Source organism: Somniosus microcephalus, chromosome 6 (genome assembly GCF_052327205.1).
Source record: "Somniosus microcephalus isolate GS21.2 chromosome 6, FLI_Smic_1.0, whole genome shotgun sequence".
Classification (NCBI taxonomy): domain Eukaryota; kingdom Metazoa; phylum Chordata; class Chondrichthyes; order Squaliformes; family Somniosidae; genus Somniosus; species Somniosus microcephalus.
This window is the reverse complement of record NC_140992.1, coordinates 97,081,055-97,225,233: the sequence shown is the minus strand read 5'-3', so window position 1 is coordinate 97,225,233 and position 144,179 is coordinate 97,081,055. Positions and strand designations below refer to the sequence as shown.

Sequence of the window (144,179 nt, the reverse complement as noted above, 5' to 3'; positions counted from 1 at the left end):
GTGCGCATCCACGGCTATTAAAAACATTGAGTCCATGAATGGACCAGCAAAATCAATATGCACCCGTTGCCATGGAGATGAGGGCCACTCCCATGGGTGTAGAGGGGCATGTGGTGGTGCATTTTGGACCTTCTGGCATCCTGAGCAGCTCTTTGTCAGGTCCTCGATTTGCTGATCGATCCCCGGCCACCACACATAAGCCATAGCAAGGCTTTTCATTTTCACCCCTCCCAGATGACATTCGTGAAGCTCATTGAGCACTCTCTCCCTTAACTTGGGTGGAATTACCACTCGGGATCCACACTTCAAGGTCCCCTGGCATACCGACAGCTGTTCTCTTCTGGATGAGAATGCTGGCAACAGTGAGTCACCATGTGCTGGCCATCCCTTCACCATCAAATCATATACCCGAGACAGTGTCAGGTCATTTCGGGTCTCCTTCTCTATACCAGCGTTAGTTACTGGCAAGCATTCAATTATAGTCGAATGAAATATTTCGACAGGATCCACTGCTGGTGCTTCCTTCGCAGTAGGCAGTGGCAGGCGTGATAGCCCATCAGTGTTTCCATGCTGTTTCGTGCCCTTATACTCGATTTCATATTGGTGCGCCCCTAGAAAAAGGGACCATCTTTGTAGCCGTTGCGCAGTCATCACCGGAATGCCCTTCTTTGGATTAAAGATGGAGACAAGTGGTTGGTGGTCAGTCAGCAAGGTGAACTTCTGCCCGTGTAGATAGTGATTGAACTTTTTCACTCCCCACACTAGGCTGAGGGCCTCCCTGTCAATCTGGGCGTAGTTACGCTCGGCTGAGGTTAGCGATCATGACGCAAAGGCTATTGGCCTCTCTGAGCCGTCCGAGAATTTGTGCGACAGCACCGCTCCAATGCTGTAGGGTGACGCATCACATGCCAACTGAATTGGTAATGCTGGGTTGTAATGGGCCAATATCTCTTTCGATGTGATTAGTGTTTTGCTCTTCTGGAAAGCTCGTCTACATTCGTCACTCCACTTCCATGGCACCCCAGTTTGCAGTAGGGTGTTCAGTGGGTGTAGTATTGTAGACAAATTTGGCAAGAACTTACGGTGGTAGTTTACCAGCCCGAGAAACGACCTCAGTTTTGACACATTTTCTGGTGCTGGAGCCTTGACTACTGCCTCAATCTTCTCTGGGGACTTATGTAACCCCTCTTTATCGATAACGTGGCCACAATATGAGATCTGTTTTCTAAAAAACTCGCATTTGGGGCAGTTAGCTCGGAGCCCATCTTCCTGCAATCTAGTGAGCACCTGCTCCAGGTTGGCAAGGTGATCACTGTCATTTTTGCCCGTGACCAGGATGTCGTCCAAATAACACTGGGTCCCTGGGATCCCTTGCAGGACTTGTTCCATTGCCCTCTGCCAAATAGCCGGAGCTGATGCTACCCCGAATACCAGCCGGTTGTATTGGCAGAGACCTTTATGGGTGTTGATTGTGAGGTATTTTTTTGATGCTTCTTCTATCTCCATTTGCAGATACGCCTGGGCCAGATCAATCTTAGTGAAGCGTTTCCCTCCAGATAGCGAGGTGAAAATATCTTCAATCCATGGAAGTGGATATTGTACGGTGTGAAGGACCGGGTTCACTGTTACCTTAAAGTCCCCACAGATGCGAAACTTCCTTGCTTCCCCAGGCGTGCTGCTCAATGACTTTTTCATCACAGGGACGATGGGTGTAGCCCACTCGCTCCAGTCTACCTTGGACAGTACACCTGAACGTTCCAGACTCTCCAGCTCTGCTTCGACGGCTGGGCGGATCGCATAAGGTACCGGTCTGGCCTTAAAAAATTTTGGGCTTGCGTTTTCTTCAATTTTAATCATTGCTGTCATGCCTTTTAGTGTTCCGAGTCCTTGCTGGAACACTTCTTTCGCATCATTTAGGATCTTTGACAGTCACCCAGGTGTGACGTCGTCATCCTTTTTGTCAGCCACAGTCAGTGCCTGTATGGAATGCCAATCTAGCTGTATCTTCCGGATCCATTCATGTCCTGGTAGTGGTGGTCCTCCATCTGGCAATACATATAGGTCCATTTTTGGTGTTTCCTTGCCATTATATATAACGCTCACCCTTATTTTTCCTTTGGGGTAGACTTTTTGCCCCGTGTACGTCTTCAAGACAATCTTTGTATCTCTCAAGGGTATATGTGAGAATAGCCGCTTGTAGTCCCTTCGGTTTATGATTGTTAGGGCTGATCCTGTGTCCAATTCCATTTTCACTTGGACTCCTGCTATCTTGAGCGTGACCCAGATAGTTTGGTGATCCTCCATTTTGATCACATTATGTAGTTTCAGACAACCCAGCTCCTTGCTTCCGGAGTCTGTATCACTCTTCTGTTCGTCTGAACTACTCTCCGTCACCTTATGTACCTTCTTGTATTTCTCCTGTGGAGATTTCTTGCTGCTGGTTTTCTTTCCCGACCTGCAGACTCTTGCTATGTGTCCTACTTTTCCACACTGCCTGCACACTTTGTCCTTAAACCAGCAATCATTATGGTCGTGTGTTGTTCTGCCGCAGCGATAGCACTTCACTGTTCCGTATGACATTTCATTTGTGCCATATTCTTGCGGTCTCCGTTGTATCTCTGCAGCGCCCCGTGCTGCTGCTTCGTGTGATACTGCAATGCTGAAAGCCTTGTCCAGCATAAGGTTCTTTTCTGATAGAAGCTGTTTCTGGGTTCCTTCACTTTGAAGCCCACACACAAACTTGTCCCTTAAAGTATCTGCTAGTCCCGTTCCAAACTGGCAGTGTTTCGATAGCTTGCGCAGTTCCGTTAAATACTGAGCATTACTTTCATCTTTATGCTGGTTCCTTTTGTGAAACTTAAATCTTTCTGCTATCAGCAGCGGTGTGGGGTTTAAGTGGTCCTGTAGGACTGACACTATGTTTTCAAAATCCTTTTCTACTGGCTTCTCTGGGGTTACTAGGTTTCGTAGTAAGCCATATGTTTTTGCACCCATTGAATTCAACAATACCAGTGCTTTCTTGTCATCTGGCACTTCATTCACCTTGCAGTATACTTCTATGTGTTCGACATATGTCGTCCAATCTTCGACTTCATTGTCGAACGCTGTGATACTGCCACTCTTCGGCATTTTTGGGTGTGGTTAGACTGGCTTAAAATGGCGTCTCCTGCGCTTTCCTTTCTTCCCCGCTGCGGCTTAAATTGGCGTCTCCCACGCTTTCCTTTCTTCCCCACTGTGGCTTAAAATGGCGTCTCCCGCGCTGCTGCCAACGCCGCTCTCGGCGGTCCTCGTGGCAAATGGCGACGCCCTGTGGGTTTCGTGCGCTGCTCCTGCACTGCTGCCAACACCGCTCTCTGCGATCCTCATGGCAATGGCAGCGCCTCGCGTTTTCCTGCACGCCTCTCTCCCCCGTTGACGCTGCTCGGCCCTTGAACACCGGCTGCGCTCTGCTCTCTCTCGTCTCTCTCCCCTGTTGACGCCGCTCGGCCCTGAACACCGGCTGCGCCCTGTGCGCTCTGCCCTCTCTCTCTCCCCCGTCGACGCTGCTCAGCCTTTTTCTGTGCCGCTCTGTCGGGCTCTAGTCCATCGCTGTCCGGGAAGGGTCTGCGCAGTACCTGTTGCCAGCCCGTTTCGCTGGACCACCGTGACTGGAAAGCCAAGCCTGGCTCTCGACAGCCTCCCCTGCGATGCTCAGATCTCCGCTGGATGACTGGGTGGTTGCCCGTGGTCGACGCCCGTGCTTCTGGACTCGACCTTCTTCCACTGTTCTCCAGGAGCGAATCCCTGGGAGGTGATGCAGAGTTGCAGGTAGGTTCGAATCTGCCTCGTCGCCAATGTTAGATCCGTGTATCTTAATGTTGTGTCCTTCAATAATCAGACAACAGACTGCAGGGAACGATTCAACAGGTGTTTACTGAATGAGGGTTACTCTAGAACTAATTGTACAGATCACTACTCAGGGTTTATATACAGGTGTGGTCACTGCCGGTACTACAGTATACAGGAGCTGTAAAAAGTAGTTCTCTCCCTTAAAGGTACATACATTACAAGGGAGCTCCTTTAACTGATCAGTAATGGCATCAATATGACAGGTTGAGGGTCTGAGGAGGGGCATTACAGGGTAAGTTAGTGAGGAAGCTGGGTGGGGGGCAAAGGGAAAGGATAGTGGAGCAGGAGGAGGTAGGTAGGGAGATGTGGTTGTTTGGAGAGAATAGGAAGTGGTTGGAGATGGCCATATCAATGTTTGAGACTTTGACATCTACACTTTCCAGTGGGGTTCACTGGATATTTAAGCACTCAAACTCCCTTAGCAAGAGAAAACTGTAAGGATTGGATAAAATCATGATGAAAAACAATATTTGACTGCTAAACCTTTGGGCCTAGAAATTCAGTCGCGTTTGCGCCCACTTATTGGCTATAGAGTGGTTTGCGGCGGAAGTTTTTTTGCGCCCGAAATTCAGTTGGTCCCTAACATCGGCGTTAGCCGGTAGCGCTGCGCCAGCACCGATGACATCATCGGTGTGCGCAGCGCCCCGGTTCCAATGCTATTCCGTGCCGATGGCCAAATTCAGTTGCGGCCGCCTCGCCCGTAGCGGCCGCAAATAGCGTTTGAAAAACGGTGCCTTGCAGCTCCGAGAGGCCGGCGCATAAAGGTGGAGGGGCGGCCGGCCGCTTTCCCGGTGGCCGCCTGGCCGCACCTCCCTCCCCAGACTCCTGCACCACCCCCCCGCGGCATTGGTGTCTGACTCCCGCGAGCCCGGCACTTCTCCGTGGCGCCGGGCTCATTTGCCGGGGGAATCCAGCGGTGATCTCACGGCTGCAGGCAGCTCCTCCTTAAGAGAAGGAGGAGGCCTGCAGTACCCCAGCCTGCCGCACCGCATCGGGTGCCGCAGCGGCAGCTGGACGCCTGAAACTGACTTTCATCGCCCCAAACGAGGCGGCCAAACCCTGCAATAGTGCCCGCCTCCGTCTTGGGGTGGCGCAACTGAATTTCAGGCGGGCGCTACGGGAATCCGGGCGAGTGCAAAATTTCGGGCACTAAAGACCTGGCGCGGCGATACCGAATTTTTAGCCCTTGGTCTCCTATTGCAATAAGGTGGGGGTGAATAAGGATTACAAGTAACTTTAAGTCAGTGATAAACGGACCTGTGACACTAACCGAGTAACTTTATCTTTCTGGTCTTTGAAGTATACTGTAGATAACATTCATTCAGCTGTGCATTATATAAATATTGTTAATAACTAGTATTCATCAGATATCAACCTGGAGTGTGAAAGTAGAGATCCAGTAGTTTATAAACTTGATCTGAGCAGTGAATACATTCCAAAGACATGGCCAACCATGAGCCTGCTGGTACCATGTGATTAACTATAACCCCTGTAACACATCAAAAGACACACACTAACCTATCAAATATAGTGACAGTCCTAAAGGAAATGAGGAAAATGTGAGGTCATTCTAATGGGTCAGGACAATATCACAGATCTTAAGAATTATGTGGGCAGATTGAAAAGAAGGCTGTTGAAGTAGAAAAAAGAATATCTGAATATGACCAACGTGTTAAAATGTTGGTTTTGTATCAGTTGCAATTACTGTGCAGCTGGTGTGAGGCTGAAACAATGTGAAGCTATCTCCTCAAGGCGTTCTTATATCTTGAACTCGCATTAATTCAGCAGCAATTACAGCGTGCATTTTGTGTTACTGCAGTGCTGAAAGCTCCGACGATGTAAAATGTGCTGTATAATTTCTCTATCAGAGGGGCAAACACCATTTTACTGTACAAAAATTAAAGCATTAGCTTTAAGTCTATCACATTTCAAAGTGACAAATAAACTAAAAGAGAGAAAAAGTACTATAGTTTCAAGCTGGTTTCTTCTGACCAAGAGATTGAAATTTATAAGCACCTACCAAAAAGCAAACTTCCCTCACCAACAATTAATCTCTAATTGTCCTGAGGGCTCCTATTTACAGCAATCAGACTTTGTGACCTTCAAGTGATAGTTCAAGCTAAAAACAGCTGCACTTTGGCAATGGAGCAATATATAGCACAGAATAATATATGGTATAACACTCCTGCCATTATAAAATCTGACTTGCTGTGAGCAATGCCACCATCGATCAACTAGTTTTCTATTAAATGTACACAGCTGATGTTGCACGTAATGAGACAATGTGGAAATGTTATGGAGATGCAAAAACGTTGACTACAAATGGAAAACAAGCCGCCAATGAACGTGGAACGTAATAATAGACTAAAGGATGTGACGCATCACTCACGGAAAATGATGGTCATCTCTGTCTCCATCACCATAAATGGTGAAATGGTCAAGAAATGGGTCAAGCAAGGCAAAAATAAAACCACAAAAGATTAACGATAGCCTGGTATGGCTTCACTCTCACATGCAGCTATTTGTAACACAAAACAAAAAGACTTCTCTTCTAAAGAAAGTGTATCCTAAAAGTACCTAATCTACAGATTGTGAGGACAAATGTGAAACTTAATTAAGACACCGTGTGGGACTGTGCTTCATTTACACAAGGTAAAGTATTATTATCTTGATCTCACTTCTCTTGTCATATTATTTTAGTACAAAGTAGAACAAGGACACACGACTATAAATATAAGCTGGGGGAGCCCGGCTTTGACAGGGCTGTTTTGGGCCGGGCGGTTTAAATCGAGTGCGAGGCTGTGGTAAACCACTGTTTGTATTCCACTGTGTACATGCCTGGACATGCCTCGGCTGACTCCTCCCACAAGTCCTAGTACAAAGGTGACTGCTCCCCAGCCCCCTTTGTATTCTGGACCGGTCGACCACTCGAGGCAGACCTTCATTCTTTTGTTAATAAAAGCCTTTAGTTACTCTCTTAACTCTCAGTCTTTTATGAGTAATTGATAGCGCATCAATTTTATTAACAAATTTTTATAATGGAGAAGATCCTCACACCAGCATGCCTGGACTTAGATCATCGGGAGGCGGACTCATCCACCAAGTTTACTCACTGGCTTAAGTGTTTCGAAAAATTCCTGGCCGCCTCCGCAGCAATCAAATCGGATGAGGACAAACTGGATGTCCTGACCTCCAAAGTGAACCACCGAGTGTACTCGGTCATCCAAGACGCGACCTCGTACGCGGACGCTATCAAGCTCCTCAAGGACCAGTACACGCGCCCAGTGAACGAAGTGTACGCCAGGCACCTTCTGGGGAGTCGTAAACAACAACCTGGGGAATCGACCGTGGAATACCTTCAGGCACTGTCTGTGCTTGGCCGGGCCTGTGGTTGTAAGGATGTAAAGGCCGTCGTGTACACAGAGGAACTTATCCGGGACGCTTTTGTAGCGGGCCACAGATCCAATTACACCCGACAGCGACTGTTGGAGCAGAGTGACCTCGACCTCAACAAGGCCTCTGAACTCGCACTATCACTGGATGCAGCCTACCGGGGCATGGATGCCTACTCCTCTGCACCGTGGACGCCGCGGGGAATGACAGCCTGGGACACGGTAGGACCGCCTCATGGCGCCGTGCCACCCCAGCCACACCCCAGCAACGGCCCAACTACCGCAGCAGTGTCCCAAGGCCAGACAGCAGTGCCCCAAGGCCAGAAATGCTACTTCTGTGGCCAGGCAAAACACCCCAGAGCGCGCTGCCCGGCGAAAAACGCGATCTGCTCGGGCTGCGGGAAGAAGGGACACTACGCTAACGTCTGCAGGGCCAAAGCCACCCCGAACCCCAGCAGCGCCGCGTGTGGGCCATGCGGGCCGCCATCTTGGGCCTCCCCGGCCATGTGCGAACCACCAGTACAGCAGCCATTTTGGACGCCTCCAGCCACATGGGGATCATGGACGCCACCATCTTGGATGACAGCCGGAACGCAGCAGGCCCTCAACACCGCCTCATCTGATACCCGCAGCGACACACCGACCCCTACGCTGGCATCCGTTACACTGGACCAAGCGAGACCGCACCAGCTGGCCAGCTCCACAATGGACATTAAGGTAAATGGCCACGATACAATCTGCCTTTTTGACTCTGGGAGCACGGAGAGCTTCATCCACCCCGACACGGTGCGGCGTTGCTCTCTCCCAGTCCTGCCTGTGCACCAGCGGATTTCTATGGCCTCCGAGTCCCAGTCGGCGGATATCGGTGGCTACTGCGTAGTGACACTCGTAGTAGACGGGGCCGTGTACGATCATTTTAAACTTCTGGTCCTGCCCGACCTCTGCGCTGCCGTCCTGCTGGGGTTAGATTTCCAGTGCCACCTTAAAAGTGTTACGATGGCGTACGGTGGACCCCTACCCCCACTCACAGTCCGCAGCCAGCAGCTCCCAAATTGCCCGCCGCGCACCAGGTGCAACCTCTCCACACTCAGAGTCACCCCCCCCCCACTGTTTGCTAACCTCACCCCCGACTGTAAGCCCATCGCCACAAAGAGCAGGCGATACAGTGCCGGGGACAGGGTTTTCATTAAAACCGAAGTGGAGCGGCTCCTGAAGGAAGGGATTATTGAGGGCAGCACCAGCCCCTGGCGAGCCCAGGTTGTGGTCGTTAAGACCGGCGAGAAGCAGCGCCTGGTCATCGACTACAGCCAGACAATAAATCACTACACCCTGCTGGACGCCTACCCACTCCCCCGCATAGCTGATATGGTCAACCAGATCGCGCAGTACCGCGTCTTCTTGACCATTGACCTGAAATCAGCGTACCACCAGCTCCCTATCCGGCCTGAGGACCGCCAGTATACTGCCTTTGAGGCAAACGGCCGCCTCTATCACTTCCTTAGGGTTCCCTTTGGCGTCACCAACGGGGTCTCCGTCTTCCAAAGGGAGATGGACCGGATGGTAGATCAAAATGCGTTGCAGGCCACTTTCCCATATCTGGACAATGTGACCATCTGCGGCCGTGACTTGCAGGACCATGACGCAAACCTCGAAAAATTCCTCCGCACCGTCCAACTCCTGAACCTGACATATAACAAGGAGAAGTGCATATTCCGCACAAACCGCCTCGCCATCCTTGGCTGTGTTGTGGAACACGGAGTCATCGGCCCCGACCCCGACCGGATGCGTCCCCTTATGGAACTCCCACTGCCCCACTGCCTCAAGGCCCTGAAGAGGTGCCTAGGGTTGTTCTCCTATTATGCCCAGTGGGTCCCCTACTATGCGGACAAGGCCCATCCGCTGATCAAGTCCACCTCTTTTCCCTTGACGGCAGAGGCCCGCTTAGCCTTCCAATGTATCAAGGAAGACATTGCCAAAGCCACCATGCACGCAGTGGACGAATCCAACCCCTTCCAGGTGGAAAGCGACGCGTCCGACTTTGCCCTGGCCGCTACCCTCAATCAGGCGGGGAGACCCGTGGCCTTCTTTTCATGAACCCTCCAAGGCCCGGAGACCAGACACTCCGCTGTTGAGAAGGAGGCCCAGGCGATTGTGGAGGCTGTGCGTCATTGGAGGCACTACCTGGCCGGGAAACGATTTACCCTGCTCACTGACCAATGTTCAGTTGCTTTCATATTTAACAACAAGCAGAGGGGCAAAATCAAAAATGACAAGATCTTGAGGTGGAGAATCGAACTTTCCACCTACAATTACGAGATCTTGTACCGGCCCGGGAAGCTCAATGAACCCCTGGATGCGCTATCGCGTGGCACCTGCGCCAGCGCGCAGATCGATAGACTGCGGGCCCTCCACAATGACCTCTGCCACCCGGGGGTCAACAGGTTCTTCCACTTCATCAAGGCCCGCAACCTGCCTTACTCTATTGAGGAGGTCAGAACCATGACCAGGAACTGCCAAGTCTGCGCTGAGTGCAAACCGCACTTTTATAGACCAGACAGGGCCCACCTGATAAAAGCCACTCGCCCCTTCGAGCGCCTGAGCGTTGATTTTAAAGGGCCTCTCCCCTCCTCCGACCGCAATGTGTACTTCCTCAATATTATTGATGAGTACTCCCGTTTCCCGTTCGCCATCCCCTGCCCGGACATGACCAGTGCCACGGTCATTAAATGTCTGAACGACCTCTTCACCCTGTTCGGTTTCCCCAGCTATATCCATAGCGACCGGGGCTCATCGTTTTTGAGCGACGAACTCCGTCAGTACCTGCTAACTAGGGGTATTGCCACAAGCAGGACCGCCAGTTACAACCCCCGGGGGAACGGACAGGTGGAAAGAGAAAATGCGACAGTTTGGAAGGCCGCCCTGCTAGCCTTAAAGTCTAGGGGCCTTCCAACCTCCCGCTGGCAGGATGTGCTCCCCGATGCGCTCCACTCTATTCGGTCACTGCTCTGCACTGCCACTAACGCCACCCCTCATGAGAAAATGTTTGTCTTCCCAAGGAAGTCCACATCGGGGACATTGCTACCACCATGGCTGACGTCCCCAGGGCCGGTCCTACTGAGAAGGCACGTGAGGACCCATAAAACGGACCCCCTGGTCGAGAGGGTCGACCTCCTCCACGCCAACCCCCAGTATGCTTAAATTGCATACCCGGACGGGCGGGAGGACACAGTCTCCATAAGAGACCTTGCACCCTCGGGGGCCGCAGTAACCCACTACTCACTACCACCCCCCCCCACGATCCGATATCCAGCCCCAGCAGACGGCAGGCCTGGGCCCAGCGACCCGCTCGACACCTACGAGGACGACACGCCTGTGCCACAGCCTACGCGGGACTCGACGCCGGAAGCTCCACTACCCCTGCCGTCGCCACGCCGATCACAGCGGCAGACAAGACCTCCAGAGAGACTCCAATACACTAACTTTTAATACACTTCACCCCGCCGGACTCAATTTTAAACAAGGGGTGAATGTGGTAAACCACTGTTTGTATTCCACTGTGTACATGCCTGGACATGCCTCGGCTGACTCCTCCCACAAGTCCTAGTATAAAGGTGACTGCTCCCCAGCCCCCTTTGTATTCTGGACCGGTCGACCACTCGAGGCAGACCTTCATTCTTTTGTTAATAAAAGCCTTTAGTTACACTCTTAACTCTCAGTCTTTTATGAGTAATTGATAGCGCATCAAGAGGCTTTGGGGCCTCTCTGTGTCCCTCTGTGAATCTGCTGCCGGGCAACATTTTAAATCGAGTCCCAGGCTTTTGGGCCCTGTCTGTGTCCCTCTCTCAATCTGCTGCCGGGCAACATTTCTACCTTTTAATACCTTGAAAGATGAAAGTGAAAGTACTTATAAAACGTTTTTGGTAAATCTTTTAAAAATAACATAAGCGATACTAACTTTTTTGAAGCTGGATCAGCAGATTTTGAGCTGGAAGTAAATGGGGTTTTTAGCTTGAGGCAATGGCTGCCACATCCCTGAGATGAAAACGATTAGTCCCGCCCACACACGCACCGATTGGCCAACCATCAGGGGACCGTACTGTAGGATTGGTCAATCGTGACGGCACAGGATTGGTCGAACCTTGACGTCAGTCAATCAATGCTAAGTAGCAGATAATGAGTTTAATTTTGAAGGTTTTTTGCATAAGGCGTGAACAATTTTGGTCCGACCGAAAAGTAAATATGCTTACGACCGTCCCGGAACCGTAAGCTTTCTTCGGAGGTAACGCGCGCGTAGGTACGCTCTATAACTTTCGAGCGCATAGCCGGACAGACGCACACCTGAGGACAGAAGGGCAGACAGACAGATAGATTCCTTTATATATACTAGCTGGAGTGCCCGGCGGTGCCGAGGTTTTTTCGAGGGCATGTTGTTGTTGGAAGAGAGAGAGAGAGCGACTGGGGGGAAGAGAGAGAGCGACTGGGGGGAAGAGAGAGAGCGACTGGGGGGAAGAGAGAGAGTGACTGGGGGGAAGAGAGAGAGCGACTGGGGGGAAGAGAGAGCGCGACTGGGGGGAAGGGGAGGGGGTAAGGGGAGGGGAGGAAGGGGAGGGGAGGGGCAAGAGGGGGGGAGGGGGGAAAGGGGGGGGAAGGGGGGGAGGGGAGGGGAGGGGGGGAAGGGGGAGAGTCCCTGAGCCCCCTGATCTCTGCCCCCCCATCACCCGAGCCCCGCCCCCCCGATCTCCCGAGCCCCGCCCCCCCGATCTCCCGAGCCCCGCCCCCCCCCAGATCTCCGGATCCCCGCCCCCCCGATCTCCCGAGGCTCGCCCCCCCACCCCCCCCCGATCTCCCGAGGCTCGCCCCCCCCCCCGATCTCCCGTCCCCCCCGATCTCCCTCCCCCCCCCCCAACCAAGCACCGAACTCCGGAGGCCTGATCTCCCGAGCACCGGCCCCCGCCCTCCCGAGCTGGCTTCAAGTCCGCCGATTGCGGCTGTGAGAGACGGCCGGCGGGCCCGGTTGCCGGGGTAACCCTTCCCGCTCTCCAAGCCCCGCCCGAGATCCGCACTCTCGAGAGCCCCGCCCCCCCACCCGAGCCGAGCGGGGAACAGAGAGAGACGCCGTGTCTCAGCTGCTCCTGCTGCGCGCGCACCCTGACCCTCGTGACCCTCGTGGCTGACGCCGTTGCCCCGGGTAACGTGACACCCGGGGGGGGCGGTGAGGAGCTTTGCAGAAGTCGTGGGACAATTACCTAGCTCGGGCCTGGCTGGGCAAGAAAGGCCCAGGCTTTGAGGCCTAACAAAAACGGGGAAAGGTAGGAAAAAGAATCTTCAGGTTAGAGAAAATATTTACAAATGAATGAAGTTTTTTTTAAAACAATTTAATAAAAGCAATTTTATTTTGCTGGAAATGTATATTTGAAAAGAAAGACGCAGAAAGCAGGAAAAAGAATGGAAGCAAGATGGTGGCGACTCACCTCGGTTCAGAACGATAAGGCCCGCCCACACACGCACCGATTGGTCGACCGTCAGGTCACCAAAGCGTAGGATTGGTCAATCGTCCCGTCACTCGACCGTAGGAGGGCCCGGCTGCACGCGCCAGGAACCTGGCGTACGATTGGTCGACCTCGAGGTCACACTGTCACTAATGAGCGGATAATGAGATGCTAATGAGCGGAATTTTGAAGGTTTTTCGGATACCACGGGCGCAATTTTTGTCCGGCCGAAACGTAAATATGCTTACCATCGTTTTGGAACGGTGAGCTTTTGATGCGCTATCAATTACTCATAAAAGACTGAGAGTTAGAAGAGTAACTAAAGGCTTTTATTAACAACAGAATGGAGGTCTGCCTCGCGTGGTCGACCGGTCCATGATACTAAGGGCTGGGGAGCAGTCACCTTTATACTAGGACCTGTGGGAGGAGTCAGCCGAGGCATGTCCAGGCATGTACACAGTGGAATACAAACAGGACAAACAGGAATACAAACAGTGGTTTACCACATTCACCCCTTGTTTAAAATTGAGTCCGGCGGGGTGAAGTGTATTAAAAGTTAGTGTATTGGAGTCTCTCCGGAGGTCTTGTCTGCCGCTGTGATCTGCGTGGCGACGGCAGGGGTAGTGAAGTTTCCGGCGTCGAGTCCAGCGTAGGCTGTGGCACAGGCGTGTCGTCCTCGTAGATGTCGAGCGGGTCGCGGGGCCCAGGCCTGCCGTCTGCTGGGGCTGGATATCGGATCGTGGGGGGGGGTGGTAGTGGGTAGTGGGTTACTGCGGCCCCCGAGGGTGCAAGGTCTCTTATGGAGACTGTGTCCTCCCGCCCGTCCGGGTATGCGATGTAAGCATACTGGGGGTTGGCGTGGAGGAGGTCGACCCTCTCGACCAGGGGGTCCGTTTTATGGGTCCTCACGTGTCTTCTCAGTAGGACCGGCCCTGGGGACGTCAGCCATGGCGGTAGCGATGTCCCCGATGTGGACTTCCTTGGGAAGACAAACATTTTCTCATGAGGGGTGGCGTTAGTGGCAGTGCAGAGCAGTGACCGAATAGAGTGGAGCGCATCGGGGAGCACATCCTGCCAGCGGGAGGTTGGAAGGCCCCTAGACTTTAAGGCTAGCAGGACGGCCTTCCAAACTGTCGCATTTTCTCTTTCCACCTGTCCGTTCCCCCGGGGGTTGTAACTGGTGGTCCTGCTTGTGGCAATACCCCTAGTTAGCAGGTACTGACGGAGTTCGTCGCTCATAAACGATGAGCCCCGGTCGCTATGGATATAGCTGGGGAAGCCGAACAGGGTGAAGAGGTTGTTCAGACATTTAATGACCGTGGCACTGGTCATGTCCGGGCAGGGGAAGGCGAACGGGAAACGGGAGTACTCATCAATAATATTGAGGAAGTACACATTGCGGTCGGAGGAGGGGAGAGGCCCTTTAAAATCGACGCTCAGGCGCTCGAAGGGGCGAGTGGCTTTTATCAGGTGGGCCCTGTCTGGTCTATAAAAGTGCGGTTTGCACTCAGCGCAGACTTGGCAGTTCCTGGTCATGGTCCTGACCTCCTCAATAGAGTAAGGCAGGTTGCGGGCCTTGATGAAGTGGAAGAACCTGGTGACCCCCGGGTGGCAGAGGTCATTGTGGAGGGCCCGCAGTCTATCGATCTGCGTGCTGGCGCAGGTGCCACGCGATAGCGCATCCGGGGGTTCATTTAGCTTCCCGGGCCGGTACAAGATCTCGTAGTTGTAGGTGGAAAGTTCGATTCTCCACCTCAAGATCTTGTCATTTTTGATTTTGCCCCTCTGCTTGTTGTTAAACATAAAAGCAACTGAACGCTGGTCAGTGAGCAGGGTAAATCGTTTCCCGGCCAGGTAGTGCCTCCAATGACGCACAGCCTCCACAATCGCCTGGGCCTCCTTCTCAACAGCTGAGTGTCTGGTCTCCGGGCCTTGGAGGGTTCGTGAAAAGAAGGCCACGGGTCTCCCCGCCTGATTGAGGGTAGCGGCCAGGGCAAAGTCAGACGCGTCGCTTTCCACCTGGAAGGGGATGGATTCGTCCACTGCGTGCATGGTGGCTTTGGCAATGTCCTCCTTGATACGGTGGAAGGCTAAGCGGGCCTCTGCCGTCAAGGGAAAAGAGGTGGACTTGATCAGCGGACGGGCCTTGTCCGCATAGTAGGGGACCCACTGGGCGTAATAGGAGAAAAACCCTAGGCACCTCTTCAGGGCCTTGAGGCAGTGGGGCAGTGGAAGTTCCATAAGGGGACGCATCCGGTCGGGGTCGGGGCCGATGACTCCGTGTTCCACAACACAGCCAAGGATGGCGAGGCGGTTTGTGCGGAATATGCACTTCTCCTTGTTATATGTCAGGTTTAGGAGTTGGGCGGTGCGGAGGAATTTTTCGAGGTTTGCGTCATGGTCCTGCAAGTCACGGCCGCAGATGGTCACATTGTCCAGATATGGGAAAGTGGCCTGCAACGCATTTTGATCTACCATCCGGTCCATCTCCCTTTGGAAGACGGAGACCCCGTTGGTGACGCCAAAGGGAACCCTAAGGAAGTGATAGAGGCGGCCGTTTGCCTCAAAGGCAGTGTACTGGCGGTCCTCAGGGCAGATGGGGAGCTGGTGGTACGCTGATTTCAGGTCAATGGTCGAGAAGACGCGGTACTGCGCGATCTGGTTGACCATATCAGCTATACGGGGGAGTGGGTAGGCGTCCAGCAGGGTGTAGCGATTTATTGTCTGGCTGTAGTCGATGACCAGGCGCTGCTTCTCGCCGGTCTTAACGACCACAACCTGGGCTCGCCAGGGGCTGGTGCTGCCCTCAATAATCCCTTCTTTCAGGAGCCGCTCCACTTCGGTTTTAATGAAAACCCTGTCCCCGGCACTGTATCGCCTGCTCTTTGTGGCGATGGGCTTACAGTCGGGGGTGAGGTTAGCAAACAGTTGGGGGGGGGGTGACTCTGAGTGTGGAGAGGTTGCACCTGGTGCGCGGCGGGCAGTTTGGAAGCTGCTGGCTGCGGACTGTGAGTGGGGGTAGGGGTCCACCATACGCCATCGTAACACTTTTAAGGTGGCACTGAAAATCTAACCCCAGCAGGACGGCAGCGCAGAGGTCAGGCAGGACCAGAAGTTTAAAATGATCGTACACGGTCCCGTCTACTACGAGTGTCACCACGCAGTAGCCGCCGATGTCCGCCGACTGGGACTCGGAGGCCATAGAAATCCGCTGTTGCGCAGGCAGGACTGGGAGAGAGCAACGCCGCACCATGTCAGGGTGGATGAAGCTCTCCGTGCTCCCAGAGTCAAAAAGGCAGATTGTATCGTGACCATTTACCTTAATGTCCATTGTGGAACTGGCCAGTTGGTGCGGTCTCGCTTGGTCCAGTGTAACGGATGCCAGCGTAGGGGTCGGTGTGTCGCTGCGGGTATCAGATGAGGCGGTGTCGGGGGCCTGCTGCGTCCCGGCTGTCGTCCAAGATGGCGGCGTCCATGATCCCCATGTGGCTGGAGGCGTCCAAAATGGCTGCTGTACCGGTGATTCGCACATGGCCGGGGAGGTCCAAGATGGTGGCCCGCATGGCCCACACGTGGCGCTGCTGGGGTTCGGGGTGGCTTTGGCCCTGCAGACGCTAGTGTAGTGTCCCTTCTTCCCGCAGCCCGAGCAGATCGCGTTTTTCGCCGGGCAGCGCGCTCTGGGGTGTTTTGCCTGGCCACAGAAGTAGCATTTCTGGCCTTGGGGCACTGCTGCGGTAGTTGGGCCGTTGTTGGGGTGTGGCTGGGGTGGCACGGCGCTATGAGGCGGTCCTACCGTGTCCCAGGCTGTCATTCCCCGCGGCGTCCACGGTGCAGAGGAGTAGGCATCCATGCCCTGGTAGGCTGCATCCAACGATAGTGCGAGTTCAGAGGCCTTGTTGAGGTCGAGGTTACTCTGCTCCAACAGTCGCTGTCGGGTGTAATTGGATCTGTGGCCCGCTACAAAAGCGTCCCGGATAAGTTCCTCTGTGTACACGGCGGCCTTTACATCCTTACAACCACAGGCCCGGCCAAGCACAGACAGTGCCTGAAGGTATTCCACGGTCGATTCCCCAGGTTGTTGTTTACGACTCCCCAGGAGGTGCCTGGCGTACACTTCGTTCACTGGGCGCGTGTACTGGTCCTTGAGGAGCTTGATAGCGTCCACGTACGAGGTCGCGTCTTGGATGACCGAGTACACTCGGTGGTTCACTTTGGAGGTCAGGACATCCAGTTTGTCCTCGTCCGATTTGATTGCTTCGGAGGCGGTCAGGAATTTTTCGAAACACTTAAGCCAGTGAGTAAACTTGGTGGACGAGTCCGCCTCCCGATGATCTAAGTCCAGGCATGCTGGTGTGAGGATCTTCTCCATTATAAAAATGTTGTTAATAAAATTGATGCGCTATCAATTACTCATAAAATACTGAGAGTTAGAAGAGTAACTAAAGGCTTTTATTAACAACAGAATGGAGGTCTGCCTCGCGTGGTCGACCGGTCCATGATACTAAGGGCTGGGGAGCAGTCACCTTTATACTAGGACCTGTGGGAGGAGTCAGCCGAGGCATGTCCAGGCATGTACACAGTGGAATACAAACAGGACAAACAGGAATACAAACAGTGGTTTACCACAGCTTTCTTTCGACGTAACGCACGCGTAGGTACGCTCTGTAACTTTCGAGCGCATAGCCGGACAGATGCACACCCGAGGACAGACAGAAGGACAGACAGAAGGACAGACAGATAGACAGACAGAACGATCCTTTTATATATATATATATATAGATACAATATTTACATCACAGTCACTAGCAGCTAAGTGTTGCCTGCTTTTTCAATCATGTTTAAAATCAGGTTAGAAAAAAGATAACTTACTCAGTTTGTAGGCTTAGCTCTTTAATATCTAAAGGATTAAAGTAAAAGATTACAGCTGCTGTTGAATTCCGCTGTCAATCAGAAATGGGTAATTGGCAGCAAACCTTCCTTGTGCCTCAGACCTGGTACTAAGTTGCACCAACAGCACTCTATCATTTAGAAAGATATGGATTGATCAAGGACAGTCAGCATGAATTTGTTAAGGGGAGGTTGTGTCTGACTAACTTGATTGAATTTTCTGAGGAGGTAACAAGGAGGGTCGATGAGGGATGTGCGTTTGATGTGGCGATAGGGCCGGTGAATGGAGTTGAGGCAGATGATCAGCCATGATCTCACTGAATGGCGGAGCAGGCTCAAAGGGCCAAACGTCCTACTCCTGCTCCTATTTCTTATGTTCTTATGTAGTGTATATGGATTTTAGCAAGGCTTTTGATAAGGTCCCACATGGCAGACTGGTCACAAAAGTAAAAGCCCATGGGATCCAAGGCAAAGTGGCAAGTTGGATGCAAAATTGGCTCAGAAGTAGGAAGCAAAGGGTTATGGTCGATGGGTGTTTTTGTGACTGGAAGGCTGTTTCCAGTGGGGTTCCGCAGGGCTCAGTACTAGGTCCCTTGCTTTTTGTGATATGTATCAATGATTTAGAATTGAGCGTAGGGCGTATGATTAAGAAGTTTGCAGATGATACAAAATTGGCCATGTGGTGGATAATGAAGTAGAAAGCTGCAGACTGCAGGAAGATATCAATGGACTGGTCAGGTGGACAGAACAGTGGCAAATGGAATTCAAACTGGACAAGTGTGAGGTAATTCATTTGGGGAGGACTATCAAGGCAAGGGAATACACAATAAATGGTAGGATACTGAGTAATGCAGAGGAACAAAGGGACCTTGGAGTGCATGTCCACAGGTCCCTGAAGGTAGCAGGACAGGTAGATAAAGTGGTTAAGAAGGCATATGGGATACTTGCCTTTATTAGCCGAGGCATAGAATATAAGAGCAAGGTGGTTATGCTTGAACTGTATAAAATGCTAGTTAGGCCTCAGCTAGAGTACTGCGTGCAGTTCTGGTCACCACATTACAGGAAAGATGTGATTGCACTAGAGAGGGTACAGAGGAGATTTACGAGGATGTTGCCTGGACTGGAGAATTTTAGCTATGAGGAAAGATTGGAGGCTGGGGTTGTTTTCTTTGGCACAGAGGAGGCTGAGGGGAGACCTAATTGAGGTGTATAAAATTATGAGGAGCCTAGATAGAGTGGATAGGAAGGAACTATTTCCCTTAGCAGAAGGGTCAATATGCAGGAGGCATAAATTTAAAGTAATTAATCGGAAGTTTAGTGGGAATATGAGGAGAATTCTTTTCACCCAGAGGGTGGTGGGGGTCTGGAACTCACTGCCTGAAAGGGTGGTACAGGCAGAAACCCTTATCACATTTAAAAAGTACTTGGATATGCACTTGAAGTATCATAACCTACAAGGCTTCGGACCAAGTGCTGGAAAGTGGGATTAGGGTGGATAGCTCTTTGTCGGCCGGCATGGACAAAATGGGCCGAATGGCCTCCTTCTGTGCTGTAAATTTCTATGATTCTATGTATATGTACTTTGATACCTACGCAGAGCCCCAGTCTTTCTACCCTATTTTTGAGGAGAGTGTGGGGGAGATGGGAATACTACGCTAACATTAAAAAGACTCCGAATTAAGTTTTCAAAGTTCCCAGGGTGTGCGATGAACCAACTAGGCATTTGTGAAATTTGAATGGAGTTATACTGCACATGGTGAAGCTCAGACTGGTGTGAGATGGCCTTCTGGAAGAGGTCTAAACTGCTTGACTTTAGTGCAATGGAGTGTCAAATCAGACTGGACACGTTATACTTTCCATTTTTGCATTAATGAGCACTTGAAAACACTTTACATCAATGTGAAAGTGGCAGTGTAACTGCACCCAATGAGCTCTGAAAAGGATATCATTAGGCTACTGCTTATTAATCCTGCTATAAGAGTATTAGGGCTGAGCCATAAGCAGCAATAAAATTCATGCACAACAAAGCTAAAAATGAGTACAGGTAAATGGTACCTGTTATGAGCTAACTTTCCCAGACCAGAGCAAATGATGGACAAAAACCATCACAAGCACATCAGGGAACTGATGCATACAAATAAGGAGAAGGAGGATCAAACATAGGCTTCACCATTAGCCAAATCTATAACCAGATTCCACCAACTCACCAGAAAAACAATTAAAGCGCAAAAGTATTTTAAAAAACACATTTGTTGCTATGATTCAAGCAATAGAAAATAGATATCATGGAGGGGAACTTTTGGTGGGGATACTGAACAAGTGTCAACACAGGAAGATTTTGTTCCCCTAAACATGAGGAATATTGAAAATGGCTTCTCCTGTGCATGCATTTTTTTTTGAAGCAAAGCATAGGAATTTTACGTGATCTGAATTGATCCTAATTCAAGTACGAGCAAACTAGCTAATAAGGATAATTTCAGATTGTGAATTTGCTCCAATGCTTATCTTCAGCTCTACTACCTCATGACTCCAAATGTTCTCCACCGCTTTGCCAACTTAAGATTCAGGGGCCCAATTGTTCCCTCTATGCTTCTTCAGGATAGTCACTGGGCCTTCCAGTTCTTCCACAAGCAATTCCCCAACAAAACCCCATCTACTACCACCATCTTTCAAATACAAAAAGAAAATACTGCAGATGCTGGAAATCTGAAATAAAAACAGAAAATGCTGGAGATACTCAGCAGGTCAGGCAACATTTGTGAAGAGAGAAACAGAGTTAACATTTCAGGTCGATGACCTTGTGATGAAATATTCCATTCATCACTCATCAGTATTTCTCTGCCTGTGACTGTGGTTGGTTTCAGTTTCATTTCCATTGTATTGTACTGTGTGTAGGGCTCCGCCCATACCTGGCTCCTATGTAAGCTGGCCCAGCCTGCAGCACATCCAGTACGGCAGACCTCTGGATGGAAGATACATTCTCCTCTGTGTGTTACCTTCTAAGTCAATAAATTATTGACTTAATTTTCAACACAATGGATCAACTCTTGAAACCCGAACGTTTGGATTTGGACCAGCATGCTTCGGACGCATCGGCACGCTTCGGACACTGGTTTATGTGTATGGAATTCTTCCTGGACAATTCCGCAGCCGTCAAAGACGCTACGGACGCTGCGAGTATGAAACTCGGAATTCTGTGGAATTGGGTAAGCCACCGGGTTTACCCCCTCATCCAAGACGCCGACACGTACCCGGCCGCCTGCGACATCTTAAAGGCGCATTACCAGCAGCCTACGAATGAGGTGTATGCTAGGCATCTGCTCGCTACTCGCGCACAGCGACCTGGGGAATCGGTGGAGGAGTTCCTAGGCACCCTGAAAACGCTTGGCAAAGACTGCAAGTGCCAAGATGTAAAAGCTGCAGTGTACACTGACGAGCTTGTTCGCGATGCCTTTATCACAGGCCTCAGCTCCACTTACATCCGGCAGAGACTGCTGGAAAAAACGGGATTGGACCTGAAACAGGCTGCGGACACAGCACGATCCCTGGATGTGGCCCAGAGAAACTCGGACGCCTACTCTTCAGCCCGCGCCGTCCACGCCGCCACGTGTGCACCAAGGGCGCCGCCATCCTGGAAGGCATCTTCCCCGCCCGGCAGCCCGACACCGTCGGGGCCCCGCTCTCCCCCCAGAAGCCCTACGACAACCGCGACGCGTCGGGGACCCAACTGCTACTTCTGCGGGCAGCCGAAGCACACCAGAAACCTGTGCCCGGCGAAAGGCACCACCTGCTTTAAGTGCGGTAAGAAGGGGCACTTCGGGAAGGTGTGCAGAGGGAACCCCGCCGGAAAACCCGCCACCGCCGCGTGTGCGCCGTGGGAGCGGCCATCTTGGATGCCATCTTGCCCGACCTCGTGGGGTCCGCCATCTTGTGAGCAGACAGCGTGGACGCCATCTTGTCTCGATCAGGGCCCTACAGTGGCATCGGTCACAGTGGACCAGACCAGGCCGCACCCGCTATCCAAATCAATGGTGGACATCGAGGTAAACGGGTGCAGGGTTAAATGTTTAATTGACAGTGGAAGCATGGAGAGTTTTATCCACCCTGAACTGGTACAACAACTCTCCCTAAAGGTGGTCCCTACTCGGGGTACCATCTCTATGGCTGATAAAACCCAGACAGCGACCATTATGGGTTACTGCACGGTACAATTGTCCGTTAACGGAACTGTATACTGTAGTGTATGTATCCGTCTACCTTTAAGAAAACCATTGTATGTAACCGTTCACCTTTAAGAGAACTATTTTAGGTGTGGCACTGCTTTGTTGGCTTCTGTATACTGTAATACCGACGGTGACCACACCGGTATATAAGTGCTATGTCAGGATTTATTTGGCAGATTTGCCCTGACCTTCGAATAGTAAAGTCCTGTTTTAAGTTACTCTGGTAGTCTGTGTATTAATTAACTAAACAACCCACAGACTTTACAGTGGCGACGAGTCCGATCGTACCCTGCGGCAACAATACTTCCGAAGCAGTTAACGAGCGTCGAGAAGAGGCAACCGCCCTCGTCGTTCTGCTGGGAGAAAACTCGAGGCTGCAGAACTAGAAAGGAAGAAGAAGTTAGAGACAAAGACTTCCATCAGCAACAGGCACTGACTGTCCCTTCTGCCACGGTGAGGAGTGAGCCGATCAGCACGAGAAGCAAGCCGGCCACGGTGACTGTGAGTAAGGGAAAAGTAAAAAGAATAACCGGAGGATAAGGGCCACGGTCGAGGGGGAAAGGAGCCGGACAGAAGTCGGGCCCAGAGGCGCTGAGACTGGGGCAGCGTGGAGCAAGGAAGCCGCGGTACAGACAGGCTGGGGACGCAACGGCGTCGTGAGACAGCTAGACCGCGACCGGCGAAAAAGGCCGGGCAGCGACCGAAGCCACGAAGCGCTGCGACCGGGAGCGTAGGCGCGGGAAGATATAAAAACTCAGCCGCAGCCGGGGAGGGAAGCACCGGACTGCGAGAGGGCTGGGAGGTGCGATTGGGAGCCGAGTGAGCGGGAGAGGCAGAGCCGACCAAGGGGGAACTGAGCGAGAGCCAGTCCAGCGGCTGAAACTGTTCTCCGTCAACGGGGTGTACCCAGCGCCGGTAGAGCCGAGCGAGCGGGAGAGAGACAGAGCCCGAGCAAGGGGAACTGAGCGAGAGCCAGCCCAGTGGCTGAAACTGTTCGCCGTCAACGGGGTGTACCCAGCCGAGAAAAGGGAAAGCCCTGAAGCCGACGCGCAGGCTGTGAACCTGAAAGCCAGCGGCCGTCGCCCGTGGGGAAAGTGTACCCCTCCCGCTAGGGAAGAAACGCGGGAAGCCGCCATTAGGCGGGGAAGAAGACAGAAGCGGGAAACCGCCATTGAAGTGGGCGGGGAGAGAAGATAAGCGCGGGAAACCGCCATTTTTGCGGGAACCGCCATCTTGGAAAAAAAAAATAAAAGAAAATTTAAAGAAATAATTCGTGGTGTTATCAGGAAGAGAGGAAGATGCCTAAGCGTGGTAACATCAACTATTTTAATTCCGAGGTAGAAGACTGGGCCACGTATGTGGAACGCATTGAGATCTATTGTGAGGCCAATAAAATAGAAGAAGATGACAAAGCTATAACCTTGCTAAACTCGATGGGCGCGAAGACATATGGGCTCTTGAAGTATCTACTAGCACCAGCTAAACCGGCGGATCAGACTTTCGATGATATTGTGACTGTTCTGAAGGATCACTTGAACCCCACACCATTGATGTTGGCGGAACGATTCAAATTCTATGCGAGAACGCAAAGGAAAGACGAAAGCAACGCAGAATACTTGGTCGAACTGCATAGACTAGCGAAACACTGCCAGTTTGGAGGGAATCTGACAGAGGCATTGCGAGACAAGTTCGTGTGCGGGTTGTCAAAGGAAGGAACGCAAAAGCGACTACTCGAAGAGAACGACCTTACACTTGACAGGGCTGTCCTTATTGCAGCATCGCATGAAGCCACAGCAAAGGGAACTGCGGAAATGCAGCTAAAGGCAGCGGCACTCAGTGTGGATCAAATTACCTCGAGTACAACAAAATGCTATCGTTGTGGGAAGACAACACACGACTAGAACCAATGCTGGTTTAAGAACCAGGAATGTAGGAAATGTGGCAAACTGGGTCACATAGCTAAGGTATGCCGGTCAGGGAAGAAGACCAACAACCAAAGGAAGCCATCACAGGAAAAGTACAACAAGGTACACAAGGTGGCTGAGAAGAGTTCAGACAAACAGAATTCGGACTCAGACCCAAACGGCCAGGAACTGGGCAGTCTGAGAATTCACAATGTGAGTAAGGAAGCTGACCTACAAACTATCTGGGTCATGCTAAAAATAGCTGGAGTCCAAGTGAAAATGGAGTTGGACACTGGATCAGCTCTATCAGTCATAAATCGAAGGGATTACCACCGGCTATTCTCACATATACCCTTAAGAGATACCAAGTTCGTATTGCAGACATACACGGGGCATAAAGTATACCCCATGGGGAAGATAAGAGTCAAGGTGAGAGATGGGGGTAAAGAACACCCAAGAATGAACTTATACGTACTACCTGAGGGAGGACCACCACTTCTGGGACGGGAGTGGATCAAGAAAATAGACATGGAATGGCACTATCTAAAAGCCATAACGAGTGAGGACTCGGTGCAGACAATCAGCTCAGATTCTGAAACGGATGACGATAAGACCAACCCAAATATGAAAGACAAGGCTAAAATGGACTTGCCGACTAAGGTTGGAAGAACGAAGGCATGCATAAAGGCTTATGCTCCAGAGAAGAACAAAGTTTCAGAACAGAACTCCACCGAACAACGACAACATAGTTTGACAGAGAATTCTGAGTCTGTTCAGTTTACGGACATATCCATGATTGACGAACACCGAGCTCGGACTCAACTTTATTTCAAATTACGACAGCAAGTAGAACAAGTGAGTTACCGTCTCGAACAAGAGATGAAAACAATGAAAAAGTTCTATGACACCGAATGGGAGAATCTGGAAAGACAACAGAAGCAGCTAGCTCAAGCAGAGAGCGACCATAGAGCCATTGTGACCAATTACCGATCACATCTCCCTTATGCTGTTCAGGAGTTAGAATATTTGCAGGAAGGAGCAAATGAAGAGGAATCTTCAGGAAGCCAGGATTTTATTCCCGTTCTTCTCTACGACTCCTTACAAGCAGAGTTTGAGAAGTTGAAGGAACAGTATGAACAGGCCCAGGCTACAATCCTGGAGGGGATTAACTCGGCAACCTCTGAAAAGCTAGTTTCAGTAGAAGCATATGAGCAACTAAAGGTTGAACATGAGCAAGAAGTCCAAAGGCTGCAGGAAATTCTTGATGAGCTCAAGGCCAAGACAGACTCATCGGTAGAAGTTCCATCCATAGATGAGAAACTGGAGGTGAAAGACATGGCAGAACATGAAAGACAAGATGTCCAAGAACTCATAAAAATATTGGGCCAGAAATTGCTGAACGGGGCTTGCAGCCCCGTTTTTGCACTTACCCCGCGCTACTGCCGATCAGCTCCAGGGACGTCTGCACTTGGTGAAACAGAAAGAAGAATCCCGGGCAGCGTATGACGTCACGCCGCCCAGGAGTGCAGCCAGCGCGAAGCAAGGAGCATGCAGTGCAAGTGAGACACGCCCCTTGAGGTCTCTGTTTCACTGGACACGCCCCCAATGTTTCTGTCAAGCTGCTAAGCATTTTTACAAGCAAAGCAGCAGTTTAAATAGGTTTTTGGAAGTTTTTTGAAGATTTTGGTAACTTTCATAAACTTTTTTAAATGTTTACATTATTTTGAGTAATCTGAAGTAGTTTTAAACAGAATGAAAGCAATTTAAAGACTTTTAAAAGCCCTAAAAGAATTTTTTAAATTCCATTTATTTCTTTAGCAATGTCGTCGTCATACGTGTCTTCACACTGTTCCCTTTGGGGAACTGTATGAAGTGGTGGAAGGATTTATGGCCTTGGTTAACGCTCATTCCGTGACCGTAACCATCTTTGAACCAGCCATTAGGGCGGTTAGTCCTATGGCGGGAGGGTTTTACGGGCTCCCACAAGCTATACAAGGAGGGGGGGCCACCCACACCCACGGACGCAAATATCCCACTGGATGTCAACCCAGAATTTAGAGCTGGAGCTCCGACTCCACTTGCCGGGACTGTCTGGAGCGGGGTTCGAAACCCTACCCTGATCTGGCCCAGCGGCGGGGATCCTACCGCTATGACAAAGGCCCAATTCAATTAGCAACGTGAAATGGCAGCATAGGGCTCCAGTCACGGGGAGGGAAAAGGCGCAGGAAACGTATGGGTGTCACCTTTTGTGCGGAGTGGTGTCCTCTGAATGAAGGGGTTCAGAGGCAGAACGCGTGCGACTGCACAGGCAGCGCGTGCGCAGTATAATTCGCCGCTTTCATTAATGCTTTCAGTGAGGTCCAGTCATTACAACTTACACATGAAAAAAGCATGGGTACAGTTGCTCCAGAGGCTGCGGAGGAAGATATTTCTTATCGTGGAGCTTCTGAAAGTATGTATGTCTGTATATATTCCTTTGCATGTTATGTATATATTCCTTTACTTATGTGTATGAATGTATTATTTAATTATGACTTTCAGAGAAAGTAACTTATTGGAAAATCATAATTAAAAATATACATTCATACACATTAGTAAAGGAATATAAAACATACATACATATACGTAAAGGAATATATGTGGACATACATACATAACTCATTCTCACATTCCATTCACACAGCCACAATTGCTCCTTGTACCTACCGTTCTGAAAACCCGTTTAAAAAAAAAAAAAAAATTAAAGTTTAAAACTTAGTTAAAATTTCTTAAAATAACTTCCCTCCCTTTCCCAAACCTAAATATTGCATTTCATAAGCTCCTCCATAAAATATATCTCCTTCCCCAGCCAATGAACAACTTTACACTTGCTTTTTTTAAGTGTAAGTTCTAGGGACTTACCCTCACTGAATCCATCAATGAAATCTACAAAGTTCACTGCGCAAGCGCTGCCTGTGCAGTCGCACGCGCTGTGAATAGACCTCAGGTCCGGAAATGCCGGCGTTCCCCGCATGCGCTGTTCCTGCTGAACGCCGGCATTTCCAACGGCCAGATGCGTGAGTAACCCGACCGTACTCACGCTTCTGGCCTGGAATTTCTGGCCCATTGAAGGAAACCCAAGACAAATATGAGGCGGCAATGACCGAGGTTCAACAACTTGAAGAACAGATTCAACTGGGAATCCTTTCAGTGGAAGAAAAGGAAACTGTAAGAAACACAGAGACTGTAAGAATGGTCCCTGAACATGAGCTAGAGAGCATCAAGGCGCAACTTCTCCGAGCGCTGAAAGCCAAAGTACAAGAGGAAAAGAAGGTGAAAGCATTGGAGGAAAAGGTGGATGAAATGGAGAAGACTCTGATCCACAGTGTTCCCGTGGAAGAGTTAACGGTCAGCCAACTCCTTCATATGCTGAGGGACAAGACTCTGCAATGGGAACAATCTGAACACGAGCTTCAATCTTCAAAGGGAAGGAGTTCGGAGCTCTCAAAAGTTATGGAAATAGCTGAGGTTGCAACACAGATTTTACTGGGATGCCAAAAGTACGCTGAATCACGTCTATGTGAACAACAGAATGTTGAAACAGCTGCTCCAGTAGAAGGATTGAATAGCCCGATCAATCAATCCCCGATGGAAGGGGAAGTATTGAAATCACAAATGAGGTCATTAGTGAAGGATTTGCAGGAAACCCAGGAAGAGCGGGATGAATATGAACGCATGAAGAAGTCTCTTCAGGAAAGATGTCTAGGGAGGGAACAACAGTCGGCTAACGTCCAGTTGGGTAAGGAAGAAGTAGCAGGCCCTCTCGCTAGACTAGTTCAGGACGACACAGAATATTACCATGACCTGTTGAGTGACACGGAATATTACGAGGACTTGGTCTGCCCAGCTTGTGATGAAAACTCCCAAAGTGCAGAAATCAGGATGAAGCACTTAAAGTCTAAGGAACATAGGGAGATGGTGGCGCTACAGCTGGCAGCTGATAAGGGAGCCCCGAGAGTCTCCAAGAAGCAGAAAAGAAAAAGACGAAGCAGAAGGTGATAACCATCTAAATCATTATCACTTCTACCAGATCATGTACGTGGGCCCTACGAAGGGAGCCAAATCAGTTGGCAAGTAGGAAAAATTACCAAGGCAGTCCAGCTGTTTGTAAAAGTCAGCACTGCTGGTTCAGCAGGATGGAAGTTCAAGCTGTTAAGTCAAGGGAAAGATTATTGGATGAGTCACGCTAGCAATGTGAACCGGCTACACCACAGAGATGTTGTTCGGACCGAGTCAAGACCAGAGACTGAATCTGTGAACTGTTCCCGCAGAGACTGAATCTGTAAACTGTTTCCCGCATAGATTATACCTGTGAATTGTTTTACATGAAGTTGAATATATGTTATGTTTAATGGGGGACTAAGTATGTTGTAAGCTAAAAAGGGAGGATTGTAGTGTATGTATCCGTCTACCTTTAAGAAAACCATTGTATGTAACCGTTCACCTTTAAGAGAACTATTTTAGGTGTGGCACTACTTTGTTGGCTTCTGTATACTGTAATACCGACGGTGACCACACCGGTATATAAGTGCTGTGTCAGGATTTATTTGGCAGATTCGCCCTGACCTTCGAATAGTAAAGTCCTGTTTTAAGTTACTCTGGTAGTCTGTGTATTAATTAACTAAACAACCCACAGACTTTACATATACGACAATTTTAAAGTATTAATCATGAAGAATCTATGTGCAAGCGTGATCTTGGGCCTGGATTTCCAGTGCTGCCACCAAAGCATCACGCTCAATTACGGTGGGTCCCAGCCGCCCCTCACAGTGTGCGGTCTGGCTACCCTGAAGGTAAAGCCGCCTTTGCTATTCACGAACCTTACCCCTAACTGCCGGCCAATAGCGACCAAAAGCAGGAGGTACAGCTGGGAGGACAGGCGGTTTATCGCGACCGAGGTAGACCGGCTCCTGAAAGAGCGCATTATTGAACGCAGCAATAGCCCGTGGCGCGCCCAAGTGGTGGTGGTAAGGGGTAGTGAGAAGAAACGGATGGTGATCGACTATAGCCAAACGATCAACAGGTACACCCAACTAGACGCCTACCCGCTACCCCGCATATCAGAAATGGTGAACCAAATCGCCCAATACCGGGTGTTCTCCACCATCGACCTCAAGTCAGCGTACCACCAGCTTCCTATCAGACCAGAGGACCGCCCGTACACCGCCTTCGAGGCGAACGGACGCCTCTACCAATTCCTCAGAGTCCCCTTTGGGGTGACGAATGGGGTCTCGGTCTTCCAGAGGGAGATGGACCGCATGGTCGATGACCACCACTTGCAGGCAACCTTCCCCTACCTCGACAACGTCACCATCTGCGGTCACAACCAGCAGGATCACGACTCGAACCTCGAGAGGTTCCTGAAAACCGCACAAAAACTCTACCTCACCTACAACGAGGACAAGTGCGTTTACAACACCACGCGCCTCTGCATACTAGGCAGCGTGGTGGAGAATGGGGAAATCGGACCAGACCCCGACCGATTGCGCCCCCTACGGGAGCTGCCCCTGCCCAACACTCCCAAAGCCCTGAAAAGGTGCCTGGGGTTATTTTCTTATTATTCCCAATGGGTCCCCAACTACTCCGACAAAGCCCGCCCCCTCTTGAAAGCATCCTCTTTTCCGCTCTCTGCTGAGGCCCATGCCGCCTTCAAAAGCATTAAGCAGGATATTGAGCAGGCCATGCTACAGGCAGTGGACGAGAACACTCCCTTTCAAGTGGAAAGTGATGCGTCTGACTTTGCCTTGGCGGCCACCCTCAACCAGGCCGGGCGGCCCGTAGCTTTCTTCTCGAGGACCCTCCAAGGGCCCGAGATCAGACACTCCTCCGTAGAAAAGGAGGCCCAAGCCATCGTGGAGGCAGTGCGCCACTGGCGCCACTACCTAGCCGGCAAACGCTTCACCCTACTTACCGACCAGCGGTCGGTAGCGTTTATGTTCAATAATAAACAGAGGGGGAAGATTAAAAATGATAAGATTCTTAGGTGGCGGATCGAGCTCTCCACCTTCGATTATGACATCATTTACCGGCCAGGGGCCCTTAACGAATCCCCCGACGCCCTCTCACGAGGGATGTGTGCCAGCGCCACCGGGGATCGGCTACAGACCCTCCACAATGACCTTTGCCACCCAGGGGTCACGCGGCTGTTCCACTTCATAAAGTCCCGCAACTTACCCTACTCGATTGAGGAAGTTCGGTCCCTGACCAGGAACTGACACACTTGCGCTGAGTGCAAGCCTCGGTTCTACCGCCCAGATAGAGCCCACTTAATCAAAGCTACACGGCCCTTTGAGCGGCTCAGCTTAGATTTCAAGGGCCCCCTCCCGTCCGTCGACCGCAATGTTTACTTCCTGAACATTGTGGATGAATACTCTCGTTTCCCATTCGCCTTCCCCTGCCCAGACATGACCAGCGCCACGGTCATTAAATGCCTCAACAGCCTGTTCTGCCTGTTCGGTATGCCGAGCTACATCCATACGGATAGGGGGGCGTCCTTCATGAGTGAAGAGCTACGCCAGTACATGCTGTCCAGGGGGATCGCCACGAGCCGTACCACCAGCTACAACCCCCGGGGTAACGGTCAAGTGGAGCGAGAGAACGGGACAGTATGGAAAGCAGTCACTCTAGCTCTAAGGACCAAAGGCCTCCCTATCTCCCGCTGGCAGGAAGTCCTCCCAAATGTGCTCCATTCGATACGGTCGCTATTGTGTACTGCCACGCCTCACGAGCGAATGTTTGTCTTTCCCCGGAAATCCACCTCAGGCGTATCCATGCCGTCATGGCTCTCCACCCCAGGTCCGGTATTCGTGCGAAGGCATGTGAGGGGCCACAAGACGGACCCTCTCGTGGAGTCAGTGCACCTACTCCACGCCAACCCCCAATACGCGTATGTCCGGCACGCCGACGGAAGGGAGGACACCGTGTCCATAAAAGACGTCGCCCCAGCCGGTAACGACAACAACCACGACAACAGCAGCAACAACGACCACAGCAACTCTTACCCACCCACTACTCTTTCATCACCCCCGGAAGAACATCGACCAACGGTACCCCCACCAACTACCCCTTCAACAACCCTGGTGGCACCCCCGGCAGAGACCCAGGAGGCCACCGGGGACACCCAGCCGACACCCGCGGCACCACAACAGCCACGTCGGTCGCAGAGGACTATCAAACCCCCGAACAGACTAAATCTATAGAAGGGGTGAATGTGATGAAATATTCCATTCATCACTCATCAGTATTTCTCTGCCTGTGACTGTGGTTGGTTTCAGTTTAATTTCCATTGTATTGTACTGTATGTAGGGCTCCGCCCATACCTGGCTCCTATGTAAGCTGGCCCAGCCTGCAGCACATCCAGTACGGCAGACCTCTAGATGGAAGATACATTCTCCTCTGTGTGTTACCTTCTAAGTCAATAAAAGCCTTGTTTTGTTTCGCTAACATCGAGTCTCGGATTTATTGAGGCACATCAGACCTTTCATCAGAACTGGAAAAAAGCAGGAAATGGAACAGATTTTTAAGCAAGTGCAGGGACTGGGAAAGGGGGGAGGGGATGAAAGAACAAAAGGGAAGGTCTGTGATAGGATAGAAGGCAGGAGAGATTAAGAGAAATAAGAGATATTCAAGGCAACTGGAGATGGTAATGGGACAGGTTAAGAAACAAAGGATGGCTCTAGATGAAGTGTAAATTGCGCTGGCAGAATGAAAGACAGCTGCCATGTGGGAGAGAAGAAAAAAAGACACAGACAAAAAAAGTGTGGATAAAAAATATATATCTGACAGGGGCCAGGGTTATTATCTGAAATTGTTGAACTCTATGTTGTGTCCAGAAGGCTGTAAAGTACCTAATCGAAAGATGAGGTGCTGTTTCTCGAGCTTACACTGAGCTTCAGTGGAACAATGCAAGAGGCCAAGGGTGGTGAGGTCTGAGTGGGAGTGGAGTGGAGAATTAAAGTGACAGGTGACCAGAAGCTCAGGGTCCCCCTTACGGACTGAACGGAGGTGTTCCACCATCTTCCATCTGTCTAAACTTATTCTAATCCTCGTGTGATTCGGCACACTTTCTCCAAATCATGGGTGTTTTTAATGATGTAAGTCACAGGCACACTTGTCTTTTTGTAGGATCCACAAAACAGTGCATGTTCCAACCGCAGGGGACTTTTGTATTACTGGAGTGCAACCATTGAGTGATGTTTCCGACATTTGGAGAACTAATGGCATCAGAGACCCAGGAAAATTTCGATCTATAAATATTGCTGAGTCTGTGTTTCCAAATGTAGTTATGCTGAATAACTGGACACAGACTACAGAAATAATTAAACAGGTCTTTAGTAATTGAGGGTCAGGGCTGAACTGGAATACACTTTGCTCCACAGGGTTTATATACCGGTGTGGTCACCACCGGTACTACAATGTACAGGAGCCATCAAAAAGTAGTCCATCACCTTAAGGTATCCTCTTAAGGTGGTACAGGTTACATACACTACAATTCCTCCCCTTTTAGCTCAACAGTGTACACCCCAATTTAAACATTACATGGATAACATATATACAACTTTCACACAAAACTGTTCAAAGATTCAGTCTCTGAGGAGGCCTCCTGATCCAGGCCAGATAACGCCTTTCAGGGGTCTCTGGTTCTCGTTGCTGGGGTGACTCATCCATTTGATCTCCTATGGATTGAACATCATCATGTACGTTCGAGTCTGAGGTAGATGCTACAGGCTCAATAACTTCTTCAACTGGTGTCTCTGCCGTAGACATGGGGTCGACCCTTGTTCTCGATTCCACAAGTTGGTCAGCATGACGTCATATTACGTTCTCTCCAACGTCTACCGTGTACATCAAGGGTCCTTGTCGGGCACGAATTGTTCCGGATTGCCATTTATCATTCCTATATTCCCTGGCCAACACTGGTTGTCCTATTTCGAAATTCCGAGTGGCCTTGTTATTTACGTGCTGGAATTGCTTGTTTTCGACTTCCCTACGCACATTGGGTTTTAACAAATCCAACCGGGACCGCAACCTCCTGTTATAGAACATTATGGCAGGGCTTTGATTTGTCACTGCATGCGTGGCGTTTCGATATGCCATCAGGAAATTGTCCACCTTGTGTTGTAGTGGAATATGGTCTTCGCTCATGGCCTTTATCGCCTTTTTGAACGTTTGTACAAATCTCTCGGCCAACCCATTTGTAGCCGGATGATATGGGGCAGATGTATAGTGTTTCACCCCATTCTTTTTCATGAATTTCTGGAATTCTTCTGACACGAACTGTGGTCCGTTGTCTGAACATATTTGTTCCAGCAACCCATTTCTTGCAAATATGGTTCTTAGAACTGCGATCGTCTTTTCAGAGGTAGTGGTCGACATCTTAATCACTTCTGGCCATTTAGAATGTGCGTCTACTGCTATCAAAAACATGGAATCCATTAATGGACCTGCAAAGTCGATATGCACACATTGCCATGGGGTTGAAGGCCATTCCCACGGATGCAGCGGTGCAATTGGAGGTGCATTTTGAACTTTTTGGCACCCTGAGCAGCTTTTAGTCAGATCCTCTATTTGTTTGTCGATACCTGGCCACCACACATAAGCCCTAGCAAGGCTTTTCATCTTGACTCCCCCCAGATGACCTTCATGCAATTCCTTCAGAACTCTCTCCCTTAATTTAGGAGGAATAATCACCCTTGTTCCATACATCAATGTTCCTTGACAGACGGACAGCTGTTCTCGTCTGGCTTAGAATGCTGGTAACAGTGGGTCGCCATGTGCTGGCCATCCCTTCACTGTCAAATCGTAGACCCGAGACAGTGTCGGGTCGTTTCGGGTCTCTCTCTCAATACCCGCATTGGTGACTGGTAAGCATTCGATGATGGTCGAGTGAAATATCTCGACAGGGTCAACTGCCGGTGCCTCTTCCGCTGTAGGTAGTGGCAGGCGCAACAGCCCATCAGCATTACCATGTTACTTTGTACCTTTGAATTCGATATCATATTGATGTGCCCTAGGAAAAGGGACCATCTCTGAAGCCTCTGCGCCGTCATAACCGGAACACCCTTCTTAGGGTTAAAAATGGAAACCAACGGCTGGTGATCTGTCAGCAGCGTAAACTTTTGGCCTTGCAGGTAATGGTTAAATTTCTTAACTCCCCACACGAGGCTGAGAGCCTCCCTATCTATCTGAGCATAGTTGCGCTCTGCGGAGGTCAATGATCTGGATGCGAACGCGACTGGCCTTTCCAAGCCATTTGGAAACTTATGTGAGAGCACTGCCCCGATACCATATGGAGAAGCATCACAAGCTAAGCGAATAGGCAGCGTTGGGTTAAAGTGAGCCAACACTTCCTTAGAGGTCATCAGTGCCTTGCTTTTTTGAAAAGCCCGCTTACAATCATCGCTCCACTTCCATGGTATTCCCATTTGCAAAAGATTGTTCAGCGGGTGTAACACCGTGGATGAATTTGGAAGAAACTTGTGGTAATAGTTAACCAACCCAAGGAACGACCTCAACTGGGATACATTTTCCGGAGCGGGAGCTTTCACAACAGCTTCGATCTTGTCAGGTGACTTATGGAGCCCCTCCTGGTCAATGACGTGGCCACAGTACGAGATTTGCTTTTGAAAGAACTCACATTTCTGGCGATTAACTCTGAGCCCATATTCTTTCAATCTGGTGAGCACCTGCTCCAAATTCGCGAGGTGATCCTTATCATCATCTCCTGTAATCAGAATGTCGTCCAGGTAGCATTGTGTGCCTGGAATTCCCTGCAATACCTGCTCCATGGCCCTTTGCCAAATGCTGGAGCCGATGCCACTCCAAAAACCAGTCTATTATACCGATATAAACCCTTATGTGTGTTGATCGTGAGATACTGGCGTGACGCTTCATCAACTTCCATCTGTAGGTACGCCTGCGCCAGGTCTATCTTGGTGAAGTGTTTCCCGTCAGACAGCGAAGCAAAGATATCTTCAATCCGCGGAAGCGGATATTGCACCGTGTGAAGAACCGGATTAACAGTAATCTTGAAATCGCCACAGATGCGAACCTTCCCAGGTTCCCCCAGCTTGTTGCTCAACGAACGCTTCATGACAGGAACAATGGGTGTGGCCCATTCTCTCCAGTCCACCTTTGACAGTACTCCTGAACGTTCTAGCCCTTCCAGCTCTGCTTCCACAGCAGGTCGTATCGCATAAGGTACCGGTCTGGCTTTGAAAAATTTTGGGTTTGCATGTTCTTCGACCTTGATGTTTGCCGTAATTCCTTTCAGTGTTCCCAGTCCCTGTTGGAACACCTCCTTAGCATCGTCCAATATTTTGGACAGTCGTTTAGGTTTGACGTCGTCCTCTTTACAGGAATCTACAGTCAGTGCTTGTATGGAATGCCAGTCCACATTTATTCTCCGGATCCATTCCCGTCCCAGTAGTGGCGGACCTCCATCAGGTAACTCATACAAGTCCATTTCCTGACTTTCTTTACCATTGTAGACCACATTTACTTTTATCTTTCCGATGGGGTATACTATTTGCCCCGTGTATGTTTTCAATACAATCTCCATATCCCTCAGGGAAATGTGCGAGAATACCCTTTTGTAATCTTGCTTATTCATGACCGTCAATGCCGATCCAGTGTCCAATTCCATCTTCACTTGGACTCCTGCTATCCGAAGCATGACCCAGATAGTTTGGTGGTCTGCTGTGTTACCCACATTATGTATTTTTAGACAACCCAGTTCCTTACTGCTGGAGTCTGAATCCATCTTCTGTTCATCCGAACTGTTCTCTGTCACCTTGTGTACTTTTTTGTACTTCTCCTGCGGCGACTTTTTGCTGCTGGTCTTCTTTCCTGACCGGCATACTCTCGCTATGTGACCAAGTTTGCCACATTGCCTGCATTCTTTATCTTTGAACCAGCACTGGTTCTGGTCATGCGTTGTCCTTCCGCAACGATAGCACTTTACTGCGCCCAATGCCATTTCATTGGTGCTGAATTCCAATGGCCTTTGCTGTATCTCTGCAGCGCCTCGTGCTGCTGCCTCGTGCGATGCTGCAATGCTGAAAGCTTTGTCCATCGTAAGATCCTTTTCCTCTAGCAGTCGCTTCTGGGTTCCTTCCCTTAGGAGCCCACACACAAACTTATCTCTCAGTGCGTCTGCTAGTCCTGTACCGAACTGACAGTACTTTGATAACTTGCGCAGTTCGATTAAGAATTCAGCATTGCTTTCCTCTTTAAGTTGAATTCTTTTGTAGAATTTAAATCGTTCCGCTATCAGCAGCGGCGTGGGGTTTAAATGCTCTTGCAGGATAGTAACAATATCCGTGAAACTCTTTCCTACCGGTTTATCTGGTGTTACAAGGTTCCTTAATAACCTGTACGTCTTCGCACCCATCGAGTTTAATAGGGTTAGTGCTTTCTTATCCTCCGGTACCTCATTCGTTGTACAGTAAACTTCGACGCGTTCCACATAAGTGGCCCAATCTTCCACTTCGCTATCAAAAGCAGTGATGTTACCTGTTTTTGGCATCCTTGTTGAGTTTCCTTTCCTTCGGATATGATTATTATTTTATTTTATTTTTTTCAAAATGGCGGCTTCCCGCGCTTGGCGGCTTTTCCCGCGCTTGTCTTCTTCCCCCGCCGACTCAAAATGGCGATTACCGCGCTGTTGCCGTTCTCGCCTCCCAGCGGTCCTTTATTTTCCCCTACGCTGCTGCTCTTGTTCCCCGCCGCTCCCGCGGTCCTTGTGGACATAAACGCTTTTCTGGCTGCTGCGCGTCTCTGCCCCGATTGCAGTCCGGCCCCTGACACCAGCTGTGGTCATGTTCTCTGCCCTTTTTGTCGTTTCCCTTCCCTTCTCTTACTGACAACTCAGCCGACTTCCCCCCCGTGCCACTCGATCGGGCTTACCCGCCGCTGTCGTCGAAGGGATGTTCACTGATGTTTGACTTCGTGGCCAGAAACCAACCCGGGTTCCCGATTGCCTCCCGTGCTATGCAGTGCCCAGCAGGATGTTGAGGGTGGATGTCCTTGATCGACGCCCGTTTCAGAGGCGAAGCTTCCTTTGATGCAACTGCCGATGGGTAAGATCAGACTCGTCGCCACTGTTGAGTCTGTGTTTCCAAATGTAGTTATGCTGAATAACTGGACACAGACTACAGAAATAATTAAACAGGTCTTTAGTAATTGAGGGTCAGGGCTGAACTGGAATACACTTTGCTCCACAGGGTTTATATACCGGTGTGGTCACCACCGGTACTACAATGTACAGGAGCCATCAAAAAGTAGTCCATCACCTTAAGGTATCCTCTTAAGGTGGTACAGGTTACATACACTACAAATATCCCCTTGGGTTAAGAGAGCTGGTTTCGGTGAACATGGAGTGCTGGTTCCCGCATTTACACTCTAAGAAATTGGGTTTTTGGATTTTATAGCAAAGCGCAGTATGACCAGTACCCCACTGAAGAGTAAAAAGGGGGAAAGTTTCCCATGGAGTTCACTCCCTGTAGACAGGAACAGTTTGAAATAGGCAAGACAACTGTTTATGGAGACTGAGTAAGTCACATTCTATTGTAACATAGAATTTTAAGATGTTTATTCATGCTTGAGGGACCATATTTATCAATTCTGTTCATTCTTTGTGTGAAAACCATAAATCAGTGGCCTTGGAAATAAGCAGAGTAAAAGCACCCTAGTCAGATCCATTCTCTGATCTTTTTACACCAACAAGTAGCTGCATTAGACTATAGTTAGTTCTGAAACTCACTTAAGTTTGCTTTCAGATGCTAACTACCAGTAAATTATCTCAGGGCACCCACTGATTTAAAGTGTGAACGGAAGTGGCCTGAATCATGAACAATCTACATCAGCTTCATGGCTTTCTTTAAATTTTGTTTTCTGAGTTACAACAAAGACGGATTCTGACTAATGAAAGTATTACTAAGATCTCAAACCAAGAGATCTAAGTCAGGCTGAATCAGCAGCTTCAAATTTAAAATGTTAGGCCCCATTCCCAATCAGTCCAGGAAACGCAGAGCATTTGGCTGAGATTTTATATCATTCTGAAAATAAGAATAAATGTTTGTTTTACAGAAAGAGAGAAACACTTTTAATGCAGAAAAGAACTGAGAGTGGAAATCAGTGACTGGAAACATGTACAGAAACAAGGAGCCATACTACTTTAACATTATAAACACCAGGATTATTCCTCTAGGTAAGAAAGATTTTAAGAAAAAGAAAGATTTTAAGAGAAGGGAGCACCATCCGTGGTTAACTAAGGAAGTAAAGGATGGTATCAAATTGAAAACGAAGGCATACAATGTTGCCGAGATTGGTGGGAGACCAGAGGATTGGGAAGTTTTTTTAAAAACCAGCAAAGGATGACTAAAAAAAAATGAGAGAGAAGACGAATTATGAGAGTAAGCTGGCAAGAAATATTAAAACAGATAGTAAGAGGGTAGCTAAAGTAAACGTTGGTCCCTTAGAGGATGAGACTGGGGAATTAATAATGGGGAACGGGGAAATGGCAGAGACTCTGAACAAATATTTTGCATCTGTCTTCACTGTACTAACACTAACAACTGACACTAACTGTAGTGTATGTAACTGTTCTACCTTTAAGAGAACTATTGTATGTAACCGTCCACCTTTAAGAGAACTATTTTAGGTGTGGCACTACTTTATCTTGGCTGCTGTATACTGTAATACCGACGGTGACCACACCGGTATATAAGTGCTGTGTCAGGATTTATTGGGCAGATTCGCCCTGACCTTCGAATAGCAAAGTCCTGTTAAAGCTACTCTTGTAGTCTGTGTATTAATTCACCATAATACCTACAGACTTTACAGTGGCGACGAGTTCGATCTTACCCTGCGGCAACAATACTTCCGAAGCAGTTAACGAGCGTTGAGAAGAGGCACCCGCCCTTGTCGTTCTGCTGAGAGAAAACTCGAGTCTGCAGAGCAAGGAAGAAGGAAGAATTCAGACACGAAGCTTTCCATCAGCAACAGGCACTGATTGTCCCTTCTGCCACGGTGGTGAGCGAGCCGATCAGCACGAGAAGCAAGTCGGCCACGGTGACTGTGAGTAAAGGGAAAATAAAAAAAATAAACGGAGGATAAGGGCGGTGAACTCGACCACGGTCGGGGGAAAGGAGCCGGACAGAAGTCGGGCCCAGAGGCGCTGAGACTGGGGCAGCGTGGAGCACGGAAGCCGTGGTACAAGCGGGCTGGGAGACGCAACGGCGTCGTGAGACAGCTAGACCGCGACCGGCAAAAAAGGCCGGGCAGCTACCGAGGCCACGAGGCGCTGCGACCGGGATCGTAAGGCGCGGGAAGATATAAAAATAAATAAATCGCGGAGAACTCAGCCGCAGCCGGGGAGGAAAGCACCGGACTGCGAGAGGGCTGGGAGGCGCGATTGGAAGCCGCTGAGGGAGAGGCAGAGCTCGAGCGAGCGGGAAAGACAGAGCCCGAGCGAGGGAGACTGAGCGAGATCCAGCTCAGCGGCTGAAACTGTTCGCCGTCAACGGGTTGTACCCAGCGCCGGTTGCCCTGCTGAGAAAAGGGAACAAGGAACGCACTGAAGCCGACGCGCAGGCTGCGAACCCCGAAAGCTAGCGGTCGTCACCCGAGGGAAAAGCTTACCCCTCCCGCCAGGGGAAGAAACGCGGGAAGCCGCCAGTAGGCGGGGAAGAAGACAGAAGCGGGAAACCGCCATTTTGAAAGTGGGCGGGGAAAGAAGACAAGCGCGGGAAACCGCCATTTTGAAAAAAAAAGTTAAAGAAATATTTCGTGTTGTTTCTCAGGAAGAGTGTGAAGATGCCTAAGCGTAGTAACATCAACGGTTTCGATTCCGATGTGGAAGATTGGGCCACGTATGTAGAACGCATCGAGATATATTGTAAGGTCAATAAGATAGCAAATTATGACAAAGCTCTAACCTTACTAAACTCAATGGGGCGAAGACATACGGGTTATTGAAGCATCTTCTATCACCAGCTAAACCGGCTGATCAGTCTTTCGCTAATATTGTTGCTGTCCTGAAGGATCATTTTAACCCCGCACCGCTGATGTTAGCGGAACGATCAAAATTTTACGTGAGAACGCAACGAAAAGAGGAAAGCAACGCGGAGTACCTGGTTGAACTGCGTAGGCTAGCAAAATACTGTCAGTTTGGGGTAAATCTGACAGAGGCACTGAGAGACAAGTTCGTGTGCGGGATGTCGAAGGAAGGAACACAAAAACGACTGCTCGAAGAGAACGACCTTACACTTGATAAGGCTGTCCTTATTGCAGCATCGCACGAAGCCGCAGCGAGAGGCACGGCGGAAATGCAGCGGAAGTCAGCGGTACTCAGTGTGGATCAAATGACTTCGGGTACAACGAAATGTTATCGTTGTGGGAAGACAACACACGACCAGAACCAATGCTGGTTTAAAAACCAGGAATGTAGAAAATGTGGCAAGCTTGGTCACATAGCTAAGGTATGCCGGTCAGGAAAGAAGACCAGCAATGATAAGTCACCGCAGAAGAAGTACAGAAAGGTACATAAGGTGACTGGGAAGAGTCCAGATGAACAGAATTCGGACTCCGACTCCAACAGCAAGGAACTGGGTAGTCTGAGGATTCACAATGTGAGTAAAGAAGCTGACCGACAAACTATCTGGGCCACACTACAGATTGCAAAAGTCCAAGTGAAGATGGAAGTGGACACCGGATCGGCGTTGACGGTCATGAATAAGCAAGATTACAAAAAGTTATTCAAACATATTCCCCTACGGGATACGGAGATAGTATTGCAGACATACACGGGGCACAAAGTATACCCCATCGGAAAGATAAAAGTCAAGGTGAGATACAAGGACAAAGATCACCAAGGGATGGACATGTATGTGCTGCCCAAGGGAGGTCCACCACTTCTGGGACGGGAGTGGATCAGGAAAATAAAGATAGACTGGCATTCACTAAACACAATGACGGTAGATTCCGGAAAGGAAGATGTCAAACCTGAACGGTTGTCCAGAATATTGGACGAAGCTAAAGAGGTATTCCAGCAAGGACTGGGAACACTGAGAGGAATTAAAGCAAAAATCAAGATTGCAGAACATGCAAGCCCAAAATTTTTCAAAGCCAGATCGGTACCTTACGTGATACGACCTGCTGTGGAGGCAGAACTGGAAGAGCTTGAACGTTCAGGGGTACTGTCTAAGGTGGACTGGAGTGAGTGGGCCACGCCCATTGTTCCCGTCATGAAGTCTTCATCAAGTAACAAGCCAGGGGGACCGGGAAAGGTCCGCATCTGCGGAGCCTTCAAGATCACAGTTAATCCGGTGCTTCACACGGTACAATACCTGCTCCCGCGGATTGAGGATATCTTTGCTTCATTGTCTGGCGGGAAACACTTCACCAAGATAGACCTGGCACAAGCATACTTACAAATGGAAGTCGAGGAAGAGTCGCGCCAGTATCTCACAATCAACACGCACAGAGGCTTGTATCGTTATAATAGACTGGTTTTTGGAGTAGCTTCGGCTCCAGCAATTTGGCAGAGGGCCATGGAGCAGGTCTTACAGGGTATTCCAAGCATGCAGTGTTACTTGGATGATATCCTGATTACGGGAGAAGACGAGGAGGAACACCTCACAAATTTGAAACTGGTGCTCACCAGGTTGAAGGAATATGGCCTTCGAGTTAATCGCCAGAAAAGCGAGTTCTTCCAGAAACGGATCTCGTACTGAGGTCATGTCATTGACCAAGAGGGGCTGCACAAGTCACCTGACAAGATAGAAGCTGTCGTGAAGGCCCCCGCTCCGGAAAATGTATCACAGTTGAGATCGTTTCTGGGGTTGATTAATTATTACCACAAGTTTCTGCCAAATCTATCCACGGTGCTGCATCCGCTGAATGCTCTGTTGCGGAAAGAAGTACCATGGAAGTGGAGCGAGGACTGTAAGAAGACCTTTCGCAGAAGCAAGGCGTTGATTACCTCTGAGGAAGTGTTGGCTCATTTCAACCCAACATTACCTCTTTGTCTAGCTTGTGATGCTTCCCCTTATGGAATTGGAGCAGTACTTTCACACAAGTTACCAAATGGCTCGGAAAGGCCAGTCGCATTTGCGTCCCGATCATTGACCTCCGCTGAGCGAAATTATGCTCAGATAGATAGGGAGGCCCTCAGTCTTGTGTGGGGAGTAAAGAAATTCAATCATTACCTGCAGGGCAAGAAGTTCACATTACTGACAGACCACCAGCCGTTGGTGTCCATATTCAACCCTAACAAGGCCGTTTCCACTATGACAGCGCAAAGGCTACAGAGGTGGTCCGTGTTACTTGGGGCACACCAATATGACATCGAATACAAAAGGTCCAAACAGCATGGAAATGCTGATGGGTTATCGCGCCTACCGTTGCCAGTAGTAGAAGAGGCGGCTACAGTGGACCCGGTAGAGATGTTCCACTCATCCATAGTGGAATGTCTACCAGTAACAAATTCGATGATCGAAAATGAAACAAGAAATGACCCGACTCTCTCACGAGTCTACGATTTAACAGTGGAGGGATGGCCAGCACATGGCGAACCAACGCTGCCCGCATTTTCGCAAAGAAAAGAACAGCTGTCAGTGTGCCGAGGAACCTTGATGTGTGGATCTAGAGTGGTGATTTCACCCAAACTTCAGCATAAGGTGCTAAAGGAGCTTCATGAGGGGCATCTGGGTGGAGTGAAAATGAAGAACCTAGCAAGAGCGTTTGTGTGGTGGCCAGGTATTGATGGAGACATCGAAGAAATAACCAAGAGCTGTCTAGGATGCCAGAAGGTCCAAAACGCGCCACCACAAGCTCCTCTGCATCCATGGGAGTGGCCCTCATCTCTTTGGCAAAGGGTACACGTCGACTATGCTGGTCCATTTATGGACTCAATGTTTCTAATCGCGGTGGATGCACATGCACACTCCAAGTGGCCGGAGGTAATAAAGATGTCCTCCACCACCACGGAAAAAACCATCACAGTATTAAGGACCATATTTGCCAGGAATGGGCTGCCTGAACAGATCTGTTCTGATAATGGACCGCAATTTATGTCCGAAGAATTCAGGAAGTTCTTAAAAAGGAATGGGGTCAAGCACTACACGTCAGCCCCATACCATCCCGCCACTAATGGATTAGCTGAAAGGTTTGTCCAGACCTTCAAGAAGGCCATAAAGGCCATGGGTAATGAAGACATCAACCTACAACATAAGGTAGATAACTTCTTGTTGGCGTACAGGAATGCAACACATGCGGTCACAAACCAAACTCCCGCCATGATGTTTTTCAATAGAAGACTAAGATGCCGGCTGGATTTGATTAAGCCAAACGTCAGAAGGGACGTAGAGAACCGGCAATTTCAGGGCATGAATGAAAGGCCAACTAGATCCTTTCAGATAGGTCAACAAGTTTTGGCCCGGGACTACCGTACCGAGAAATGGCAGCCTGGAACTATTGGGAAAAGGCTAGGGCCGCTGATGTATACGGTGGACATTGGTGACAGCATAATAAGGCGCCATGTTGACCAGATCATAGGGTCATCCACAAAGGACCAACCTACTCCACAACCTTACACGGCTAATGTTGAAGCAGAGATACCCAGAGCACCTACCTCCGATCTGGTAATATTGGAATCAGATGAACCTGACACTGTCCTTCAAGCTGAATCGACCTTGCCAGAAGAACCTACTACCCCGCCGAAAACTACTACACCACCGAGGCGTTATCCGGACAGAGTCAGGAAGCCTCCAGAGAGACTGAATCTGTGAACTGTTTTGCATAAGTTGTATATATGTTATGATGTTATGTTAATGGGGAATAAGTATGTTGTAAGCTAAAAAGGGAGGATTGTAGTGTATGTAACTGTTCTACCTTTAAGAGAACTATTGTATGTAACTGTCCACCTTTAAGAGAACTATTTTAGGTGTGGCACTACTTTATCTTGGCTGCTGTATACTGTAATACCGACGGTGACCACACCGGTATATAAGTGCTGTGTCAGGATTTATTGGGCAGATTCGCCCTGACCTTCGAATAGTAAAGTCCTGTTAAAGTTACTCTTGTAGGCTGTGTATTAATTCGCCATAATACCTACAGACTTTACACTAACAACATCCCAATAATGGATAATCAAGGGGCCACAGGGACTGGGGAACTAAAGACAATCACTATCACTAAGGAAATAGCACTTGGTAAAATAATGGGACTAAAAGACGACAAGTCCCCTGGACCCAGGATCTTAAAAGAAGTGGCTGCAGAAATAGTGGATGCATTGGTTGCAATATAACAAAATTCCCTGGACTCTGGAGAGGTCCCAGAAGATTGGAAAACCGTTAATTTAACACCCCTATTTAAGAAAGCAGGGAGACAGAAAGCAGGAAACTATAGACCAGTTAGCCTAACATCTGTCGTTGGGAAAATGCTGGAGTCCTTCATTAAGGAAGCAGTAGCAGGGCATTTAGAAAAACATACTGCAGTCAAACAGAGTCAGCATGGTTTTATGAAAGAGAAATCATGTTTAACAAATTTGCTGGAGTTCTTTGAGGATGTAACAAGTAGGGTGGACAAGGGTGAGCCAGTGGATGTGGTGTATTTGGATTTCCAGAAGGCATTCGATAAGGTGCCACATAAAAGGTTACTGCATAAGATAAGAGCTCACAGAGTTGGGGGTAATATATTAGCATGGATAGAGAATTGACTAACCAACAGAAAGCAGAGAGTCGGGATAAATGGGTCATTTTCTGGTTGGTAAATGGTAACTAGTGGGGTGCCACAAGGATCGGTGCTGGGGCCCCAACTATTTATAATCTACATTAATGACTTGGATGAAGGGATCGAGTGTAATGTAGCCAAGTTTGTGGATGATACAAAGATGGGTGGGAAAGCAAGTTGTGCAGAGGACTCAAAGAATCTGCAAAGGGATATAGACAGGCTAGGTGAGTGGGCAAACATTTGGCAGATGGAGTATAATGTGGGAAAGTGCGAGGTTATCCACTTTGGCAGGAAAAATAAAAAAGCAAACTATTATTTCAATGGAGAGAGATTACAAAATGCTACAATTCAGAGGGACCTGGGGGTCCTTGTGCATGAAACACAAAAAGTTAGCATGCAGGTACAGCAAGTAATCAAAAAGGCAAATGGAATGTTGGCCTTTAGTTCAAGGGGGTTGGAGTATAAAAGCAGGGAAGTCCTGCTACAACTGTACAGGGTATTGGTGAGACCACACCTTGAGTACTGCGTACAGTTTTGGTCTCCTTATTTAAGGAAGGATATACTTGCATTGGAGGCAGTTCAGAGACAGTTCACTCGGTTAATTCCAGAGATGAGGGGTTTGACTTATGAGGAAAGGTTGAGCAGGCTGGGCCTATACTCATTGGAATTTAGAAGAATGAGAGGTGATCTTATCGCAACATATAAGATACTGAGGGGGCTCGACAGGGTAGATGCAGAGAGGATGTTTCCCCTCATGGGGAAATCTAGAACTCAGGGGCACAGTCTCAGAATAAAAGGTCGGCCTTTTAGAACTGAGATGAGGAGGAATTTCTTCTCTCAGAGGGTCATAAATTTGTGGAATTCTCTGCCCCAGAGAGCTGTGGAGGCTGGGTCATTAAATACATTTAAAGAGGAGATAGACAAACTTTTGCAAGATAAGGGAGTGAAAGGTTATGGGGAGTAGGCTGGGAAGTGGCTTTGAGCCCAAGATCAGCCATGATCTTATTGAATGGCGGAGCAGGCTCGAGGGGTCAAGTGGCCTATTCCTGCTCCTATTTCTTATGTAACAAGATTGTGACACTCTGTTATTTTAATACAGAATTTTAAAGAATAAATCAATGCTGAGATATTTTGTTCCCCCCGCCCCCCCCAGTATTCCACCTGTTTACTGTTTGTGGAGCAGTGACACTGGCCACACCCAATACAACCACTGAAGTCACAGTAGGAGAAAAGGTCCTGTTCCCTGTAAATACCCAAGGTGGAGTTCAGGGTGACGTAACTTTTCGTTCCCAAACCCCATCTGCTATTATTGCAATATGGAACATCAGCAATTCAGTGGAACTACAGAGTATACACACACTGTATAAAGGCAGAGTGCAATGGAACATGAGTGGTTCTGTGGAGTTGTATAACGCTCAGATCAGTGACAGTCAAAAATATGAAATAGAAAACAACGACTACACAGGACTGAAAAACATTGATGTCACGTATTTTGAACTGTGCGTGTTTGGTAAGTATGATCAGTGATACATCACACATACACTCATTCATTGAGTACTCCATTAGCATTCCAGCATCAAAATAAAATCAGCTTGGAGTCTAAAGCTTATACCAAGCCATGAAATTCATTGGACTCTGTTAAAGTCAATTAGTGAACAAACATGATTCTCTTACTTAAGCTATTCACTTACTCAATCTTTGCATTTTGCCAAATGCTTTTCCTACCATTCGTGTTTTCATCATTATTTTTTTGTAGTGCTGCCACTAAGCATTTTGCAAAGTCTTCCTTTTGTCAAGGATGGACTGCCCTGTTTTCTGAAGGAAAGTGAACATCAACATTGTTATAAAAACCATTGTTCTATCTAATAATAAGCACTAATCACCCAGCGGCAGTCATTGTGGCATACCTCTAATTTTAGTTATTTTAATTCACTTAAAGCAGCCTATTCAATTCACATAAATAAAAAGCCAAAAACTGCAGATGCTGGAAATCTAAAACAAAAATCTTAAAAAAAAAACTAATGGGTTTCATGTCCATTATTATTCTGTTTGTTTCAGAACCAGTTTCCCAGCCTGCTGTGAGAATTATCGGTAACTGTTCAACTCCAAATGTCACTCTGAGCTGCTCGGTCTCTAATGGAACAACCGTCATATTTCATTGGAGAAAACAATCCTTATCTGGAGCCATTGATGGTACATACAATGGGACAGAACTAGTGATAGACCATGGTAATGAAAAGGAACAACATGTATACAGATGTATAGCAGAGAACCCGGTCAGTAATGCAACTAGTGATCTAGTGAGGACCGAGCTGTGTAATAATGGTAATAAAGGTGAGAGATTAGAAAAAGAATCTATCTTGCAAAAGCTACTTTTAATATTTATAATTCTTCTACCATTAGGTTTCACAGAAATACCTTCATTCTTCATTTGGAGTTTATCAGCTGTGGTTCAGTGGGTAGCACTCTCGCCTCTGAGTCAGAAGGTGTGGGTTCAGGTCTCACTCCAGGGACTTGAGCACAAAATCCAGGCTGACACTCCAGTGCAGTACTGAGGGAGTGCTGCACTGTCGGAGGTGCTGTCTTTTGGATGAGACGTTAAACTGAGGCCCTGTCTGCTCTCTCAAAGATTTTTAAAAGATCCCATGGCACTATTTGAAGAAGAGCAGGAAAGTCCTGGCCAATGTACCTGCTATTTTTTTGGGGGGTGTGCGGTCCCTTTAAGGGGCTGTGTGGCCCATTCAAATTACTGCGCATGCGCTGTTTTTTCCATTATAACGGCATTAAGTGGTCTGCGCGGGACCTACAGCTCACAGCTTAAAGGGAACATTGGTCCTGGCCAATATTTATCCCTCAACCAACATCACAAAAAAACAGATTATCTGATCATTATCACATCGCTCTTTGTGGGTCCTTGCTGGGTGCAATTTGGCTGCCACATTTCCTACATTACATCACTGACTACACTTCAAAAGTACTCAATTGGCTGTAAAGTGCCTTGGGACGTCCTGAGGTCATGAAAGGTGCAGGTCTTTCTTTTTAATAGCAGGACAGTTCAGAGCAGATGGCTCCACTTCATGTGGGAGAGCAGGACAGCCTGGACTAGACTTTTGCTGTCAGTGCAGCACCACCATTAGCAGATAGTGTACTTCTACAACTGGTCGAGCGAGTTCCCACATAGGATGGTAAGTGGATTGATGACTGGAAATCTTTGTCAATGACAGGACGCAATTTCAAACACCAAAGTTATGATCCAGTCAGACTGTACTGCACGGTTAAGAACATAAGAAATATGAGCAGGAGTAGGCCATACGGCCCCTCAATCATGCTCCACCATTCAATAAGATCATGGCTGATCATTGACCTCAACTATCCCCATATTCCTTGATTCCTCTAGAGTTCAAAAATCTATCTATCTCAGATTTGAATATACTCAACAACTGAGCATCCACAGCCCTTTGGGGCAGAGAATTCCAAAGATTCACAACCCTCTGAGTGAAGAAATTCCTCTCATCCCAGGAATCAGTCTAGTGAACCTCCGTTGCATGGTAATATAAGCACCATTTAAAATGTTTGATTTTATTTTTTCCTTTTGAGTCTTTATGAAACAATTATAGTTATTTCCTGTTTATCCATCTATATTCATCTCAAACTGTTATTAAACAATCTCTTCTGTTTATGCAAAAAAGTTAACGGTTCCAATTTATCTTTTCTACTTAGGTACTTTGCTCTGGATGATTTTACTCAGTCTTATACCAGTGTCGCTTTTTGTCTGGTATTCAATCATCTCCACAAAAGCAGGTGACGTTGTGGCGAAAAGCATGGTTGTAATATCTATTGAATCAAATTTTGTTTCTAACTCATTTTGTGGGCAGTTTTCAATCTACAAGTTCTGTTGAGGAAATGGGGCATCATTTGGAGAGCTCCAACACTGCAGTTGCCAGTTTTCTGGGGAGGGTAGAGATAGCAGACATAAGTATTTCATTCAGACCCGGGACAATTTAGAGAGGTTGTCACTGAGAAACAATTCAGAAGTATTCTCAAGGCTGTTACAATCTCAATGAGGAGTTTATTGAACTGATAGCATTGGCTCCTTTATGGCAAGGTGAAGGTATTTGCAAAGTAATGAGTTTATGGAGTTCTAGAAACATACATTCACAAATAGCTAACAGTGTAGGGCAGAACAGACGATTCTTTGTGACACGACTATTTTGGGCCTTTTATGGATTGAGTTGTTGGGAGATACAGAATGTACCAAAACTCTTCCAGCTTCTTTGGTACGACAAATAAAACCAACTCACAACATGATGACGTCAGTTCCCGGATTCTGGTAATCGGGAGAGAGTGGGAGGCAATCAGGAGTGGTGGACGGCAGCGGGCCATAGTTTTAATGTGGTGCCAGGAGGAGCACTCCAGCACCTCCCGGTTCCACATTTTTTTTAAACTTAACCTTTTTGGTTGCGGCCCGGAGCAGTCTGTTTAAGGACCGCTGGTTAGGTTGCATGTAGACCACGTTTTCCTGAACACAGCCAGCCTGGTGCTGGCTGCATTTGGGACAGCCCAATTTTGCAAAGGGGCCCTCAGACAGGTGTTGCTCAAACAGATGTTGGGCCCTCTATTTGCATATGGAATGGGCCTAACGCCTGTTTCAGGCAAGGGCCCTGGACATTTTTCTTGCCTTCACCAATATGATGGGCGGCGCACGTCCGGCGTGTAATGAGCATGCATGCCCGCCCGCCATATTGGATGCTTAGGTGCAGCACCATCGAATTTCTAGGCCGTTATGTCCAATTTTGCGGGCCTTACTTTCGGAAAGATTTCTAGGCCATGGAGGTAGGGTGCAGAAAATATGATACCAGGGATGAGAAGTTTTTAATTATGAGGAGAGATGAGAAAAACTTGAACTCTTATTAGAACAAAGAAGGCTAAAGAGGAAATCTGATAGAAGTCTTAAAGGGTTTTCCCCAGCAGTTCTCATTGTTGAAGAAACTCTTAAGAGGACCAACCTCCCAACACCACCAACCCACGCTTGCCCTCTCCCCCAAATTATCACAACTGGTACATGCAGTTTCTACAACTTACCAACCTGCAACCTGGAATACCTGCTGTACCATCTTTTTCTATCCTGAACTTTAAAAACGGCCAAGCTATAAAACCGACTATATTGTTGAATGATCTTTTAATAGTAATCAAGGCCACTGATTTACAGCTTCATTGCAAATAATGCACATAATCATAGAATTCAAGCCCAGAAATATCACTGACACTCCTACAATGTTCTGTAGTAGAAACACAATTTGACTTATTCAATCACCATGAATCAGTGGCCCTAATATTATGTCACATAGTATAAACAGTGCTTCCTCCAAATCACAGGAGATTCCTGCATAGGTCACATTTGCTGTAAGTGTCACTTACTTCACATCGAGCCTATGGTCACCACACTTGTTCCATCACACTATTTACATCTTGCCTCTCTGTAATACTTCTCTATCACAACAACACTTATTCTTTTAGGCCCTATTTGTTCTATTGCCTTCAACTGCATTTCACTCACTCCCAGGTTGGTCCTCCAAGCTAGGTCTCCCAGCATCAATTTGTTTTCCAGTCACCAGAACCTTTACCTCTGCTAAACAAGTTCATTGGTATTTTTCAAATAAATAGATGGCCACCTGTTCTATTTCTTTTTCTGATTAAATTAATCTCCTTGAAGAAAAATAGCATATTCTGTCCACTGGGGCGCGACCAAATTTTTCCCGACTTTAACCTAACCCATTGACGGAGCATAAAATCAGGTGGAGTGTAAATCGGGCATAAGACCCGAAATCGCCCTGTACTCACCAGATTAGGTTAAAAGCGGGGCAAAGTATTGGGTAATTCCTTTTGTGAAACCTCTGGGGAAGGGGAAATTAATGGCGGCTCACAGCTCCCACTCACCCATCCATGCTTTCCCCTGCCCGCCATTCACCGCACCCTCCTGCTGCTTCTTGCTGCTCCTGTCCTCAATGAACTCCAACAGTTCAAGAGAAAAAAAGGTTTGTATCAGTATAAATTATGCTTTTTTTTGCCTTTGTAGGTAGAGCAACACAGCAACATAAAGAACAAACAATTGTCTTCACAAGAGAACTTATTGAACCCACGTACACCACTCTACTAACTCAAAGAGGAACAGTCTAACCATTCCTCAGAAAATGGAGTTTCCATGGTACTTTGATATGAAATTGAAGCTACCCATAAATAGTTCGTCTTCACAGTTCCACATTGTATAGCCCAAGAACTCTGCTGTCTTACAAGGAACAACTTCTAATTCCTGTACAAATTCTCAGCGGCAGCAGTACATGGGTTTTGAAGTAGTTCCCACAGATCTTCAAAGTGACTAAGTTGCATTCATTTCAGTCGTCACTGCTTTCTTACAGTTTAAACTGGCATTGCCTGTGTGGATTCCTGGCTATCTTATTGGATAATGTAAACTTCCTTATCAAATCTTAATTCAGAATATTATAAAATCCAAATGAAATCCAAAGGGTTTTGAATTCAAAAGAGAGGTTAAGCTGGCAAGTCAACATGCTACAGGGTGTAATTAGTAAGATGCCAGACAGCCATTAGGGTAAAGTTTTCATTAATTTTAGTCGTATGTACAAGACTCAATTCCACAAGTCTTTTACATTTTAAAGCTTATCAAAAACTGAGATTTAATGTGGAGAAATGTGAGGTAATACATTTTGGGAGGAAAACAAGGAATGAGAGCATACACTCAAAGGAAAGGTGCTGAGGGGTGTGGAGACTGAGGGGCTCAAATACGTAATCCCCAGAAGGTGTGAGTACTGGTAGATAAAGCCATTAAAAAAAGCCAACAGCATTTATAAATAGTGGCATAGAGTACAAAAGTGAAGAAGTAATGATAAATTTGTACAAAACATTGGTTAGGCCGCAGTTAAAGGCCCATAATTATTTGGGAAACTATACTTTTGAGATACTGTGACTATTTCCACTGGAACAGAGGAGGCTAAGAGAATATTTCATCGAGGTTTTTAAAATCATTAAGGATTTTGACAGAGTGAACAAGGAAAGTCTATTTCTTCTAGTTGCTGTCAGTGACAAGGGATCATCAATTTGGAATAGTCATTAAGAGGTTAAGGGAAGAGGTTAGGAGAAATTTGTTCAATGGAATTCTTTGTCACAGAGAGTCGTTGAGGTGGAGACCATTTCACTTTTTAAAGGAAAATTGGATAAATATTTAAAATAGAGGAAGATACATGGCTATCGGGTGAGAGCAGGGCAGTGGGGTTAGCTTTGGATTGCTCTAGCAAAGAGCCAGTACAGACACGATGGGCCGAATAGCCTCCTTTGTGCTGTAAATTTCTATCATAACAAAAGTGTACATGCATTTCATATTTTGCTGGAAATGATATAATGCCCTATGTCAGTTTTCTTGATGTTACTCCTGCATTACGGTCAGCTGATTCATTCGTTCCAAGATGCTTTTACATTAAACTATTGCAACCAACTCCAGAATTGTCATTCTCCCTTCTGTCATCTGCATTTCTAAGTATAAACAGCAGAGCCTGCAGCAAACCAAAGAGTCTAAACCCACGGAAGTGTGAGCCTATGAATCTGTCATCAGGCTAAGGCCAGCTGGTTCCAGCAATGCTGATTGTGGTCATTTGCATTTTATACACAGAGCTCGGGACAGCAATGGAGACTGAGAATATAACGGTACCTTGTAGCAGATGAAGGTCACATGCCCCAAGCAGGAACATAAAAGCTCAAAAATATTTTCAGTTACCCACATGTTCTGACTAAAAGGCAGCAAACTATTTGTGGCCATGCACTTTTGTGGTGAAGCACATGAATTGGAAACTTAGCTACTACAGTAGTCCGTATATAAGGACAACTCCAATCAGGTCAAGTGATCCAACAGTTTTATTTGAACAGATATTAACCACTTATCAGTTTTCCTTCTTGATGAGGTGAAGCATATTTAAAACAAATGATCTAACCTTAAGGCACCCGTAAGCAACATCGAGGGGTAGATTTTAGCTTTCGGGAGGCCAATAGCCAGCCTGTGTTGGGAGCAAAGAGGCTCGAGCTATTTTGAGGCCTGGACCTCCTTTAAATAGATCCGGTGAGCTGTCCGCCCCCAATTGGCATCCTGATGCAGCTCGCAGTATCAGCTGGCGCAGAGGCCACTCGACCGGCAGCAAGGCATGACCTGGGTGGTGGGGGTGGGCGCGCGGGGGCGACAGTGGCCCAGATTATTTTTATGGGGCGCAGAGGAGCATGTAAGTAATTGCTATTGGGTGGAGATGGGCATCCATGGGGCAATATCCTGAGTTTGAGCCACCCTAAAACAGGTTTACATTGTGAAGAGTCAGTTGTACAAGTGAATGAAGAGTATGCTGGTGCCCAGGGTGCCTAAGGAAGAAATGGGAGAGTGGCCAGTGTGTTTCCTTACCTGCTTTGGTGAGGTTATTAAATTTCTTGCAGCAATAGTCTGCAGTCCCAATGGTGAGCGAGTCAGCATTCAATGCCAGTGCCACTTCCCTTCAGGTGGCATCGGTAACATTTCTGCCAGGTTTGCAGCTATGGTTTCCTGATCTCAATTTCCTCAGGGAGGACTTGGGGGTCAGAGTCTGTGAAATTGTGGCATCATCTGCTGTGTCTGTGTGGCACATCCAGTGGCTTTATTTGGCTGCTTGTGCCAGCTGCTCCTTTAGTAGACAGTCTTGAAAAGTGGCAGAAAAAGATTCATGAGACGTGCAATGAGGTTAGCTGACAGTCAACCAAGTGAGTCAAGCACTGCTCCTTACTTACCCGCTTGACCCCCAGTCTGCTGCTGCAGTGCTTATCCAGAACTGTCTTTATAAAGGCTGCACTCCAATCTCCGTGCATATTACACCCATTTTACACTGGATTTATGCCAATAGCTATGCAAATCAGCTGATCCAGGAAATTCTCGTGTAAATAACTCTCCAGACCCTCAGTGGGCACAATTCTTTTCCCATTGACGTAGAAGTGGCATAACTCACCGCTTAGAGAAGAGAAAATTGCTTAATTCCTCAGGTAGAGGTGAGGTACAATTTCTCAGGCAGTTCGCCCAGGTAGCCATTCTGCACGGCCAGTTTACACAGTGGGGGGACAAGAGACTATTGAACTATTGTGGCATCACAGCCAAATTCAATCCCAACACATTGCTTATGCCACGGAAGGAGGTGGGGTGGGTTGGGACGGTTATGGAATTCTGATCAGGATTGGGAACGCTGGCATAATTTTCTCCTCCCAGGGCCAGGGGCATTGTGGTAAATAGTAGCATGTCAACTGCTACTCTGGATGAAATAAACTAACTCAGCACACACACCAGAGATCAAAGCTAGCATCTTAATGGTAGATACATGCGAACATGCAAAATTGACAGACAGGAGAAGACCAGCTAGTCCATCAAGCCTGTCCCACACTCATGATGGCTGGAGTATCATGGCTAATCTACACCTGCTCCCCTCCACCCCTGGGAGAGGCAAAAAAACAGATGCAACTTAGTGCCATACCGGCAATGCATTTACCTATGAACCATTCCAGTAACTCAGAATCACAGAATCACAGAATCTACAGTGCAGATAGAGGCTATTTCAGCCCATCGAGCCTGCACCGACACATATCCCACCCTATTCCCGTAACCCCACGTATTTAATCCCCTAACACTAAGGGTCAATTTATCATAGCCAAATCAACCTAACCTGCACATCTTTGGACTGTGGGAGGAAACCGGAGCACCCGGAGGAAACCCACGCAGACAGAATGTGCAAACTCCACACAGACAGTCGCCCGAGGCCAGATTTGAACCCGGGTCCCTGGCGCTGTGAGGCAACAGTGCTAACCACTATGCCACCGTGCCCCCCTCATACCACTATAACTGGTACTTAGCAGAAATGGATTGCAAACTAAAATTCAAGGCCACTCTTCAAACAGAACTTTTATTTCATCCCTGTGCTTCCCTCAGTGTCCAGATCCATGGTTGTTCAACTTGTTAACTCACACAGTTAAATCAAGTAATTTCACCCATGCTGCCCAACTCCCATTAATAATCTTTAGACTTTCTATGTTCTTGTGGTTCTCCTTCAACTAGACAAGCAAAAAAAGTGTTTCTAGTTTTTCCAACGACGTCAGTTGTATTAACACTCTTTTGTAAAGCACTGATGATTTCTGCACCTCACTCGGTTGATTGAACTTCATGTTGCTAGCACTCTGGATAAATATACCATTTTGAAAAAGAAAATGTAGTTGAAAAATTCATGATTTCTAGAGGTGAATACTTGTAGAGGCACTTTTGGAAGATGGGTAGAAGATTCAATACCTTCATAGCCCTACAACACAAGTTTTGTCTTCAGACCCAGAAGTTCAGAAACCTTTCAATTTGCTCCAGCTAATGGCTTTGTTGGTAAAGGCACTATATATAGACCAAAAACCAGAAGCTGCTAGGATTGGTGTTCAGTCTGTGTTACGTTAGCTGATTTTAACTGAGGTGGTAATAGGCAATGTACAATTGGTCTTAGTGTCCCTGGGCTGGAAGAGGAGAGGAAACAAAAGTCAGGGTTCCTGCTCCTGATTGCTATCTAGTGACACCTACTAGATAATGCATTCTGGGCTGACACTCCAGTGCAGTACTGATGGAGCGCTGCACTGTCAGAGGTGCCGTCTTTTGGATGAGATGGTAAACCCCATCTGCCGCTCAGGTGGATGTAAAAGATCCCATGGACTGTTTTGAAGAATAGCAGGGGAGTTGTCCCTGGTGTCCTGGCCAATATTTATCCCTCAACCAACACCACCAAAACAGATTACCTGGTCATTACCAAATTGCTGTTTGGGACCTTGCTGTGTGCAAATTGGCTGCCACATTTCCTACATTACAACATTGACTACACTTCCACACTGCCATGGGCTCCCCCCACGACATACCTTGGTGCCGAAAGGTGGCCCCCTGCAATTTTGACCTGCCCGAAGCTGGCGAGCTGTTTCTTTTCACTTGTTTTGAGTGGGCAGCTGGCTGGCATGATGGAAATCTGGCACATTGAGGAAACACCAATGAGCTACACCCTGGAAAGTGGGTTCATGCCCATGGTTCACTACATCTTAAGTTACCAATCTCAAAATGCTACCAAATGGAGACCAATCATGAGACCAATCATTTCTCCACGCAGAGGAAGAAAGGAGAAGGAAAGTGTTATAAATCTCATCATCAAGAAACTACTTATGAAATAACGCTGGACGGCCAGCTGGTGACGCCGTCCAAGGAGTATAAATACTCGGGCGTGGGCCCCAGCTTTCCAGGGACATTTTGTAAGACAAGGTGCTAGTGAAATACAACTAGACTTCCATGTTCTGAAACAAGTTAATTAAAGCCTTGCTTTATGTTCAAACCAAGTGCGTAGTGATTTTTTTTACGTCAATTTAATCAACTTGATATCGACTCCATGCTTTGGGTGATTTCGGGAACAGCCAGCTATGACTCGAACCGTAGAAGGGAACTCAGACAAGTAATCGATCCATCATGGAGAAACTACTCAGCCCTGCCCATCTCGACCTGGACCCGAATTCACTTACAAATGCTAAGGTATGGAAACACTGGTATCGTACTTTCAGCAACTTCCTCAGGGTGTGTGGTGAAAATGTCACTAATAAATTAGAGATGCTTGCTAATTATGTATCCCCTCATGTGTTTGATTATATCGAAGACTGTGTAGACTATGACGCCGCTATCCAAATACAACAGCAGCTATATGTCAAGTCCCCAAATGAAATTTTTGCTCGGCATCTACTGGCCACAACTCAACAACAACCCGGGGAATCACTTGACGAATTCCTTCAGAAACTTTGCAGGCTCAGGAAGGATTGCAATCTTAAAGCTGTTACAGCTGAACAGTACCAGGAGGCATTAATTCGTGATTCCTTTATTAATGGGATTGCATCTCCCTTCATATGTCAGCATCTGTTGGAGAATAAAACCCTCAAGTTACAGGCTGCCTATGACCAGGCATGTTCTCTGGGCTTAGCAAAGAGGAATGCAGATACCTATCTTTCACCACGTGCACGGGCTGCTGCTATCACTTTTAGTGACTCCTTCGAAAGGCCTCGGGCGGAAGCCCTCACGGATGACGACTCCAACCTGGCTGAAGGCAACCCTACCCTAGAAACCTACACTGATGATGACCCCACCCTAGCGGCATCTTGGCAATCCGGAAGGAAGTGTTTCTTCTGTGGAGGTGCGTTCCGTTATAGGAAATGTTGTCCTGCTCGTAACGCAACCTGCAATCATTGCAGCAAGAAAGGTCACTTTTCTAAGGTATGCCAGTCAAGAGCCACTGTTAGTAAGAAAGGCCACTTTTCTAAGGTATACCGAGAGCTCCTGTTACTTTTGCAGCTACTACCTATAAAACTGCTCCTCCCCCAAGAGCCACTACTAAGGTTACAGCTGCAATCTATAAAACTGCTCCTCCCCCAAGAACCACTACTAAGGTTACAGCTGTCAAGGGTAAAATTGTCCCTCCTCCCATCACAGCTGTTTTTCCCCAAAGTCTGTCCCATGCAGCCACGAAGGTTTCGGTAAATGGACACATTTTGAGTGCACTAATCGACTCATGCAGCTCTGACAGTGAGTGAGTGGGCTGTCAGTAAGTTAAAACTGCATATTTACCCCTCGGATAGGGAAATTGCAATGGCTCCGACGACACTGGCCACCATTTCTTCCGGCTTTTGTCTTGTCGACCTTATCCTCAATGGCCGCACTTATTTCTCCACCCGGCTCGGGGTGCTCAAGAACCTATGCAGTGATGTGCTCCTGGGACAGGATTTCCAGAAGCAACACAAAAGACTCACTTTCGAGTTTGGAGGGTCAAAGCCAGAGCTTAATATTTCAAACGTACCATTTTGTGCGCTTTCGGCGGCTTCGCTCGATGAGCCCTCCTTGTTTGCCAATCTTTCCCCCTGATGTAAGCCCATAGTCACTAAATCATGATGTTTCAGCCAAGATGATCGAGCCTTTATCGAGGCAGAAATCTCTTGCCTTCTAGCCATGTTCATCTTCCTGGCGGGCTCAAGTCATCATTGTTAAAAATCCTCTGAAGCAACACAAGAAACGTCTTTGCATCGATTACTCGCAAACTATTAACCAGTATACCGAACTGGATGCCTACCCACTACCACGCATCGATGACATGGTCAATAACCTTGCCAACTACAAGGTAGTTTCAACTTTTGATTTAAAGAGCGCATATCATCAAGTACCGTTAAAGGACTCTGACAAAAAGTATACGGCCTTTGAGGCCAATGGTCGGCTTTACCAGTTTTGTCGCCTTCCATTTGGGGTCACCAATGGGGTGGCCATCTTTCAATGGGCAATGGATAGCCTAGTCAAACAGGAGAACTTAACGGACACTTTTCCATATCTGGATAATATCACCATTGCCGGTCATGACCAGAAGGAGCATGATGCCAACCTCCAGAAATGTTTTGACGTTCTCCGTCGTCGCAACTTAACCTTAAATGAGTCCAAATCTGTGAAATCAGTACCATCAGTCAACATCCTTGGCTACTGGGTGGGCAACGGTATCATCAAACCGGATCCGGAGTGACTTCGTCCGCTTCAGGAGCTCCCTCCCCCTACGAATCTCGGCTCTCTTCGTCGGGCACTCGGCATGTTCGCCTATTATGCGAAATGGATACCCCACTTCTCCGACAAGATCCAGCCCCTGCTTCACGCTAAGTCATTTCCATTGGAGGCAATGGCTATTTCAGCTTGCAACCTCCTCAAGCGACAACTGGAAAAAGCCACGCTTCGTTCCATTGATGAAAATCTTCCTTTCGTGGTCGAGTGCGATGCATCGGATGTGGCGATCTCAGCTACCTTGAATCAAGGTGGTTGACCCGTTGCATTTCTGTCCAGAACTTTGCAGGGTAGCGAGCTCCATTATCCTCCTGTCGAGAAGGAGGCTACGGCCATCATCGAAGCGGTACGTAAATGGAGTCATTTTCTCGCTCGTCGCTATTTCACGCTTATAACCGATCAGCGCTCCGTGGCCTTTATGCTGGATAACCGGAAATGCACTAAGATCAAGAATAACAAAATACAACTCCGGAGGATGGAATTGGCTGCCTTTGGATACACCATACATTATTGACCCGGCAAAGAGAATGTGGCCCCAGATACCCTCACGCGGGCATTCTGCTCTTCTATGTCAACTTCAACTCTGGCGGATCTTCATACTGACTTATGCCATCCTGGCGTTACCCGTATGTTGCACTTTGTGCGATCTAAAAATCTCCCATTTTCTACGAAAGATGTGAAAAGAACGTGCTCCTCCTGTAAAATATGTGCGGAGTTAAAACCGCAATTCTTCCGTCCGTCGGATGGCTCGCTCATACACGCTATGCAGCCTATGCAGCGACTCAGCATTGACTTTAAAGGGCCATTGCCTTCCTCAATGCGGAACACCAACTTACTGACTATGGTGGACGAATATTCACGCTTTCCCTTTGCTTTCCCCAGTCCCAATATGCTTACTGCCACAGTGATCAAATGCCTTGATCAAGTCTTTTCCCTTTGCGGTACGGCCAATTTCATCCACTCTGATTGGGGTCCCTCCTTCATGTCAAGCGAACTCAAAAGTTATCTCTCCCAACGGGGAATCACCACAAGTAAAACGACACCGTACCATCCCATTGGTAACGGACAGGTTGAGAGATACAACGCTGTCATTTGGAATGCTGTTCGTCTTGCGCTGAGGTCACGCAATCTACCAGACCAGCAGTGAGAAACTATGCTCCCTGACATGTTGCATTCCATCAGGTCTCTCCTTTCTACTTCTACCAATGTCACACCTCACGAGCGATTCTTCAGCTTCCAGCGTCGCTCCACCCATGGGACATCTCTACCATCATGGTTGGCAGCTCCTAGCACCGTGCTACTCCGAAGATTCGTCCGATCGTCGAAAACCAATCCTCTAGTCGATGAGGTAGAACTTACGGACGTCAACCCCACGTACGTGCACGTGCGGTACCCGGATGGCCAGGAGTCCACCGTTTCGCTCCGGGACCTGGCTCCCTGTCCGGTCGGTTGCGCGGACCCAACTGATGGAGGGACCCACGGGGATGAGGCCGACACTCTGCGCTCCCCCAAGGATGACACCCTACCTGGGACATCGAGGGATCTGCCGGCTGCCCCGCTGGATCCGCTCGGGGAGCTGAGCGCTCCCCGTGGGATGGCCACCCCGGGCCAGGACGCCGGTCAATCCCCGGCTAACCAACGGGATGAAGCCAGTTCTGCGCCTGTGGGGACCTGCACCCAGAGTCACGATCTCCCCAGCCTCCCTCGGGTCGATCAGAGCAACACGGGCCCCGTCGATCCACCGGTACGGATCAAGCGGCCCAGGGACCAAGACACGGTCCGGGGAGATGTGCCTTTTGGCCATAAACAAAAATCTATAAGACTGCGGCTATTCGTGGTCCGCCTAATCCGTTAAGAGGAAGTCGTCGGACTTCCAAATCTTTTAGGCAGGAAGAATGTTATAAATCTCATCATCAAGAAACTACTTATGAAATAACGCTGGACGGCCAGCTGGTGGCGCCGTCCAAGGAGTATAAATACTCAGGCGTGGGTCCCAGCTTGCCTGGGACATTTTGTAAGACAAGGAGCTAGTGAAATACAACTAGACTTCCATGTTCTGAAACAAGTTGATTAAAGCCTTACTTTATGCTCAAACCAAGTGCGTAGTGAGTCTTATTACGTCAGAAAGTCTTCCCTCCACACCTCTTTTTGCTCTCCCCACACCATGACACTAATGCGTTTTGAGTCTTCCAATTGTGGCTCTGAATCAACCAGCCCCTGGACCAAACTCTCTCCATAATTTGATAAATAGATACCTGTACTGGTTTCTGAGTCTTTATTTGTTCCTGCCTTTTGTTTTCAAATTGTTGGCCAAAGGCAGACTTGGAGTAGGTAGTTTAGCTTAGACTTTCTTTCACCTCTGCCCAATTTGGTGGTGCTAAATGGGCATACAGCAGTGAGAAATGGGTCAGAAATCCATAATGGCGGATGTCCACCCACTTTAGCGCCTTCCCCATTTTCATCATCATTTCCGGTGACCACTGGAAGGGGTATATCTTAACACTGTGTGATAATGTAATGCAGGTGATAGTGAATCGGCAGCCCGTTTTACATCTCTCCCAATTTTTATTTCCATTTCCTCCAGCACCATTATAAGAACATAAGAGCTAGGAGCAGGAGTCGGCCATACGGCCCCTCGAGCCTGCTCCGCCATTCAATAAGATCATGGCTGATCTTCGACCTCAACTCCACTTTCCCGTCCGATCTCCATATCCCTTGATTCCCCTAGAGTCCAAAAATCTATCTATTGCAGCCTTGTTTTAATTGTTTTAATGTCCTGTTGATCTTTTTATCGAGTCCTTGGTGCATTCTTTATGAATATGGAACTGTTCCCTTTTGTCTGGGTCAACATTTAGATGGCCTTTGTCTCCAGGCCGATCTTGACTGGATCTGCATCCAATCTATATGTATATGTGGGTGTCTGGTTTCGTTCTCTCAGAAACGGCTTCCAGAACTTACTGTGGGTTGAATCCACAAAGCTGTCTGAGGACTGCAGGAACCATTTTAAAGTGTCCCAATAAGTTGGTCACGTGGTCTGGCGGCCATTTTGTATGCCCCTTTTTCTGGGCTTCTTTTAAAACAGTCTTTAAAATCATGGCCTCTTCTGCCATTCGACCCTTTATAATATAAAGTTCAATTTTGCGAATCCTACAGACGTTCAAGGAATGGAAGCCCTTTCGGTTGTGAAAATCCTTGGCATTCTCTTGCGTCACCCGCAAAGCCACATGGGTGCAGTCAATGGCGCCCTGCACCATGGGGAAGCCCGCTATTCTTGCAAAGCCCGCTGCGCAATCTTGCTGCTTGTCGGAGGTCATCGGGAAAGAGATGTACTCTCGTCTCCTTTTAAAGAGGGCATTTGTGACTTGACGGATGCAGCAATGCACTGCGAACTGTGGGATATTGGCAATGTCCCCAGTAGCAGATTGAAAGGAGCCGGTGGCATAAAAGTTGAGAGCCACTGCCACCGACAGAGACGTCCTGCTCCTCAGCTGAGGTTGCAGATCTGGCTGGAGGAGGTGGCAGAGCTCAGTGACCACCTCCTTGCTGAATCGCAGCCTTCGCAAACACTGCTCCTCAGACATATTGATGTATGAGAACTGTTGTCGAAAAACCCTGGGACAGTAAGGTCTCCTTTACTGACGCCTGTTGGCTCTCCTCCGTCTGGCCATGATTGCCACTCTATCTCTGCGTCTCTGTGCCCTCTCAATGTGATGGAGAAGCACGACATGCCCATCCATTGCAGCCCCCATAATATGTGGGCAATCAAAGTTATGCCGGTGAAAAAACAAAGCAACTACAAAGTTATGGGCAGAAGCCAAAACTACCTCAGACAGCGTTGACTCAATGCAGAAGTCTCTCTTTCTCCCTTTGTCTCTCAGCAAATCTCTCTCTCTCTCCCAGAATGAGTGGTCCAAAAATGGCTACCATACAGAAAACAGGGAGAGCCCCCTTTAAATAGCGCCCACCCCAGCCCCACAGCGACTGGGAAGCATTCCAGTCAACCTGTCGTTGGTAGCGACAGGCGGAAAGGCGGGGGGCACTACTGAATTTCCGGTCCGGGGCGCCCCAAGTGCATTGCACTCTGGAATGATGTCAAGATCTGCGTGCGCAGGAGAGCAGGCGGTAGGGTTTAGCGCCGCCGCTAAATGTCCGCTCAATTTTGCGAGAGGCGCAGGGCTCGCCACGCCCGGATGCTAGTTGGTTAGCGCCCCACTTATCGCCCTCTTAAGGCGCTAATAGGTGGCGCTCACAACTGAATTTCTCCCCCCATTACTTCTATCCTGTCACACACTAACACCATTGAGCCCATTGTCTCCATTCGTGTAGATCTACATTGGCTCTCTATCCCCAACAGATTGCATTTAAAATCCTCACCCTCACCTATAAATCCATTCATGATCTCTCCCTACTCTACCTCTGGAACTTTGGTTTACGTCTCTTCTCGCATCAACTGGTTCTGATTCTGGACTCCTGTTGATCCACCTCCACGCATCTCTTTGGCCAAGCTTTGGATTGCCCCCCCTAACCCTCCCACAAAGACTCAATGCCCACCCCTTTTCCCCCTTTGAAGTTTGTTGGGAATTTTTTTAATGTTAATGACACCATAATATATTCATACTGTTGTTGAATGCCAGTATTGGGCTCAGCTGTGATGCTCTCTGAGCTCAAATATTCTGCCAACAATCACATTCTAGGTTGACATATGAAGCAAGGTCATTTGATCAAAGGGCTACCAGTGCTAACAAAACTATACCCTTACAAGAGGAAATGCCTTCAGGAGAAGAGGGAAGAGAATTGCAGAAAGAAGTTGTAGATGTTCTAGTCATAACCTTCCAAAACTCTCCTGATTCAGGAATTGTCCCTTTTAGATTGGAAAATTGCCATTGTCACTCCAGTATTTAAGAAGGGCAGGAGAGATAAACTAGGAAATTATTGACCTATTAGTCTAACGTCTGTTGTGGGGAAGTTACTAGAATCTGATATGAGGGACCGAGTGACTGAGCACTTGGACAAATATGAGCGGATAAGAGAGAGCCAGCATGAATTTGTAAAGGGTAAGTCATGTCTAATGATTCTAGTTGCGATTTTGAGGAGGTAACTAAAGTGATAGATAAGGGAGTGTCTATAGATGTTGTCTATAGGGACTCCAGAAGGCATTCAATAAGGTTCCATGCAAGAGACTGTTAACAAAAATGAGAGTGCATGGAATTGTAGATAACCTATTGACATGGGTAGGGAATTGGTTAGGAGGTAGGAGACAGAGAGTAGGGATACTGGGTATGTACTCCAATTAGCAGGAGTCCCACACACCCAGCGGCAACCCTAAGGTAAGCTTGCAAGACTCACTAAGACCAGTTGCTGATGAGATCCAGTAAAAAAAAGCAGCCGGTCTTGAGGGTAAATTCAGTGATCCATCTCTGAGCCTCACTCTCTTCAAGCACGATTCCCAGCTGGTAGCGCAGGATCACAGAATAGTAATTTTAGTAAATCCGACAAGTTTAAATAGGGGAAGCTGATGGCTGGATTAGACCCACTTGTTGCAAGCACCTTTCCAAGGCCAATGTAAAAGCAGCTTTAGCTGAGGAGCACAGCTATACAAATATCTCCTAATAAATCCTAATTATTTTTAGATGATGAAACTGACCTGTTGTCACTGTTCCAGAGCATTAATACCATTGTGTTACTATTCAAAGACATTTATACTTTGTGACATTACCAAATGCATAAATAAACGTTTATTAATGCCATTACAGATCAAGCATATAATTTGCATTGTCAACCAACACTTAAAAAAACACAAATATAAATATTGAACAAAAAGCCAACAAATGGAAGGAAGAGTTTATGGGGGTTAAATTCGATACGACCTGAAAACAGATGTGGGGATCGCGGCGTGCAATTAACCCGCGCCCGATCATTGCATTGCAGGCAACATGGTAAATTCATACTGCCTGCTATTTTACATGATTGCTGCATGCAGCCAGCGCTAAGCATGCTGTTCATTGGTCACACATATCAGCAGGGGGTCTGATACTGTGAGTGGCTAGTGCTACTTAAAGACAGCCTGCACTTCTTAAAGGGGAGGTGCAGTGTGGCTGCAAGAAGTGGTGGGAGTCATTTGAAAACTGATTCTGTGCTCTGATACTTTGAGCAATGGCTGAACATGCGAGAGAGCATACACTAAGGTTTTCAGACAATGCACTGGAGGTCTTTGTGGAAGAGGCAGAAAGGAGGAGATGTCCTGTATTTGCAGGGGGGCAGGAGGCCCTCAGGAGGCAGTAGCAAAAAGTAGCGGCAGAGATGAATGCCAGAAGTATTGCTCCAAGAACATGGATACAGTGCAGGAAGAAATTTAATGATCTCACACGAGTTGTCAAGGTGAGTGAGTTCATTTTCAAATGGCATATCCTACCGGCTACACCATGAGCCTCATCCACTACTCAATTCATTACACTCCCATCATCCATCTACCAACAATCTCTATTAATCAGTACTCAACCTTAAAATTCATACGCTTTACCTCACCCTCACACACACTGTTGCAAACCTTGCATCCTCAAATCACAGCTCGCACACACTGGGAACTATTAAATACTGGGAACGATAGCGTAGTGGTAATGTCACTAGGCTAGTAATCCAGAGGCCTGGACTAATGATCCAGAGACATGAGTGCAAATCCCACCACGGCAGCTGGGGAATTTAAATTCAGTTAATTAAATAAATCTGGAATAATTACTAGTATCAGTAATGTTAACCATGAAACTATCGGATTGTCATAAAAACCCATCTGGTTCACTAATGTCCTTTAGGGAAGGATATCTGATGTCCTTACCTTGTCTGGCCTATATGTGACTCCAGACCAACAGCAATGTGGTTGACTCTTAGCTGCCCTCTGAAATAGCCTAGCAAGCCACTCAGTTGTAACAAACCACTACGAAAAACAATACGGACATGGCAACGGCACACCCAGCCCAGTCAACCCAGCAAAGTCCTCCTCACCAACATCTGGGGACTTGTGCCAAAATTGAGAGAACTGTCCCACAGACTAGTCAAGCAACAGCCTGAAATAGTCATACTCACAGAATCATACCTTTCAGCCAATGTCCCAAACTCCTGCATCACCATCCCTGGGTATGTCCTGTCCCACCGGCAGGACAGGCCCACCAGGAGTCGCGGTACTGTGGTATACAGTCGGGAAGGAGTGGCACTGGGAGTCCTCAACATTGACTCTGGACCCCATGAAGTCTCATGGCTTCAGGTCAAGCATGGGCAAGGAACCCTCTTGCTGATTACCACCTACTGCCCTCCCTCAGCTGATGAATCATTACTCCTCCATGTTGAACACCACTTGGAAGAAGCACTGAGAGTAGCAAGGGCACAGAATGTACTCTGGGTGGGGGACTTCAATGTCCATCACCAAGAGTGGCTCGGTAGCACCACTACTGACCGAGCTGGCTGAGTCCTGAAGGACATAAGTGCCAATCTGGGCCTGCGACAGGTGGTGAGAGAACCAACACGAGGGAAAAACGTACTTCTCCTCACCAATCTACCTGTCGCAGATGCATCTGTCCATGACAGTATTGGTAGCAGTGACCACCACATAGTCATTGTGGAGACGAAGTCCCATCTTCAAACTAAGGACACCCTCGATTGTGTTGTGTGGCCCTACCACCGTGCTAAGTGGGATAGCTTCAGAACAGATCTAGCAGCTCAAAACTGGGCATCCTTGAGGCGCTGTGGGCCATCAACAGCAGCAGAATTGTATTCCACCACAATCTGTAACCTCATGGCTTGGCATATCATGCACTCTACCATTACCATCAAGCCAGGGGACCATCCCTGGTTCAATAAGGAGTGTAGAAGAGCATGCCAGGAGCAGCACAAGGTGTACCTAAAAATGAGGTGCCAACCTGGGGAAGATGCAACACAGGACTACATGCATGCTAAAAAGCACAAGCAGCATGCTATAGACAGAGCTAAGCGATCCCACAATGGATCAGATCAAAGCTCTGCAGTCCTGCCACATCCAGTCGTGAATGGTGGTGGACCATTAAACAACTAACAGGAGGAGGAGGCTCCATGAATATCCCCATCCTCAATGATGGTGGAGCCCAGTACGTGAGTGTAAAAGACAAGGCTGACGTGTTTGCAACCATCTTCAGCCAGAAGTGCTGAGTGGATAATCCATTTGGCCTACTCTGAGGTCACCACCATCACAGAAGCCAGTCTTCAGCCAATTCGATTCACTCCATGTGATATCAAGAAATGTCTCAGCGCACTGGATACAGCAAAGGCTATGGGCCCTGACAACATCCCGGCTGTTGTGCTGAAGACTTGTGCGCCAGAACTAGCCACGCCTCTAGCCAAGCTGTTCCGTTACAGCTACAACACTGGCATCTATCCGACAATGTGGAAAACTGCCCAGGTATGTCCTGTCCACAAAAAGCAGGACAAATCCAACCCGGCCAATTACCGCCCCATCAGTCTACTCTCAATCATCAGCAAAGTGATGGAAGGCATCATCGACAGTGCTATCAAGTGGCACTTACGCACCAATAACTTGCTCGCGGATGCCCAGTTTGGGTTCCACCAAGACCACTCAGCTCCCGACCTCATTACAGCCTTGGTCCAAACATGGACAAAGGAGCTGAATTCCAGAGGTGAGGTGAGAGTAACTGCCCTGGACATCAAGGCAGCATTTGACCAAGCGTGGCATCAAGGAGCCCTAGTAAAACTGAAGTCAAAGGGAATCGGGGGGGAAAATGCTCCACTGGCTGGAGTCATACCTAGCACAAAGGAAGATGGTGGTGAAGGTCAATCATTACAGCCCCAGGACTTCGCTGCAGGAGTTCCTAAGGGCAGTGTCCTAGGCCCAACCATCTTCAGCTGCTTCATCAATGACCTTCCCACCAACATAAGGTCAGAAATGGGGATGTTCGCTGATGACTGCACAGTGTTCAGCACCACTCACAACTCCTCAGATAATGAAGCAGTCCATGCCCGCATGCAACAAGACCTGCACGGCGTTCAGACTTGGGCTGATAAGTGGCAGGTAACATTCACACCACAGAAGTACCGGGCAATGACTATCTCCAACAAGCGAGAGTCTAACCAACTCCTCTTGACATTCAATGGTATTACCATCGCCGAATTCCCCACTATCAACATCCTGGGGGTCACCATTGACCAGAAACTTAACTGGACCAGCCACATAAATACTATGGCAGCAAGAACAGGTCAGAGGCTAGGTGCGGAGTGTGGAGCGAGAGTTGACGGGAATCGCGGAGCAGAGCGGCGGCTGTATAAAAGGCTCTAAGAGACCAGGTAGGCTTCAGTGCGGAGCGGGAGTTGGCGAGAATCGCGGAGCAGAGCGACGGCTGTATAAAAGGCTCCAAGAGACCAGGTAGGCCTCAGTGCGGAGCGAGAGTCGGCGGGAATCACGGAACAGAACGGCGGCTGTATAAAAGGCTCCAAGAGACCAGGTAGGCTTACCGAACTCCAAAATCGGAGGGAAGGAGAGAAGTAAAAAGTAATCGAAGTGTGACATCACCAGAAAGCAGGTAAGTGATTGGTTGGTGAGTATTTCTCTCTTTTTTAAACTTAAACTCTGTGGGTTATAGTTTCTAAAGTCTCTGTGGTGTAGCGGGGACTGTTTATAAACCAGGGCCCTTAAATATACCATTTAACTGTAGTGTAATTGGTGGGATTGATTTGATTTAATTTAATTGCAATTAATTAAAGGGTAAGTCATGACAGGAGAGCCCGGCCCCATGGTATGCTCCTCCTGCACTATGTTGGAACTCAGGGACACTTCCTGTGTCCCTGACAATTATGTGTGCAGGAAGTGTGTCCAGTTGCAGCTACTGGCAGACCGCATTGTGGTGCTGGAGCAGCGATTGGATACATACTGGACCATTCGCGATGCTGAGGATGTCGTGAATAGCACGTTTAATTAGTTGGTCACACCGCAGATAAGGGTGGCACAGGCATAAAGGGAATGGGTGACCAACAGGCAGAGTAGTAGGCGCAGGCAGGTAGTGCAGGGGTCCCCTGTGGCCATCCCCCTCTCAAACAGATATACCGCTTTGGATACTGATGGGGGGGGATGGCTTACCAGGGGATGGCAGCAGCAGCCAACTTCCTGGCACCAGGGGTGGCTCTGCTGCACAGGACGGGAGGAAAAAGAGGGGTAGAGCTATAGTAATAGGAGATTCTATTGTAAGGGGAATAGACAGGCATTTCTGCGGCTGCAAACGAGACTCCAGGATGGTGTGTTGCCTCCCTGGTGCAAGGGTCAAGGATGTCTCCGAGCGGCTGCAGAACATCTTGGAAGGGGAGAGTGAACAGCCAGTTGTCGTGGTGCATATAGGTACCAACGATATAGGTAAAAAATGGGATGAGGTCCTAAAAGCTGAATATAGGGAGTTAGGAGGTAAATTAAAAACTAGGACCTCAAAGGTAGCAAACTCAGAATTGCTACCAGTGCCACGTGCTGGTCAGAGTAGAAATAGAAGAATATTTCAGATGAATACGTGGCTAGAGGAATGGTGCCAGGGGGAGGGATTCAAATTCCTGGGGCATTGGAACCGGTTCTGGGGGAGGTGGGACCAGTTGAAACCGGACGGTTTGCACCTGGACAGGGCTAGGACCGATGTCCTAGGGGGAGTGTTTGCTAGTGCTCTGGGGGAGGGTTTAAACTAAAATGGCAGGGGGTTGGGAACCTGAGCAGGGGGACAGAGGAAAGGGAAACAAGGATAAAAGCAAAAGATAGGAAGGAGAAAAACAAAAGTGGCAGTCAGAGAAATCAAGGGTTTAAATCAAACATGGCCACAGTAAATAATAATTCTAATAGGTGTAAGAGCGTTAAAAAAACAAGCCTGAAGGCTTTGTGTCTTAATGCGAGGAGCATTCGTAAAAAGGTGGATGAATTAGCTGCGCAAATATAGATAAACGAATACGATTTGATTGGGATTACGGAAACATGGCTCCAGGGTGGTGAAGGCTGGGAACTCAACATCCAGGGGTATTCAATATTCAGGAAAGATAGGCAAAAAGGAAAGGGAGGTGGGGTAGCATTACTGGTTAAAGAAGGGATTAACACAATTGTAAGGAAGGATATTAGCTCTGATGATGTGGAATCTGTATGGGTAGAACTGAGAAATACCAAGGGACAGAAAACGTTAGTGGGAGTGGTATATAGACCTCCAAACAGTAATGCAGAGGTTGGGGATGGCATTAAAAGGGAAATTAGAGAAGCATGCAAAAAGGGCACGGCAGTCATCATGGGTGAATTTAATCTACATATAGATTGGGCTAACCAAATTAGTAACAATAATATGGAGGAGGAATTCCTGGAGTGTTTACGGGATGGTTTCCTGGACCAATATGTCGAGGAACCAACCAGAGATCAGGTCATCTTAGACTGGGTATTATGTAACGAGAAAGGATTAATTAGCAATCTTGTTGTACGAGGCCCCTTGGGTCAGAGCGATCATAATATAATCGAATTTTTCATTAAGATGGAGAATTAAGTAGTTGACTCAGAGACTAGGGTCCTGAATTTAAATAAAGGAAACTACGATGGTCTGAGGCGCGAATTGGGTAGGGTTGATTGGGGAATGTCACTCAAAGGGTTAACGGTGGATAAGCAATGGCAAACATTCAAAGACCGCATGGATGAAGTACAGAATTTGTTCATCCCAGTTTGGCATAAAAATAAAACACAAAAGGTGACTCAACCGTGGCTAACGAGGGAAATTAGGGATAGCATAAGATCCAAGGAGAGGACATATAAGTTGGCCAAATAAAGCAGTAATCCAGAGGATTGGGAGCAGTTTAGGATTTAACAAAGTAAGACAAAGGGATTAATTAAGAAAGTGAAAATAGAATATGAGAGTAAGCTTTCAGGGAACATAAAAACTGACTGTAAAAGCTTTTATAGATATGCGAAGAGAAAAAGATTGGTGAAGTCAAGCATGGGTCCCTTGCAGTCAGAATCAGGGGAATTTATAATGGGGAACTAAGAAATGGCAGACCAATTAAATACATATTTTAGTTCTGCCTTCACAAAGGAGGACACAAATAACCTCCCGGAAATGTCGGGGATCATAGGGTCTGATTAAAGGGAGGAACTGAAAGAAATCAGTATTTGTAGTGAAATGGTGTTAAGGAACTTGATGGGATTGAAGGCCGGTAAATCCCCAGGGCCTGATAATCTACATCCTAGGGTACTTAAGGAAGTGGCCCTAGAAATAGTAGATGCATTGCTGATCATCTTCCAACATTCGATGGAATCTGGAACAGTACCCATGGATTGGAGGGTAGCTAATGTTACCCCACTATTCAAAAAAGGTGGTAGAGAGAAAACGGGGAATTACAGACCGGTAAGCCTGACATCGGTAGTGGGGAAAATGCTAGAGTCCATTATAAAAGATATAATAGCAGAGCACTTGGAAAACAGTGACAGGATCGGACAAAGTCAACATGGATTTACAAAAGGTAAATCGTGCTTGACTAATCTACTGGAATTTTTTGAGGATGTAACTAGTAAAATTGTTAAGGGAGAACCAGTGGATGTGGTGTATTTGGACTTTCAGAAGGCTTTCGATAAGGTCCCACATAAGAGATTAGCATGTAAAGTTAAGGCACATGGGATTGGGGGCAAGCTATTGACTTGGATAGAGAACTGGTTGGCAGACAGAAAGCAAAGAGTTGGAATAAATGGTTTTTTTTCCAAGTGGCAGGCAGTGACTAGTGGGGTAACGCAGGGATCGGTCCTTGGACCCCAGCTATTCACAATATATATTAATGATCTAGACAAGGGAACTAGATGTAATATCTCCAAATTTGCAGATGACACAAAGCTGGGTGGGCGTGTGTGCTGTGAGGAGGATGCCGAGAAACTATAGGATGATTTGGACAGGTTGGGTGATTGGGCAGAAGCATGGCAGATGCAATATACCGTGGATAAATGTGAGGTTATCCACTTTGGTGTCAAAAACAGGAAGGCAGATTATTATCTGAATAGCAATAGATTGGGAGAAGGGGAAGTGCAACGAGACCTGGGTGTCCTTTTGCACCAGTCGCTGAAGGTAAGCATGCAGGTGCTGCAGGCGTTTAAGAAGGCAAATGGTATGTTGGCCTTCATAGCGAGAGGGTTTGAGTACAGGAACAAGGATGTCTTGCTGCAGTTGTACAGGGCCTTGGTGAGACGACATCTTGAGTATTGTGTGCAGTTTTGGTCGCCTTATCTGAGGAAGGATTTTCTTGCCATGGAAGGAGTTCAGCGAAGATTCACCAGGCGGATGCTTGGGTTGGCAAGAATGGCGTATGAGGAGAGATTGTGACGATTGGGCTTGTACTCGCTGGAGTTTAGAAGAATGAGAGGGGTTCTCATTGAAACTTATAAAATTCTGGCAGGACTGGACAGAGTAGATGCAGGGAGGATGTTCCCAATGGTCGGGGAATCCAGAACCAGGGGTCACAGTCTAAGAATAAGGGGTAGGCCTTTTAGGACAGAAATAAGGAGGAATTTCTTCACCCAGAGAGTGGTGAACCTGTGGAATTCTCTACCACAGAAGGCAGTAGAGGGCAATTCATTAAACATATTCAAGAAGTGGTTGGATATATTTCTTAAGGCTAAAGGGATATGGAGAGAAAGCATGGACCGGGTACTGAACTTGGATGATCAGCCATGATCGCATTGAATGGAGGAGCAGGCTAGAGGGGCCGAATAGCCTACTCCTGCTCCTATCTTCTATGTTTCTATGTTTCTATGTATTCTGCGGTGAGTGTCTCAATTCCTGACTCCCCAAAGGCTTTCCACCATCTACAAGGCACAAGTAAGGAGTGTGATGGAATACTCTCCTCTTGCCTGGATGAGTGTAGCTCCAACAACACTCAAGGAGCTCAACACCATCCTGGGCAAAACAACTCGCTTGATTGGCACCCCATCCAGCACCTTAAACATTCACTCCCTCCACCACTGACGCACCGTGGCTACAGCGTGTACCATCTACAAGATGCACTACAGCAACTCGCCAAGGTTTCTTCGGCAGCACCTCCCAAACCCGCAATCTCTACCACCTAGAAGGACAAGGGCAACAGGCTCATGGGAACACCACCACCTCCAAGTTCCCCTCCAAGTCACACACCATCCTGACTTAGAAGTATGTCACCTTTCCTTCATCGTCGCTGGGTCAAAATCCTGGAACTCCCTCCCTAACAGCACTGTGGGAGTACCTTCATCACACTGATTGCAGCGGTTCAAGAAGGTGGCTCACCACCACCTTCTCAAGGGCAACTAGGGATGGGCAATTAATGCTGGCCTTGCCAGCGACGCCCACATCCCAAAAACGAATAAAAAAAATAATCATGGCAGTCACATCACCCAAATATATTGAAGGAGATTCACTGACACACTTCCCTCTTTCTTGCAGGAGAAGGTGGTCCATAACCGCAGGCAGCAGCAAAGAACTGGAGGAGGACAAGCGCACCTGCATGTTTTAACCTCCATGGAGGCCATCATGGAAAGGTGCACCTCTGAAGCTGTGACCACTGGCGGGCTGAAGCGGGCTGAAGGTAACTGCATACATAATGCTCCTTCTCTCATCTCATCTCACTTCTCCCTCATCCCTCAATTTCTTCTGACTTAGAAACTGCAGATGGAGTAAGCACACATTTCTTACTTTCTCTTCTCCCCTCACCACAACCCAAGCCTTGTTTCTGTTTCATTTCAGATACCCACGACTGTAGCCTTCCCAATCAGTGGAGGAAGAGGAAGAAGACAGTGAAGATGAAGAGACACCATCACTTGATCTTACACTTGCAGCCACCAGCTCAGAGACTGAAACTATGTGTATTTTAGAGGCTAGGATAGAGGAGGGATCTGCACATGGTGAGACACCAGGCACAAGTGTGCAGGAGCCAGGGCAGGAGAAAAGGATAGCACAGATGTCAGCTTGCTGGAGGGCGAGATCACACATTAGTTCTGCTGCTGAGGAGTCGGATGAGGACTTCGACAGTCCAGGCTACAGAAGAAGGCTGATGGGTATACATTACCACATGCTTGGTGCACTGGAAAGCCTGCACTCAATGTCAAGGAGCATGGAGGAGTCCAGCACTAACTTGGCACAGGGCTTTGTACAGAACTTGGAGCCCATCCTTTCCAATATGGAACAGGTGGTCACCTCCGTCAGCACTCCTGTGGAACCCACCATGATGCAACGTTTGATGGCCTCGCTGTAGTCCATCAATCCGTTCTCCAACAGATCAATAGGATTGCTGAGGCGCCGCCCCGGGAGAGTGGCAGTGGCTCCATGGATCATGAACCTGCTTTCCTCGCTCAGGATGACAGCATTCGTGCTCTCACCCCTGCAGCTATGCCAGTGCATTTGATGTTGCCTGTTAGCCAGTTAGATCAGACTGCTGCCGCCAGGCCAAAATGGTGCAATCTGAAGCCATGCCCTCTCGGCCCATAGCTGCTCGAGGTCACCCTCCAAGGCCACTTGATGGTCAGCATCCTTCCACCAGCCATGCTGCAACCACTGGGGAAGCACCTCGTAGTAGCTCTAGGGTAGGCAAAGGCACAAGGAAAACAAACACTAAGGGAATGCATAAGGGTGATTAGTTTATTTTTGTTTGCATTATGTAATGATTTAATTTATAAATTTGGATTGGAATATGCATTTTCCAGTGGTTTTTATTTTTGTGTTGTCGCAAAGAGGATGATGTGATGGTCAGTGATAGAGGAAAGGTAAGGAGTGTGAGACTGTTGGCAAATGGGGAGGTGTGGTTGAGATTAATGGTATCACTCGTGAATTATTTCATCACGTAGAGCCTGGGCAGAAAGGGGTTGTCTACATTGTAGCCTCCCTTCCTTTTCCTCCTTCTCTTCCTCGTGCTGCTCCTCAGCTTCTCGTCTGATAGGTGGTGGCAAGGGCTGTTCCCTCAGGTTGTGCAGCTTGCAGCATACTAGCACAAATCTTGATAGCCACTCAGCTGAGTACTGCAGGGCTCCTCCAGAGCGGTCCACACAGCGTTACCTGAGGACGCTGATGGTGTGCTCTATAATATTCCTTGTGCCAGCATGGCTCTCATTGTAGGCCTGCTGTGCACGTGTGTTTGGGTTCTGGACCAAAGTCATGAGCCATGTCATGAGTGGATAACCCTTGTCACCCAGTAGCCAGCTTTTGACTTGCTATGGTGGGTAAAATACAGGTAGCACAGAGGACTGCTGCAGAATGAAGGAATCGTGACTACTGCCAGGTTGATGATCCCCGGGGGAGTGTGTGGGAGGTGAGTGGTGTTTGTCTGGGGTAGGCTGATGGTGAGTGAGCTTGGGGGGCAGGAGGAAGCACTCCTGCTCCTCCTGGCCCACAAGGATTGCTCCCCGAGCTGTGATCGCCTTGCTGTAGCTACCAGGAATCCCAAGGCCCAGGGTCCCTGGCTGGCTGTTGTTAAACCTGCGCAGCAGGTTAAAGCAGGGGCTTCATGGGCCTCATTATCATATTTAAAATGCCAACCCTCCTCCTGGCAGCGGGTTGGCTGCCTGTTCCTCAGTCCCACCTGAGTAAAAGCCGAAAATGGGCGGGTTGGAAGCGGCTTGTGGTCGGGATTTAGATTTTCAATACTTTAACTTCCCACCACCCCCAATCCACCTGTTTATTCATGTTAAAATACCCCCCTTAGTGTCTGCACCCACACATGGGCACCTGGGTGAGGTACTGGAGGGTGCCTGGCACATGTAGAACCATACCCCACAAGGGGTCAACATCCTCAGGAGAAGACTAGAGGGAAGAAAATTACCAAGTAAATAAATTAAACACGGGAAATGAACCCTAGATGACAGAAATATCAGGGCTAGGGAATACATCAGTACAAGATGCGATTAAATTAATGGCCCTGAAATTGCAGTCTCCATGATGGTGTACTCTCAGTGAAATCCATTTGAACGGCTCTGAATCGCCTGGTTGGGCGCAGAGTTGGGCTATTTGGCCAACAAATGCCCAGCAATTGCCCATGCAACTCTTACAGCTGGTAAAAGCAGGCATAGGGTCTGCCTTCTTCAGTGTAAGGGTGTGTATATATAAGGCTTAAATAAAACATTTAAAAATCCAAAATGATGTACATGCACTTTAAATGAGTTTGTGTAAATATTGGCCCGGATTAAGATGTTTAAAATTATTTATCAAAAAATTACATTTTTATTGAGGTTGGTGCAATGAAGGAACTTATGAATAAAATTGCAATTCAGTACATTTATAACTATTAGAATTCTGTACCTTGTATAATTATTTGGGGATTCCATTACAGATCATTAGGGGATTCCCTTTGTAAATGATTGCAATGAAATCTTCCTTTACCTTTGGATGACCGGGCCCACGTGATCCTGGGTAGGCTTCCGAACCACCTGCGTCCCTGGGATCGGTGGGCCTTTACGCTGCCATTAGACTTGAGGCCTGAGACTGCAACTCTTTGCAGCCTGGACAAGAGGAGGTACTTTCGGAATTGTTTTGCGGGTTGGAGGCGTATTCCGGAGGTACTTAGCTGACTACAATTTCTAGGCCAATGTGTCTAGATATCAGGAAGTAGTAAGTGAAGAGAATGAAAAAGAATTGAGCAAGATAAATTAGGAAGTAAAACTGCAGTGAACATTCTAGTGGATATTCAGGAAGCCAAATAATTGAAGTGCTGATAATTGACATTCTACTGCAATGTATAAAATGTTGGAGGTTAGTCCTTAAGGGTGCAAGGATTAAACAGCAATTGAATATTTTTAAGAATACATTGGACAAGGTGCAAATGGACTTCATACCATACAGAGTGAGATATACAGAATCAAATCCGACATGCTAATTGGTTAAATGGGGGAAGGGTCTATGTAAGTATAAGGGAGAACAGAATTCACTTACAGAAGGAAATGGGGAATAAACCAATGGAAAGACAAATTAACACATGAAATTAGTGGGAAAAAATAATTAACAGACATTAGGAAATTTCTAAGATCTTGGGGTAAATTTTCAGCAAATACAATGGAACCTCCAATATCACTATAATAATGTGGGGATGGGGGAATGGGTAGATAATTGAGAGTCCCCCAAGGCAGGTACAGTATAAATGGCTTAAACTGAATGTAATCTTTCTTGGGTTATGGGGTTGATTTATGGCAGATAGGAGACCAGTCTCAGTGGGCTGTGTAATGAGGTAATGTCTCTTGCAAGGTTTTGCTCTGTGAAAGTTCTGGTGGATAATCAGGAAGCCAGACAATTGGAGCGCTTATAATAGAAGTTCCACCGTAACCTATTAAAGTGTGTGGGGGGTTAAGGATGGAAGTGATGAGATTGAGACGAGAACCATATTGTGAAGCTCTTCAATTGTTTTTTGCATAAAGGTTCAATCGTCGAAGATGCCAGCAATATTGCTCCCAATAACAAGTGAAGTGGGGAAAACAGTAGCTGGAGATAAAATGTACTATCTATAACAATGTTCACTCCAGACACCAGTGGGTTAATTTTAACCACCCTATGATGGGCGGGAGAGGGTAAATATGTCAAACCCGATCCCAACCCGCCGCGAATGTGTCTACTTCCGGTTTAATCGCAATGGGTTTGAGGGTGTCTGAGTAACCCGCCCTGGAGAGGTGGGTCAGTGAGTTTAATATTTAAATGCGGCTCCGTTCCTCAGATTTTGGGAGCCAGTTGAATTTAACAGCTGCGGGCTGGGTTTTCCAGGGCTCGGGAAATGCAGCAGCTAAAGGGAAATGAGAACTGCCAGATCCAACAGGTTAAGTGCCTTTTAGAGCACTGTTGTGGGCCAGGAGGAGCAGGAGTGCTTTCCCTGGCTTCTCAAGCAAACCTGCTGCCGCAATCTGCTGAGCCCCCCTGTGACCTAACGAACCCCCGCGATCTTCAGACCCCTTCACTATGCCCCGATCTTTCCCCCCCTCCCTCCTTGCTGCCATACTCCGATTCCCCCCACCATGCTTCGATTGTTTCCAATTGCTGGGGATCATCCCCAATGGTCTCTGGCGGTGGCCTTCTACTGCTGGTTTTCCCGCCCCGCAGCTGGCCATCCTCTCAATCTAGCCGGTTGCGGGGCGGTAAATGGAATAAAATAATGGCCCAGAAATTCGGGTCTTCACGGGTGAGTACGCACGGGATACTCACCCGTAGGCCCAATGGAAGTGCCGGTTTCCTGCATGTACTGCGCATGCGCGGGAAACCGGCACTTCTATTCCCCTGAACAAAGGGGTTCAGAGGTCGAATGCGTGCACAGGAGAGGCTGCGCGTGTGCATCAAACTTAGTTTTTTTTTACAGGTTTTCCCGGGAGGGTAAGTCTGCAGAAGTTAGACATGTAAAAAGCAAGCGTAAGGCCTGCTTTTTACAAGGTAAGTGGTGAATTAATTAAAATTAAAACATTCTTTCCACAGGTTTATTATTTTAAAATACTTTAAAGCAAGGTAAGTTTATTTTTAGCCTCGTTAGAAAATTAAAATATTTTTTCAAAAATTTAAATTATTGTTTAAAATAGTTATTTCATGTAATTTATAGTTTATTTAAAAAATGTGATTTAAAAAAAAAATTATTTGAAGATTTAGTGCTATTTTGGGGCCATAGTATTTATAAGTTTTGACAGCTCTTCCTGTCAATCTTATGAATGGAGCATTCCCTGCTCCGATTGGCTCTCCATGGCCCATGTGATCCCAGGGGATGCATATAACTAACTGCGCCCCTGGGATACGCAAGAACTGCGCGCCGGCAGCTGGACCAGGCCCCGGATCAGAATTCCACGGGGGCCCACAGCTCAACGGCCGGTGCGCAAGGTAAGTGCAGGTTGGCGGCTTGCACTCGCGGGAAGCCCCCGACCTGAATTCCTGGGCCATTACGAACGAGGTCCTGCCGTTAATTTAGGTAGGATCTCCACATTCCCGGCCTCTGACATATGCCCCTGCTCCCTCCCCGCCTCCCCGTAAAGTACTGACTCCTCACCTCCAGTTCCTCTCTATATAGCCAATGTGGCTTTTTTCATCCTCCTAGGATCCAACATTATTGGTTTCATATCGAGAATACATGCTGGGATTTTGTTGGATATGTTTTCTTTTTATCCAACAAATTTAGTAACTGATTAACAGGAATGCTTAAGCCACAAGTATGTTATGAATTCTGATATCCACCATGGGCCAAGCATGTTTTCTGTTTGTTATTTTTGCTTTGTAAAATTGGCTGTTGTTTCTGTTGCGGGGCTGGAAACAGAAAGGAGTGGAAATACAGAGGTGATAAAGGCACCTTTGTCTGCTTTTCTGGCCGTACTTGGGATACAGAGGAGTGGATGTTGAGAATGATGGAGAGGGAATAGTATCGTTGCTGATCCTTTGTTCTTTTTGTAAAGTGTTATCAAAGCACAAATATAGTCAACTAATAGTTAATAAGAACATAGGAAGGTAGGCGAAAAAAGAAAGTTCATCAGCGCGTCTGTGCGTCTTATATAGGACCATACATAAAGACTGCCGTGTCAAGCAGAAGGCCCACCACAACCTTCTCAAAACCACAAGGGATGGGCAGTGACGTGGTCTTGCCGGTGTTGCCTATATTCCAAGAACAAAAATGTTTGTTTTTTAAAAGTAGGCTTGTCGTGCTAACAGAGAAAGGAAGTGGTCTGTGACACTTTCAGAGACCCTTTGCACACCTGGTAACTCTTTAAAAAAATAGCTTGCCTATATATGGAATTATTATCATTATTAGGTCTGTCAACGACTGTATCCAACGGGGTCAGAGACTTAAACCACAGGAAACACTGCAATCAGCTGCTGCAATAAAAGTATACATTCTGTGATTTCAATTAAAAGCTGCAAATTTAATTCTGTGCACTTGTGTATTAATTTTATATTTTTTGGTATGTGTTGAAGAGGTATTTGTGTTTCATTTTAAATGGAACAAATTACTCCTCATCATTAGACCTACATTCCATTTTAATCCAGGATGCACTTTATTAAAAATAGAATTAAATATATTACTACACATAATAATTACTGTAATATCTCAACACTGCTATTAGCTGGTGCAGGAGGACATTGCATTGATACTGGACAGGGTAGCCACTTTAACATACAAAAGGCACCAACAACAATTTGCATTTATACAGCACCTTTAGTGTAGAAAAATGGCCAGAATGGGATTGTGCAGAGAAATGGGAAAAACTTTCAGCATTTAATTTATATAATGAAATTAGTCTCATCATACAGTTTGAATTCTATTGAAAACAACTTCACAAACTCTCACCTTTAGGATAATTCCCATTACACAGTACGGATCAATGGTTGTGTTACTAACTGTTTTCTCTGTTATGCATGTTGTTCGCCTTCACTAACCTGGTTTACCAACAGTACTGTCTCTTATGTATCTTGTTGCTGGCTCCAGGTAAGCAATGCTTCTGCCAGTAAAATGTGACATCAGTTCCCTTGGAAACAGAGCAGTTGAGAGTGATGTTTGGAGTTGAACAGTTACCAATAATTATCACCATGGGCTGGGAAACTGATTCTGAAAAAGACAGAATATAATGAACGTGGAACCTATTTATTTTAAAGTAGGGATCTTCAGCAAATGATGCATTCCCTCCATTGATGCTGTGATGAACGGCTAATTAATCAAAGTGGTGTCTGCAGGGGATGACATTCCTCTTTCAATGGAAAAGGGGAGTACGTCTGTTTTTTCCATAATTAATCACCCATTAACAGTCTTGCAGGAACATTTAAAGTTGAAGTATGCAATTTCTGAGAATCTGATTGATGGGCTCTTAAATAAGGAGAAAAACAGGCGTTCTACCATGTGTATGTTAAAAGAGAAATTTCATCCTGTAAATATTTGGAGGAGATGGATTCTGACTTCTGATTATGCGCAAATAGCCACATGGGAATATGATGTCGTGGCGATAACTGAGACCTGGCTCAAAAAAAGGCAGGATTGGGTATTAAATATTCCTGGATATAAGGGGCAGGATTTTCATTCAGGAGTCGGGTTGGAGGCAGGACTACAACTTTCAGGGTTGTAGTCCCGTCTCCATCGAGATGCGGCCAATCCACGCGATTTTAACTTGATTGACCTTGTTGAGCCCGCCCAGCAGGCTCAACAAGCCAATTAAGGGCCACCCGGCAACAGGTGACGTCACAGACTGAAATTTCATCTGTCAAGAGGTTTTGACAGATGAAATATCAGTGTTTGAAAGCTGTTTGAAGCTGTCAAACACTGACAGTCTTACTTCTAACCTGAGTCCTTCTCCACAGACTCAGTTAGAAATCTCTCCTGCACAGAAAGCTGAAGGCTGTCACTTTTGACAGTTCGCAGCCATTCTGCTTTCTGTGCCGGTGAGATGAGGGGCTTCCGGGACCTAAAGGAAGGAAGGCTGAAAAGGTAAGAAAAGGTCATTTAAAATTCTTTAATCACTTTAGACACACCAAACACACTTACCTTTGCACTCATGCACACATCACTCACCTGAACACCGACATCTTGACCCCTCCAAGTCCTTCAACCCGACGGCCTGCCTCACAAACTTGGCGTGGTTTGGAGCCGTCGGGAATCCCGTCAACCTTAAAAATAGGGATTAGGCTAAAAACTGCTTGTTAACTACCTGTTAATAGGCAGTTAATTGGCACTAATCCCTTCCCGCCTCGGGTAGGCGGGTCCCAGTGTGGGGCGGGTACCCACCCCTCCTTTGAAACTGACATGGAGGTGGGTTTAGGTGCAGGATGGGGTCGGGACCCCTGATTTCGGGATTTTAACCCCCCGCACGCCTCCAATCCCGACTCCATGGCCAATGAAAATCCTGCCCAAGGTGTTCAGGAAAGATAGGGAAAGAAAGAAAGGAGGTGTGGTGGTAGTATTGATTAAGGAGAATATTACAGTGCTGGAGAGAGAGGATGTCCTGGAGGGGTCAAGGACAGAATCTATTTGGTTAGACCTAAGAAACAATAGAGGTACCATGACACTACTAGGTGTATTCTATAGGCCACCAACTAGTGGGAAAGGTATAGAGAAGCAAATTTGCAGGGAAATTACAGAGAGGTGCAAGAACTATAGTGTAATGATAATGGGGGACTTCAACTAAGCTAATATAGACTGGGATAGTAATAGTGTAAAGGGCAGAGAGAGGGAAGAATTTCTGAAGTGTGTTTAGGACATCTTTCTTGATCAATACATTTCCGGCCCAACGAGGGAGGAGGCATTGCTGGATCTTGTTCTGGGGAATGAGGTGGGTCAAGTGGAGCAAGTGTCAGTAGGGGAACATTTAGGGAACAGTGATCACAGTATCATAAGGTTTTGATTAGCTATGGAAAAGGACAGTGAGCAATCTAGAGTAAAAATACTTAATTGGAGGAAGGCCAATTTCAGTGGGTTGAGAATGGATCTGGCCCAGGGAAATTGGAATCAAAGATTGGCAGGCAAAACTGTAATTGAACAATGGGCTGCCTTTAAAGAGGAGATGGTTCGGGTACAGTCGAGGTACATTCCCACGAGGGGGAAGGTAGGCCAACCAAAGTCAGAGCTCCCTGGATGACGAAAGAGATAGGGAGTAAGATGAAGCAGAAAAAGGGGGTGTATGACAGATATCAGGTTGAGAATACAAGTGAGAACCAGGCTGAATACAAAAAGTTCAGAGGGGAAATGAAAAAGGAAATAAGATGGGCAAAGAGAGAGTATGAAAATAGACTGGCAGCTAACATAAAAGGGAATCCAAAAGTCTTCTATAGGCATACAAATAGTAAACAGATAATAAGAGGAGGGGTGGAGCCGATTATGGACCAAATTGGAGACCTACGCATAGAGGCAGAGGGCATGGCTAAGTTACTAAATGAGTACTTTGCATCTGTCTTTGCCAAGGAAGAAGATGCTGCAAAACTTATAGTGATAGAGGAGGTAGTTGAGATACTGGATGTGATGAAAATTGATAAAGAGGAGGTACTAGAAAGGCTGGCTGTACTTAAAGTAGATAAATCACCAGGACTAGATGGGATGCATCCTAGGTGGCTGAGGGAAATAAAGGTGGAAATTGCGGAGGTACTGGCCATAATCTTCCAATCCTTCTTAGATACGGTGGGGGGGGAGATGGTACCGGAGGACTGTAGATTTGCAAATGTTACACCATTGTTCAAAAAAAGGTGTAAGGATAAACCCAGCAACTACAGGCCAGTCAGTTTAACTTCAATAGTGGGGAAGCTTTTAGAAATGGTAATCCGGGACAAAATTAACAGTCACTTGGACAAGTGTGGATCAATTAAGGAAAGCCAGTACGGATTTGTTAAAGGCAAATCATGTTTAACTAACTTGATTGAGTTTTTTGAAGAGGTGTACATGGATTTCCAAAAAGCATTTGATAAAGTGCCACATAATAGGCTTGCCAGCAAAGTTGAAGCCCATGGAATAAAATGGACAGTGGCAGCATGGAAAAATTGGCTAAGTGACAGGGATCAGAGAGTAGTGATGAACGGTTGTTTTTCGGACTGGAGGAAGGTATACAGAGGTGTTCCCCAGGGGTCGGTATTAGGACCACTGCTTTTCTTGATATATTTTAATGACTTGGACTTGGGTGTTCAGGGCACAATTTCAAAATTTGCGGATGACACAAAACTTGGAAGTATAGTGAACAGTGAGGAGGATAGTGCTAGACTTCAAGAGGATATAGACAGGCTACTGGAATGGGCAGACATGGGGCAGATGAAATTTAACACAGAAAAGTGTGAAGTGATACATTTTTGTAGGAAGAACAAGGAGAGACAATATAAACTGAAGGGTACAATTCTAAAGTGGGTGCATGAACAGAGTGACCTGGGGATATATGTGTGGTAAACCACTTTTACCGTTCACTATCGTTACACTATAGTTATCACTGTTAGATCGTTTCCCTGTAGTTATCACTGTTCACATTGTTGTATCACTGTACGAGGTCGCCTCTTGTCACGCTGCTATACCTGGGCTGACCACTGCCGACTCCGCCCATGGCTCCACCTACCTGCCCAGGTATAAAGGTGGTCGACTGGCTGGTATTCCTCCTTCTTGGATCCGATCACCCACGAGGGTGGGCTCTGTTATTTAGTCAATAAAAACCTATAGTTACTTTCTTAACTCGTCGCTTTTCATTGGGCGAATTGATAGGTATATCAATATGTACACAAATCGTTGAAGGTGGCAGGGCAGATTGAGAAAATGGTTATAAAGCAGACGGGATCCTGGGCTTCATAAATAGAGGCATAGGTTACAATAGCAAGGAAGTTATGATGAACCTTTATAAAACACTGGTCCGACCTCAGCTGGAGTATTGTGTCCAGTTCTAGGCACCGCACTTTAGGAAGGATGTGACAGTCTTAGAGAGGGTGCAGAAAAGATTTACAAGAATGATTCCAGGGATGAGGGACGTCAGTTACGTGGATAGACTGGAGAAGCTGGGGTTGTTCTCCTTACAGCAGAGAAGGTTGAGAGGAGTTTTGATAGAGGTGTTCAAAATCATGAGGGGTCTGGACAGAGTAGATAGAGAGAAACTGTTCCCATTGGCAGAAGGGTCGAGAACCAGAGGTCACAGATTTAAGGTGATTAGCAGAAGAACCAAAGGCGACATGGGGAAAAACTTTTTTACGCAGCGAGTGGTTAGGATCTGGAATGCACTGCCTGAGATGGTGGTGGAGGCAGATTCAATCATGGCTTTCAAAATAGAATTGGATAAGTACCTGAAGGAAAAAAATTTGCAGGGCTACGGGGAAAGGGAGGTCGAGTGGGACTACCTGAAGTACTCTTGCAGAGAGCCAGCATGGGCTCGACGGGCCAAATGACCTCCTCCTGTGCTGTAACCATTCTATGATTATATGATTCTATGACTTGCCAGTAGCTTAGAATGCCTGAACATCTCCTTAATTTACAGGCAATACTTTTAAAAGATGCAACGTTCATGAAACAGCATTTTTGTCAAACTTTTGCATGTGGAGGGCATTGCTTTGTTGTGTTTTGACACAAATTATGCCACCATGTTATATTTGTGAAGATTTGGCAAACACGTTTACACAAATACAGTGCCCATTAAACTGGTTTCCATAAACACTGTGGCCCCCCGAGATTTCTCCAGCTCCACTCCATCACTGGAGGTGCAGCAAGGCTGAACCTCTGGCCAACCATCTTCTCCAGTGTTGACTCCATCCCAACCACATGGATATGGTCATTTACATAAAGGTGCTAGGGACCCCACACTCTACGGTGTCCAGCCAGTGGAAGGGTGGGGGGTTTGGTGAGGGCAGGAATTTGGGAGCGGTACTTTAATCATAAGCTGGCCGTTCTGATCAAAGATTAGAACTGTCTTTTTTTTAAATTGCTGCCATTTCATTCTTGCCAATAGGAAACCAGCATCAGGCTCCCAGTTCTGCAATCACTTATCAAGCACGCCCACATCAAGCAGGCATACTTTCCGTGGGTTTCAAGAAAGGTGGGCCGAGTAGGATTTCTGGTGACCGCATCACCTTGCCAGGCCTGCACCTTTCAGTCATGACTGGATGGAAGGGAATGAGCACAATACCCTGTCATCCCGTTGGAATTTTGAAATGTGGGGAGAGGGGGGACAGAGAGTTGGCAGAACAGGGTCCTGCCCCAATAGCCCACCCCCATCCAGGGTACACCCCAGTTCCGCCCTCCCATGCCCCTTCTGGGTCTTGAATTTTTATATTCAGTCACAAAATCTAAAGACACTGAACCACTTTGACCTCTGTTTTGAGGGCAGCATAAAATACTTTGGTTTCAATAACAGCTTGAAACTGGGATCTGCAGAACCAAACCATGCACTTCAGTGGGGAGGAGAAGGAATTTATGCATTAATACTAAAGGAGGGGACTTGTTTCTGTACAACAGTCACATAGCATTTCACTAACCGTAAACATTTCCTGACAGTAACTTTAAACAGAATTTGTTAAGATTATTAATTAACTTACCAAATACCACAGATCTTGAAAATATTTCAATTACTGCTCGCCAAATCTCTGCTGTAGTATTTGTATTCTATTTTGCACTCTCCAGTGTCACAGACCTGTACATTGTCCAGTACTACAAAACTGGCTCCCTGTGTTTGTACTGTGCCTTTTTACAGGGGGTGTATACTCTATGATTTTTCCAATGTCCACCCTACTATTTTAGTAGTAACTGGGAATTTGATTCGAAATGTCACTTCATCTTGATCCCTGCCTTGGTGGTTTACAAAGAAATGGACTTGTTCTTCTTCAGCGACCATAGTGACTGTACTTGGGATGGCCTGTGTTACTGCTCTACAACCTGTAAGCAGTACTAGAGAAGAAAAATGCATTTGGGTATCAGTACCGATTATTGTTCACAATCTATATAAATATAGTATTAATATGATGCAGTCTTGTTGCCTGGGATTAAAATCATAATTTTTGTAACGTTTACAACCTTTTATGAATAGTTGAACTGAGTGAAGTTCAGGACCCTTGAGATCTTGATCCTGTCCCTTCACCTTTTAAAATTGCACATATGGAATGACACTATTCCCATGTTCCTTGTGCATATCGGAATACAAAAATGCATCTGAGTCAAATGGTGGTAGGTTCAAGCCCTACTCCAGAGCCTGACCTCATAATCTAGGCTGACACATCAGTACAATACTCTTACTTCAGATCTCCTATACTGCTGAAGTCTTCAGAAGCAATTTCCCTCCCTACCCCATAGGTGGGAATCCTGTCGGGAGTCTGCCAAAAATATTCCGGTGAGTCTGACCCAGGGACATCAGTTTGGTCGAGCGCACGCATAGGGCAGACAGAAGTCCTGCCCTGCCGAAGTTGTCCCAATGTAGGAGACACAAGATAAATCGACCCTAGTGAATGTCTCTGATCTCATGTCATGTCTAATATTTGCCCATATACATTAGTAATTAGTGGTTACTGCAATGGACTAATAACCCAGAGTGCGCGAGGTCAAATCCCACGAGGCAAGTTGTGAAACTGAATTTACTAAATCTGGTAGGAGTACCAGAAAACAATGACCATGAAAGCTGTTAGAGTATTGTAAAAGAATCAACTGCTTCACTAATATCCTTCAGGGTAAGGAATATACCAACCCTTATGTGGTCTGATCTATACAGGACCTCAGTCGCACAATGTTGTTGCCACATTTTAGGATTTTTGACATCTTTTCCAGTTACGTTTTTGAAGCAAAATTTATTCACACAAGTCTAAAATAAAAACTGAGATGAAAGGTGATTAAAATACTATTGAGCTGCGCAAGTTGGGAAGTCCTTGTTGCCAGTTGCTTGGCAGAGGTTGTCTGGCATAGGCATTGTCTTCTGGCTCTGAACATTGAGAGATTAAAAAATAGGAACAGAAACATACATTGGTAGTTAGGTATTTAAACATAATGTTGCTAGGGCAGGATTTTGTTCAAACTCTCAAGATTAGGGTGCAGTAGAGTAGTTAAAAATTATTTTGCTTAATTCTAGCAAGGTGACCCATTGATGTGGGGAAGCATACCGTGTTCTTTATTTTGTATTATTAAAACAAAACAAAACTGTTGCACTGGATTATCATTTGCTGTCTACGAAATAAAGCAGCTTAATGATTTTTTATCTGGCCACCACATTATGTTGGTCTGCCTTCAAAACGTTTGCAGAAGTACTCGTGAGGACATATGCGTAAGACATGATATCCAGTTTGTGTGTCAAGGGAGGCAGATTGTTATATCCCCCAGTTCATACTATTGTTAGTGGATATTGGGCAGCGTGAGTCAACTCTGGCATGCAAGGGGCATGGGATCCACTCACGGGAGTGACTGACGCCACTGAACCTGCGAAGGCGTCTATGGCAGACCTGACTCTGAATCCCCTCGGATGTGGCCTAGCAGACCACTTAGTTGTAAAAGGAATGCATCAAGAAGGCAACCCAGCACCACCTTCTCAGGACAACCAAGGATGGCAATAAATCTGGTCTTACCAGAATCACCCATATTAAATAAAAACACATATTGAACCCCGAATGGTAGCTTTTGCCATATATTACTTTTCAGTCTCAGAAAAGCATTTGGCCTCCATTTCTCAAAGCATGTTGGTTTCACCAATACATTTTGCTACTACTGATGCAGAAGAAAAGAAGTATGTCTCCATCCTAGTTATCAATAATAACCAGAATAAACAGCAGCAGCCAAGTGACATTATCTTGTAATTTATCATTTACAGTTAAATCAATAGGGCAGCCTAAACTTTACATTCACCCTTTAAAAGATAGGATTGTTTCAGTATAGAAAATGGAAGTTAATTATTTATTATGGGACTCTACCACCAAGACTCTAGTTACATTTAACACTAAGGTACGCCTTAACTTACTTACAGTTTAACAAAAAGTGCCAAATCAAGATAGTAAATGTTACTATCGTACTAGTAAAATCTTACCTTGTGTCACAAAATGTGCTCCCAGATGGTAGTCCATTTTAAATTAATTAACCACAATCTGTAGATTTGCATTTTTAATCAATAAAGCTGTTTTAGAAATAGAAACCATACTTTTATTAACAGAAAGGTCATTGCATTCACACTTGTGGTTTTATTTCCTGGTCAGTTCTTGCCCATAACACCTTTTATAGTGACACAGATAGATATGGCCATCACCCTCATTTTTTGCATGAGTGGCATATGCTTTAGTGTACTATTGCTGTTCTGGGTGCATAACAAGCTTTCTTCCATTTGTAAACCATGTTTGTGTAATTCCTCGGTGTTTTATCATTGCCTTCACTAGTTTCGACATCTGCTGGAATTACATAAATTTAAGTCATTATTTTATCTAATCCAAAAGTATAAAAAGACAAAATGTGATTTTACATTTGTACTAGGGCACTGAATGATCTAGTCCAAAACTGATAAGTTTAGCTTTTTCTGCATTGGTGGAAAGGTGCATGTTGGGCTTTGTGCCCACCTGATTTCTCCATTGACCACGGCATAGTTTCCAGCGATGCTGCCATTCCTTGCATCCAACAATGCTATGGTGATAATGACGTAAAATGTGAATTGTGACAATTTGAAACAAATGCATCAAGAATGTGTGTATGGATGAGCTTTTGGCAGATTATCTTGGAAGTGATGGCAATCAGTGAGGAGCCGACAGAACGTTTCCTTAGATGATTTTCTGTTCTGTCCACCCAGATCTCTCCAAATTCAGGCAGAATCTGAGTGGGAAATCCCAGCTCTAATGTTTAACACCAAAACATTTAGTGCTTTGCATTTGGCAACACATGCTTGTTGACAGCATGGCTGCTACCATCCACAAGGTGATCACTGTGAGTGGTAAGATTGCAACTCAATTGGCCACAACACCAAATACGGCAGTAATGATGCCTGTAACTAGGATGGCTGCAGAGTTCCGGAAACAACTCCCTCGTCCTAAGTCCAAGAGGAGATATATAGGGAGAGCAATAGTAGGGAGTGAGGGCTTAGCAAGAATTCAAAGCCCAAAGTTAGTGATGTAGAATATTTTAAAGATGTGAACAATCAGTGCTATTCTCAAGCCTTACACTGGGATCATCACTGATCAAAAAGATGTCAATAGTTCAAACCCGGAAGAGTCACAATTGAGACAATGGGGATGAGAACCTTGCACCAGCAGTTCCACCTGAAAGCTGCTGCTGCTGCAATAAAGTCTGCAGCAGGAAAACTAGGAGAAAAGGACAGAACCTAGCTAACTCTTGCAAGAATAGATTAGTTTTGGATTCTTTGGGGAACCAATGTATTGCCTAATTTGAGAGAATAAATGCCATCCAAAACTCTATATATACCACATCCACTGCATTCCCTTTATCTATACAATCAGTCATTTCTTCAGTCTGAAAGAATGTAGACAGCTAAAATTTTAACAGGGAGCTCAGGGAATGTTGTAAAGCCACTGCATTCCTCAAGAGCATAAGGATTCTGGTGGCTCATAAGCTCAAGGCTGCATGAATACCTGAGCTGCTTTGTTCCAGTCAGCCTCAGTTTGGTGGCTAAAAGGCTGTGGGATTCTGGGTATGGCTATAGGGTCACCATTTAACACATGAGAAAAAAGCCCGAGTCCACATGCCAACTGAGAACACTCACAAAGCTGACGAACAGCTTCAAATGATTGCTGACTACTCATAATACAATCACAAAAGTGAGGTTTTTGCAATGGCAGATTTAGAAATTTCTAAAAGAGATATTGGCTAATTAACAGTTCCTTAGGGACTATCACAAAATGCACTTATTAATAGAGTGCCGCTAAGGTTCTGTAGGGGTTCTGATGGACTCCTGTCATACTTACAGTGAGAGACCAGCAGATCCCAGCAGAAAACAGTGGGGACCCGATGGTGATTTTTTCTGGATCGACCCTGTGTACGAGAGACGTGCCTGGGGTCATGGGTGGGGGTGGGGGAGTGTACGTGGGTGCTCGTAAACCCTCCGGTGGCGGGTAGGTGCTAGATTTTCCAGCCACACGGGGCATGCAGGTGCCAGAGAGGTGCCTGTAGTGGCGCTTGCACCCACCTACCCCATGCAAATTAGGTGCCCTCCCGGTTACCCCACAACCTCTGACGGGGACACCACTGCCAGGCACGATCCCACTGTAACCATTGGAATCTCGTCCTCTGGAATATCATGGCCAGTTGGACAAATTCATGTATAATGAGCCCAAAAATTCTGGCAGTTTTGTCAAATAAAATAAAAATCTAGATGGGTTATATAGCAGAGCAACTATTCTTGGTTTAATTACCTGCTGTTGCATGCCTGGTCACGGGCCATTCCAGTATCCATGTGATCGCTTGGTCATGCAAGCGCAGAAGAGAATTGTGGGGCATTCTGGGACAACCTCAGGAGAGCAGCCTGGCAGCACTGGGAAAGTGCAGACTGTTATGCCAGTGCACAACTCTGCCAATGCTGTCCGCCATCAATCACAAACAGGGGGGGGAAGAAACAGCAAACAAAGCAAGTAACAAGTGAACGTAATGGAGCAGATTAACAAGAGCAAGGTTGATGACAAACTTTAATTTGATGTAAGCTTGAAGCTGTCATTGTGCTTAGAGTTGGAGCAGTGACTGAAATTGTGTGACAGAATAGCGACAATACTTTATTACTTGATTTCTTCAGCCTGATAATTAAATATATGCCATTTGACACTTATACAATGACTGGGAAGTGTTTCGACAGCATTATTTAGCAGAGTAAGTTGGTTTATGCTCTTTGATCATGATTTATAAACATGAAAACCTCAGTGCGATAGATTGTGTTGCAACAGTTACAACATCTGCCGAGTACAAGCTTCCTGCAATGGTCAACTTTGTAAAGCAATTTAAATTGGGTTGCTATTCTTGGAGTCAGTGTTTTAACATTTTATTTTATCTTTAACTTCAATTAATATTTGCATTGATAATTTTCACAAACTTAAGGCCAATATAAGCCAATTTAATATCCAAAGTTTTGTTTTGATGTTGAGACGAAACTTTGCTAGGCCAGGCAAGATAAGAGGAGCCAGTTACAACTTCCAACAATGCACAGTAATAAGAACGCCTGCTACTTACAATGATCTTGTTGAAATTGTGTTAAGGTGCTTGAATTGCTTACCATGAATTTCTAGGAGGCAGCACAGTGACCTTTACACTCTAGCCTTCACCTGGAAGTGTTCTTTCACTCACAGCCTAACATGTAGTCAATCCACTAAAAGCCTCAGCTTGTTGCCTCCACCTGTCATCACACCCCTTATGAGTTGCATGCTGATACTTGAATTTTACTAAATGCCATGGTAACCAAAGGAAATTCACAATCTTTACATTCTTTTTCAAGACAGCCCATGACACCATAAAGAGAGCTGTGACTGATGGTGGATCCCCATCCCTTAAGAGAAGGAAGCTCTTCAACTCCTCGAGAAAGAGGCCATAGAAGATGGACAAGACTGGGAAATAGATGGGGAGGTGCCAGCTAACATTCTGCTTCCATTGTACCCCATAATACCGGTCAGCAAATTGTACCATGACACTCCTTCTACTGAAAATGACAATTTTCTCCTCTGCATCTCATTCTAACTTTTGTCCCTCTATTCCTCCTCTAGATGTGACTGATGATAATGAACCAGGCACCAAGCCTCCAGCCTAGTCAGATGTTGGTGGCTCTAGCCACGTTGTGCCTTGTCTGAAGAGCTGGGGGATCCAAATCTCATGAGCCTGCTATTAAAGACAAAAAAGGATGCTTGTGAACTCCAAACATATGTACAAGGGCTGGGGGACCATATTGGACAGTGTGCTGCAGATGTTGGATTTAGTGTAGTAGTCCACTGGCTACATGCATGGGTACGATATTGGATGACTTCACACCACTTAGTCCACCCTGCAGCATGTGGCACCTCCAAGGACATCAATGTGACAAAGAGAATCAGTTCTTTCTTAGGTTAGCTTTGTAGATCTTCCTTTAATTATGTCACTAGGGAGTTTTTTTTAGCTACCTTCAGAATCTTGTACCAAGCTTAACTCTCTCTGAGTTAAAAATAAAGTCTGGGGATCAAGCCCCACTCCAGGACTTGAGCAGGTAATCTAGGCAATCACACAGTTCAATACTGAAGGAGTGCTGCATTGCTGATGGTGCCATTTTCAGATGTAATGTTAAATCAAAGCTCCATTTGCCTGCTCAGGTGGATGTAAAAAATCCCATGGCACTGTACAAGGTCCACAGGAGGCAAACACAACAGGACTCTGGTACATTAGGAAGGACTCAAGGAATTAGGGCTTTTTATATTGGAGAGCGTAGACTTTGAGATAATATGATTCAGGTTTTTAAGCTGATGAAGGGGATGGATTCTATCACTGGATAGGTATTTGAGCTAGATAGGGCAGGGAGAACTATGAGGCATGTCGGAGGCAGAACTATGAGGCATGTGTATAAAATACAAATACAGAACAAAGAGTATATGTGGCAGCAAGTATTTATTTTTGGAGAGTCATTGACCTCTGGAATAGACTAGTGAAATGTGTGTCAAGTATGGCCTCACTGTAGTCCATCAATAGGGAGCTAGAGGGATTGCTCAGAGTCAAGAACATCTCAAAGTCTCGATGGTAGGTGAGGGATAGCTGTGATTATTGATATGAGTTTCAGAGGTCTCCTGGAGCTTGCTTGATTGTCTTCAGGGTTGGAGAGAAATTTCCCAGAGTTTTCCCCTAAATTGGCCTAATTGTTTTCTTTGTTTTTATTTGATTCTCCAAGGAGACTGCATGAAGGGGGTGGGGTGGGTCGATAGTGCATGCAGGTTGCACCATGTCTGTATCAGATGGGCTTGATAGACCAGTTGGTCTTTTTCTATCCTTTTTCATGTTTGTCTGTTTGTAGTTTTCCAGGTGTCCAGGCCAACGTTTATTCCGCAAACAACACCATCAAAATACATTTGCTGCTCATTTAACTCATTTGCTGTTTGTGTGATCTTGCTTTGTCCAAATCAGCTGCCATGTTTGCCTAAATAACTACAATAACTACACTTCAACATTAAAGACTTAGCTATAATGTGCTTTGGGGCTTCCTGAGGATGTGAAAGGCACTATATAAGTGCAATTTATTACTATAACTCAATATAAATCGTGCAAGTGTATCGGTTATTTGCAAAGCTTGAGGGAGGAGCTGTAGTGTATGTAACCTGTACCACCTTAAGAGACTACCTTAAGGTGATGAACTACTTTCTGATGGCTCCTGTATATTGTAGTACCGGTGGTGACCACACCGGTATATAAACCCTGTGGAGCAGTTTGTATTTCAGTTCAGCCCTGACCCTCAATTACTAAAGACCTGTTTAAGTATTCTGTTGTCTGTGTCCCATTATTCAGCATAACTACACTTGGGAAAACACAGACTCAACAGTGGCAACGAGTCTGATCGTACCTAGCGGCAGTTTTGAAGCTTCGCCCTTAGAACGGGCGTCGAAAAGGGGCATCCGCCCTCATCATCCTGCTGAGCACTGCAGCGCACGGGAGGCATCGAGAACCCAGGTTGGATTTGCTGGCCACGAAGTCCACCATCAGCAACAGGCAGTGATCATCCCTTCTACGACAGCGGCGGGTAAGCCCGATCTAGCGACACAGAGAGAAAGTCGGCTGAGTTGTCAGTGGGAGAAGGGGAGGGAAACCGAAGAAAAGGGCGGAGAACACGACCGCAGCCGGTGTAAGGGGCCGGACTGCAATCGGGCAGAGACGCGCAGCAGCCAGAGAAGCGTTAATGTCCACGAGGACCGCGGGAGCGGCAGGGAACAAGAGCAGCAGCGTCGGGGGAAATAAAGAACTGCTGGGAGGTGAGAACGGCAACAGCGCGGTAATCACCATTTTAGTCGGGGGGGGAAGAAGACAAGCGCGGGAAAAGCCGCCAAGCGCGGGAAGCCGCCATTTTGGAAAATAAATAAAATAAAGGAAACTCAACAAGATGCCAAAAACGGGTAACATCACTACTTTTGATAGCAATGTAGAAGATTGGGCCACGTATGTGGAACGCGTTGAAGTTCATTGTACAGCGAACGAGGTACCGGCGGATAAGAAAGCACTAACCATATTAAACTCGATGGGTGTGAAGACGTACGGGTTATTAAGGCACCTTGTAACACCAGATAAACCGGTAGGAAAGAGTTTCGCGGAGATTGTTACTATCCTGCAAGAGCATTTAAACCCCACGCCGCTGCTGATAGCGGAACGATTTAAATTTTACAAAAGAATTCAGCTTAAAGAGGAAAGCAACGCTGAATTCTTAATCGAACTGCGCAAGTTATCAAAGTACTGTCAGTTCGGTACAGGACTAGCAGACGCTCTGAGAGATAAGTTCGTGTGTGGGCTACTAAAGGAAGGAACCCAGAAGCGACTGCTAGAGGAAAAGGATCTTACGCTGGACAAAGCTTTCAGCATTGCAGCATCGTACAAGGCAGCAGCACGAGGCACTGCGGAAATGCAGCAAAGGCCATCGGAATTCAGCACCAATGAAATGGCATTGGGTGCAGTAAAGTGTTATCGTTGCGGAAGGACAACGCATGATCAGAACCAGTGCTGGTTCAAAGATAAAGAATGCAGGAAATGTGGCAGACTTGGTCACATAGCGAAAGTATGCTGGTCAGGAAAGAAGACCAGCAACAAAAAGTCGCCGCAGGAGAAGCACAAGAAAGTACACAAGGTGACAGAGAACAGTTCGGATGAACAGAAGACGGATTCAGACTCCAGCAGTAAGGAACTGGATTGTCTAAAAATACATAATGTGGGTAACACAGCAGACCACCAAACTATCTGGGTCATGCTTCGGATAGCAGGAGTCCAAGTGAAGATGGAATTGGACACTGGATCGGCATTGACGGTCATGAATAAGCAAGAGTACAAAAGGTTATTCTCACACATTCCCCTGAGGGATACGGAGATTGTATTGAAAACATACACGGGGCAAAGAGTATACCCCATCGGAAAGATAAAGGTAAAGGTGGTCTACAATGGTAAAGAAAGTCAAGGAATGGACTTGTATGTGTTACCTGAGGGAGGTCCACCACTACTGGGATGGGAATGGATCCGGAGAATAAATATGGACTGGCATTCCTTACAAGCACTAACTGTAGATTCCTGTAAAGAGGACGACGTCAAACCTAAACGACTGTCCAAAATATTGGACGATGCTAAGGAGGTGTTCCAACAGGGACTGGGAACACTGAAAGGAATTACGGCAAACATCAAGGTTGAAGAACATGCAAATCCAAAATTTTTCAAAGCCAGACTGGTACCTTATGCGATACGACCTGCTGTGGAAGCAGAGCTGGAAGGGCTAGAACGTTCAGGAGTACTGTCAAAGGTGGACTGGAGCAAATGGGCCACGCCCATTGTTCCCGTCATGAAGCATTCGTTGAGCAACAAGCCGGGGGAACCTGGGAAAGTTCACATCGGTGGCGATTTCAAGATCACTGTTAATCCGGTTCTTCACACGGTGCAATATCCGCTTCCGCGGATTGAGGATATCTTCGCTTCACTGTCTGGCGGGAAACACTTCACCAAGATAGACCTGGCGCAGGCGTACTTACAGATGGAAGTTGATGAAGCGTCACGCCAGTATCTCACGAGCAACACACATAAGGGCCTATATCGGTATAATAGACTGGTTTTTGGAGTGGCATCGGCTCCAGCGATTTGGCAAAGGGCCATGGAGCAGGTATTACAGGGAATTTCAGGCACACAATGCTACCTGGATGACATTCTGATTACAGGAGATGATGATAAGGAACACCTCGCGAATTTGGAGCAGTTGCTCACCAGATTGAAAGAATATGGACTCAGAGTTAATCGCCAGAAATGTGAGTTCTTTCAGAAATGAATCTCGTACTGCGGTCACGTCATTGACCAGGAGGGGCTTCATAAGTCACCTGACAAGATCGAAGCTGTTGTGAAAGCTCCCGCTCCGGAAAATGTGTCCCAGTTGAGGTCGTTCCTTGGGTTGATTAACTATTACCACAAGTTTCTTCCAAATTTATCCACGGTGTTACACCCGCTGAACACTCTTTTGCAAATGGGAGTACCATGGAAGTGGAGCGATGATTGTAAGCGGGCTTTTCAAAAAAACAAGGCACTGATCACCTCTAAGGAAGTGTTGGCTCACTTTAACCCAACGCTGCCTATTCGTTTAGCTTGTTATGCTTCTCCATATAGTATCGGGGCAGTGCTCTCACATAAGTTGCCAAAAGGCTTGGAAAGGCCAGTCGCGTTCGCATCCAGATCATTGACCTCCGCTGAGCGCAACTATGCTCAGATAGATAGGGAGGCTCTCAGCCTCGTGTGGGGAGTTAAGAAATTTAACCATTACCTGCAAGGCCAAAGGTTTACGCTGCTAACAGATCACCAGCCGTTGGTTTCCATCTTTAACCCTAAGAAGGGTGTTCCGGTTATGACGGCGCAGAGGCTTCAGAGATGGTCCCTTTTCCTAGGGGCACATCAATATGATATCGAATTCAAAGGTACAAAGCAACATGGTAATGCTGATGGGCTGTCGCGCCTGCCACTACCTACAGCGGAAGAAGCACCGGCAGTTGACCCTGTCGAGATATTTCACTCGACCATCATCGAATGCTTACCAGTCACCAATGCGAGTATTGAGAGAGAGACCAGAAATGACCTGACACTGTCTCGGGTCTACGATTTGACAGTGAAGGGATGGCCAACACATGGCGAACCACTGTTACCGGCATTCTCAGCCAGACGAGAGCAGCTGTCCGTCTGTCAAGGAACATTGATGTATGGAGCAAGGGTGATTATTCCTCCTAAATTAAGGGAGAGAGTTCTGAAGGAACTGCATGAAGGTCATCTGGGGGGAGTCAAGATGAAAGGCCTTGCTAGGGCTTATGTGTGGTGGCCAGGTATCGACAAACAAATAGAGGATCTGACTAAAAGCTGCTCAGGGTGCCAAAAAGTTCAAAATGCACCTCCAATTGCACTGCTGCATCCGTGGGAATGGCCGTCAACCCCATGGCAACGTGTGCATATCGACTTTGCAGGTCCATTCATGGATTCCATGTTTCTGATAGCGGTAGACGCACATTCTAAATGGCCAGAAGTGATTAAGATGTCGACCACTACCTTGGAAAAGACGATCGCAGTTCTAAGAACCATATTTGCAAGGAATGGGTTGCCGGAACAAATATGTTCAGACAACGGACCACAGTTCGTGTCAGAAGAATTCCAGAAATTCATGAAGAAGAATGGGGTGAAACACTATACATCTGCCCCATATCATCCGGCTACAAATGGGTTGGCCGAGAGATTTGTACAAACGTTCAAAAAGGCGATAAAGGCCATGAGCGAAGACCATATTCCACTACAACACAAGGTGGACAATTTCCTGATGGCATATCGAAACGCCACGCATGCAGTGACAAATCAAAGCCCTGCCATAATGTTCTATAACAGGAGGTTGCGGTCCCGGTTGGATTTGTTAAAACCCAATGTGCATAGGGAAGTCGAAAACAAACAATTCCAGCACGTAAATAACAAGGGCACTCGGAGTTTCGAAATAGGACAACCAGTGTTGGCCAGGGACTACAGGAATGATAAATGGCAATCCGGAACAATTCGTGCCCGACAAGGACCCTTGATGTACACGGTAGACGTTGGTGAGAACGTAATACGAAGTCATGCTGACCAACTTGTGGAATCGAGAACAAGGGTCGACCCCATGTCTGCGGCAGAGACACCAGTTGAAGAAGTTATTGAGCCTGTAGCATCTACCTCAGACTCGAACGTACATGATGATGTTCAATCCATAAGAGATCAAATGGATGAGTCACCCCAGCAACGAGAACCAGAGACCCCTGAAAGGCGTTATCCGGCCCGGATCAGGAGGCCTCCTCAGAGACTGAATCTTTGAACAGTTTTGTGTAAAAGTTGTATATATATGTTATTCATGTTGGCCCAGTAATTCCTCTCTGAACGCGTGAGTACGGTCGGTGTACTCACGCGTCTGGCCGGAGGAAATGCCGGCGTTCAGCATGCACAGCGCATGCGGGGAAAACCGGCATTTCCAGTCCTCTGAACGAAGGGGTTCAGAGGCACAGCGCATGCGACTGCACAGGCAGCGCTTGCGCAGTGAACTTCGTCGATTTCATTCATGGATTCAGTGAGGGTAAGTCCTTACAAGTTACACTTGAAAAAAGCATGTGTAAAGTTGCTCCAAGGCTGCGGAGGAAGATATATTTTATCGTGGAGCTTCTGAAAGGCAATATTTTTGTTTGGGAAAGGGAGGAAAGTTATTTTAAGAAATGCTGAGGTAAGTTTTAAAGTTTAAATTTTTTTTTTTAAACGGGTTTTCAGTACGGTAGGTAGAAGGAGCAATTGTGGCTGTGTGAATTGAATGTGAAAATGGGTGTTCTAAAATGAGTAATGTAACATTTCCAACACTTTTAAGAAAGAAACTTTTCATCAGTAAATAAGTAATTATGTATGTATGTCCGCATATATTCCTTTACGTATATGTATGTATGTTTTATATTCCTTTACTTATGTGTATGAATGTATAATTTTAATTATGATTTTCCAATAAGTAACTTTCTCTGAAAGTCATAATTAAATACATACATTCATACACATAAGTAAAGGAATATATACATACACGCAAAGGAATATATACAGACATACATACATAATTACTTAAAAGAATATATTACTGATGAAAAGTTTCTTTCTTAAAAATGTTGGAGTCATTTTTACATTAACACAGCAAATTCAATTCACATAGCCACAATTGATCCTTCTACCTACAGTACTGAAAACCCGTTTTAAAAAACAAAAATAAACTTTAAAACTTACCTCAGCATTTCTTAAAATAACTTTCCTCCCTTTCCCAAACAAAAATATTGCCTTTCAGAAGCTCCACGATAAGAAATATCTTCCTCCGCAGCCTCTGGAGCAACTGTACTCACGCTTTTTTCATGTGTAAGTGGTAAGGACTTGACCTCACTGAAAGCATGAATGAAAGCGGCGAATTTTACTGCGCACGCGCTGCCTGTACAGCCGCACGCATTCTGCCTCTGAACCCCTTCGTTCAGAGGACAGGAAATGCCGGTTTTCCCCGCATGCGCTGTGCATGCTGAAAACCGGCATTTCCTCCGGCCAGATGCGTAAGTACCCCGACCGTACTCGCGCGTTTGGAAGGGAATTACTGGGCCAACATTTTACATGTCAATAAAATGAAAAATTTAACAATTGCACGATTTGCCCCCTCGCATCTGCGACTGAGGGTCCAAGGAGGTGCATTGCGCAAGAGGTCATCGTCGTACGTATCCTCACACTGTTCCCTTTCGGGAACTGTATGAAGTGGTGGAAGGATTTCTGGCCACGTTAACACTCCTTCCGTGACCATAACCATCTTCATACCAGCCATTAGGGTGGTTAGTCCTATGGCGTGAGGGTTTTACGGGCTCCCACAACCCATCTGAGGGGGGGGGGCCACCCACACCCGCGGACGCAAGTATCCCGCTGGATGTCCACCCAGAATTTATAGTTGGAGCTCCGACTCCACTTGCCGGGACTGTCTGGAGCGGGGTTCGAAACCCTACTCCTTCTGGCCCAGCGGCGGGGATGCTTACCGCTATGCAAAAGGCCCACTCCGCGCAAAAGGTGACACCCATACGTTTCCTGCGCCTTTTCCCTCCCCGTGACTGGAGCCCTATGCTGCCACTTGAAAGACCAAGCTATCATCTGTCCTTTTTGCAGCGCCTTTGACTTCTCATTACCAATGATGAGCAGGCGCTGCGCCTCCACCTCGTTGAGGAGATTGCTGAGGTCATCATCAGTTCAATTGTGAGTTCTTTTAATGCCGTGAATTGTGCTCATTCCAGCCATTTCACGTTGCTAATCGGATTGGGCCTTTGGCGTAGCGGTAGGATCCCCGCCGCTGGGCCAGACGGGGTAGGGTTTCGAACCCCGCTCCACACAGTCCCGGCAAGTGGAGTCGGAGCTCCGGCTCTAAATTCTGGGTTGACATCCAGCGGGATATTTGTGTCCGTGGGTGTGGGTGGCCCCCCCTCCTTGTATAGCTTGTGGGAGCCCGTAAAACCCTCCCGCCATAGGACTAACCACCCTAATGGCTTGTTCAAAGATGGTTACGGTCACGGAATGAGCGTTAATCACGGCCATAAATCCTTCCACCACTTCATATAGTTCCCCAAAGGGAACAGTGTGAAGACACGTATGACGACGACATTGCTAAATAAATAAATGGAATAAAAAAAATTCTTCTAGGGCTTTTAAAAGTCTTTAAATTGCTTTAATTCTGTTTAAAACGACTTCAGATTCTTCAAAATAATGTAAACGTTTTTAAAATTTTATAAAAGTTCACAAAACATTCATAAAATAGCAGATAACTTACTTTCCCTGCAGCTGTGTAACTACAAAGTCCTCTGCAGCTGCTTGGAGAGATTGGGGGCGTGTCCTACTACAATGAGACCTTAAGGGGCGTGTCTCACTTGCACAGCGCGCTCCAGGCTTCGCGCTGGCTGCACTCCTGGGCGGCGTGACGTCAAACGCTGCCCGGGATTCTTCTGTTTCAAAATGGAATTCCAGGCGTCCCTGGAGGTGAACGGCCGGCGCGTCGGGTAAGTGCATATCGGGGGCTTGCACGCGCGGCAAGCCACCGACCCGAATTACTGCCCCGTTATGTTTAAATTGGGGTGTACACTGTTAAGCTAAAAGGGGAGGAATTGTAGTGTATGTAACCTGTACCACCTTAAGAGACTACCTTAAGGTGATGAACTACTTTCTGATGGCTCCTGTATATTGTAGTACCGGTGGTGACCACACCGGTATATAAACCCTGTGGAGCAGTTTGTATTTCAGTTCAGCCCTGACCCTCAATTACTAAAGACCTGTTTAAGTATTCTGTTGTCTGTGTCCCGTTATTCAGCATAACTACACTTGGGAAAACACAGACGCAACAGGAGCCAAGGTCCTTTAGAAGAAACATAGACTGTGTGATTTGCTTAGTTATGTGTGTGACAGCCTGTTATTTTTATGGTCAACAGTTATGCAAATCCAGGAAGTCCCAGTATCTATCTTTGGAGATATTTAATGAGCTGTAGCTGGTGGAATCTGAGAGTCAGTTCGGAGGTTCCAAAAGATATAAACCAGATTAACAGAGCGCCCTCTTGTGGTAAGAGATATAAGGAGAAAATAAACCATCTATAAAAGTTATTTACAAAAGAACAATTTAGCATTTAGATTGCAACCTTTCCTTGTTTTTCTTTTGTGATGTTAGACAAAGGATTTCTCTTGTAAGTATATGTATTATATTGTTATTTATTCACTTGTTCACTGTTATTAAATACATTTGCTCAATAGTTTAAACTTAAAATGAGGTCTGATGCTGTGAGGCTCTGCCGCTTATTGAAGATCGGGTAGAGATCTTATTCCAGTAGCTAAAATAATTATCAGAAAGATTTTTATGTTTATTATCCTGGGTGCATTTTTCAAAGCTTATCTGGATATCAAGACGAGTGAAGATGCTCTTGGAAGCATTTCAAATTGGGACAACCTATGAAAGTGATCTAAAATGGGGAAGTGTGGCCTGACCTCACTGGGATCATTTTGTTCATCCGCCTTTTCTTCCAAACACCTCAGATAGGGGCATTCCCATTGAGAAAGCCATTAGTGCCAATAAGTCTTGCTACAATTGTACAGGGCTTTGGTGAGACCACACCTGGAGTACTGTGCACAGTTTTGGTCTTCTTAACTGAGGAAGGATATACTTGCCTTAGAGGTGGTGCAATGAAGGTTCACTAGATTGATTCCTGGGATACGAGGGTTGTCCTATGAGGAGAGATTGCGTAGATAGGGCCTATACTCTCTGGAATTTAGAAGAATGAGAGGTGATCTCATTGAAACATATAAGATTCTGAGGGGGATTGACAGGGTAGATGCTGAGAGATGTTTCCCCTGGCTGGAGAGTCTAGAACGAGGGGGCATAGTCTCAGGGTAAGAGGTTGGTCATTTAAGACTGAGATAAGGAGGAATTTCTTCACTCAGAGGGTTGTGAATCTTTGGAATTCCCTACCCCAAAGGGCTGTGGATGCTGAATCGTTGCATATATTCAAGGCTGCAATAGATAGATTTTTGGACTCTAGGGGAATCAAGGGATATGGAGATCGGACGGGAAAGTGGAGTTGAGGTCGAAGATCAGCCATGATCTTATTGAATGGCGGAGCAGGCTCGAGGGGCCGTATGGCCGACTCCTGCTCCTAGCTCTTGTGTTCTTATGTTCTTATAATGGTGCTGGAGGAAATGGAAATAAAACTTGGGAAAGATGTAAAATGGGCTGCCGATTCACGATCACCTGCTTTACATTATCACACAGTGTTAAGATATACCCCTTCCAGTGGTCACCACAAATGATGATGAAAATGGGGAAGGCGCTAAAGTGGGTGGACATCCGCCATTATGGATTTCTGACCCATTTCTCACTGCTGCATGCCCATTTAGCACCACCAAATTGGGCAGAGGTGAAAGAAAGTCTAAGCTAAACTACCTACTCCCAGTCTGCCTTTGGCCAACAATTTGAAAACAAAAGGCAGGAACAAATAAAGACTCCGAAACCAGTACAGGTATCTATTTATCAAATTATGGAGAGAGTTTGGTCCAGGGGCTGGTTGATTCAGAGCCACAATTGGAAGACTCAAAACGCATTAGTGTCATGGTGTGGGGAGAGCAAAAAGAGGTGTGGAGGGAAGACTTTCTGACGTAATAAGACTCACTACGCACTTGGTTTGAGCATAAAGCAAGGCTTTAATCAACTTGTTTCAGAACATGGAAGTCTAGTTGTATTTCACTAGCTCCTTGTCTTACAAAATGTCCCAGGCAAGCTGGGACCCACGCCCGAGTATTTATACTCCTTGGACGGTGCCACCAGCTGGCCATCCAGCATTATTTCATAAGTAGTTTCTTGCTAATGAGATTTATAACATTCTTCCTGCCTAAAAGATTTGGAAGTCCGACGACTTCCAATTAACGGATTAGGCGGACCACGAATAGCCGCAGTCTTTTAGATTTTTGTTTATGGCCAGAAGGCACGTCTCCCCAGACCGTGTCTTGGTCCCTGGGCCGCTTGATCCGTACCGGTGGATCGACAGGGCCCGTGTTGCTCTGATCGACCTGAGGGAGGCTGGGGAGATCGTGACTCCGGGTGCGGGTCCCCACAAGCGCAGAACTGGCTTCATCCTGTTGGTTAGCCGGGGATTGTCCGGCGTCCTGGCCCGGGGTGGCCATCCCACGGGGAGCGCTTGGCTCCCCGAGCGGATCCGGCAGGGCAGCCGGCAGATCCCTCGATGTCCCAGGTAGGGTGTCATCCTTGGGGGAGTGCAGAGTGTCGGCCTCATCCCCGCGGGTCCCTCCATCAGTTGGGTCCGCGGAACCAACCGGACAGGGAGCCAGGTCCCGGAGCGAAATGGTGGACTCCCGGCCATCCGGGTACCGCACGTGCATGTACGTGGGGTTGACGTCCGTAAGTTCTACCTCGTCGACTAGAGGATCGGTTTTCGACGATCAGACGAATCTTCGGAGCAGCACGGGGCCAGGAGCTATCAACCATGATGGTAGAGACGTTCCATGGGTGGAGCGACGCTGGAAGCTGAAGATTCGCTCGTGAGGTGTGACATTGGTAGAAGTAGAAAGGAGAGACCTGATGGAATGCAATGTGTCAGGGTGCATAGTTTCCCACTGCTGGTCTGGTAGGTTGCGTGACCTCAGCGCAAGACGAGCAGCGTTTCAAATGATAGCGTTGTATCTCTCAACCTGCCTGTTACCAATGGGATGGTACAGTGTTGTTTTACTTGTGGCGATTCCCCGTTGGGAGAGATAACTTTTGAGTTTGCTTGACATGAAGGAGGGACCCCGATCAGAGTGGATGAAATTGGCCGTACTGCAAAGGGAAAAGACTTGATCAAAGCATTTGATCACTGTGGAAGTAAGCATATTGGGACAGGGGAAAGCAAAGGGAAAGCGTGAATATTCGTCCACCATAGTCAGTAAGTAGGTGTTCCGCGTTGAGGAAGGCAATGGCCCTTTAAAGTCAATGCTGAGTCGCTGCATAGGCTGCATAGCGTGTATGAGCGAGCCATCCGATGGACGGAAGAATTGCGGTTTAAACACCGCAAAAATTTTACAGGAGGAGCACGTTCTTTTCACATCTTCCGTAGAAAATGGGAGATTTTTAGAACACACAAAGTGCATCATACGGGTAACGCCAGGATGGCATAAGTCAGTATGAAGATCCGCCAGAGTCGAAGTTGACATAGAAGAGCAGAATGCCCGTGTGAGGGTATCTGGGGCCACATTCTCTTTGCCGGGTCGATAATGTATGGTGTATCCAAAGGCAGCCAATTCCATCCTCCAGTGTTGTATTTTTATAGTCTTGATCTTAGTGCATTTCCGGTTATCCAGCATAAAGGCCACGGAGCGCTGATCGGTTATAAGTGTGAAATGGCGACGAGCGAGAAAATGACTCCATTTACGTACAGCTTCAATGATGGCCGTAGCCTTCTTCTCAACAGGAGGATAATGGAGCTCGCTACCCTGCAAAGTTCTGGACAGAAATGCAACGGGTCGACCACCTTGATTCAAGGTAGCTGAGATTGCCACATCCGATGCATCGCACTCGACCACGAAAGGAAGATTTTCATCAATGGAACGAAGCGTGGCTTTTTCCAGTTGTCACTTGAGGAGGTTGAAAGCTGAAATAGCCGTTGCTTCCAATGGAAATCACTTAGCGTGAAGCAGGGGCTGGATCTTGTCGGAGATGTGGGGTATCCATTTCGCATAATAGGCGAACATGCCGAGTGCCTGACGAAGAGAGCCGAGATTCGAAGGGGAAGGGAGCTCCTGAAGCGGACAAAGTCGCTCCAGATCCGCTTTGATGACACCGTTGCCCACCCAGTAGCCAAGGATGTTGACTGATGGTACTGATTTCACAGATTTGGACTCATTTAAGGTTAAGTTGCGATGACGGAGAACGTCAAAACATTTCTGGAGGTTGGCATCATGGTCCTTCTGGTCATGACCGGCAATGGTGATATTATCCAGATATGGAAAAGTGTCCGTTAAGTTCTCCTGTTTGACAAGGCTATCCATTGCCCATTGAAAGATGGCCACCCCACTGGTGACCCCAAATGGAAGGCGACAAAACTGGTAAAGCCGACCATTGGCCTCAAAGACTGTATACTTTTTGTCAGAGCCCTTTAACGGTACTTGATGATATGCGCTCTTTAAATCAAAAGTTGAAACTACCTTGTAGTTGGCAAGGTTATTGACCATGTCATCGAAGCGTGGTAGTGGGTAGGCATCCAGGTCGGTATACTGGTTAATAGTTTGTGAGTAATCGATGCAAAGACGTTTCTTGTGTTGCTTCAGAGGATTTTTAACAATGACGACTTGAGCCCGCCAGGAAGATGATACCGTCAGCTAGAAGGCGAGAAATTTCTGCCTCAATAAAGGCTCGATCATCTTGGCTGAAATGTCGTGATTTAGTGACTATGGGCTTACATCAGGGGGGAAAGATTGGCAAACAAGGAGGGCTCGTCGAGCGAAGCCGCCGAAAGCGCGCAAAACGGTACTTTGGAAATAGTAAACTCCGGCTTTGACCCTCCAAACTCGAAAGTGAGTCTTTTGTGTTGTTTCTGGAAATCCTGTCCCAGGAGCACATCACTGCATAGGTTCTTGAGCACCCTGAGCCGGGTGGAGAAATAAGTGCGGCCATTGAGGATAAGGTCGACAAGACAGAAGCCGGAAGAATTGGTGGTCAGTGTCGTCAGAGCCATTGCAATTTCCCTGTCTGAGGGGTAAATACGCAGTTTTAACTTACTGACAGCCCACTCACTCACTGTCAGAGCTGCATGAGTCGATTAGAGCACTCAAAATGTGTCCATTTACCGAAACCTTTGTGACTGCATGGGACAGACTTTGGGGAAAAACAGCTGTGATGGGAGGAGGGACAGTTTTACCCTTGACAGCTGTAACCTTAGTAGTGGTTCTTGGGGGAGCAGCAGTTTTATAGATTGCAGCTGTAACCTTAGTAGTGGCTCTTGGGGAGGAGCAGTTTTATAGATAGTAGCTGCAAAACTAACAGGAGCTCTCGACCGGTATACCTTAGAAAAGTGGCCTTTCTTACTAACAGTGGCTCTTGACTGGCATACCTTAGAAAAGTGACCTTTCTTGCTGCAATGATTGCAAGTTGCTTTACGAGCAGGACAAAATTTCCTATAATGGAATGCACCTCCACAGAAGAAACACTTCCTTCCGGATTGAGAAGATGCCGCTAGGGTGGGGTCGTCATCAGTGTAGGTTTCTAGGGTAGGGTTGCAATCAGCCAGGTTGGAGTCATCATCCGTGAGGGCATCCGCCCGAGGCCTTTCGAAGGAGTCACTAAAAGTGATAGCAGCAGCCCGTGCACGTGGTGAAAGATAGATATCTGCATTCCTCTTTGCTAAGCCCAGAGAACATGCCTGGTCATAGGCAGCCTGTAACTTGAGGGTTTTTTTCTCCAACAGACGCTGACATATGAAGGGAGACACAATCCCATTAATAAAGGAATCACGAATTAACTCCTCCTGGTACTGCTCAGCTGTAACAGCTTTAACATTGCAATCCTTCCTGAGCCTGCAAAGTTTCTGAAGGAATTCGTCAAGTGATTCCCCGGGTTGTTGTCGAGTTGTGGCCAGTAGATGCTGAGCAAAAATTTCATTTGGGGACTTGACATATAGCTGCTGTAGTATTTGGATAGTGGCGTCATAGCCTACACAGTCTTCGATATAATCAAACAGATGAGGGGATACATAATTCACAAGTATCTCTAATTTATCAGGAACATTTTCACCACACACCCTGAGGAAGTTGCTGAAAGTACGATACTAGTGTTTCCATACCTTGGCAGCTGTAAGTGAATTTGGGTCCAGGTCGAGGCAGGCGGGGCTGAGTAGTTTTTCCATGATGGATCGACTACTTGTCTGAGTTCCCTTCTACGGTTCGAGTCATAGCTGGCTGTTCCCGAAATCACCCAAAGCGTGGAGTCGATATCAAGTTGATTAAATTGACGTAATAAAACTCACTACGCACTTGGTTTGAGCATAAAGCAAGGCTTTAATCAACTTGTTTCAGAACATGGAAGTCTAGTTGTATTTCACTAGCTCCTTGTCTTACAAAATGTCCCTGGAAAGCTTGGGCCCACGCCCGAGTATTTATACTCCTTGGACGGCGCCACCAGCTGGCCGTCCAGCGTTATTTCATAAGTAGTTTCTTGATGATGAGATTTATAACACTTTCCTTCTCCTTCCTCTGCATGGGGAAATGATTGGTCTTGTTGAGGCTGCCGCGGAACACGAATGGAGGCCGAACCGATCTGAGGAACACATGGCTTTTTATTACATTCTCTTGAGAGATGGCTGCCCCAGCTCTTCTCTCTGCTAAACCCAAAAACAGAATGAGGGCGACGCCCACGCTTTTGTGTACACACTGAGGGTGACGCCTGCTCCTTTGTCATGCCTTAAAGGCAGCATGCTTCTTAAAGGCAAGGTGCCCGATTTATTGTCCACGGACGGAAAAGTGGATTGCGCCCGTTTAGTTGGCGATCCGCCACACAGCTCCCCCCAGAATCCGCTTAGGAGGTGTGGACGAGATGGTGCGGCGGTCTGATGGGCCGGCCGGAGCGGCTCTTGTAGGGTGCCGGTGGACGTGGAACGGCCGGGCGTGGAGCAGCCGGGTGTACTGGCTTGAGGGCAGGTCGGCCGCGTGGCGGTGGACGAGCTACTGGGACCTGCTCACCGGGCTACGAGTGTGCTGGCTTGAGTCGGTCAACCGACACTTTTTCAGTCCTGTCGCCCACTTGTAGGGCGAAAAATTTGTCCCCAGCCTGTAGCACTATGTAGGGCCCGTCGTACGGGGGTTGAAGGGGTCCGCGGTGGGCGTCGTGCCGGACGGAAATGAACTGTGCCTGGTGCAGGCTTAGTGGGACATGTGAGTTGGATTCGCCGTGCCGGGCAATGGGCGCTGGGGCGAACTGTAGCACCGGTGAGGCGAAGTCGTGGCGTTGCTGGTCGGCTGACCAAGGTGTCGTGGCGGTGGGCAGGAACTCGCCGGGTACGCACAGCAGCTGGCCGTACACAAGCTCTGCTGCTGATGCGTGGAGGTCTTCTTTAACCGTGGAGCGCAGGCCGAGGAGGACCCACGGGAGTCGGTCGGTCCAGGCGCCGTCCTGGAGGCTGGCTCGAAGAGATGCCTTCAAGGATCTGTGGAACCACTCACACAGTCCGTTGGCTTGGGGGTGGTACGCTGTGGAGCGGTGAATGGTCACCCCGAGATTGCGTGCGATGGCGGTCTAGATTTCAGAGGTAAATTGCGGACCTCTGTCCGACGTCATGTCAGAGGGGACGCCGAACCGTGCGACCCAGGTGCTGACGAAGGCTCTGGCGATGTCAGCGGTGGTGGTAGAGGTCAGTGGAATTGCCTCGGGCCAGCGCGTGGTGCGGTCGACGATCGTCAGCAAGTGCGTGTGGCCTTGCGACGGCGGCAGGGGCCCGACGATGTCCACATGGATGTGGTCGAATCTACGTGAAGGGACGGTGAACTCCTCGAGGGGTGCTTTCGTGTGTTGCTACACCTTGGCCCGTTGGCAGGCTAGGCAGGAGTTGACCCAAGTACGCACATCCTTGCGAAGGCCACGCCAGACAAAGCGGTTGGCTACCAATTTGATGGATGCACGGGCGCCGGGGTGGGAGAGGTTGTGGAGAATCTCGAATACCCGGCGGCGCCAGGATGCTGGGATGACGGGCCGAGGTTGAGATAGGGATATGTCGCACTTGACCGTGACTGCGGTCGGGCCGCAGGCGACGTCGGCCAGGCGTAGCCCTGGTAGGTTGGTAGGTGCGGAGAGCAGATCAGGGTCCGTGAGCTGGTCTGCTGCGAGTTGAGCGTAGTCGACTGCCAGGTGTGCGGCGTGGATGGCGGGGCAGGAGAGGCAGTCGGCTACCACGTTGTCTCGGCCGGAGACGTGTTGGATGTCCGTGGTGAACTCGGACACTGCCGCGAGCTGGCGCTGCTGCCTGGCGGACCAGGGGTCGGTTGTCTTTGCCATTGCGAATGTCAGGGGTTTGTGGTCGACAAACGCAGTGAAGGGGTGGCCCTCCAGCAAAAACCGAAAATGGCGGACCGCCAGGTACAGCGCGAGGAGCTCGCGGTCGTAGGTGCTGTACTTGACCTCCGGGGGGCGTAGTTGGCGGCTGAAGAAGGCAAGTGGTTGCCAGGCGCCGTCGACCCACTGCTCGTACATGGCGCCGACCGCGTGGTCGGAGGCGTCCGTGGTGAGCGCTACTCTGGCATTGGGCCATGGGTGCGCGAGCAGGGTGGCGCCGGCGAGCGCGGTCTTGGTGGAGTTGAAGGCGGCTGATACGTCTGCCGTCCATTCGACCGCCATCTTGCCGCTCCTGCCCCGGAGGGCTTCATACAGGGGCCTCATGAGGGACGCCGCTTTGGGGATGAAGCGGTTGTAGAAATTCACCATCCCGAGGAACTCCTGGAGTCCTTTGATGGTGGTGGGGCGGGGAAATTGCTGGACGGCCTGCACCTTGGTGGGCAGGGGAATGGCCCCAGCATGGGTGATGTGGTGGCCGAGGAAGTCAATCTTGTCCAGGCCGAACTGGCACTTGGCTGGGCTGAGGATGAGCCCGTGGTCGCTGAGGCACCCAAACAGGATGCGAAGGTGTTCGAGGTGTTCCTGCTTGGAGGAACTGGCTACCAGGATGTCGTCCAGGTAGACGAACAGGAACTTCAGGTCCCGAAGGACCGAGTCCATGAGCCGTTGGAATGCCTGGGCCGCATTTTTGAGGCCGAAAGGCAGCCGCAGGAACTCGAAAAGCCCGAAGGGGGTGATTACGGCCGTCTTGGGGACGTACGCGGGGTGGACGGGGACTTGGTGGTAGCCGCGCACCAGGTCGACTTTGGAAAAGACTGAGCGGCCGGCCAGTCTAGCCAAGAAGTCCTGAATGTGCGGCACGGGGTACCGATCAGGGGTGGTGGCATCGTTGAGGCGGCGGTAATCCCCGCAGGGGCGCCAACCCCCGCCTGGTTTGGGGGCGATGTGGAGTGGGGAGGCCCAGGGACTGTTGGAGCGGCGGATGATGCCGAGCTGTTCCATAGTGGCAAACTCGGTCCGCGCGATCTCCAGTTTGGCCGGGTCCAGCCTGCGGGCGTGGGCGTACACTGGGGGGCCTGTGGTGGGGATGAAGTGTTCCACCCCGTGTTTGGCGACCTCCACGGAGAAGGTCGGGTTGGTGAGGGCCGGGAATTCGGCCAGGAGTGCCGAGTAGTCATCCGTGGCCCGGGCGTGGCACTGTGACGCCATGTCGGCGGGTTGACGGGGGGCCATGGCGCCCAGGATGGGGGACATGGTGTTCATGTCCACAAGGCGGTGTCGAGGGATGTCTACCAGTAGGCCGTGGGCGCACAGGAAATCTGCGCCGATGAGAGGGGAGAGTACCTTGGCAGTGATGAACTCCCATCGGTAGCGGCGACCAGCGAGGTCGAGGGTGACTGTGCGGGTGCCGTACGTCTGGATGTCCGAGCCGTTAGCGGCAGCCAGCGCCTGTCCTCGTTCGCCCTTTTGGATGTCGAGGGCGGAGGCCGGGATGATGCTGTGCTGAGCTCCAGTGTCGCACAGGAACCGGCGGCCGGTTTTGTCATCCGTGACGTACAGCAGGGAGCCCGCGTGGCCCACGGCCATCGTGGGGGCTGGTACGGGGGCGGACTTGAAGGAGCAGGGAGGTGTGCACCGTTGTGCCCTGGCGCCGAACCGTGCGTGGTAGTAACAGTAGCCCGGGTTTGTGGGGCGCAAAGGCCCCGTGGGCCCCGTGGCTGGGCCTTGTGGCCGCGTGGTGGCCGGTGAGGGGCGCGCCCAGGCTGTGGCTGCCAGGTCCGGAGCGACGTCGTGGCTGGAGTGAGCGGACAGCAGCTTGTCGGCCTCGTCGGCCAGGGCTTCTAGGTCTGTGAGGCCGGACGCCACGATCGCTGGGCGGATGCTGGGAGGTAGCTGGCGGATGAACAGCGTGCGGAAGAGGGACCCGGGTGGGCTCTCGTCGGTGAGTGAGAGCATGTGGGAGAGGAGGTCTGATGGTGAGGCGTCACCGAGGCCTGGAATGTCAGTCTGGAGTGTCAGTCCAGAATGCATTGGCCCAGAAATTCCAGAACGGGGCTTGCAGCGCGTGCAAGCCCCATATTTACACTTACCCCGCGCTACTGCTGATCAGCTCCAGGGACGCCTGGAATTGGTGTTTCCAGAAGAAGAATCCCGGGCAGCGTATGACGTCACGCCGCCCAGGAGTGCAGCCAGCGCGAAGTCAGGAGCGTGCAGTGCAAGTGAGACACGCCCCTTGAGGTCTCAGTTTCACTGGACATGCCCCCAATGTTTCTGTCAAGCTGCTAACCATTTTTACATGCAAAGCAGCAGTTTAAATAGGTTTTTGGAAGTTTTTTGAAGATTTTGGTAACTTTCATAAACTTTTTAAAATGTTTACATTATTTTGAGTAATCTGAAGTAGTTTTAAAGAGAATTAAAGCAATTTAAAGACTTTTAAAAGCCCTAAAAGAATTTTTTAAATTCCATTTATTTATTTAGCAATGTCGTCGTCATACGTGTCTTCACACTGTTCCCTTTGGGGAACTGTATGAAGTGGTGGAAGGATTTATGGCCATGATTAACGCTCATTCCGTGACCGTAACCATCTTTGAACCAGCCATTAGGGCGGTTAGTCCTATGGCGGGAGGGTTTTACGGGCTCCCACAAGCTATACAAGGAGGGGGGGCCACCCACACCCACGGACGCAAATATCCTGCTGGATGTCAACCCAGAATTTAGAGCCGGAGCTTCGACTCCACTTGCCGGGACTGTCTGGAGCGGGGTTCGAAACCCTACCCTGATCTGGCCCAGCGGCGGGGATCCTACCGCTATGACAAAGGCCCAATCCAATTAGCAACGTGAAATAGCAGCATAGGGCTCCAGTCACGGGGAGGGAAAAGGCGCAGGAAACGTATGGGTGTCACCTTTTGTGCGGAGTGGGCCTTTTGCGTAGCAGTAAGCATCCCCGCCGCTGGGCCAGAAGGAGTAGGGTTTTGAACCCCACTCCAGACAGTCCCGGCAAGTGGAGTCGGAGCTCCAACTTTAAATTCTGGGTTGACATCCAGCGGGATGCTTGCGTCCGTGGGTGTTGGTGGCCCCCCCCCCTCAGATGGGTTGTGGGAGCCCGTAAAACCCGCCCGCCATAGGACTAACCACCCTAATGGCTGGTTCAAAGATGGTTACGGTCACGGAATGAGCCTTAATCACGGCCATAAATCCTTCCACCACTTCATACAGTTCCCCAAAGGGAACAGTGTGAGGATACGTACGATGATGACCTCTTGCGCAATGCACCTCCTTGGACCCTCAGTCGCAGATGCGAGGGGGCAATTTGTGCAATTGTTAAATTTTTTATTTTATTGACATGTAAAATGTTGGCCCAGTAATTCCCTTCCAAATGCGCTAGTACGGTCGGGGTACTTACGCATCTGGCCGGATGAAATGCCGGTTTTCAGCATGCACAGTGCATGTGGGGAAAACCGGCATTTCCTGTCCTCTGAACGAAGGGGTTCAGAGGCAGAACGCGTGCGACTGCACAGGCAGCGCGTGCGCAGTATAATTCGCCGCTTTCATTAATGCTTTCAGTGAGGTCCAGTCATTACAACTTACACATGAAAAAAGCATGGGTACAGTTGCTCCAGAGGCTGCGGAGGAAGATATTTCTTATCGTGGAGCTTCTGAAAGTATGTATGTCTGTATATATTCCTTTGCGTGTTATGTATATATTCCTTTACTTATGTGTATGAATGTATTATTTAATTATGACTTTCAGAGAAAGTAACTTATTGGAAAATCATAATTAAAAATATACATTCATACACATTAGTAAAGGAATATAAAACATACATACATATACGTAAAGGAATATATGTGGACATACATACATAACTCATTCTCACATTCCATTCACACAGCCACAATTGCTCCTTCTACCTACCGTTCTGAAAACCCGTTTAAAAAAAAAATTAAAGTTTAAAACTTAGTTAAAATTTCTTAAAATAACTTCCCTCCCTTTCCCAAACCTAAATATTGCATTTCATAAGCTCCTCCATAAAATATATCTCCTTCCCCAGCCAATGAACAACTTTACACTTGCTTTTTTTAAGTGCAAGTTCTAGGGACTTACCCTCACTGAATCCATCAGTGAAATCTTCAAAGTTCACTGCGCAAGCGCTGCCTGTGCAGTCGCACGCGCTGTGAATAGACCTCGGGTCTGGAAATGCCGGCGTTCCCCGCATGCGTTGTTCCTGCTGAACGCCGGCATTTCCAACGGCCAGATGCGTGAGTAACCCGACCGTACTCACGCTTCTGGCCTGGAATTTCTGGCCCATTATCTAGTAGGTGTCACTAGATAGCAATCAGGAGCAGGAACCCTGACTTTTGTTTCCTCTCCTCTTCCAGCCCAGGGACACTAAGACCAATTGTACATTGCCTATTACCACCTCAGTTAAAATCAGCTAACGTAACACAGACTGAACATCAAACCTAGCAGCTGCTGGTTTTTGGTCTATATATAGTGCCTTTATCAACAAAGCCATTAGTGGGAGCACATTGAAAGGTTTCTGAAGTTCTGGGTCTGAAGACAAAACTTGTGTTGTAGGGCTGTGAAGGTATTGAATCTTCCACCCATCTTCCAAAAGTGCCTCTACAAGTATTCACTTCTAGAAATCATGAATTTTTCAACTACATTTTCTTTTTCAAAACGGTATATTTATCCAGAGTGCTAGCAACATGAAGTTCAATCAACCGAGTGAGGTGCAGAAATCATCAGTGCTTTACAAAAGAGTGTTAATACAACTGACGTCGTTGGACAAACTAGAAACAGTTTTTTTGCTTGTCTAGTTGAAGGAGAACCACAAGAATATAGAAAGTCTAAAGATTATTAATGGGAGTTGGGCAGCATGGGTGAAATTACTTGATTTAACTGTGTGAGTTAACAAGTTGAACAACCATGGATCTGGACGCTGAGGGAAGCACAGGGATGAAATAAAAGTTCTGTTTGAAGAGTGGCCTTGAATTTTAGTTTGCAATCCATTTCTGCTGAGTACCAGTTATAGTGGTATGAGTTACTGGAATGGTTCATAGGTAAATGCATTGCTGGTATGGTACTAAGTTGCATCTGTTTTTTTGCCTCTCCCAGGGGTGGAGGGGAGCAGGTGTAGATTAGCCATGATACTCCAGCCATCATGAGTGTGGGACAGGCTTGATGGACTAGCTGGTCTTCTCCTGCCCGTCAATTTTGCATGCTCGCATGTATCTCCCATTAAGATGCTAGCTTTGATCTCTGGTGTGTGTGCTGAGTTAGTTCATCTCATCCAGAGTAGCAGTTGACATGCTACAATTCTCCACAATGCCCCTGGCCCTGGGAGGAGAAAATTATGCCAGCATTCCCAATCCTGATCAGAATTCCATAACCGTCCCAACCCACCCCACCTCCTTCCGTGGCATAAACAATGTGTTGGGATTGAATTTGGCTGTGATGCCACAATAGTTCAATAGTCTCTTGTCCCCCCACTGTGTAAACTGGCCGTGCAGAATGGCTACCTGGGCGAACTGCCTGAGAAATTGTACCTCACCTCTACCTGAGGAATTAAGCAATTTTCTCTTCTCTAAGCGGTGAGTTATGCCACTTCTACGTCAATGGGAAAAGAATTGTGCCCACTGAGGGTCTGGAGAGTTAGTTACACGAGAATTTCCTGGATCAGCTCATTTGCATAGCTATTGGCATAAATCCAGTGTATAATGGGTGTAATATGCACGGAGATTAGAGTGCAGCCTTTATAAAGACAGTTCTGGATAAGCACTGCAGCAGCAGACTGGGGGTCAAGCAGGTAAGTAAGGAGCAGTGCTTGACTCACTTGGTTGACTGTCAGCTAACCTCACTGCATGTCTCATGAATCTTTTTCTGCCACTTTTCAAGACTGTCTACTAAAGGAGCAGCTGGCACAAGCAGCCAAATAAAGCCACTGGATGTGCCACACAGACACAGCAGATGATGCCACAATTTCACAGACTCTGACCCCCAAGTCCTCCCTGAGGAAATTGAGATCAGGAAACCATAGCTGCAAACCTGGCAGAAATGTTACCGATGCCACCTGAAGGGAAGTGGCACTGGCATTGAATGCTGACTCGCTCACCATTGGGACTGCAGACTATTGCTGCAAGAAATTTAATAACCTCACCAAAGCAGGTAAGGAAACACACTGGCCACTCTCCCATTTCTCCCTTAGGCACCCTGGGCACCAGCATACTCTTCATTCACTTATACAACTGACTCTTCACAATGTAAACCTGTTTTAGGGTGGCTCAAACTCAGGATATTGCCCCGTGGATGCCCATCTCCACCCAATAGCAATTACTTACATGCTCCTCTGCGCCCCATAAAAATAATCTGGGCCACTGTCGCCCCCGCGCGCCCACCCCCACCACCCAGGTCATGCCTTGCTGCCGGTCGAGTGGCCTCTGCGCCAGCTGATACTGCGAGCTGCATCAGGATGCCAATTGGGGGCGGACAGCTCACCGGATCTATTTAAAGGAGGTCCAGGCCTCAAAATAGCTCGAGCCTCTTTGCTCCCAACACAGGCTGGCTATTGGCCTCCCGAAAGCTAAAATCTACCCCTCGATGTTGCTTACGGGTGCCTTAAGGTTAGATCATTTGTTTTAAATATGCTTCACCTCATCAAGAAGGAAAACTGATAAGTGGTTAATATCTGTTCAAATAAAACTGTTGGATCACTTGACCTGATTGGAGTTGTCCTTATATACGGACTACTGTAGTAGCTAAGTTTCCAATTCATGTGCTTCACCACAAAAGTGCATGGCCACAAATAGTTTGCTGCCTTTTAGTCAGAACATGTGGGTAACTGAAAATATTTTTGAGCTTTTATGTTCCTGCTTGGGGCATGTGACCTTCATCTGCTACAAGGTACCGTTATATTCTCAGTCTCCATTGCTGTCCCGAGCTCTGTGTATAAAATGCAAATGACCACAATCAGCATTGCTGGAACCAGCTGGCCTTAGCCTGATGACAGATTCATAGGCTCACACTTCCGTGGGCTTAGACTCTTTGGTTTGCTGCAGGCTCTGCTGTTTATACTTAGAAATGCAGATGACAGAAGGGAGAATGACAATTCTGGAGTTGGTTGCAATAGTTTAATGTAAAATCATCTTGGAACGAATGAATCAGCTGACCGTAATGCAGGAGTAACATCAAGAAAACTGACATAGGGCATTATATCATTTCCAGCAAAATATGAAATGCATGTACACTTTTGTTATGATAGAAATTTACAGCACAAAGGAGGCTATTCGGCCCATCGTGTCTGTACTGGCTCTTTGCTAGAGCAATCCAAAGCTAACCCCACTGCCCTGCTCTCACCCGATAGCCATGTATCTTCCTCTATTTTAAATATTTATCCAATTTTCCTTTAAAAAGTGAAATGGTCTCCACCTCAACGACTCTCTGTGACAAAGAATTCCATTTAACAAATTTCTCCTAACCTCTTCCCTTAACCTCTTAATGACTATTCCAAATTGATGATCCCTTGTCACTGACAGCAACTAGAAGAAATAGACTTTCCTTGTTCACTCTGTCAAAATCCTTAATGATTTTAAAAACCTCGATGAAATATTCTCTTAGCGTCCTCTGTTCCAGTGGAAATAGTCACAGTATCTCAAAAGTATAGTTTCCCAAATAATTATGGGCCTTTAACTGCGGCCTAACCAATGTTTTGTACAAATTTATCATTACTTCTTCACTTTTGTACTCTATGCCACTATTTATAAATGCTGTTGGCTTTTTTTAATGGCTTTATCTACCAGTACTCGCACCTTCTGGGGATTATGTATTTGAGCCCCTCAGTCTCCACACCCCTCAGCACCTTTCCTTTGAGTGTATGCTCTCATTCCTTGTTTTCCTCCCAAAATGTATTACCTCACATTTCTCCACATTAAATCTCAGTTTTTGATAAGCTTTAAAATGTAAAAGACTTGTGGAATTGAGTCTTGTACATACGACTAAAATTAATGAAAACTTTACCCTAATGGCTGTCTGGCATCTTACTAATTACACCCTGTAGCATGTTGACTTGCCAGCTTAACCTCTCTTTTGAATTCAAAACCCTTTGGATTTCATTTGGATTTTATAATATTCTGAATTAAGATTTGATAAGGAAGTTTACATTATCCAATAAGATAGCCAAGAATCCACACAGGCAATGCCAGTTTAAACTGTAAGAAAGCAGTGACGACTGAAATGAATGCAACTTAGTCACTTTGAAGATCTGTGGGAACTACTTCAAAACCCATGTACTGCTGCCGCTGAGAATTTGTACAGGAATTAGAAGTTGTTCCTTGTAAGACAGCAGAGTTCTTGGGCTGTACAATGTGGAACTGTGAAGACGAACTATTTATGGGTAGCTTCAATTTCATATCAAAGTACCATGGAAACTCCATTTTCTGAGGAATGGTTAGACTGTTCCTCTTTGAGTTAGTAGAGTGGTGTACGTGGGTTCAATAAGTTCTCTTGTGAAGACAATTGTTTGTTCTTTATGTTGCTGTGTTGCTCTACCTACAAAGGCAAAAAAAAAGCATAATTTATACTGATACAAACCTTTTTTTCTCTTGAACTGTTGGAGTTCAGTGAGGACAGGAGCAGCAAGAAGCAGCAGGAGGGTGCGGTGAATGGCGGGCAGGGGAAAGCATGGATGGGTGAGTGGGAGCTGTGAGCCGCCATTAATTTCCCCTTCCCCAGAGGTTTCACAAAAGGAATTACCCAATACTTTGCCCCGCTTTTAACCTAATCTGGTGAGTACAGGGCGATTTCGGGTCTTATGCCCGATTTACACTCCACCTGATTTTATGCTCCGTCAATGGGTTAGGTTAAAGTCGGGACAAATTTGGTCGCGCCCCAGTGGACAGAATATGCTATTTTTCTTCAAGGAGATTAATTTAATCAGAAAAAGAAATAGAACAGGTGGCCATCTATTTATTTGAAAAATACCAATGAACTTGTTTAGCAGAGGTAAAGGTTCTGGTGACTGGAAAACAAATTGATGCTGGGAGACCTAGCTTGGAGGACCAACCTGGGAGTGAGTGAAATGCAGTTGAAGGCAATAGAACAAATAGGGCCTAAAAGAATAAGTGTTGTTGTGATAGAGAAGTATTACAGATAGGCAAGATGTAAATAGTGTGATGGAACAAGTGTGGTGACCATAGGCTCGATGTGAAGTAAGTGACACTTACAGCAAATGTGACCTATGCAGGAATCTCCTGTGATTTGGAGGAAGCACTGTTTATACTATGTGACATAATATTAGGGCCACTGATTCATGGTGATTGAATAAGTCAAATTGTGTTTCTACTACAGAACATCGTAGGAGTGTCAGTGATATTTCTGGGCTTGAATTCTATGATTATGTGCATTATTTGCAATGAAGCTGTAAATCAGTGGCCTTGATTACTATTAAAAGATCATTCAACAATATAGTCGGTTATATAGCTTGGCCGTTTTTAAAGTTCAGGATAGAAAAAGATGGTACAGCAGGTATTCCAGGTTGCAGGTTGGTAAGTTGTAGAAACTGCATGTACCAGTCGTGATAATTTGGGGGAGAGGGCAAGCGTGGGTTGGTGGTGTTGGGAGGTTGGTCCTCTTAAGAGTTTCTTCAACAATGAGAACTGCTGGGGAAAACCCTTTAAGACTTCTATCAGATTTCCTCTTTAGCCTTCTTTGTTCTAATAAGAGTTCAAGTTTTTCTCATCTCTCCTCATAATTAAAAACTTCTCATCCCTGGTATCATATTTTCTGCACCCTACCTCCATGGCCTAGAAATCTTTCCGAAAGTAAGGCCCGCAAAATTGGACATAACGGCCTAGAAATTCGATGGTGCTGCACCTAAGCATCCAATATGGCGGGCGGGCATGCATGCTCATTACACGCCAGATGTGTGCCGCCCATCATATTGGTGAAGGCAAGAAAAATGTCCAGGGCCCTTGCCTGAAACAGGCGTTAGGCCCATTCCATATGCAAATAGAGGGCCCAACATCTGTTTGAGCAACACCTGTCTGAGGGCCCCTTTGCAAAATTGGGCTGTCCCGAATGCAGCCAGCACCAGGCTGGCTGTGTTCAGGAAAACGTGGTCTACATGCAGCCTAACCAGCGGTCCTTAAACAGACTGCTCCGGGCCGCAACCAAAAAGGTTAAGTTTAAAAAAAATGTGGAACCGGGAGGTGCTGGAGTGCTCCTCCTGGCACCACATTAAAACTATGGCCCGCTGCCGTCCACCACTCCTGATTGCCTCCCACTCTCTCCCGATTACCAGAATCCGGGAACTGACGTCATCATGTTGTGAGTTGGTTTTATTTGTCGTACCAAAGAAGCTGGAAGAGTTTTGGTACATTCTGTATCTCCCAACAACTCAATCCATAAAAGGCCCAAAATAGTCGTGTCACAAAGAATCGTCTGTTCTGCCCTACACTGTTAGCTATTTGTGAATGTATGTTTCTAGAACTCCATAAACTCATTACTTTGCAAATACCTTCACCTTGCCATAAAGGAGCCAATGCTATCAGTTCAATAAACTCCTCATTGAGATTGTAACAGCCGTGAGAATATTTCTGAATCGTTTCTCAGTGACAACCTCTCTAAATTGTCTCAGGTCTGAATGAAATACTTATGTCTGCTATCTCTACCCTCCCCAGAAAACTGGCAACTACAGTGTTGGAGCTCTCCAAATGATGCCCCATTTCCTCAACAGAACTTGTACATTGAAAACTGCCCACAAAATGAGTTAGAAACAAAATTTGATTCAATAGATATTACAACCATGCTTTTCGCCACAACGTCACCTGCTTTTGTGGAGATGATTGAATACCAGACAAAAAGCGACACTGGTATAAGACTGAGTAAAATCATCCAGAGCAAAGTATCTAAGTAGAAAAGATAAATTGGAACCGTTAACTTTTTTGCATAAACAGAAGAGATTGTTTGATAACAGTTTGAGATGAATATAGATGGATAAACAGGAAATAACTATAATTGTTTCATAAAGACTCAAAAGGAAAAAATAAAATCAAACATTTTAAATGGTGCTTATATTACCATGCAACGGAGGTTCACTAGACTGATTCCTGGGATGAGAGGATTGTCCTATGAGAAGAGATTGAGTAGATTGACCCTATACTCCCTGGCCTTTAGAAGAATGAAAGGTGATCTCATTGAAACATATAAGATTCTGAGGGGGATTGAAAGGGTAGCTGCTGGAGATTGTTTCCCCTGGCTGGAGAGTCTACAACTAGGGAGCATAGTCTCAGGATAAGGAGCCGGCCTTTTAAGACTGAGATGAAGAGGAATTTCTTCACTCAGAGGGTTGTGAATCTTTGGAATTCTCTGCCCCAAAGGGCTGTGGATGCTCAGTTGTTGAGTATATTCAAATCTGAGATAGATAGATTTTTGAACTGTAGAGGAATCAAGGAATATGGGGATAGGGCAGGAAAGTGGAGTTGAGGTCAATGATCAGCCATGATCTTATTAAATGGTGGAGCATGATTGAGGGGCCGTATGGCCTACTCCTGCTCATATTTCTTATGCTCTTATGTTCTTAACCATGCAGTACAGTCTGACTCACTGGATCATAACTTTGGTGTTTGAAATTGCGTCCTGTCATTGACAAAGATTTCCAGTCATCAATCCACTTACCATCCTATGCGGGAACTCGCTTGGCCAGTTGTAGAAGTACACTATCTGCTAATGGTGGTGCTGCACTGACAGCAAAAGTCTAGTCCAGGCTGTCCTGCTCTCCCACATGAAGTGGAGCCATCTGCTCTGAACTGTCCTACAATTAAAAAGAAAGACCTGCACCTTTCATGACCTCAGGACGTCCCAAGGCACTTTACAGCCAATTGAGTACTTTTGAAGTGTAGTCAGTGATGTAATGTAGGAAATGTGGCAGCCAAATTGCACCCAGCAAGGACCCACAAACAGCGATGTGATAATGATCAGATAATCTGTTTTTTTGTGATGTTGGTTGAGGGATAAATATTGGCCAGGACCAATGTTCCCTTTAAGCTGTGAGCTATAGGTCCCGCGCAGGCCACTTAACGCCGTTATAATGGAAAAAACAGCGCATGCGCGGTAATTTGAATGGGCCACACAGCCCCTTAAAGGGGCCGCACACCCCCCAAAAAAATAGCAGGTACATTGGCCAGGGCTTTCCTGCTCTTCTTCAAATAGTGCCATGGGATCTTTTAAAAATCTTTGAGAGAGCAGACAGGGCCTCAGTTTAACGTCTCATCCAAAAGACAGCACCTCCGACAGTGCAGCACTCCCTCAGTACTTCACTGGAGTGTCAGCCTGGATTTTGTGCTCAAGTCCCTGGAGTGAGACCTGAACCCACACCTTCTGACTCAGAGGCGAGAGTGCTACCCACTGAACCACAGCTGATAAACTCCAAATGAAGAAGGAAGGTATCTCTGTGAAACCTAATGGTAGAAGAATTATAAATATTAAAAGTAGCTTTTGCAAGATAGATTCTTTTTCTAATCTCTCACCTTTATTACCATTACACAGCTCGGTCCTCACTAGATCACTCGTTGCATTACTGACCGGGTTCTCTGCTATACATCTGTATACATGTTGTTCCTTTTCATTACCACGGTCTATCACTAGTTCTGTCCCATTGTATGTACCATCAATGGCTCCAGATAAGGATTGTTTTCTCCAATGAAATATGACGGTTGTTCCATTAGAGACCGAGCAGCTCAGAGTGACATTTGGAGTTGAACAGTTACCGATAATTCTCACAGCAGGCTGGGAAACTGGTTCTGAAACAAACAGAATAATAATGGACATGAAACCCATTAGTTTTTTTAAAGATTTTTGTTTTAGATTTCCAGCATCTGCAGTTTTTGGCTTTTTATTTATGTGAATTGAATAGGCTGCTTTAAGTGAATTAAAATAACTAAAATTAGAGGTATGCCGCAATGACTGCCGCTGGGTGATTAATGCTTATTATTAGATAGAACAATGGTTTTTATAACAATGTTGATGTTCACTTTCCTTCAGAAAACAGGGCAGTCCATCCTTGACAAAAGGAAGACTTTGCAAAATGCTTAGTGGCAGCACTACAAAAAAATAATGATGAAAACACGAACGGTAGGAAAAGCATTTGGCAAAATGCAAAGATTGAGTAAGTGAATAGCTTAAGTAAGAGAATCATGTTTGTTCACTAATTGACTTTAACAGAGTCCAATGAATTTCATGGCTTGGTATAAGCTTTAGACTCCAAGCTGATTTTATTTTGATGCAGGAATGCTAATGGAGTACTCAATGAATGAGTGTATGTGTGATGTATCACTGATCATACTTACCAAACACGCACAGTTCAAAATACGTGACATCATTGTTTTTCACTCCTGTGTAGTCGTTGTTTTCTATTTCATATTTTCGACTGTCACTGATCTGAGCGTTATACAACTCCACAGAACCACTCATGTTCCATTGCACTCTGCCTTTATACAGTGTGTGTATACTCTGTAGTTCCTCTGAATTGCTGATGTTCCATATTGCAATAATAGCAGATGGGGTTTGGGAACGAAAAGTTACGTCACACTGAACTCCACCTTGGGTATTTACAGGGAACAGGACCTTTTCTCCTACTGTGACTTCAGTGGTTGTATTGGGTGTGGCCAGTGTCACTGCTCCACAAACAGTAAACAGGTGGAAAACTGGAAAAAGACAAGTGAATACGTGTCTGGTGGTTATAGTCTGTGATTAGTGGTTATAATCTGTGCTAAAGTGTTCTATTATGATGTTATAATGTTGTTACCTGGAACAAAACTCATGACTTTTATAATGGCTGCCAAATGTCTGAACTTCACGCTGCACTTAGACACTTTGGACATGTTTCTCTTCATCCACGGATTCTCTTCATTTCACTAGTTCTTTACAAGCATTTCTCTCTCTCTCTTGCTCTGCAAACAAACGGTTCATGAATTTCTCAATCACATTCCATTCTAGTTTAAGTTAGGTCAACTTGTAGAAGATCTGGCAACTTTGTGTTTCTGATTCTGGTGACCATTTTAATTCGAAATGTTGGGGAGAAAATGTGCACTTAATGGGCTCAGCAATAGATCTTCATGTACATAAATATAAAGTAATGCATATTGGAACAGGTACCAAATGTTTACACAATGAAAGGTGGGAAAAGGTTTGGGTCATGCACTGAACGTTTCCAGTCAGTCTGAAGCTGCTATCAACAAAACTAATTAGCAGCTAGGATTTATCTTCAGTGTTGGACCGCCTGTTGCAAATTTGCATTTAAAATGGACAGATGGGAAGACTGGAAGAGGAAAAGCAAGCATCTGAGGGAGACAGGAGAATTATAGAATGGAGGACAATACTTCACCTCCCCACTCCAACTTACTGGCCTGATTATTGTTAGAGATCCCCCCACTTGCTAGCCTGAGGTTTTGAGGGACCCTCTCCACTTGCTAGGTCAAGTTTCCCAAGTGTTCTCTCCCCCCCCATCCTCTTCACTCACTGACACAAATTTGCTAGGGATTCCCACACCCATTGGTCCTGGGCAACAGATTCCCAGTAAATGGTTGAGACTGAGCCAATTAACTCCATCAAAACAGAGCAAGAAAAGGACATGATTGGGAGTGAGGTCGGAGATTATAGGGATAGCGTGGATGGGGTGATGAGTCCTCTTTTAATGGAAACAAGTTACTTTCTCCATCATCAATGATCAGCTAACAAAGTTGTATTCCCAGAAATTGAATTTTTCAAAGCTACATCTTTTCTGACTTCTTCAGGGTGATGTGAATAGTGGAGAAAAACAGGTTATCTTCCATTTTCTTTAAGGGGAATTTCACTCTACATGATGCGATGATTCCTTTGCTACTGGAGCCATTTTGTTAGGGAAGGGTATCAAGGGATATGGATTTAAGGCAGGTAAATGGAGTTGAGGTAGAGATCAGCCATGATCTAATTGAATGGCAGAGCAGGCTTGAGGGGCTGAATGGCCTACTTCCGTTCCTATGAGCTGCGGGAGAGTGGAAATGTTGCATGTCAGTGTTGACTACTGGATGTGAAGATGAATGAACATAATGGACTTTTGCTTGATTAGAATTGGATATTAGGGAGTATTTGCAAATAACTTTCCCTGAGTGGATTAATCATGTTGGGTAGAGTCTATTTTATGTGGAAGGAACAGTTTTAATGGGCATAAAATGCCATTCTTGTGTTTTAAATACAGTTTTCTGTTAGATATGAGGTAGTACTGCTTTAGTTTCTGCTGCAATAATTTCTTCCACCTCCCAAACATACAAGCAGGAGCTAAAGAGGCAAAATCTTTAGCATATTTCATTTCTAGGATGATTCCTTTTGAGTTTTGCTTGAGGGAATGGGGAATCCAAGAGTATGTATATAGAGGTTTCCCTCAGGTGAGAGATTAAATTGGCGAGATAGTGCCCTTGATGGGATAGATTGCACATGGTCTGAGGAAGAAGTGCCTTTGATGGCATGAATGGCCTTTCTCATTCCATGTTTGCCTTCATATCTATTCAACTTTTCACAACAGAGGTAAGTTCCAGGAGTGCACATGCTGTGTTCTCACATCACTAACCCCTGCTTTTATTCTTGAGTTTGTGCCAAACAAAACCTTATATCCAGTGGTCTACAGCAGTGATCTGCAGTATGAGCACAGAAACTACAAGATGCTGCAATTAAGCCCCAACACAAATCTTGAAAGGTGCTGGGAAGAGAAATGCTTTTCAGACAGTTGGCTTAGCTCTTGCTTGTATGTCATAACAGAACAATTTAGTAATAACTGTGCGATCCTAAGATAAGGCAAAATAAAAATCTGACAGATTTCCGTTACTTGCCCTGTAACTTACCCACGAATTACCCTGTTTCCACCCAACCAACCAATGTGCTTCTATAGATAGATAACCACACAGGCATATCCTGCAGGTCACTTAGGTTTATTGATAGAGACAGTGAATGGTGAATGACCTAAATAGTCCAACTTTTAACTCTGGCAGTGGAGGGTGGAAGGCTTTTAAGCTTTTATTTAATGTTACAGATTACTGAATTATGCTTAGTATGGGCTGGTGGTTTTCTATATAATGCAAATATGTCTAGTAAGACTATATCTAATTTTCTGTCTTTTCTTCGGTTTTTGCTGGTAACTAGATGGGGTGATGGCTTGAGTCTACAGTTACACCTCCAGTATTCTCACTCCAATTAGTCATCTTCCAGATATCTCAGCAAAATTTTTGAGAAGCCTTCTGTGAGGGTTTGAAATGACATAATGGCCCAGATATTCCGATCCCGGATATTCCCATCCCTACGGTGTACCCACCCGTAGGGACATCGGAAATGCCAGTTTCAGGCATGTACAGTAAAAGCTTTTACCAGGATAAGAGTTGAAAAACGTTTTTTAAAAAGTTTTTCACTGATTTATCATTTAAAAATACTTTAAAAAAGGTAAGTTTATTTTTAGCCCTGTAAAAAATTTTCATTATTTTTTTCAAAAAATTAAATTTTTGTTTAAAATAATTAATTTATTGTAATTTCAAGTCATTTTAAAAATGTGATTAAAAAAAAAAATTTGTTTAAAGTTTTACTATGTTTTTGGGGCGATCTCCATTCATATGGTCTTCCTGTCAAGCATATGAAGGGAGATTCCCTTCTGTGATTGGCTCCCCATGGCCCTCGTGATCCCAGGGACACTGCGAGCTACCTGCACCCCTGGGATACGTAGGCCCTGCACGCTTCAAGTTTGGAGAGGCCCAGGAGCGGAAGGGTGTGCGTCCCGGGAGCCCTCGGGTAAGGGCGCAGATTATTCCAGATCGTAGGCCTCCGCCCGCGGGAGGCCTGCGATCGGAAAGTATGGGCCAATATTTCTTTTAACCCCAGTTCTGACCAAGGGGTCATCGACCTGAAACGTTAACTCTGTTTCTCTCTCCACAGATGCTGCCTGACCTGCTGAGTATTTCCAGCATTTTCTGCTTTTATTTAATATTTCTTTTGTTATTTGTATTGGAATTGTCTCCATTCCTGCCCCTCGGGCGTTGTTGGACCATACATGGAAGATGACATTTTGAGGAACTATGATGATTTGGCAAGGTGGTTCCATTGCATCATGTTCTGCATTAGTCAAATTTAGAGTTTTCTAATCCAAATAGACACTGAAAAAAACCAAGTAGATGTTGGTTACCAGACCCGAACCATTCACTCCAGTGTTCTATAACACCAGAATTCTGTCAGCAACAACTTACCATCAATACCACATATTGAAATGATTGACATCCCTCAGACCAACATCAGTCGTGATGCTCGTTATTACACATTAACAGAAACCAATCTGCTGGTAACAATTTAATTTTACAGATTAATTTGTGTGATGAATAAAGTAATTACATTAAGTTATGCCGGAGTGCATGATAATCTAAATCACGTTTAAATAACAAATGGGAATGGTAGCAAAGCGGTTATGTTACTGGACTAGCAATCCAGAGGCCTGGACGAAACTATGAGTTCAAATCCCACCACGGCAGCTGGGGAATTTAAATTCAGTTAATTAAATAAATTTGCAATAAAAAGTTATCATCAGTAATGGTGACCATTACCAGATCTCCACCACCGATACACTGTGGCTGCAGTGTGCACCTCCCAAACCTGCAACCTCTTACCACCTAGAAGAACAAGGGCCAGCAGGCGCATGGGAACACCACTACCTCCAAGTTCCCATCCAAGTCACACACCATCCTGACTTGGAAGTACATCGCTGTTCCTTCATTGTTGCTGGGTCAAAATCCTGGAACTCCCTCCCTAACAGCACTGTGGGAGTACCTTCACCACACGGACTGCAGCGGTTCAAGAAGGCGGCTCACCACTACCTTCTCAAGGCCAATTAGGGATGCGCAATAAATGCTGGCCTTGCCAGTGACACCCACATCCCAGGAACGAGAAAAAAGTCAGATCTATTTTAATTGCTTCTTAAAGAAAACCTGATCAAGTTTTTAGACAAAAACAACAATTGTTTTGCTGGATCTTGGGATCTGGGCAGCATTGGCAAGGCGGGAGTTATTGACCATCCCTAGTTGCTCTGAGGGCATTAAGAGCCAACCACATAGTGCGGGACTAGAGCCACATGTAAGTCAGACTGGCTAGAATGACGAATCCCCTCCCTTGAAGGACACGAGGAAACCAGTTGAGTTTTTACAACAATTTGGCAGCTTTTCATAGTCAATCTCTGGTGCTAGCCCATACATTACCAGATTTCTTGAATTCAATTTTACAACTTGCCATGATAGAATATGAACTCCTGATCTCTGGGTAGTAATTTTAGTACCATAACCACTGGGCTCCCAATTTCCTCTCTCAACTCCCTCTGCTATTCCTGCCAAAGGCCTGCACTGAAGTATTAATGCTGCTCTTTGGGTTTACAATGACAACTTACACTTGTATCGTACCTTTTAATGGGGCAAAGTGCCCCAAGTTGTTCTCTTTTTATTCATCCCAAGGCAATTTACAAAGATGAACTGGAACACCCAGCAGGAATTTGGGAGGTGGGTTAAGAGAGATGACTTATCAGTAGGACCTTTATGAAAGTAGTACGGACAAGCATTTCCTCTTTGTCAAACCCAATACCAGAATTGGGAACTATGCAAGTGAGGAACAGTGGGTGAGAAGCTATGCCCCACGACACTGTGGCGCAGCATGTTGATGCATTATGTAGCCAAAAAATCTTCCATCAAGGACCATTCTTCAGGCAGGAGCATTATGTCACGAGAAGCTGAAAATTGATGAACATTGTATAGCTAAAAGGTGTTTTGCAGTGTTGATGGCCAAAAAGAGGAAATAAAGAATAAAAACTCTCTGCCATTAGAGAAGAGAAATTAGTTTCCATTTAATTGTCAAAGGTAATTTTAGATAAACCTGAAAAATTAGTCAGAATTTGTTTTTAGTCCAATATTCGTACTTCAGTTATGAGCATCAGTTGAATCTAGATGAGGATTATTGTCCAAGAGACGTCAAATGTGGATTTATAGAATTATTTGGGAAAAGGAAATAAAATGCAAAAAGATAGAAAACTGACAGGCAGCGTTACTTCTGAAGAAGGGCACGGAAATGATGGGCCGAAATAGCCTCCTTCCGTGCTGTAACTTTCTATAAAGGGTGAAACATCAAATTTTACCTTTAAACTTTTTTTCTGTCTTTTAACTTTTTTATTTCCATTTTCAAATAATTCTCTAACAGATGGTCTATAATCCATTCTTAATATTTCCTTGGCATTAGCGCAAGTTTAAAGTTACTATTTAATTAAAGATATTTGTGAACTCTTTTTCACAAAAGGCACTACTAGGACAGGTCATTTGTTGCAGCAACTGACTTAATATCACTCATCCCCTCATAAATCGACATTTTCACTGCCTCTTTAATGGTAAATTCTGGTAATTGGGTAGCAAATTACACCAGTCAGTAAGTGCATCCATTAGTGAGACTTTTTGCAGATGTCAGGTCATACTGAATTATTTTTCCCCAAAACAATTGTATATGAAGGCGGGTGGAATTGTACAAGACAATGGTTAGGCTACAATTAGAGAAGTGTATACAGTTCTGGGTGCCCCATTATAGAAAGGACATTACAGCCATACAGATCGTAACGCACAGGTTCACAAGGATGATAGCAGGGAATGGGAAACTCTAGTTATGATCAGAGACTTGAGATACTGGGACTATTTTCATTGGAGCAGAGAAAGCTAAGAGGAGATTTATTAGAGGTTTATTAAAAATTCTGAAGAGTTTTGATAGAATGAACATTTCCTCTGGAGAGATTAGCAATTTAAAATGTCCCCAGGAGTGAAGGCAAAGGTTAAAAAATGTCTTTATGCAGCAGGTCATTAGAGCATGGAATGTTTTACTATAGGGAGTAGTTGAGCCAAAGATGATTGCCTCTTTTAAAGGAAAATTGAATAAATATGTGAAGCAGGGGAAGTTACAGGGCTATGGGAAAAGAGCAGAGCAGTGAGATTAATTTTGGATTGCTGTAGAAAAGAGCCAGCACAGAGACAAAGGGCCAAATGGCCTCCCTCTCTGATTGTATGAAGTACTTGGCTTGAAACATTTGTTTGTTTTATTTATTATGTGTATGTTATTTTGGGGTGAAATGGAAGTTTATTTTTAAGTTTTAGAAGCATGGGATGATTTTTAAGTTTACAGCTTCCAAAATAAAGAAAGGGGTTATGTTCCTGTTACCTAAACTAGATAGATATTTCTGAGGCGCAATTATACTACTGCTTTTGTGTCTATGAGCAACAATTGTGACTGTGTATCAGCTCAAACCTGGTTGCATAACCCAAGAGTGGGCTGGTGAGATGAGTCCCAACTGCATTAAAACTAAGACATTTAAACAGTTTAGGAACTTTTAAAAATGTACTTTTTAAATGTTGGCAGAGAGTTGGCATTCTTAGATGTCTCTTTAACATTAAAGTTAATCTGGTTGAAAAGAGGAGCTTGGTTGTCACTGGGAGAGAGCGACACACGAGCCAGCACCGTAACTCAGGTCTGCCAGCTCTGTGTAATACTCAACGGGTCTGAAACCGATGCCTATGGGGCAATGGACCCTAATACAAGTAACTGGCATTCAATGACCCTCATTTCTATAGAAGTAACATTTTTATGCTTTTCAGGATTATTCATTATAAATACGTTTACAATTATACAAAGCCCATGGATGTTCGGATAGTTAATACTAGGGCAAGTAATTTGTTGCAACTCGTTTGTTATTGTTCAGATCCACACACAGACCAACATTTCACTGGACTATTTATTCAAAATTGCAGTCCTCAAGCAGTACATTTCACTCCAATTTGTGCCTGTAATTTGTGGGATATTGCACTACACTAAATCAGAATTAAAAAGACTATTCCTTGGATACAAATTTAGAAGAGAACTTCTGTCTAACCCAGTTATTTGATATTCCTTGGTATTCCGATGAAATTCCTGTACAAAGCCAAATCCACATCCCATCTGCTGGCTATGAGATCAGATTTTATAATTCTTTGCTAGATTGTTCATTTTCATTGTGTTCCAGGAGACCACGTAAAACCTGACCTTGCTAATGGTCGGGAAGTGCAGATCGAATCAATGTGCTTTGCAAACTAGAGTAAATGGGCTGAATTCTCTGCTTAACACAGATCACATTTTTTGTTTGGTTAGCAGAGTGTTCGACATGTCACTATTTTTAACAGCTACCAAACCAGACTAGTGAGAAATTTGCAAAGATAGAGTTGTTTGTGTGATGTGTAGTGCACATTCTCTGTCGACATATACCCCATGAAGATAAGGACAAGAGAACTTAGGCGCAGGTTGTTGCGGGTTAGGTTGATTGGCTATGATAAATTGACCCTTAGTGTTAGGGGGATTAAATACGTGGGGTTACGGGGATAGGGTGGGATATGTGTTGGTGTAGGGGTTACGAGGATCGGGTGGGATATGTGTCGGTGCAGGCTCGATGGGCCGAAATGGCCTCTATCTGCATTGTGGGGTTTCTGTGATTCTGTGATTCTGTGACAAGACTTGGGGACTTCAAAATGTCTGCAGGTGTAAAGGAATTTAACCAGCTAAACCGGATAGCTTCCCAGCATAGTAAGCTTCCCATTGCTTGTCCAGCTGGGATCTCTCTATCCGTTAGGGCACTGGCTTGCAGTGTTATCTGGAGCAGAGTGAGAAGGACTTGTCCATTCATCTAGGTTCTGTCAATGAGCTATATTGAATCAACAGATTATACAGAGTAAGACAAATGTAAGGCACAGCTAAGGTACTTTACAGCCCCGTGAGGCCGCTTGTATAAATAACAAGTATATCCTTAATAATGCAAGGTAGTGAATTTAAATTATTGCAGTTAAAATAACCTAACACATTCACTGTCAAAGTTGAGGCTGAAGTTTCGGTCTTTTTAAAATTTGGAACAATAACAGAACATTTGTTATTTTCATAACCTTTTGCTAGAATATTTTGTGAAGACTAATGTTTTCATGCCCTAAATTAAACATCTTGCACAACCCGATGCTTGAAAACAGTTTATTATTACTCAATAATGGAAGAATGTCATCAAAAAACCTTTGGTAATATATTAATCCAGTTCCAAAAATTTTCGAAATCCAAATTGAGTTTTAAACCAAATCGGAGAAACAAAACAACGAACAAAGACTCCGTAATTTTTTTGACAAATCTTAATTGTTAACCCTGACAATAGTTTGAATTAGCCTATTGACTATAAAGGGCAGTTTTCCGTGTGACTGAACTATTAGCTACAGAGAGCCAAGATTAACGTAGCCTTATGCTTACCTGATTTTGATTGCCAAGTAGTTAAATTCCCATCTCCACTGTAAGTTACTGCACAGTTTGTTGAGCACGATTGTTGCATTAATGGATCTAACCCAGTCCCATGGCTGAAAATATCTGATGTGAGAAACGGAAACAGCAACATTTTTATCAGACATAGCAACGCGTTTAACTATTATTTGAATGTGTGGCTGTTATCACGTTGGTTGATCTATTTCCTGCTATTATTGTTGGCATAAATGAGTGCTGGTTACTGTCTCCACTATTTCTGACAATATTGTATGTAACTTCAGTATAGCTGTACAGCTTATGTTGTGTCTGTGCCCATTTCAAAACCACACTATTTCAAAGTTGAGTTCAGTAGCTCCTACGACTATCAATCGTAGAAAAAAAATTAAGCATCTTCATTTCCCCTGCTCAAGCCCATAATGGAATTGCTACAAATGGAATTCAAACACTGGTGTCCTTTAAAAACATTTTTCTTTATTTAAATAGAAGTCTGCTACTAAAGTATAATTTTTGCAATGAAAGCAGAAAGTTATCCTCCTTTAACTAGCAAAGGACTGAACACAGGTACTCCAGCCTCTGATGGTTGAGCTTTGACAGCACGACCATGACCAGTGACCGATGTGATATCGAGGGCTTTAAATATGTCACTTGCTGGATTTATTTAGGTGATTTGAGAATGGGCTGGATGAAGTAGGCTACTGCTTAGTCTCACGAGCTGACTCCGATTTAAGATGTGAGGCTCACTAAATAAGGACAAACTTTGCTGAGGTATTTTAAAGCAAGCAACAATTTTGTTCCCCAGAATTACAGTACTGCTATTGTGGAATTGATTTGTTAGCATAACCTTTCTACATTTTAATTCTAACGCAAAGAGAAAATACTGCAGATGCTGGAAATCTTACTTTTTAATTCTACTCTTCCAGAAATTTTAATGATTTATGAATCTGTACCCCTAGATCCCTTTGCTCCTCTACCCCATTTATACTCTTATTTTCCAAGGAGTATGTGGCCTCCTTATTCCTCCTACCAAAATGCACCACCTCACACTTATCTATATTGAAATTCATTTTCCATTTTGATGCCATTCTGCAAGTTTATTAACATCTTCTTGTATTTTGTTGCACTCTTTCTCAGTATTAAATATACCCCCAAGTTATAAGAATATAAGGACATAAGAAATAGGAGCAGGAGCAGGCCATACGGTCAATCAAGCTTGCTCCGCCATTCAATAAGATCAAAACTTATGGAAGCGTCAGCGGCGGCGGCGGGAGAAATCTCGGCGGCGGAGCGACTATAAAAAGGCCCCAGAGGCTCAGGTAGGCCTCAGTGCGTCAGCGGTGGGAGAAATCTCGGTGGTGGAGCGACAATAAAAAGGCTCCAGAGGCTCAGGTAGGCCTCAGTGCGTCAGCGGTGGCGGTGGGAGAAATCTCGGCAGCGGAGCGACTATAAAAAGGCCCCAGAGGCTCAGGTAGGCCTCAGTGCATCAGCGGCGGCGGCGGGAGAAATCTCGGCGGTGGAGCGAGTATAAAAAGGCCCCAGAGGCTCAGGTAGGCCTCAGTGCGTCAGCGGCGGCGGCGGGAGAAATCTCGGTGGCGGAGTGACTGTAAAAAGGCCCCAGAGGCTCAGGTAGGCCTCAGTGTGTCAGAGCTGGCAGCGGGAGGAATCTCGGCGGTGGCGGTGATATAAAAAGGCCCCAGAGGCTCAGGTAGGCCTCAGAGCATCAGCGGCGGTGGCAGGAGAAATCTCGGCGGCGGCAGGGATATAAAAATGCCCCAGTGACTCAGGTACTAATCGCCAATCTCAGAGGGAGAGAAGTAAAAAGTAATCGAAGTGTGACGCCACCAGAAAGCAGGTAAGTGATTGGTTGGTGAGTATTTCTCTCTTTATAAAATTTAACTCTGTGGTTTATAGTTTCTAAAGTCTCTGTGGTGTAGCGGGGACTGTTTATAAACCAGGGCCCTTAAATATACTATTTAACTGTAGTGTAATTGGTGGGATTGATTTGATTTAATTTAATTGCAATTAATTAAAGGGTAAGTCATGGCAGGACAGCCCGGTGCCATGGTATGCTCCTCCCGCGCTATGTGGGAACTCAGGGACACTTCCTGTGTCCCTGACAACTATGTGTGCAGGAAGTGTATCCAGCTGCAGCTACTGGCAGACCGCATTGCGGTGCTGGAGCTGCGATTCGATACATACTGGACTATTCACGAGGCTGAGGACGTCGTGGATATCACGTTTGATCAGTTGGTCACACCGCAGGCAAAGGTTGGACAGGCAAAAAGGGAATGGGTGACCAACAGACAGAGTACTAGGCACAGGCAGGTAGTGCAGGGGTCCCCTGTGGACATCCCCCTCTCAAACAGATACACTACCTTGAGTACTGTTGGGGGGGATGGCTTTTCAGAGGAAGGCAGCAGCAGCCAACTTCCTGGCACCAGGGGTGGCTCTGCTGCACAGGACAGGAGGAAAAAGAGGGGCAGAGCTATAGTAATAGGGGATTCTATTGTAAGGGGAATAGATAGGCGTTTCTGCGGCCGCAAACGAGACTCCAGGATGGTGTGTTGCCTCCCTGGTGCAAGGGTCAAGCATGTCTCAGAGCGGCTGCAGAACATCTTGGAAGGGGAGGGTGAACAGCCAGTTGTCATGGTGCATATAGGTACCAACGATATAGGTAAAAAGCGGGATGAGGTCCTAAAAGCTGAATATAGGGAGTTAGGAGGTAAATTAAAAAATAGGACCTCAAAGGTAGTAATCTCAGGATTGCTACCAGTGCCACGTACTAGTCAGAGTAGAAATAGAAGGATATTTCAGATGAATACGTGGCTGGAGGAATGGTGCAAGGGGGAGGGATTCAAATTCCTGGGACATTGGAACCAGTTCTGGGGGAGGTGGGACCAGTTCAAACCGGATGGTTTGCACCTGGGCAGGGCTGGGACCGATGTCCTAGGGGGAGTGTTTGCTAGTGCTCTGGGGGAGGGTTTAAACTAAAATGGCAGGGGGTTGGGAACCTGAGCAGGGGGACAGAGGAAAGGGAAGCAAGGATAAAAGCAAAAGATAGGAAGGAGAAAAACAAAAGTGGCAGTCAGAGAAATCAATGGTTTAAATCAAACATGGCCACAGTAAATAATAATTCTAATAGGTCTAAGAGCGTTAAAAAAACAAGCCTGAATGCTTTGTGTCTTAATGTGAGGAGCATTCGTAACGAGGTGGATGAATTAGCTGCGCAAATAGAGGTAAACAAACATGATTTGATTGGGATTACGGAAACATGGCTCCAGGGTGGCCAAGGCTGGGAACTCAACATCCAGGGGTATTCAATATTCAGGAAAGATAGGCAAAAAGGAAAGGGAGGTGGGGTAGCATTGCTGGTTAAAGAAGCGATTAACACAATTGAAAGGAAGGATATTAGCTCTGATGATGTGGAATCTGTATGTGTAGAACTGAGAAATACCAAGGGGCAGAAAACGTTAGTGGGAGTGGTATATAGACCTCCAAACAGTAATGCGGAGGTTGGGGATAGCATTAAAAGGGAAATTAGAGAAGCGTGCAGTAAGGGCACAGCAGTCATCATGGGTGACTTTAATCTACATATAGATTGGGCTAACCAAATTAGTAACAATACTGTGGAGGAGGAATTCCTGGAGTGTTTAAGGGATGGTTTCCTGGACCAATATGTCGAGGAACCAACCAGAGATCAGGCCATCTTAGACTGGGTATTATGTAATGAGAACGGATTAATTAGCAATCTTGTTGTACGAGGCCCCTTGGGTCGGAGCGATCATAATATGATCGAATTCTTCATTAAGATGGAGAATGAAGTAGTCGACTCAGAGACTAGGGTCCTAAATTTAAATAAAGGAAACTACGATGGTCTGAGGCGCAAGTTGGGTAGGATTGATTGGGGAATGTCACTCAAAGGGTTGACGGTGGATAGGCAATGGCAAACATTCAAAGACCGCATGGATGAACTACAGAATTTGTTCATCCCAGTTTGGCATAAAAATAAAACAAAAAGGGTGACTCAACCGTGGCTAACAAGGGAAATTAGGGATAGCATAAGATCCAAGGAGAGGACATATAAATTGGCCAGAAAAAGCAGTAAACCTGAGGATTGGGAACAGTTTAGGATTCAACAAAGGAGGACAAAGGGATTAATTAAAAAGGGGTATATAGAATATGAGAGTAAGCTTGCAGGGAACATAAAAACTGACTGTAAAAGTTTTTATAGATATGTGAAGAGAAAAAGATTGGTGAAGTCAAGCGTAGGTCCCTTGCAGTCAGAATCAGGGGAATTATAAATGTGGAACAAAGAAATGGCAGAACAATTAAATACATATTTTGGTTCTGTCTTCACAAAGGAGGACACAAACAACCTCCCAGAGATGTCGGGGAACATAGGGTCTGATGAAAGGGAGGAACTGAAAGAAATCAGTATTTGTAGGGAAATGGTGTTAGAGAAACTGATGGGATTGAAGGCCGATAAATCCCCAGGGCCTGATAATCTACATCCTAGGGTACTTAAGGAAGTGGTCCTAGAAATAGTTGATGCTTTGCTGATCATCTTCCAGCATTCGATGGAATCTGGAACAGTACCCATGGATTGGAGGGTAGCTAATGTTACCCCACTATTCAAAAAAGGTGGTCGAGAGAAAACGGGGAATTACAGACCGGTAAGCCTGACATCGGTAGTGGGGAAAATGCTAGAGTACATTATAAAAGATGTAATAGCAGAGCACTTGGAAAACAGTGACAGGATCGGACAAAGTCAACATGGATTTACAAAAGGTAAATTGTGCTTGACTAATCTACTGGAATTTTTTGAGGATGTAACTGGTAAAATAGATAAGGGAGAACCAGTGCATGTGGTGTACTTGGACTTTCAGAAGGCTTTCAATAAGGTCCCGCATAAGAGATTAGCGTGTAAAGTTAATGCACATGGGATTGGAGGCAAGGTATTGACTTGGATAGAGAACTGGTTGGCAGACAGAAAGCAAAGAGTTGGAATAAACGGGTCTTTTTCCGAGTGGCAGGCAGTGACTAGTGGGATACCACAGCGGTCGGTCCTTGGACCCCAGCTATTCACAATATATATTAATGATCTAGACAAGGGAACTAGATGTAATATCTTCAAATTTGCAGACGACACAAAGCTGGGTGGACGTGTGTGCTATGAGGAGGATGCCGAGAAACTCCAGGATGATTTGGACAGGTTGGGTGATTGGGCAGATGCATGGCAGATGCAGTATAATGTGGATAAATGCGAGGTTATCCACTTTGGTGGCAGAGACAGGAAGGCAGATTATTATCTGAATGGCAATAGATTGGGAGAAGGGGAAGTGCAACGAGACCTGGGTGTCCTTGTGCACCAGTCGCTGAAGGTAAGCATGCAGGTGCAGCAGACGGTTAAGAAGGCAACTGGCATGTTGGCCTTTGTAGCGAGAGGGTTTGAGTACAGAAACAAGGATGTCTTGCTACAGTTATACAGGGCCTTGGTGAGACCACATCTTGAGTATTTTGTGCAGTGTTGGTCGCCTTATCTGAGGAAGGATGTTCTTGCCATGGAAGGAGTTCAGCAAAGATTCACCAGGCTGATACCTGGGATGCCAGGAATGATGTATGAGGAGAGATTGGGTCGATTGGGCTTATACTTGCTGGAGTTTAGAAGAATGAGAGGAGATCTCATTGAAACTTATAAAATTCTGACAGGACTGGACAGACTAGATGCAGGAAGGATGTTCCCGATGGTCGGGGAGTCCAGGACCAGGGGTCACAGTCTAAGGATAAGGGGTAGGCCATTTAGGACAAAAATGAGGAGGAACACGGTGGCATAGTGGTTAGCACTGTTGCCTCACAGCGCCAGGAACCCGGGTTCAAATCTGGCCTCGGGCGACTGTGTGGAGTTTGCACATTCTCCCTGTGTCTGCGTGGGTTTCCTCCGGGTGCTCCGGTTTCCTCCCACAGTCCAAAGTATGTGCAGGTTAGGTTGATTTGGCTATGATAATTTGACCCTTAGTGTTAGGGGATTAAATACGTGGGGTTACGGGGATAGGGTGGGATATGTGTCGGTGCAGGCTCGATGGGCCGAAATGGCCTCTATCTGCACTGTAGATTCTGTGATTCTGTGATTCTGTGAATTTCTTCACCCAGAAAGTGGTGAACCTGTGGTATTCTCTATCACAGAAGGCAGTAGAGGCCAATACATTAAATATATTCAAGAAGGAGTTGGATATATTTCTTAAGGCTAAAGGGATCAAGGGGTATGAGGAGAAAGCAGGGAGTGGGAACTGAATTTGGATGATCAGCCATGATCGCATTGAATGGCGGAGCAGGCTCGAGGGGCCGAATGGCCTACTCCTGCTCCTATCTTCTCTGTTTCTATGTGTCAGCCATGGCTCAGTAGGTAGCACTCTCTAGGTGGGAGGGGCGAGGAGTGAGCCAGGTGTGACTGGTTGCCTAATTGCAGCTGGGTGTTGGAGGAAGTTTTGTAAAAAGTTGGTGGAGGGTTTTGGGGTGTTGTTTTTAGGTTTTAGGGCCTTTTTGCCCCACAAAAAACAGCCAGATGGCTGCTGAGGGGTCCGGAGTGCCGGGCCCCTCCGAGGACAATATTCCTGAGAGGAATTTTATTAGGGAAGAAACTGTGGTGGGAAGGGGGAAAAAAACACCCAAAGACTTGGGCCAGGACCTCAGGAGGTTTGGTAAAGAAAATACGGTGGTGGTGCAATGTGAAGATAAGAAGATTCGAGCCTGGTATATAATCCAGGCGGTTCATGAGGACTGTGGTGAGGGAAGCTGTTTTGCCTGCCGACCAAAACCAAATGTGGGATTTGAGGTGACGGTCAGTGGCCGTGAGGAGGTGGAAAAACTGCTGCTCAGTCTGAAAGTTGGGGAGAAATTTTTGGAGGTGACTCTGCTATATTCAGAGGAGGTGGTGGTTTCATTTTTGAACTTGCCTGTGTACATCGAGGATGAAGTGCTGAGCAAAAAGTTGGAGTCGTGGGACATTCAAATCTGTTCCGAAATAAAGAGGAGGTACTATCCGGGAACACGGGTAGCAGACGGAACCCGGTATGTAAAGGTGCGGTTCCCAGAGGGGGTGAGGTCTTTGCCTTACAGTATGAAGTTCAAGACACTGGAAGGAGTACAGTACTTTCGTGTGCTGCACGATAACCAAGTAAAGGTGTGTTACTATTGTCTGGGACATGACCATCTCGTAAGAAACTGTCCTGATTTGTATTGTTACAATTGCGGTGAGTCGGGACATATCGCACGGAGCTGCAAGGCGGAGAGCTGTGGGGTGTGTCGTAAAGGCCCCGCCCACTGTGAGTGTGTGGCAGAAGGGAGCGAAATGAGTGATGAGGAGATGGGAGACGGAGCAGGAGAGGCGTGTGGAATGGCCGGAGGTGCGGTGCAGTCGGAGGACACAGCCGGTAAAATGAAGGAAAAAGGAGCACAGGAAGAGGCAGAGGTTGGCGGAGCGGAGATCGAGATGGAGATGGCGGAAAACACGGCGAGTGCTATGGAGGGGAATAAAGACAGCAGCGGGCAGCAAGGGTCGAGTGCAGACTCGAGCCTTAGTGCAGTTCGGCTCCCCCTGGGGAGTCTGGCGTCTGCGGGGGGAGAGGAGGCAGGAGCGGGGTGTGTGGTGGAAGTGAGTGCTCCGGGGAGAGGCGGGGAGTCGGATATTTTGGTGAGTGGGAGGGGGCAGGGCGGGGAGAGGGTGCAAGAGGCAGGAGCCTTAAAGGGACAGCAGAATGGGATCGGCGAGATAGAGACGTCAGAAGGGAACAATTTAAGTGCGCCATTGTCCCATGGAGTGAGGGAACAAGGTGCAAGGGTCAGAGGTAGAGACGTGGTCGAAGGGGGCGGCACAGTGGGAGAAACTGCGATAGCAGGAAGACTCTCTATGGGAGATGAAGTATCTGACGGAGAGCAGGATTATGTATCTGACGGGGAGCAGGCACAGGGGGTTGCAGACGAGCTTGAGTGTGAGGAATTAGTGGGGGACAGAGACATGGAAGTCAGGGATGGGGTGGCATCATGTGGAAAGGGAAAGGTTAGTGAGGGGCAGAAGGAGGGAGAAAGGGCAGCTCCTGGGTCCAAACTTAAGGCAAGGAAGAGGCTGAAACAGCAGGGAGGGGTCAAACAGGAGATGAAAAATAGTCGGAGGCTGCAGGAAAAAGCAACAGTTGCCCGAAAAGTTGAGAAGGAGCATGAGAGGAGGGAAGAGCCAGAGATTAAATGATGGGGAGATTATTGGGCATACTTCCCTTCTTTGGAGCCATGATTACATTGGTCTCGATCAATGTGAATGGACTGAGGGGTGAGAAGAAATTGCAGCAGTTGTTGCAGGGTTTTAAAGGCACGGACTTGTTGTGTCTGCAAAAAAGCTTTTGGGATGAGGATATTCTAGAAAGAGTTCAGAAGGTTTGGAAGGGAGAGGTGTTTGCAAGTTGCGCAAACAATAACTGTAGAGGGGTGGCTGTTTTGGTGAGTCCGTCCATAGAATAGAACGTTGCCTTGGTGGACAAGGACACTGAGGGGCGATTTTTACGGCTAAGGGTAAAATTGGAGGGATTTAATTGCGATCTTTTTAATATCTATGCACCAAACGACCATTGCCAGCGTCGCGAGTTTTTTTCGGGGGTTATTCACTGAAGTGGCAGAGGTGGAAAATCCTTGTATAGTGGGGGATTTTAGTGTATTTTTATCTTGGATGGACATTTCAGCCCAGATGACCTTTAAAGAGGATAACTCCAGAGGGATGATTATAAAAATGATGGCAAATTTAAATTTGAGAGACTTATGGAGGGACCGGAACCCCATAAAAAGGGAGTTCCCCAGAGCAGGTTGGGTGGGTGAAGTTTTAAAACAGAGCCGAATAGATTTTGTGTTAATGCGGGAAGGGTTAACTTCGGAGGTGATGGAGATTTATTATAAAAAAGTATTTTTTAGTGATCACTCGGCTTTGGTTCTTAGAATTAGGAACAGCAGAGTTAAGATCGGTTCAGGGGTGTGGATTTTAAACAATCAATACCTGAAGGAAAGTGCTTATAAAGAAGGGATTATAAATATAATAAAGAATGCTCGGAAGGAACTTTTGTTCTTGAAAGAAAGAAGAGTTTGGTGGGACAATTTCAAATATGAGGTAAAAGTTTTTTTGGTACGTTATGGGAAAAAGAGGGCGGCAGCTAACCGGCATCAAGAAGAGAATATAAACAAAAGGTTTACGGATGTCTGTAAAGCAGTTGACAGAGGGGATAAGGGAGCTGAGACTAAGTTCCGGGTGCTAAAGGAAGAATGGGAATTATTGCAAGCTGAAAAATGCAAGGGGGCCATTCTCTGTGCAAAGGCTAGAGATGCATTGGAGGGTGAAAGATGCACTAGATATTTTCTAGAGCAAGAGAAGCTGCGACAGAGATTATCGTTAATTGAGGAGTTGACGGTTGAGGAGAAGATCATTCATGAAAGTGAGGAGATTTTGGAGGCGGCTAGCAGCTTTTATCAAGAGCTATATACAAAAGAAGACATTTCCAATTTGGAGATGGAGAAGGTTAGTGCTTTTATTGAAAAGGGTTTAAAGGAGGATGAGAGAAGCATGTGTGACAAAGAAGTAGGATTAGCGGAAATAAAAATAGCAATAAGTGGAATGAAGGGTGGGAAAAGCCCAGGGTCCGATGGACTAAGTGCAGAATTTTATAAGGAATTTTTTGAGATTTTAAGTCCATTGCTCTTAGAAGTTTTTAAGGAAATTAAAATTGAGGGAAGCCTGGCCCCATCTATGAGGAGAGGTATCATAAGCTTAGCTTATAAAAATAAAGGGGATAGACGGGATCTGAAGAATTGGAGGCCCATCACACTATTAAATGTGGATTATAAGGTCTTGGCGAGGGTTATGGCAAATCGTTTGAAGGAGGTGTTACCGGAAATAGTTTGGCCCTCTCAGTCCTATGGAGTCATAGGCCGGGACATCGCAGACTCTGTGGTCTCAATCCGAGATGCGATAGAGCTCATGGAAGAGAGTGGGAGGGAGGCTTATGTATTAAAGATAGATCAAGAGAAAGCCTTTGATAGGGTCTCTCATGAGTTTTTATTGACGGTTTTGGAAGCATTTGGTTTCAAGGAAAATTTCATTCAGTGGATAAGGATTTTTTATTCAAACATATTTAGCTGTGTTAAATGTAATGGTTTTTTATCTAAGTATTTTCCGATACAGAGATCAGTGAGACAGGGTTGTCCCCTGTCCCCACTGCTGTACACATTGGTAGCAGAACCATTAGGTTACATGATGCGAAAGAAACAAGGTGTAGTTGGGATTGTGGTACCCAGTTCCGGGCTGGTGTCGGTGATACACCAATATGCAGATGACACAACCTTAACATTGAGAAATGGGGAGTCAGTGAGGAAAGCTATGGAGGTAGTGGAGGAATATTGTAGAGCTTCAGGTGCCAGAGTGAATTATAGTAATCCCAATGCCTGGTTGCAGGGAGGGGTAGGGGGGAATGGTTGGGGGAATGTCCCTTTAAGGTGGTGGAGGTTTTGGAAGTTCTGGGGGTGCATATGGGGTGCAAGAAAGACAGGGAAGAAGTGGATCGATTAAATTGGGAACCGAAGGTTATGAAAATTTAAAAGATTTTGGGAAGATGGGAAAGAAGGTGGTTGAAAGTGCAAGGAAGAGCGACAGTGGTGTCTGCTCTCCTGCTATCTAAGCTATGGTACTTATTGACGGTGGAGGATATTCCTGAGTGGGCAGAAAAGTCTATCCGAGAGGCTTGTGTGAGGTTTTTATGGGAAGGGAAACCAGCCTTGGTGGCTTACAATACCATCATTGGACAGAGAAATCAGGGAGGACTCAACTTCCCAGATATTGATGTGAAGAAACAATCCTTTAGAATCAAATGGGTGAAGAGATTTCTTCAGAAGTCAAATTCAAGTTTTTGGAAGAGTTGTTTTGAGCATTTTTAAAAATGAAGTGGGATAGGAGGGCAGGGGATATTGTATATGGAATACAATAATATGTTTTTGAAATCGATTAAGCTTCTCCCTAGGTTTTATAAGGGGGTTGTAGAGACTTGGGCTCAATTTTTTAAAAGTGTGCAGTTTATGCCCAAGGGGGCTGAGGAATTTTTAGAACAGCCTTTATTTTTGAACAGGTGGGTCAACATCGAAGGAGAGGTTTTATTTAATCAAGCTTTTATAAAAGCTGGGATTATATCGGTGAAAGATGTATTATACGAGGTGATTCCAGGTTGGTTGCCGGAAGCGATAGTGAGGGACATGGTGTGGGAGGAGGATCAGGAGGTAGAAGGAAAAGCAATAGGAATCATGTATGAGAAGATTGTGAGGGCAATGCCACAGGATTGGATGGAAGAAATAAATGCGGAAATCTCCAAAGGAAGTAAAATGCGTCCTGCTTTTCCAAGCTTTGTACTGGAGAAAGGGGGAGAGTTAGTCCAATTTGATAACTGTAATACTCGAGATTTCTATGAGGTATTCAGAGAATGGAGATTCAAGACACCTGCTGGTCAGGAGTTTTGGCAGAGTATATACCCACAGCTGGACTTCAACAGGATTTGGAAGGGAGTGTGGGCGAATTTTAAATCCTCAGAATGGATTGAACTGGATTTCAAATTGGCTCATAACCGGATTTTTATCATGACGGTCTTGTGCAAGATTGGACGAGTGGAGGCGGCAACTTGCCCAATGTGTGGGACACAGGATGAGACTCTATCCCATTTACTGGTGTTATGTCCGCAGTTAAATGACTTTAAGTACTATCTTCGACAGTTGTGTGAAGCTTTTTTGCTGGGTGGGGACCGAACAGCGAGAATGGGAATCCAGTGGGACTCAATTGTGAGATGGGGATTGCAGGAAAGTCTGCCAGAGTCTAGCGGAGCGGCAATTAATTTAATGTTCAGTTTGGCTAGATTCGTGATTGTGCAAAGAAGGAATGCTCTGTTTTTTAAGGGGAGGAGAATCAATCTAAAAGAGTATTTTAAATATAAGCTAAAAGACCATTATAAGGCTCTGTGGATGTTTTCTTCAGAAAGGAATTTAAGGACAGTATTTTACAACCAATTTTTAAAGTACAATCGATTAATATATGTTACAGGTGACAAATTAAACTTCAGGTTTTGATGGTAAAATGTGGTGGCGGAATGGCTGTGCAGGGCGGTGGAATTCATTTGTATCATACAATGTAATGATCACGATGTTGTAAATGTTCTTAATGTTCAATAAAGTATTATAAAAAAAAAAGAAAAAATAGTGGGAGTCAGAAGGTTGTGGGTTCAAGTCCCACTCCGGAGACTTCAGTACAAAAATCCAGGCTGACACTCCAGTGCAGCACTGAGGGAGTGCTGCACTGTTGGAGGTGCCGTCTTTCAGATGAGACGTTAAACCAAGGCCCCATCCTCTCTCTCAGGTAGAGGTAAAAGAACCTAGGCCACTATTTCAAAGGAGAGCAGGGGAGATATCCCTGGTGTCCTGGCCAATATTTATCCCTCAATCAACATCACTAAAAACAGATTATCTGGTCATTATCATATTGCTTTTTGTGGGAGCTTGCTGTGTGCAAATTGGCTGCCATGTTTCCTACATTACAACAGTGACTACACTTCAAAAGTACTTCATTGGCTGCAAAGCATTTAGGACGTCCTGAGGTTGTGAGAGGTGCTATGTAAATGCAAGACTTTCTTTCTTTTATACACCAACTCCACTTTCCCGACCTATCCCCATACCCCTTGATTCCCTTAGTGCCCAAAAATCTATCGATCTCAGTCTTGAATATAATCATTGACTGCGCATCCACAGCCTTCTGGGGTAGAGAATTCCAAAGATTTACAACCCTCTAAGTGAAGACATTTCTCCTTATTCAGTCCTAAATGGCTGACCCCTTATCCTGAGGCTCTGACACCTAGTTCTAGACTCTCCAGCCAGGTGGAAACA

At 46.5% G+C, this 144,179-nt stretch overlaps 2 protein-coding genes and 2 pseudogenes across 2 annotated transcripts; 2 read left to right on the top strand and 2 right to left on the bottom strand.

The window, feature by feature from the left end:
* Positions 1-37,970: 37,970 nt before the first annotated feature.
* On the top strand, positions 37,971-52,052 carry LOC147115940 (hepatic and glial cell adhesion molecule-like). Its single transcript, XM_085991988.1, has 5 exons — positions 37,971-38,031; positions 45,709-46,065; positions 46,614-46,889; positions 48,276-48,356; positions 50,632-52,052. The coding sequence occupies exons 1-5, from the start codon at positions 37,971-37,973 to the stop codon at positions 50,730-50,732; spliced, it is 876 nt and encodes a 291-aa protein (XP_085848114.1). The 3' UTR covers positions 50,733-52,052.
* Positions 52,053-72,725: 20,673 nt separating this feature from the next.
* On the top strand, positions 72,726-73,840 carry LOC147115939 (uncharacterized; annotated as a pseudogene).
* Positions 73,841-76,873: 3,033 nt separating this feature from the next.
* On the bottom strand, positions 76,874-87,939 carry LOC147115938 (uncharacterized; annotated as a pseudogene).
* Positions 87,940-116,006: 28,067 nt separating this feature from the next.
* On the bottom strand, positions 116,007-132,488 carry LOC147115937 (SLAM family member 8-like). Its single transcript, XM_085990592.1, has 6 exons — positions 131,226-132,488; positions 122,692-122,836; positions 122,234-122,590; positions 121,415-121,687; positions 119,714-119,794; positions 116,007-117,437 (listed from the first exon to the last, which is right to left on the bottom strand). Exons 2-6 carry the CDS (start codon positions 122,777-122,779, stop codon positions 117,337-117,339), a joined length of 900 nt encoding a protein of 299 aa, XP_085846718.1. The 5' UTR covers positions 122,780-122,836; positions 131,226-132,488; the 3' UTR covers positions 116,007-117,336.
* Between the last annotated feature and the right edge of the window lie 11,691 nt (positions 132,489-144,179).

Excerpts from the sequence above, each read along its gene's own strand:
- LOC147115937 (XM_085990592.1), bottom strand. The coding sequence starts at position 122,779 with ATGAAGAGAAACATGTCCAAAGTGTCTAAGTGCAGCGTGAAGTTCAGA. Across the intron at positions 121,688-122,233 it reads TTTTGAACTGTGCGTGTTTG|AACCAGTTTCCCAGCCTGCT; the intron begins GTAAGTATGATC and ends TGTTTGTTTCAG. Across the intron at positions 117,438-119,713 it reads AATCATCTCCACAAAAGCAG|GTAGAGCAACACAGCAACAT; the intron begins GTGACGTTGTGG and ends TTGCCTTTGTAG.
- LOC147115940 (XM_085991988.1), top strand. The coding sequence starts at position 37,971 with ATGTACAGAAACAAGGAGCCATACTACTTTAACATTATAAACACCAGG. Across the intron at positions 38,032-45,708 it reads CACCAGGATTATTCCTCTAG|TATTCCACCTGTTTACTGTT; the intron begins GTAAGAAAGATT and ends CGCCCCCCCCAG. Across the intron at positions 48,357-50,631 it reads AATCATCTCCACAAAAGCAG|GTAGAGCAACACAGCAACAT; the intron begins GTGACGTTGTGG and ends TTGCCTTTGTAG.